General features: G+C 40.9%; 1 protein-coding gene across 1 annotated transcript; it reads right to left on the reverse strand.

Annotated features, from left to right (window-relative positions):
* Positions 1 to 7966: 7966 nt before the first annotated feature.
* HS3ST3A1 (heparan sulfate-glucosamine 3-sulfotransferase 3A1) lies at positions 7967 to 97691 on the reverse strand. The gene is made up of 2 exons (XM_070561136.1): positions 97093 to 97691; positions 7967 to 8895 (listed from the first exon to the last, which is right to left on the reverse strand). Exons 1-2 carry the CDS (start codon positions 97689 to 97691, stop codon positions 8274 to 8276), a joined length of 1221 nt encoding a protein of 406 aa, XP_070417237.1. The 3' UTR covers positions 7967 to 8273.
* Positions 97692 to 144179: the final 46488 nt, after the last annotated feature.

Here is a 144179-nt window from a genome sequence, read left to right on the forward strand (position 1 = left end):
TGCCTCTTCTGATGACTTGATGATAATTGTTGGGTAAACGCTAGACTCAGAAGGCATTTGTATGGTCGATCAAGAGGCACTGCCCCATTTCTAAATGGTTATAAATGGTGCATTATCTCAGTAGCAAAGGATTCAAAGAGTAAGGGACCCACTTCCTTCTTTTGAAAAAGCAGGGAATGGTGCACGAGGTGGAAAAAACCAGAGTATAAACATTCACAGAAAATAGCATATGTCAAAGGAAAACCATGGTCCGTCTGGACCAGATCAAAGTGATGATGGAAGCAATGGTTAACACAAGAATGAATGAGTTTCTTTATAGCTATATTTCACTGTTCAAGGTAGGGGGTAGTCTGTAAATTAAAGGGCCAAAAAGGGATGGATTAAGATAGCCTCAATTTAGAAACTGTTATTAAGGACATTTTTTTTTAACAGAATATTTTCAGAATCCAGAAAAGATACGGCCTCAGAGTCAAGGAGAAGTGATGATGCCAGGACTGCAAGGAAAGTAGGAAGAAACACGCAATTCAGGGGCACTCAGCATTCCTCCAACATGGACAAATGTGACCAAGTTATACAGGAAGGAAAGGTTTGGTGGCCAGATAACATTAATAAAAGCAAATTTTAGCCACAGTTTTCAGGGGACTGTGGGAAATAGGTGAAGTGATTGATTTAATGATAATCATTTTGAGAGACAGAAGAAAAATAACGATTAGTGACAGCCCCAACCATAAAAAGTTTCTGGACGTTTCAGTTGGAATGAACTTGACAGCACTGCAGTTGTTTTTTTTTTTAACAAATGAGAAAACTGACGATCAGTGGTACTGAATGATTCATGCAGGACTTCACCATTCATCATCAAGACCATTCACAAAATTATCCACAAGACATGGGATTTCATCACTAAGGCACAGAAAGAGCTGAGGAATTGATAAGAAAAGGAAAATAGGATCAATAAAATGGATGGACTGGAAGACCACGGTTTCCTTTTAAGATATATATAAGTAAGCTCTGAGTAAGTCTAATGAATATTTAATCATATTACTTACCAGTATGGCTGTATCCCTGGCCTCAAACGGTGAGTGGAGAAAAATTCAAAATAACATAGGAAATGAAGGAGGGGTGCTCATGAAGATGATAGAGCATCAGGGAAAAGCAGACTCAGCACAGTTTTAGAGATCTAAAAAACATCCGAGTGGCAATAGCAGAAACAAGGGAGAAGATAGTAAAAATGATGAAGATCAGGCTGGAGAAATTGGAGGTAGAGTGAATCAAATAATGAAAATGTTGTAGGAATAAATGGGCATGGAAAAGCAGAGAACAGACTGGGGAGAAACCTAGAGACACACACTGAAGGATTGATGAGAGAAATGGACCCTGGGCATCGTTACCATGTGGGAGATTTGCAACTTCAGTGGGAAGACAGGATGAGGCTGGTAAAAACAGATCTGCTTCCAATTTTTCTGCGTATTCATTATATATGGCTCGGGCTAGTAGAGTTTATCATTCCGTTGATACAGAACTTTTTATTAATGGTCTCATCAAAAAGCAGGGGCCAAAGAGTCTGAAAAGGAGCTCATTATTTACGGCTGGATGGAAGGAGAGCTGGACATGTTCAATATGGAATCGCTTTATAGTCAGGAGCCAACGCTGTTTGGTACTTTTGCATTTTAGTGGGTAAAAAGGGATAAGAAAGCTACATCTCTAAGAAAGTTTAAATGCCATATGTTGAAAGGCTAGTGGAAAGGAGATTTTTCTCCAAAGAGAACTTTTCCTAAAAGGGAAAGGCACAATCTGAGAAAAGGTGAAGATCAAAGAAGGAAGAATAAAGGACAAGCTTTAAAATGAAAAATAAGGTATAATTCTGGAGGTAGACGGTTACACAAAGGGAAAAGTAACAGCTAAGAGTCTAATTGTAAAGAAAAGAAGAATACAAAAAAATAAAAATGCAAGGTGACTTTTGGCTTAAGGATTTTGATACAGGAAAATATTGAAGGGTGAAAGTTCACTCAGAAGAGAAATGATATGTAAGTAAGAAGGGTGAAAAGAAAGAGGCTGAAAAGATATCTGTAAGTAATTCAGGGGAGGGGAAATGCAGAGTTTGTTGCAAATGGGAAAGAGTTATAATATACTATACAAACATATTTTTAAATCTAGAAAGAAAGGAAAAAAAAAATAGTTCAAGCCTAAGCAGCATGTAAAAATGCTTTGAATCATTCCATCTAAAGGTAAGTTACTATTATTATAGAATATTTAGTTGGATTTTTCATAACAAAGAACAAACTGATCTTTGTTAGGAGTAAGATCAAGTAGTCTGAAATAAGAATTAGGTTTGACCCTAAAGGTATTAGTTGATGGTAGCTAATCAAGAACTCTTGTTTCCTCTGAAAAATGGCAGAGAAATGACTGTAAAGTTTTCTTGCTTCCTACTGTTCTCTGTTGACCAGCTGTTGCAGGCTTGAAATAAAGAAATCTGAGCTTAGACAAGGCTTTATGGGAAAACAGGTGGGAGAAAAATGCCACTGCCCAGACCATAGGCAGACACCATTTCAGAAGTGGAATGCCAAGTTGCTGACCCTGGTTCTTCAGGTCACTGGTGAGGGGTGGGGCACGGCAAAGCTGGTCAGTGTCCTTCCAACAACACCTCCACCTCCTGTCAAAATGTGCCCCCACACTGTCATACTCTGTCTCATTCATCTTCCTTTGGGCCCTGTTTTCCTAATGTAAATACTCTTGGGGAAAGTTAAACCCATCTGACCTTCATCTGCTCTGGTATCTACATCAGATAATCAGACTACTTTCCCTAGAGCTGAAGCTGAAAGCAGTTACCCTAAGTGGACTGCAAAATCTCCCCCAGGAATCTGAAGCAGGACATGTATGCCGTTGAGTACCGTACAATTGAAGGGAGGGCAGAACTTAGGCCAGTAGGGCTGGGATGCTAGGGGGATCATTGCATACAGGCAGGACATAGGAAGAGAAGGCACTAGAAAGTGAAAGAAGCATGGAGATGGGAGGTGGAAAGGAAAAAGACACATCACTCCTCTTTGCAATGAAAACAAGACACCAGAGACGGTATACACTCTAGGATTACTCTAAAGTGACTTTGGAAGAGACTGAAAGCACATGGACCACAGTTTGCTATGTGCAGAGACAATAACCTTAAAGCTCTCTTAAGAATATCAGTTAGCATCAAGCGAAAAATCTAGCCTAATCAGGTACCAGCCAGACAGAGTTAACAAAGGATGCCGTTTCTCATCATATCTGATCCTTCGAATGCACCTAAAATACTAGACCCAGGAATTTGGGGATGAAAAGGACTCATAACAGAATGTACGTTGCCTATTTATTGTTAGCTTTTATTTTGACAGTAAAACTAGAGGAGAGTAAGCTGTTGAGCATACAGCTATTAAAACAACACAACCAACAGTTGGAAATTGAACTCGAAAATTAAGGTTATAGCTTGAAACATACTAACTAAATCTCCTAAATATCTCACAATGGATCCATATATTAGAAGCAATTTCTATTTTCAGTTTTATTTCCTCGGGGCATAATGAAAATCTATTATTTTATTACTCTGTGTAGGAAGGTTCACTGCCTTGTAATTTTCCCAAATTCACCTTTTATCAACCTTTAAAGGGAAAGTCTGTCATTCCAAAGTTCCTTGATGTGACAAACAGGTTTACACTTTCCATATCCATGTTTTTCATCCAAATAATTGAGACTCTGAATGCAAATCTGTTTTCACGTTGATGAAGATATTCGGAGGACCACAAATTCTACGGTGATGCTGATGTTTCCCCAAAAGGGCTTGACCTTTGAGGTTTTACAGTCCCCTACTTCCTCACTGATCACAGGGCACAACAGGAGAACAAGCAGAGGCTTTCATTTCTGCACGAGACTTTCACTGGACTGAATCTCAGCATACTCTCCTATGTTTGTGAGCCACAAGCTCTTCTCTTTCCTGATTCTATGATAATTACACACAAAATTCTGGGGTTTCCAGAAAATGTGGCAGTAAGAATTCGTCTTCCTTTGCTGTTGCTCAGCAATTCGAGACCATTTGTAAACATAGCACATCCATCTGAATTAAGCTGTTTAACAGAAGTGGAGCCATTTACTTGTATCTCTTGACACTTGGTTGTGTCAGGTGACAAGAAACTGTCACAGCACTGTCTTGGAGGCAAATTGAAACTGCAAGACTTGAACTTGAAAAGCCTTTGGAAAGGTTTTATTGCAAGTTATTTTCCCACTTGAAGCTGACTGATTCTATTTCATCACAATGCAACTATCTGTTTGTTACAAGCTGCTCTTGTATCTTCGTTGTAAAAACCCACCTCAGTGATGTTTCTCTTTAGTACTCCTCTTGGCAAAGCACAACATTAAACATCGATCTGCTTACTATAATGGAGTTACTTATAGAGTTAGAGAGAGAAAGAAAGGCTTTCAAAAGAAACAGCTAGAGTGGTGAAAGAATTATCAGTCAAGTGCTAATTAGAACCTGGTTTTAAGACCTGGTTCAGACCATACTAGCTGTGACTGTTTTATTTCTTCTTAATCTGGGAACCTCAGCACCACTGACATTTTGGGCGGGATAATTCCTTGTTATAGGGGCTCTCCTGTGCGTTACAAGATGTTTAGCAGCATCCCTGGCGTCTACCCACTAGACGCACCCTACACTCCACCATTCTTGCAACAACCAAAATAGCTCCAGACATTGCCCTGGGATGCAAAATCATCTTTCCTTGGGAATCACTGTCTTAAGTATTAGTTTCTTCATCTGTAGAGTGGAACAAATGAGAACGGAGAGCTGCTGTTGGTTTATGGTGAAATGATGCATTTGAAAGGATAATCTGCTAAGTGAATATAAGGTATTATTATTTTACAGACATTTTTATTATTCACACATTGAATTTTAGGTATCTTTTAGACTTGGCAGGTCTCAGCTGACAAAATGGGATAAATGTGTTTATGGGACATTTATCCTCTTTAGAACTGCAAAATCAAGAGTTAAGAATTTATAGACACTGGGGCCAGCCTCATGGTGTAATGGTTGAGTTAGGCAGCCCATATTCGCGGATTCAGAACCTGAGTGAGGACCTACACCACTCATCAGCCAGGCTGTGGTGCCTACTCACCTGTAAAGTGGAAGAAGATTGGCACAGATGTTTGCTCAGGGCTAGTCTTCCTCAAGAAAAAAAAAAGAGAGAGAGGAAGATTGGCAACGGATGTTAGTTCAGGGCTAATCTTCCTCAACAACAACAACAACAACAACAAAGAATTTATAGACACATCAATGTTTTCAACCCCGGCATAACCAGCTAAAGAAAGGATTCAAGTGCCAAATGTGGATTTGATCCAGATTACAATTGAGATTTGTTATAACTTTGGAGATCTTTAAAATAAAAAATTAGAGTGGGATTAATACTCCTAGAGTAATAAACATCCATTCTCTAGAAGCTTATTAATCTCCAGTCACTGGAATGAAACTAATTTCTCTTAAAAGTTATTAAGTTATCTGGGGAATTTATACACTGTAGACGTGACCTCAAAAGCAAAGTGCTCAGAATGAAGCTGTAGCCCTCTGGTTGGTCTCCCGGAGAGATAATTCTCCATCTCTCAGAAGACTTAAGGAGGTCAATAGCCATGGTGCAGGAGCAGACAGCTGGGAGGACGGATGGCTAAGATGTTCAAATCTTATTTGGCGTAGCTGAATGGACAAAAGAAATCTGAGGCCAAGACCATGCATAGTAGGACTAAGTACCACGTGGAGGCAGAAACGGGAAATTCCTGTTTGGGAGGATATTTAAAGTATGCTGACTAGATCTTTCACTGAGATCTATAACTTGCAACACTCTGAAGCAATCTTAGAAGTTAGAAGGTTTTCCTGAAGTGCTGTGTGGTCATTCATTTTTAAAATAATATGAACAACAAAAACATATCTACATACAAGAAGAGGTCCTTTGCACTCAATTCCGGTTTTTATTATTTCTTAACACGAAAAGATGAAGGTTGCTGAATACAGATTGTTAGATGCAATTGTTTCCTTGTGCAAGCCACTTTTGCATAATTCCAAGCAAACACTTACAAAATAATCAGAAGCACAAATAAAATGAGTTAAGAGAAAAGATGAGAAGAGCTAAAATGAGTGTCTCGTCGCTGGTAGCAATGATTCAAGTAGAAGAAAAACAGGCTGTCACATTGGAGACTTGAGGGCACTGAAGGGAAGGAAATCAACTGGAAAAGGGGACCTGGATTCCGGGTTTACTTAACTCCCGAAAATGGGATATTAATACATAAACCCAAAGATTTGGAGCAATCATGGACTATCTAGACATTTAAATGATTTTTTTCCTTCATTTTCATCCTGTGTTAGGCTGCTCAAGAAATAATTCCTTCACCTGATAGAGCACCTATGGCCAATGCACAATTGTACTGCATACTTTAAAACAATTTTACTTTCTTTTGTTGACAACATTGGAGAAGAAAAAGAACATTATTTTAGAATACTAGAATGTCTGGTCCTTTAAATTTTGGCAGATGTAGAAAACTTCCATGAGATAGGAGACATTTTCCTCTTGGGTTTAATAAAATGTTGCTGACAGACTAATTACAAATGTTTTATATATTTCATGCGTATGTGCTTCTCTCTAAACCAATTTAATTCCCATTAATGCTAATCTTGTTAATGCCCACTCAGAGAGTAAAGGAATACTGTTAATAAACCACTGATTTATTTGAGCTATATAAATGGGTGCTGGGCAGAAACAAATGGGAGAAAAGGAAAAACCACCATTTTACCCACATCTGCGTTTCTTAGAATATTTTCCAAATTTTAATGAATATTGGGTTATAATTGGTATGAATAGGAAATGGAGAAAATATAAAGCGGAAAGTGACAGTCCTCCACCTGTGAAAAATTAGGCCATTGTAAATATGTTTATTGATTTTTTTCTTAGTACTAGCTCCAAGGTTAGAAACGAGATGCAACAAAGAGAAGCAGATTTTGTTTGTTAAAAAAGAGAAAAAGGGGCCGATCTAGTGGTGTAGTGGTTAAGTTCACATGCTCCACTTTGGCGGCCTGGGGTTTCCAAGTTTGGGTCCTGGGTGCAGACCTACACACTGCTCATCAAGCCATGCTGTGGCGGGATCTCACATACCAAATAGAGGAAGACTGGCACAGATGTAAGCTCAGAGACAATCCTTCTCAAGCAAAAAGAGGACAATTGGCAACAGATGCTAGCTCTTCCTCACCAAAAAAAATAGACAGTCAAAACAACAAATAGGAGGGAAAGTATGCTCCTACCACCCCTGGCCCTGTTCCTAGTGTGAGTGTCCATCGTGTTCTCCACACAAGAATCCAATAATTTCTCTCAACTTCAGTCAAGCTGATTTCCTGTCTCAGGGTACTTTAAAGGCTAAGACTGGCTCTTAGAAGATGTGTGCAGGTCTGAGTGGTTTTCTTGAGCACAACCGTGTAATGTGACTGAGTCCAGAAGGCTGGCCTGGAACTTAGAAAGCAGTAGGAAACCTTCTCTGTCCCATCTCAGATCATCCCCAAACTAGCCAGCCACTCCTAAAAGTACAGATGTCTCATTCACCATTCTCCCTGGAGAAAGTGTCATGAAACAAGGAACAAGTAGAAGCTGGGGGTCTGTCCAGGGTCCATCATCTGGCCTTAAAGTAAGTCATCGGACCTCCCTGACGCACTTTCCTTATCTGTGAAACGGGGATAATAATCTCTATATACCAGTTCTCACACCACATAGTCGTATAAGGATTAAAAAAAGATGTTTTATTTGAAAGCACACTGATAACTGCGAGGTGGGTGCAAACGTGTAGCATTATTAATTGGGTAATGATTTAAAAAAAATGGCACGGGAAAAAAGTTAAAAGGAGGAAAACATAAGGACAGATAGCAATTTTATCTGGGCCTTGTTAAAAAAAAAAAGAAAAAGATTTACCCTCAGGAGTTTTAAAAAAGTTTTAATGGCCACTGATGCTCACACTTTATGATTGCATATATAAAACGTAAAATAAAAACTGAAAATTGGAAGTATTTAGATGAGTGAAGTTTTCATTTTTTGTTTATCGAAATGTTTGGTGTGGGTTATACATGAAGATGGGGGCAGAGGTGAGGACAATCTCTTAACATACTTTGAAAAAAATACTGAAACCGATATTTTCAGCACAAATATTAAACTGTCTTTTCTCTACCGACTGGTAAAAAAATATATTATATTTTCATATTTTTTTTTTCTTTTTAAATTATATTGTTATCCGTCCCAGCCAAAGTCGTGCCCGGTCATCTGGTAGAACTTGAGGTTGAAGGGCCGGTAGAAGGTGCGCAGCCTCTGCACCACCTCGCGGTCGATCTCGGGGTGGGTCCTGCCCTTGGTCTTGCCCAGGCAGTGGGGTTTGCTGCTGCCCTCGGCCTTCTTCAGGCAGGGGAAGCCCTTGGTCTTGTTGAAGTAGAAGTGCTTGTCCGTGATGATCCTCTTGAGGCCCAGGAAGTCCTGCACGCGGCCCAGCTCGCCGGCCGGGTCGCTGATGAGCCGCTCGCCGCTCACGAAGAGCATCTGGCCGATGGGGAAGTGGCGCAGCCAGTGCTCCAGGTGCTTGGCGTAGATGCCGATCTGGATGGCGCTCCACGACGTGTCGATGACGCCCGTAGTTCTGTTTTTGAACGTCAAGCTCTCGAAGGTGGGGATGTCGGGCCGCTTGGAGAGAGTCTGCGTGTAGTCCGAGATGGCTCTGGTCACCGGGTCCCGCACCACCACGATGAGCTTGGTGTCCTTAGACATGGCCGAGATGCGCGCGGGTGCTTCCCGGGTGACAAAGTAACTGGGTGTCTTCTCCATGGTGATCTGCCCGTCCAGGGTTCTCGGCATCAGGTCCCTGAGCAAAGCAAAAAGGCATGTTAGAGCCTGAAAAATGAACGACTCCCCCTGCCTTACCTAGAGAGCTCACTGCAAGGAGAGGGAGTGTGCTGTATATTCTGGAGCCAGGCTGCCTCAGTCGCAACCCCAACTCTCCCACTTACTAGATGTGTGACCCCGGAGAAGTCGCAGTAACATTCTGCACCTCTGGTTCCTGTTGTGTTTAATGGGAAATAATGTCGATCTCATACGGTTGTTGTGATGATTAAAGGAGTTAATATACCTCAGTAGCTTAGAAAAGTGCCTGGCACAGAATAAGCGCCATATAATTTTTATTTTTTATTATCAGCCCACAATGCTGTAAGAAAATAACCTTGATCCGATTCTTTAGGCAAATTAGAATATTGTAATAAATGCAATTATACTGCTATGAGATGGGATTAAAATACTCTGAGCCCTTTCTGTGGTTTTCTTATAAACAAAGCAATTATATTTAACTTAATATCACACCATAGTACGCAAAATACTTCTTTTTATAATTCCTGAATTTTCCTGTAACAAGACTTATTAAATAACCCATCTTTTATCTAATAATTTGAAAAGCCATCATTATAGAAGTCTAATATCTTGATTCCTCTCTACATTGGCCTAATTCTCATGATAAGTGATCATCATTACAGTATATTTTCATGTACACCAAAGTAAATTCTGACTCTTTATTGGTCAAAACATTATTGATGATTCCTGTCTTTTTGCTCTTCCTGATGAATGTTAGACTCACTGTATCATGCTAAAAAAATATCCCATTGGAGTCTTGATGGAGCAGACATTGCTACCCAGTTTAGGCATGGGCTCCTACTGAGAACTGACAGGTCTCAGGCCAGTCAAAAAGGATGATCAGGAGAGAGAAAACCTTTTCATTCTTCCAACTGAAGTGTACTGTCATTAAACGCACTATTTACATGAAATTTATATATATATATTTTTCTAATATTAAGGCACTGTTTTTCTAATTCCAAGTTTTATAAGAAATAGATCTTGCTCAAATCAATGTTAGAATAAATGTATTTTGGGGATTTATTGGAATAACTAAATGTATTTTGTCTTTTGTTCCATTGATAAGAAAAATCAAACATAAATTTATGGGATTCACTTCTATTCCGGGAACAAACTTCATTTGATCATTGTATGTCATTCTTTTAATGCATTCCTGGATTGGATTCATCATTATTTTGTTTTGGATTTTTCATTCATATGAGATGTTGCTGCAGTTTCTCTTTTGATCAATAGCTTAATCAATTGTTAGAATATGAATTATTCCACAAATAAAATGAGTTGAGAAATGTTTCGTATTTTTCTATATCCTAGAGGAGTTTAAGTACCAAAAAATTTTCTATTCCTTCAAAAATTTGATGGAAGTCATCTACAGAGTCATACTGGCGCTTCAGGGGTGAGGGTAGAAAAGGAAGCAGGATTTTCAACTATCTTGTCAGTTTCTTCTCTGGTTATTGTTTAGTTGAAATACTCTGCCTCATCTTGGGTCAATTTTGTGCAATTTTTTTCTCAGAATCACCCAGTTGAGTAGTTGGAATTATACCCCCAATCTCAACCATAATTTTGTTTTTTTCTGCCTTTCTTTCTGCTTTCCAGGTTCGATTACATTTTTTTCATTCACTGATTTGCATTTTAGCTTTTTAATGCCCGCCATTTATTCATCTTCTAGTTATGCTTTATCGTTCTTCCAGTTTATTTAACTAAGTGCTTAGTTCATTTACTTTCAATCTCTCTTTTCAAGTAATAAAGCATTGTGAGGCAAGATTTTCCCTTTAAGTACAGGCTTGGTCAAATTTCACAAGTTTTGACATGTACTGCTGTCTTTGTCATAACTTCATAAATATTTAGTAATTGCATTTTGTACGTTTTATTTCCTTTTTGGTCAAGGTGTTATCTAGGATTGCTTCTATTTTTATTTTGAATTCTAATGGCTGATTTGCTGTTTTTGTTATAATTTTATTATTAATTTCTATTTTTCCTTTGTAATAAAAGAATGTACTTTGTGTGATGAGTTTGCCTTTGTTGACTTCCTATAATTGTGTCCCCCCTACACTATTTGCTAACTATATATTACGAAAAATTCCAAACATACACAAAAGTAGAGAGAATTGTAACATAAATCTCATATACCTTACACCCAGCTTCAGAAATTAGTAATTGGTGGCCAATTTTATTTCATACCTTTCTATTCATAACTCTTCCATTTCTATTCCCCGACCACCCCAAATGGATTATGGTCACATGTCACTTAACAATGGGGATATGTTCTGAGAAATGCATCGATAGCTGATTTCGTTGTTGTGCGAACATCGTAGAGTGGACTTACATAAACCTAGATGGTCTAGCCTACTACACACTGGGCTGTATGGTACTAATTTATGGGACCATTGTCGTATATGCGGTTTGTTGTTGACTGAAACGTCATTATGCGGCCATGACTGTACTTTGGCATCTGTCTCAGGCATCATATCAATTGGTTCATAAACATTCCTCTTCTTAGCTACGTTATATCTGGCACAAATTCCCCAACATTTGTAGTAGTAAACCACTGACCCTGGCTTAGTTTAATGATGCAGTTTTTCTCACATTTTTGCACTCTGATATCTCAGTCAAGTTATCTTTACTTTTTTCTGGAAAGGGGAAATGATAATTAGGTATCTGATTTCTGTTCCTTTTTTAAAAAAGAGATCTACAATCCCTTTTTCAAAAGAACTTCTAATGTGTCCCATTCTCCACTCCTTAAATATACTCCTGAATTAAGCAAAGACCAGAGAGTTTGGCGTTGACACAAGGGAGACAGAAATTGTCATTACCGCCCACGCAAGGCTGGTGCCACTGTGTGACAGGAATTCACAGACTTCCTCACCGTGTAACTCCCTTCATGGAGCTCAGAAATTGGCTAGGCCAACCTACTTGGGAAGCTTAGGTTACACTTTTATAAGACGAGCCAGGGGATCTATCCAGAAATGGTTGGAATATCTCAGTGAAGGAAATTTGATTAAACATGTGGAAAAAGTCTTGGACTCTAAAAGCAAACATCAAATACCACTGATGTGATAAGAAGGAGTATTTGTTGATTAAAAAAGAAATCAGCCTTCCTGCCTCCTTTCCTGTAAGCTCGACTACCGGCTACTCGACCTCATACTTTGGCCAGTGGAATAGAGATAGCGTACGTCACTCGAGAGCTGCTGGTTGGAATCACAGCCTCCCTTCTCCCCCGTCTCTGGGGATGCACAGATCCCCAGCAGCCTTTCAGCAGAGATTAGAGCTGCAGACTGTGCTGGGCCAGAGGAAATACTATTAACGTCGCTGAAAAAAGAAACCACATTTTAAATTATCTCAATAAAGTAGGGGAAAGAGCTCTCCAAAATAGGAGGAGTTTGAAGAGGAAACAGCTAAAATAGGATTTCAGAAGAAAAACACATTAATTACTGTCATCTACAGGATGAGGAAAACTGATTGGTTTACATGGGGTGGGGATGGGGAGTTAAGTATAAGCTGCCTGCAAGGTACTTTTTTCAAAACAGCAGAAGTGATAGTCTAAATAAATCCTAACGAAGCTTGCATTGTAAAGTACATGGCTTTGTACAAGGACTCACACAGGATTCTTTAAATAGTAATCTCCTTTTTCATATCTTTATTCATTTTCTTGTTGCAGTTTGAATTCTGGTGTTCAAAAAAGAGCTCATCTGTCACATAAAACAAAATGCACATATAATTTGGAAGACCATATTTTGATGTGTTTAGGAGAATTTGGGAGTCGTCCTTCCTTACCTGAGGGCTTGGGCCTTGGACGGGCAGTGAAAAAGCCATCCCAGTATTAGGAAAGCTTTGTAGAAATACCAGACAGCCTATGGGAGTAGAAGGGTGTGTGCAATGAGGAGACACATGAGGTTTGCCTGATGATGGAACAACTTGGGCTGGGGATTGAGAAATCTAATTGGATCATGGGAGGACTAAGTTCTGGGAGGCCTTAATTTCCAGGCTAATAGGCCATTCCAACCTTGCCTCTAAACCGTGAAAAGAATTTGGAGATATTTACAGTAGGTATAGGGATGGGGAAATGGGTAGAAACTAGAATTATAAAAAAAATTAGAGAAGCTTCTTTTTTTTTCTCCTGAAAAGGACAAGGACAGAAAGGGATTCCACAAGCAAATTAAGGATTATTATAAGGCAATTTGCACTTTCTCCCTAAAGATTGCCGTGAGAATTCACAGTAGCCAAAATGTAGAAGCAACCCAAGTGTCTATTGATGGATGAATGGATAAGCAAAATATGGTCTATGCACACAGTGGAATATTATTCAGCCTTAAAAAGGAAAGGAATTCTGACACACACTAATGCTTGGATGCACCTGCAGGACATGATGCTAAGTGAAATAAGCCAGTCACAGAAGGACAAATACTCTTCGATTCCACTTATATGAGGTACCCAGAGGAGTCAAATTCATAGAGACAGAAAGTGGAAGGGTGGTTGCCAGAGGCTGAGAGGAGGGGAACGGGGAGTTGTTTAATGGCAAAGAGTTTTAGTTTTGAGAGATGAAAAGGGTTCTGGAGAGTGAATGCTCAACAATGTAAACGCACCGAAAACTACTGAACTGCCCACCTATAAATAGTTAGGCTGGTAAATTTTACGTTATGTCTATTTTACCATAATTTATTTAAAAAAGAACTCACCAAGAGGACAAGGGCCTCAAGTGCACCAATAGAATTTAATTAGACAAAGGAGTCTTTTTATCTTTGCAGATAATTAAACATTAGCATAAGGTACTGAAGGAGGCTGTGGTTTTGCTTTCCTCTTGCTAGATCAAAGGGGAGTATAATAATTTATGAGATTTTGCGGAGCCGTCTTAAATTAGAAAACGAAGTTTGTGGTCGGTCTCTGCCCACTGCCAGCTGGGTGGCCATGAGGTAGTCATTTAACTTCTCTAATCTCAGTTTACTCACCTCCCCAGACAAATCAAGCCAAGGGTTTGGGCAATCTGGGCAGTGAATGGAGTGTTGACATGACCATGACTATAGGGGACATACCAAGAACTGCTCTTAAGAAACTGATGCCTGGTGTTCAGGATTCCTGACTGCCAGGAGAACTCCATTCCGTCTAGAGTCCAGAGGAGATCAGAGACCTTCTGGTACGTTCCTGGGACATCTACACACCTGTCCATTGGAGGCCCCATATGTATGACATTCAGACAGTGAGGATGCCTGGTTTGAAAGCTATGAACTGGCAAAGCCAAGTTCTTTGGAAGGACTGGTTTATTACAGTGTGAAAGAGATGAGGTCACTTTTTAAGGAGCATCAATTTCCTCCCATGCCATGTGGTATAGTTTTGCCAAGAAGTAAACTGTTTGGTAACACTTCCGTCTGATTCATAAAGGTGTGCCACCTTGACGTCCTGGGTATTTCATTTGGATCTGATAAGTCACACTGGGAATAGTCTCCACAGGCCTAGAGTTATTTGAGTAGCTGTCTATGCTGTCTAGGGTGTAGGAACCATGATAGACTGGCTAAAGAGTTTGTTTTTTTCTACTCAAGCCCTAAATCAAGTAAGTAGTTTATGGTAGGAGTACCAAGATGACCCAGAAAGCTTTCCTACTGTCACACTGCTGATAGGACAGACCAGCTTCCATGACAGCACCCCACTGACAGGCCTAGAGGCAAGGCCTCCCTTGGGATAAAACGGCCACTGCTCTAGCACTGTCTGCACCACCGCTTCCATGGTCAGGGGCACCACCCAGAGGTAGCCCTCAATGGCACTCGACAACACATACTCATTGTGCATATAAGACATTTAAGAAAGTGTAAAAAAGGAACCCACATCATATGCTTCACACTTTGTATCCACTGGGGCCAGTTTTCCTCAATTCCCCTGCCTTCATATTGTCTTCCTGCTCCCCCACCCTCTCACTGGAATTGCTACTGGCCCTCTCTGGAAGTACTTCTTCCTAAAAAAATTGTATTTTTAGTAAATGGTGTTTGGTCAATTCATTCCACATTTCATAAGGAATGAGAAATTTTAATCTCTTACCATGTATAAGAATCAATTTCAGATGGCAAAATAATAAAACTTTTGGAAGGAAACCTAGGAGCACATCTTAATGATTTTGAGGGGGAGCAAAGATCTCTTAAATTTCTTAAAGGAATAAGCATAAAGAAAAGAATAATGAATTGGGCTACATCAAAATAAGAACTTCGGTTCATCAAATGATACCATTAAGAGAGTAGAAAGGCAAGCCTCAGAATGGGAGAAAATATTTAAAATACATATATCTGATAAAAGAATCCTATCCATAATATAAAAAGAGTTCCTATAAATCAATAAGCTAAAAAAAACCAGATAGCATAAAAGGAAAATGGGTGAAAGACTTGAGTAGACAGTGCATACAAAAACTGAATCCAAATGGTCAATAAACACATGAAAAGGTGCTGAACTTCATTAGTCATCAGGGAAATCCAAATTAAAACACACTGTCATACAATGACACACCCACGTGAATGGCTAGAATGAAAACCACAGAGAATCCCAAGTGTGGGCGAGGATGTGGAAAAATTGCCTCTCTGTTGGTCTGAGTGTAAATTGACATAGCGACTTTAGAAAATGTTTTGGCACTATCTACCAAACTGATTATGTGCATACATTATGGCCCAGCAATTTCATTCCCAGGACTATACTCAATAGAAATTGTATATATGTTCACCAAAGGACATGTTCCTGAATGTTCATATTGAACCATAATAGACAAAATGCAAGCTACCCGGAAATCCAACAAAAAAAGGAGGATATATACACATATATATCCTTCTATTTTTGATGATATAAACATATATACGCATACATATGTATGAAATTCAGATCATAACAGAAAAGGAGTTGAGCGCCCATACCCAGGAATCAGTAGTCCTCTCAGTGACTCCTTCCCCTTTGCCCTAGGTAAGATATCAGAACAGGAGCTGCCTAGCCTCTGTCCCACACGGGGCCAGTGAATCACACGGTGCTATAAGCCCAGTGGTGTTCAGGGGATGTGTCTCTAGAGTGGGGACCCGAGTAGAGAGATATCTGAAGAGTGCATTATGTTTGCAAAACATTGCAGCAATTGCTTTCTCATTGAATCTTTACGCAGCCATTGGAGAGATGAGGCAGGTATTATGCTCCTCCATTTTTCTGATGAGGATCTGAGATTGAGAGAGTCTGAGTGGCATGTGTGAGTTCCCACAGTTAGCATATGAAAGGTGATGAATGGTCCTCCCAAGGTCTAGTGCAAGGCTATTTCTGTCACTTTGGATTAAAGAAAGTCAGCAGAGAAAGGGGATGGAAAAAGAATATACAGAAGATGGCCTGGATGGAGCAAATTCGACAGATGGAGAACACGAGAACATGAGACAGTTACCCAGCCGGTAGCTGTGAAGGTCCTGAAAGACCCAAACTCTGATTTGAATACAGAGGAAAGGGTGTGTCTGCTTGAATTAGGAGAGTTGTATGAAATTAGACTGAACAGATGACGGCACGATCACTGCCAGTGATAAATGAAATCTGAGGCAGTGCACGAGTTAGAACGGAGCAAGGAAAGGGTGCAGCTAGTGAAACGCTGTAGGAGGCTCTTCCAGTGTAATCCAAGCTTGAGGAGCTGACGACCTGGACTAGGGGCTGAGAGTGGTAAAGACAGGGGTGGGAGAGCAAGAGAGATACTGAAGGGAGGACTGCTGAGGCTGGACAGCTGATTTATGAAGGGAACAAAGTCACAGTTTTCAAAGAAGATCCCAAAGTTTTAAAAGTGGAAAATGATAGAAATTTAACTTAAAAAATCATCAGTTATTTTGAAGAAAGAAGTAGGCCCCCCCCCTTCCTCTAAGAAAGGAAAAAATGTAAATTTCTCTTTCAATAGAGGTGGAGATAATTTTTAAAAGTTAGGATTTCTGCCTAGGATTTCAAAAGGAGACAAAACATTATTGGTTTATTCTAAAATACAGCACAGATGGACCACGTGTCTCCATGAAGACAACACAGTCTTAGAGAAAACTCAAAACTAGGAATAGAAATGTGGATTCAGCCTCGGTTCTTCTGTTAATAAGCTGTGTGATCTGGAGCAAATCACTTTAGCTCTCTAGGGCCTTGGTGTCTTCATAAGCAAAATAAGACTATTGTCCCCTGTGTCTCTAAGACATTCCCACCTCTAAGATTCCCTGGATGGTGCAGGACTTCAATTCATCATTAATCTGTCAATTGAAAGCTCTGCACAGCCTCACCTGCTCTGTTCTGAAGTGTGCATCTACCAATCAAATCAAAAGATTTGTGTCACTCATTAGGCAAGGCAGCTCTGCATCAACAGAACTGACTTCAACACCAATGAGGTCTGAAAGACGCAGCTCAAATAACTGATGCTAAGGGAGAGTGCCGAGACCGTTCCCAGTGACGCCTCCCTTGGGGGTTTCCCTAGTGCTTGGAGGCAGCAGAAAGACCAGGGAGCCCAGGAGTTGAGTGGTCTTACCACATTCAATAAGCCAGTGACTAAGGAGACCCTTCTTTGTCCCACGCTTCCTCTGTGCCTGAAACATCAAAAAGAGATGTCACTGCTAGGACGTGAAGTTCACGGATAGGACTCTGTCAAAAATAACAGATGCAGGGCAGCCAAAAATTCAAGTTCAGGTGTCTTAGGAAGAACATGATGAAGACAGAAGCAAGTGAACACTTAGGAAGCATTTAGCATAGGCCAAGATCTGATGTATTATTTCTTGCATCTCATAACAACAGTGGAAAGTAGAATTATTAGCCTAATTTCGCAGATGAGGAAATAGGTTCAGAGAGGTAATATGACTTGTCCAAAGAGACACAGTAATGAGTGTCTTGAGGGGAGGGAGAGAATGAAAATCCAGGTCCACTCAGGTCTAAAGTACATATTCTTTCAACCTCCCCGAACACCCAGGCAACAGCATTGTTGTTGGTGGCTATCTTTGACATCCTGCCAAAACATGTGCGTATTACAGTACAAGTCATTCTGTCTGGAATTTGGCAAACAGGTAAAACACACAGCATGTTTTCAAAGGCTTTCTTCTGCAATGAAGAACACGCTGCCAGGGAAAGTCTCTGAATTGTACTGCAGAGGTAGTTTACCTTGAGGAACAAATAAATCTGGCGCACATACACGTAGAATTTTTTAGTCTATACAACCAAACAGAACCATGTGTCTGTTTTTGGAAGCCTCTGGCAGCAGAAAATTCTAGGAAAAACATGCTCTTTTCATGGCCACGGTCTGAAGGTAATTCCCGTGGGTCCCAGATGGCGTGAGTCTGGAGCAGAGGAAGCTGCCGTGGGCCCCCAGTGCTGTCAGCCTGCCATCCCCGGGCCAAGCCCCAATCGCATCAATATTGCTTTTCCTGCTGTTGTCATGTGGGACCCCACTCAAAACGTGACTTGTAAAGCTGGAAAGAAAACTCTTTTTAGTTGTTGTTTGAGTTGGCTTCTGTAGAAGAGGAAGCCTTATGTTTTTGAACTGGCTCCCACGCTGACCGAATCTAGATGTGCAATTCGAATATCCAAACTGTCGTCAAGATACGTCAACAACAAGCTTAAAGCCTGGTGCATTTCCCAGGGATGGCGGCAGTGGACTCCTTCTAGAACTGAACAGTCAGGCAAAGAAAGAGAACTAGATGGTGCTTATTCCCACCAGGCTTTATGACAAAGGCAAAAAAGCTTATTTCAAGAAAGCGACACGACTGACATTTCTTGGGAGTCCAGGGGAGGCGAGAAAAGTCAAGGATTCTTGGCTGGTAATTTTGGGGATCCTCATGAAAGGGTAGAAAATCTGTCTGTATCCAGGTCAGAGAGCAGAGCAGTCCTGAAGGTGGAGGGGCAAGAGTTATCTAGGATCATCAATTCACGCAATAATCCTTTATGTTTGTGTAGGACCTTAGAATTTCCCAAGTAATCCCACAAATTATTTCACCCATTGACTTCTAGGAAATACAAAAATACACTAATATCTTACAAGGCTCATTGCATCACCCTCTGAATTTCTCCTTCTGAGATTACTTCACTGGGGAATTCAAGTATTTATAAGATTTAAAATATCATTTCTAACTCTGAGTACATTATCTTAAACTCTGCTTTAAATGGTGTCTGGCTCTCAGGAACTGGTATGCTTCTCACAATGTCCTATCAAAATATCAAAGACTATCCAGAAAAAAAAGTCAACGTAACAATCTTAAAAACTAAGTTCACAGACAACCTAATAACGTCAGAATCTATAAGACAATCAGAGCCTAAGAAATCACCTGGAAAAAGACAAGAACATGTCTTACTTCTCCACCGTGAGTCTGTCTCTGGACTTAAGACATTCTTCATGCAAAAACTAAAGAGTGACAATTATTCTTCTGTCCCTGTGTGCAGAACTCAGCACTTTCACCGCCCTGACAGGGAGCTTCACCTTAAATTTTGCATCTTACATGCTACCGGTGCGCCACTCTACTTCCAGCCCTGGTAAATGAAGATCCACACTTTGAAAAATATTAGCAAACTTTTAGAGTTTGAGAATAAAGAATTTCATAGGCATTCAAAATGAAAAGTAAACACAATAACTAGGTTACCAACAAACCGTGGGGAGTGGGGGCTCGGCCTGAGACTTCAGTAATAAGTGCTCAAGGTAAAAGATTAAAGGGAAAAAGACCTTTACACTCAGCTAAGTTGTATGTCATTTGAAGTCGTATCAAAATGACTTTTGCAGATATGCAATGATTCAAAAAGCTTAGTGTCTAGGTAACCATGAGAAAAAAATCAAACTTGAAGTTTCATTTCAGTTGAACGACAGATAGGGCCAAATTAAAAGCTCAAGAATAAAGCAGCCAGTGTAGAAAAAACTGAGAGAACATCTGAAGTCAGTTAGAATAGAAATAATTCCTACAGAATGATCCTAAATCTAGTTATAAAAATGATTATATATAGTGGAGATAAACTACAATTAAATTAGTCAGGATCTAAAGCCTGATAAATATTTACAAACCCTTTGAAGTGTGTGTGTGTGAATGAGAGAGACAGAGAGAGACAGAGGGAGAGAGAGACTGATTACAGAGAGACAGAGAGGAAGCGATCAAGAAGGTGGGGAAAAAAAAGAGAAGAATGTGCTGGAGAAGGGAAAGGAGAGGACTGTGTCTCCTAAGCGGAGCACCACTGCATGCTGGACCTGAGAGGGACCTTCGACAACTCTGCTCCAGCCCCTACGTCTCACAGATGTGGAAAGGTCTGAGAAGTGATGCAGCCCCATGGACACAAAGCTTGGCTTAGATGCTGGTCTCCTGACCCTTAGTTCACCATTCTTTCTATGACATAGCATCCTTCCCCCATTCTAGAAATATAATATGCACAGGGTTTGAGCATGCTGAAGTTTCAAATCCCTGAAAAGTAAAGTCCACCCGTGGAGGGCAGATTCCTTTGCAGAGCTTCTCCAGCAGGAAAGCTAAATTACACAGGAGCCCTGATTAAAGGGAGAATTGTTATTTCTTCATCCTACCTGGCACTTTTAACCATGTTATAAGACCAACCATCAAGAAGGGGAATATGGAATTCCTGATCAAAGTGGGCAGAGCAAGGGCCAAGGGTAGGCCTCTCCCAGCTCTGTGTTGGCAGCCACAGCAACCCCCTGCCTCGGCTCCTGACAGGAGCTTTATAAATGATGAGTTTGAGAGCTGTGCTATCAGCTTTGTGCTACTGCGGACAGCTGCTTCAGAGCACGGCTCTCTCATCAGCCTGGAATTATCAGGTCTTTGCATGTGTGCTGCTGGAGATAAGGGAGGAAATGTGCTTTCCTTGCCTGGAAATCGACAATTTCAGGAGAGTGGGGAAGCTGAGAGAGAGAGAGAGACGTGCGGAGGGCACGATGAAGAAAAACCTGAAATTTTGGAAAGGTTCTTTGTTACATTTTGACAGTGGTGGGCTTTTTGTTTGTTTTAATTTCTTTGATTTTTTTTTTTCTGTTTGTTAGGTTCTGGACACAGAGTAGGTGCTAAATCAATATGTCTTTTAAGTTTAAAACAGGAAAACTGATGTGAAACCATGATTTTGCTTGGTCCGGGGCCTTGCACTGCCTGGATATTCTTTCCAAAACTTGCCATCAGTACCCTGTCATCAGCCTCCCTGGTTTTGAACAGTAGAAAACGATACACATTCTGTCTTACTAACAGAACTTCCAAAATAATCTCACTCTTATGACATAAAACAAACCTCCAAAAGAATGACATCATCATGAAACGAGGCATGCAGACTAAAGCAATCAACGAGCGTCCACTGCACACAGCCCAGCAGTGGAGCTATAATACAAGCCACCAGGAAGGAGAAAACCATCGCTCCAGGTGGGACACAGGTGAAAAGCATCAGCAGTGCCCTTAGACAAGAAGCGACCCAGCTCAAAGACCCAGGATGAATAAAGTCCCACATATCACATACACAGATTTATTAAGGACACTGTTACTCAAGTGCTGGCACACGGCAACCCACAGCCCTAAAAATCCACTCTCATGCCTAACACTGCTCAGGTCCCAGGGGAATGTTTCTCCACACCTCTCACCCTGTGTCTTCAAAACAACAGGTCTCAATGTGGAGAACATACATAGGTTTGTGTTGCTGCTGACAGTGGAGATGGACATTGCGTCTGGTTTGGGGAAGGTCTGAGCGAGGGAAGTAGTTAGCTCAGAGAAAAGGCGAGTGACTTATCAAGCGCTTCATATCAGACGGCATGAAATAGCTTCTTGATATAAAAGCATCATTTGCTAGTATTACTGAGTGCTCATTTCTTTGCTTCTCCTCCTATTCCAGTTCACGGTTCTGGAGGTCCTCACACATCAGCATGGTACTCACAACAGTGGCACATGGAGGAGGAGAGTCATTCTGCATTATTAAGTAAATGATGCTACTCGAAAACTTGCCAATATGTAGGTCTACATGAAACAGGTGACGCATGATACTGAGTTCTTTCCCTGGGCAACTAGATGGACATTGAAAACTAGAATGGAAAACAGTTCTAATTTTATGAAAATGTTTAATGAGATTGAATTACAATGTTAAAAAATTAATATAAAGTCAACTTTAATTTTGATTTTAAATTTTGATATTTAAAAATTATAATTTACATTTTGTTTTTGGATTTTGATAGACAACTTGGAATACTTTAGAAGAAAATTAACTTAAAACAGGAAAATCATTTCCAATTTTACTCTTAAATTTATATTTTGGATCGACATATATCCAAATTTGAACATTTGCCCTTTAAAAATCCTTTAGATCAAGGATCTCCAACCTCTCGCCTACAGGTCAAATCTAACTATTTTTGTAAGTAAAGTTTCATAGACACATTGCCATGTCCACCTGTGACCGCATTTGAACCTCAACAGCAGAGTTGCGCAGTTGTGACAAAGATCACATGGCCTACAAAGTCCGAAAGATTTATTACCTTGACTTTTTCAGAAAATGTTTGCCCACCTCCGCTTTAGATCATAATTGTCAATAGGAGAAAATTAATATAAAAATTCTGATTGTAACATAATTGGTATTTTGCTGAAATTAAGCATGAAAAATGAACCGTATTGCATAAGGATATAATGCTTCATGATTTGTGTATGTCTTCATTTTATTACTCATGCAAACATTGCTGGCCCGTCAACAGAATCCCAGCTGAGCAATAACAATCAAATCGAGTCATCTTTGGAATTTTGCCAAAACTTCCAGACCTATAAAAACAATAGATTTAAATATATTTTTCTGTTTTCTTGTTATGAAGGAATATTTGTCAAAATAGGAGAATAGAATATATTTCCTCTAACAGTTTATTAGCTTGATTTATCAGTTTTTAAACGTTTAGGCATATGGGATATGGGTCTCCATTTGTACTCATGTTCAGGGACCTGACAGTGCTAAGGGTGGGCCTGAAGAGTCGTCTTCCTTCAGCCAAGGAAAATAAATGCCCATAGGCTCAAGGGTGAGACCACGCAGAAAGGAGCTGCTTTCCAAACAGATTTTGTTAAATTAGATTTTCAAGAAATTTAAAAACTGCACAAGTAAAAGAGGTTCGTTTTAGAAAAACTAGAAAATTCAGAGAAGCACAAAATTCTAAAAAGTAAAATCACCCACCCATCATGCAGATGTAGCATTTTAGAATATATCCTTCCAGACTACTCTACGCAATCTTTATAACTTATTTAAAAAACGAGACCATTTTGTACATACGCCATTTTAAACTGCTTTTGCACTTAGGAATAAATAGGAAAAATCATTCCTAATGTAAAATAAGCATCGACTTCATTTTAAATGACTGTGCAGTATCCCATTATATGAACTGCCATAAAGCGTTTAGTGAATCCCTAATTGTTGGATGCTTAGGTTGTTTCCAAAGGTACACATTTTTTTTTTATTAATGTTATGATAGATTACAACCTTGTAAGATTTCAGTTGTACATTATTGTTACAAAGGTACACATTTTCATTCACATGTTTAATTATTTCCTTGAAGTGGAAAGGCAGGCATGTATATTTTAAAGGTTTTTCAATTGTATTGCAAACCTGCCTTCTATTAAATTGTGTCTTTGAATTTTAATATGTTAAATATCTTAGTTGTATTTCAGTATATTAAAGTGTATGTTTTCTCATGGACTTATTAATATTGCAGATTATAATATTGCACAATTACTGCCAGAACATAGGAAAATGATTTTTCAATATTTTAATACTTACGTTTTAAACTAGTGAGCATTTTCCCAGATATTTACTAGGAATATGATTTTTAAAGACACTTCCTGGTTATGTTTTTTTTTTCTGGCTTATCTTCTACTGGGATGCCTTTTTTCTTAGATTTTACGCATTTTCCTTATGTTAATTATATGTATACCTTTTCTTTCGTGTAGCAAATATTCTGGTTTATCATTTCTCATTTCCTTTTTGTTTATGATGTTTTTTATTTTTTTAATGTTTTGAAGTCTTTCCATCTTTTTCTTTATGGCTTTTCTTTTTCTTTTTTCTTTCTTTAATATTAAATAAATAGCCATCTTTGATTTTAATTATATTCATTTTGAAACTCATTTTAAATTATTGCTGAGGTTGAATTCTAAATATTTTTCTCTTAAAAAAATGACAGATAACTGTCTTTTTATCCAGTACTGATATATCTACTTCACATACTAAATTCCTGTGTAGCTGTCATTTTGTGTATTAAGTTTTTATACTGTCCGATGTTTATTTTGGCACCAGTAGAGCACTCTTTTACTTATGGTACTTTTATGATATGTTTCAAATCTAACATGAAACTGTCTGTCTACTCTATTCTTCAATATTTTTTTTTTTTAAAGATTTTATTTTTTACTTTTTCTCCCCAAAGCCTCCCAGTGCATAGTTGTATATTTTTCGTTGTGGGTCCTTCTAGTTGTGGCATGTGGGACGCTGCCTCAGCGTGGTTTAATGAGCAGTGCCATGTCCGCACCCAGGATTCGAACCAACGAAACACTGGGCCGCCTGCAGCGGAGCGTGCGAACTTAACCACTCGGCCACGGGGCCAGCCCCAATTCTTCAATATTTTTTTATTGGATATATTTTCTTCCAAATGGACTAAAAAATTATAAAATATTCTCACCACATCCTCTACTCCTTCTCCCTTCCTTTGGAACTGGGGTTTCATAAAACATAAGGACTAATTTAGGAAGAATGTCGTCTGTCAATCTAGGAAGATGATAGGGCTTTCATTTATACAGATTTTCTTTTGCATTCCTCAGTAAACCTTTTATTTTATTTTCTATTTAAATTAACACATAGTAGAATTGACTTTTTTGGAGTACAATTTTATGAAATTCAATATATATCTAGATTTGTGTAACCACGACTATAATCAGAATGTAAAACAGCTCCATCACTCCAATATAGTGCTATCACTTTATAGTCTTACCCTCCTTTCACCCCTAACTCCTGGCAAACATTGATCTGTTCTCTGTCACGATAGTTTTGTCTTTTTGAGAATATCCTATAAATAGAATCATATAATATATAATCTTTTGAGACAGTTTATTTCACTCAGCATAATGCCTTTGAGATCCATTCAAGCTGTTGCATGCAATACTTTGTTCCTTTTCCTTGCTGAGTAGTATTCCATTGTATGGATATACCACAGTTTGTTTATCCATTCACATGCTGGAGGACAGCTGAGATGGTTCTAGTTTTCTACAAGTGTGAATTGAACTGCTGTAAACATTTGGTACAGATTCTTGTGCAAATGTAAATTTTTCTCTCAGGTAAAAAGCAAGGAGTGGAATTGCTGGGCCGTTTAAAAGTATATATTTAACTTCATAAGAAATGGCCAAACGACTCTAAGGAGTGGCTATACCAAAGCAATGTATGAGGGTCCCATTTGCTCCAATCCTTGTCAGCAGTTGGCATTGTCAGGTTTGTTTTTTTTACAAATTTAGCCTTTCTAATAGCTATGTGGTAGTATCTCACAGGGGTTTTAATTTACATTTTCCTAATGGCTAATGATATTGAATGTCTTTTCATTTGCTTAATTGACTCTTTGTTGAAATGTTTGTTAAAGCCTTTTGCCCATTTTTTGAGTTATTTTCTTACTGTGGAGTTTGACAGTTCTTTATATATTCTAACTGGAAGGTCTTTGTTGGATACAGGATTCGGAAATATTTTCCCAGTCTATAGTTTGTCTTTTTATCCCCCCCCCTTTTTTTTTTGCTGAGTAAGATTAGCCCTGAGCTAATCTTTTTTGCTTGAGAAAGTTTTGCCCTGAGCTAACACCTGTGTCAATTTTCCTACACTTTATATGTGAGATGCTACCACAGCATGGCTGACAAGTGGTGTAGATTTGTGCCCAGGATCTGAACCCGTGAACCCCGGCCACCAAAGTGGAGTACACTGAACCTAATCACTATGCCATGGGGCCCCATTATTTTTTTTTAATGATTGCTAGACTGAACTGTAATAATTAATTTTTGAGGGGTTTTTTGCAGTACTTTTCATTTTTTTGGTGAGAACATTTAAGTTCTACGCTCTTAGCAAATTTCAGTTGTACAATATAGTGTTATCAAATATAGTCACCATGTCATACATTAGATCCTCAGAACTTACTCATCTTATAATTAAGAGTTTGTACCCTTTTACTAACCTCACCCTATTTTCTTGACTCCCTAGCTCCTGGTAACCACTTTTCTACTTTCTGTTTTATGAATTTGACTTCTTTTTTTTTTAGATTCCATATGTAAGTGAAATCATGCAGTGTTTATCTTTAATAGTATCTTTAGCTGAGCAAAAGTCTTTAATTTAATTTTGATGAAGTTCAATTTATCCATTTATTTCATGGATTATGATTTTAGCACCATTTCTAAGAACTCTGCGTAGCCACTAGTCACAAATCCACAGTAAAGTTTTTTACAGGCAGGCAGTGCGTACACCTTGTTGATATTATTCCTAGATAGTTTCTATTTTTGCTACTACACCGAATGGGATATGATGTTTCATTTAATCTAAATATACCTTAAAATGTTTTCTAAGATGTAGAAATCGTATTTTCTATCCAGCGATTTTTTTGAAACTCTCTGTCTTCCAATAAATCAAATAGATCTATGTATTTACGAGGAATTATGGTTAAGTAAAGTCAAATGAGTCATGAGACATATTTGCGGTAGATTTGCTATTTGTATATATTTAATTATCAGTAGCCTAAAATAATATGTGAGTCTCAAAAATATTTTAGAGGCAGGGAAGACTACTAAAATATAGGTAAAGATATAGATTTGACAGAATCCATGCTCTGGTCACTTGCACACTTGTAATGATTCAGGAATGAAGGACTATGATGGGTGGGTCACGACGGATGGTCTAACTTTAAGTCTCTAAAATCTGTCCTTCTTGTAGCTAAGTCTGACATAGAGCCATGTTCTTATCAACTGGAGGCAGAGGTTTTTAACCTATGCTCCAAGAACGAGTATCAGGAAGCAGTGAACTTACTGTAAATGTATGTAAAAATGTGAATGTGAGCATATATGCATTTTTCTGAGTAACAAGTCTGGAATTTCATCAGACTCTCTAAAAACACCATCTCATTTCAAGAAGGCACATTCACTTTCTCCCTATCCTCTCATTTCAAACATATCCAATTCACTGTACATATTCAATAAATATTTATAGAATGAATGAACAAATAAATATTTATTAAACTGTTATTATATGGCTACTTTTAGGTTTGACCTCTAGTGTAAGATTTTTATTAGCAAACATTTATTGAGTGCCTACTTTGGCCAAGCACTCTATTAGAAAATGCAACTACAAAGATAAAAAGACAATGTTCCTGGTCTCATAAAGTTTACCATCTTGACAGAAAGACATAACAGCAATGTATTTCAATGGGGGAATTACTATAATGGAAGTATTATTACATTCAGAGGAATACCTGATCCGCCTAAAACATTTAGAGAAGCCTTCACACATACAGGCGTGCTTGAGTGCAGACTAAAATGATGATAAGAGTAGAGCTACAAGTGGCCTCCAAAACAGTTCAGTTGCATATACTGTGACCTTGAGATAGTACAGAGTGAGTCTGATACAAGTCTGAGAGCTAATCACCAGTTATATGTAGATTCACTTTATCATGGGTTTCACCATAGTTTATCAGAATCAAGCGGGAGGGGGAGGAGGATTCTAGAAGAAACAGTATTTGAAAACATGGAGGTGCAGGAGATTGTGGCACACTCAGGGAACCACAAGTGGTTGAGTCTTGCTGGAGGGTGAAGTATGAGGGATCCCACAGTTCTACTTCTACAAGTTCAATTTATAGAAACACCAATGTGAACACACAAACATTTATGCAAATGGGCATCCGCTGTAGCACCATTAAAAAAGTCTCCAAAACAGAAAACAACTTAAATGTCCATCATTAGGGAACTGGATGAAAACTTCTGGTATACCCATAGAATGGAGCATTTTGCAATGTTAAAAAAAATCTAATTACATCTGTTTCAAATTAAGAAAGATCTTTAAAATAATACAAGCCATAAAAATGATAGGATATTAGCTCATATTGGTAAAAAGGCAAAAAAAAAAAAAGTCCTTGAGTGTTAAAATATGTTTCAGCGATTACGAGGTTTAGTGTGTTGATGGCCCCAATTCTTCATCCCTCTTTCTAGCCTTGCCCTTTGCCATGAATTTTGCATCCTTTGCACCATGAGTGGAATCTGTTTTCCCATTCCTTGATACTGAGTTCAGCCATGTGACTTGCTTTGGCCAATGGACATGAGCAAGTATATAGTTATTTCAAGAAGAGGCTTGAAAAACTTCTTGGATATTCCACTCATGCTCTTGCGTTTGGCCATCACTGGGAGGACATGTCGGGACTAGCCTTCCAGAGGATGAAAGACAAATGGAACAAAGCTGAGTCACCAAAGTTATCCCAGCAAAGACCATCCTAGATCAACCTTCAGCCAGCTGATTCCCCAGACATGTGAGCAGATCTGAAAAGATCAGAAGAGCCATCTGGTTGACTCACAGCTTACCGCAGACACATGAGCAAGGCCAGCTGAGATCTCAAATCAACCCAGATCAGTGGAACGCTGCAGCCTTGTCAAACAAATAACTGTATGTCTCTGGGGTTTTGTAGAAATATTATGAAACATTATTTTAGCCATATATAACTAATATGCTGTATTTATATATAATATGGGCTTACCAATAATCTGGACAGATGCACACCAAACCAACAGTGGTTATCTCTAAGGAATGGAATTGTTGGTCCATTTGTAGTTCCAAACACTGAAAGTGCTGCTGGGCCCTCTAAGAAATAGAACCACTACTTCTGATTTGATTTACTTTCCTTCTTTAACTTGTTCTTAAAACACCAAAAGTAGAGTAGATCAGAAAATAGGTCCTAATCCTGGCAGCTGCCTAGGGTCTTAAGATTAAGTCTAAATGGTTACAGCACTGACTTTCTTTGCAGAAGTTTCATAATGGTCGATTTCTATTCTTGTCTGCAACACTGATAATCTGAACAGCAGTGAACGAGCCACTTAACCTCTGTTTTAGTCCACCGTTATTTTGTAAGGAGGTACGTGGCTCCTGCTGGAGGTGGGGTCACCGAGGTGATAATTATTTCTACTATGAATAGGAAAAGCCATGATAAGAAACTGTTAAAGCTACCCAAAATGCAGTACAAATGAGCTGAAAGTGCTTAGCATGGCGATGATGATGATGATGATGGTTATGATGATAATGATGATGATAACGATGGCATGTTTATTTTTGCCACAGTAACAGCCAACTGCCACATGATCTCTTAAACTCCTGGAAATGGATCTAGTTTGGACTTTCAGATGATTAAAATAAGGGAGATATTTTATAAATAAGTGGAAACTAATGTGTATAGTCATTTCATTCATCCATGTCAACTGTCTGAGAGAAGATATGGCTATTGTTTAATCTTTACCAAGTCTAGAAAAAAATAAAGCAATTACAAACATTGTTGATTTGGTTGGATTGTTCTCCCCATATTAAGCTTCAACAAATACTGTTACTTGCCTGCAAGGCATTTAGAATAACTTTAGAAATCCAAAGTATCAGAGGATCACCCCCTGGTGTGAAGGACAGAACTTAGAGATGGTAGGATGGGAAACGGAATGAAAATGGGTCAGGTTTGGGGACTAGAAGGATCTGGTTCCATTTCTTAATAACATGTGACCCATAAGTATCTTAATTTCTCAGTGTCTCAGTCTCCTCATCCACATAGTGGAAATAATCAAAGTACCCTTGTTATAAAAATCAGATTTAACAGATTTAACCATTTGCCACCATCTCCCTACTTCTGCCTTCAAAGTAGCACGAAGCCTAGCAAAAGATCAGTGAAGAACTGACATGCTATTGCTGTGGGCACTGTCTCTCTCTCTCATAACCGAAAAGTTGTGACTCGTTATTAACTTCCCTTCCTCCAGGAGGCTTTGAATTTCTAATGTCTGCTTGAGTGGAGATATAAAGCATCTGCTCTACTTAGGACAGCTCCATTATTATCCAATCTGCCTAAATCCATAGTATATTCAAGGGGAAACAAAACTGTACGGATCATACCAGTCCAGCTACACAGTGAAATATTACAAGATCCTGGCTGGGAGATGTGAAATAATTTGCCCAACATTATACTAATCAAATAAGAACAAAAATCTAAGACCCTACCCTCCGGGCCAGGGCAACCTCTAAAATATTTCCCCACCAGTGTATGTCTGTAGAACAAGTCCATAGTGATGATAGCTAACAATGCTGAAAAAAACGCAAAACATTTCCACTTAGATAAATAAAACACATGCTTATTCATAGAAAAATTAGAACATCCCTATATGTTGGGTTTGACAAGGGCTTGCTGAGACAACCTCAAACCTTCCAACCAAAAGCAACGGCATATCCTTCCTTCCAAATTCGCTAGTGTTTCCATGCATTCTGTTGAGCTTTGCTAGTCCCCCTGTCGTCCTTTCTTCTTACCCAGCAGCAGCTGTCTGTGGTGGCACATCTCCCAAACCAAGCTTCTGCGTTTGAGTCACAACCTGCTTCTTGGCTGCGCTGGTCTACAGACAACATTAGAAGTCCTTCCACTTTGCGTTCTGCTTTCAGATTCTTTGCTAATCTCCTGTTTCTTTGGAGGGGCACAAAAACTGCCTTAGCTTCCCTGCCTCAGTAGGCAGGATGTTCTCTGCTTTCAGATTCCTCAGCCCTTCCAAAATATAGTCTTGATCTTGGGAAAAGAAGTAATTAGCCTAATGTGGTATAAACTGCCATTTCAGCAGTTTTCTCGCTACTGGGTTTTGAAGTAATAGAGGCCCCAGCAGGTCAGAAAGAAGTTGAGTGCTGTTGGGTCTCAATGCCCCATGAAGCTCCAATACCAACTCCTGGCACCCGAAGCTCATTAGTTCTAACCCAACACCGCTAATGGCCCTGCGTGCTGAATCAGCTTTCACGGACACGTAGGGAGGCATTCATTACCGTTTAACCTCAAAGTGCCCTGTACGGCCTCGAAGTCCTCAGTCTCACAAGTTGACATGAACTTGAAGAAAGAGTACGCCAAGCACTATAAGAAGGAAAAATGGGTCTACTTTGTGGGGTGCCCATAATGACAGAAGTTGTCCTCATTATCCTCTTGGAAGAAGCTTGGTATATTATTAGAGGCAATGTCCCCTGTTCTTGGTAAGCCTAGCATAGAAGGATTTTTAGATCTGTGGACACAACCCTGTAGATCCTAGCTTCTCAACCTCAACATTATTGACATTTCAGGACAGATAATTCTTTGTTGTGGGGCTGTCCTGTGTATTGTAGGATTTGAGCAGCACCTCTGGCCTCTACCCACTAGATGCCAGGAGTATCCTCCCCTGCCCCCAGGGCATGACAACAACCAAGTGTCTCCAGAAATTTCCAAATGTCCCCCAAGGGGCAAAATCACCCCTGTTGAGAGCTTGCTTTAGAAGATTGCCACCTGCATTCAAAAGAGTAGATAAAATAAAATAAGATAGTTTAGAAATTATTAGACAGCATCATATAAGATAAAGTATTCTTTCATGAACATGTATTTCATACTTATTTGTTTATATGTATATGCATATAAATAATGTGGATCACAGTCAAAAAAAGTTTGAAAAATACTGATAATGTATCTTGACTATTAAAAAACCAATTATTTATCTGTCTTACTGCTAAGTGATGGGTATTAGTCTCCCACTTAGAAATCTCTAATTTTTTTTCAATAATTTATTGCATGCTTTTGCTTGGTTGTTTTCAATTTAATATGGTTTTCCTTCAACCTCATTAAGATAATTGTGGTGATTTATCTCTACCTTAGATGTACAAAATTATCAAAATAGAACGTCATAGGTCATCCAACAGATTAGTGAGTCTTTACTATGTGTTAAAGGAAAATGTGTGAGGCCAAACCCCGCCATCTCAGGGTTTATTATCTATTTCAGGAGCCAATCTATTAAATAATGTGTATTTAAGTCTCACTACATAGACAGATCACAAAGAGTTAATTCGTGAATATCAAGTCATATAGGAAATGTTATCTGCTCAGTTAGGGACGTACAACATAAACACATAGGAAGTGAAACAAGAATATAATGGTAAAATAACGTTTAACAATACCAAAGCTGTTTCAAGTCAAGCTTCAAAGACCATACACACACACACACAAAGCGTGTACAGAAGAAGATGATGCTCTTAGTTTTGACCATCTTACCATAGAACACAAAAGTGAAGCTTTATAGACAGTGGTATAGAAAGTTCTCAAGCTGAAACAGACACCTAGAATAAGCTGGAAATGCTGAGTGTTTGGAAACGGAACAGAAATGGGTCAAGATAGGAAAGAGAGGCAGGAGGTATGGTCAAAAGTGAGAGTTACACAAGCCAGGAGGTTCATAAAGGAGAGAGGAGGAACTGGGTCTCAAGGGTCCAGCATCTAAGACTCTAGAATCAAGCAAAACATCGAGTGAAGTTTTGTCCATTTTCCTCTTACATGGTTCCTTTCTAGAAAAAAGTGATTTCAACTAGACATGTAGTTGTGCAGAAAGTGGGTGAAACTGTAAGAAAAAGACAAAGAATGTGGCCAGATCCATTATTTTCTTCAGAAGGAAACAGGATCAATTAATTGAGACAAAGGACATAACAACTGGTAGAACAAAGCCTGGAACTTTGGGGGCCCACGTGGAGTAAAATCAGGAAGAAAATGTAACAAAGGACAAGGATGGTGTCAATGGAAAACAAAACCAAGCGACGGAGGAAAAACCTTTCAAAAAGTGGCCCTGATGAACAGTGTCAAATATCAAATGCTGCAAAGACACGAGCAAAGACGGCGAGGTACGGTAGATTTGGCCACACAGTGGATTGTTGTTGCTGTTAGAAAGAACAGTTTCCTGAGAATTTGCGCCCCCCAACAGCGAGGAGCTTTTTTTTTCTTAATGCTTTAAATAAGAGATGAGAGTTGATTTTACATGGAGAAATCGCTAACGGTTTTTGTCTGCTTTTGTTTGTTTTTTTTTAATTTAATCTGGATCGTCTTTCAATAACTGATGCCCTCTTTGTTTCCTACAGACAGTATTCGTGATTTGTGCCTTTCGACAGTTTATTTCACCACTGAAATAAAATCACCGTTGTAGAGTTATATAGTGTTTGCTTTCTAACATCTTCACTATTTTTGGCCATGTCTATTCTCATTGTTTTATTATTTTTTGCTCCTTTTCTGGTTTTTGGATTTGAATGTCGATTCATTTTCATTCTTTTCTAGCTTGATATTAAAATATATAAGGACATGAATTCATTCTCCTTACATCCCTGACTATACAAGGTGACAGGTGTTTATCATTTGGCTCTTATCTAAATGATCTCTAACTGCAGATTTGGTTTCCTCTTTAATTCAAGGATTTTAAAGAAGATTGTTTTTAACCTTGTAGTTGTTTTATTAATTTTATTTTTCCTTTTTTATTACTTTTCACTTGTAGTCAAAGTGTGAGTTTAATATTATTTAAACTTTCAGGAAAATTATTATGCTTTTTGTGGCCAAATATATAAAAATTTCTATAAGTGTTCCACAGACTTTTGAAAAGATTGCCTATTTTCTGTTTGTAGGATAGGAAGCCTTCTGATATCTATTTAATAAATCAAAATTAAGTATATTTTTGAGAGTTCCATACGTTTATTCATATTTTTCCAATGGCTCTGGCAAAGATTTAAATGGATGTATTACAATATTCTACCATATTGTGGTATTATAAATAATCTCTTCTTGTTTTGTGTTACACCAATGTCGATTTCCTGGTTTTGATATTGAACTATAGTTACAGAAGTTGTTAATATTGAAGGGTACACAGGGACTTTCTGTACATTTATCTGCAATCTTGTAAATCCATAACTATTTCAAAATAAAAAGTAAAAGAAACAAGAAAACTTTTTTAAATCTCTATTTGCATTTCTTTTTTTTTCTATTTGCATTTCTAATAGCTTTCACTTCATATATTTTGATCCTAAATAGTTATGTCATTTAGCATATAAAGGTTCATGAATATTAAGCTGTAGGTTGTGGTCTTGATTATTAAAAACACACCTTTTTGGGGCCCGCCAGGTCATGTAGTGGTTATGTTTCTGTGCTCTGCTTCGGTGGCCTGGGGCCCATGGGTTCAGTTCCCAGGAATGGACCTACACACTGCTCATGAAGCCATGCTGTGGTGGCATCCCACAGACAAAATAGAGGAAGATTGGCAGAGATGTTAGCTCAGGGCCAACCTTCCTCAAATAAAAAGAAAAAATAGGTCTTTTTTTTATTTAAAGTCTCTTACCTTGAATTTTATATTGTCGGATACATTTTTTGTCACTTCAGCTTGTTTACTTTTATTTCCTTTCTTTTCTCTTTGAATGTGTATGTGTTTAGGTGTATATGCATGCCCCTGAGAACTCAAGCTTTGACCATCCTTATATTTGTGAACATTATTTCATATTGTTTTAGTGTGCTTCTTGTAAACAATGAATTACCATTATTAATTCCCTTTTATACTGTATAAATTCAGTTCACTCATTCTTACCGTGATGACTTCACTTTCTTTGCCCTAACCATTTGAGATCATTTGGGTGGTTACAAATTCTTAAGTCACAAACTTTCTCCCTCAAAACCCTGTAATATTAGGCTAATGCTTTCAGAAGTATAATATCTTGAGGAAGATATCTAATGCTAACCTCATTTTTCTTCTTTTGAGGGAAATGCTTTTGTCATCAAGATGATTGCAGGATTTGTTTTGTTTTGTTTTCCCTCTTCATCCTTTGATTAAACTTTTCCCTTTGGAATCAGGATACATTCAGGCCATTTTCATTACTTGCGTATGATATTCAGTTAAGCTTTCAACTAAAGACCGAAATCTTGTTGAGAAAACAAATGAGAGATTTTTCTCAACTTTTCTCTTATTTCCTACTGAAACTATCTATCATGGAGGGACAGGCAGGGAGGGCATTCCCTCTGATTCCTCCAGTTGGTTGTGTTCTTTGAAACGACTGAGATTCCTGTTTGATCATGTTTCTGCCTGCTGACCTTACAGGGCACCAGAGGTGAAGCTATTTTTGCCCTTATTTAGGGCTGAAATGGCTTCTGTTTTTCTGAGTTCCTGTTGAAATCTGTCAGGGCCAGAGGAAGGAAGAAGATAAATGTTACTCATTTTCTGGGATTTACTTTTTCAAATTAAAAGGCAAATAAATAGTCCACCAGCAGGAGGTGGGAGTGAACACAGGGGCTACCACGCCAAGGCTGAGACCTGAAACTGGATGTGCTGAGCCCCCACCTGTCGCTGGAGGGGAAGGATCAGTGCTCCAGGCCCTGACCTTGCCATCTGCAGGTGTGAATGCTGCTTGGTCAATCCTGGCACTTAAGTGTCTCCCCAGGCTAGACTCGGGAGCTGCCCTCCATCACTGCATTGCAGCACACCATCCCTCGGGTCCTAGTATCTGGGCTTAGGGGTTTCCAGGCGGTCCCTTCTGTTTTCTTCCCAGGCTACACTTTCCTTCACTGGCTCCTGGCCTGACTGCCCTTTCCTCAATCTAGATTTCCCTGCATTATACCCTAGAGAAGTTTCTGAATTTTTTGGTACGTGGGTGGTGACTTGCTCTTGTTCCACTACTGATATCGCTACTATTTCTTTGGCCATTTCACTGGACATTTGGGAGAAGGGGAGACTTACATTCATATTACCATATTGAACTAGGATGTATCTTTAATTTTCATACTTTTCATAACTGTCTGGTGGGCCTGTGATTGATTTTCATTTTCTCAAGGGAAAAAAAATTGATTCTCTTCATCTGAGGACACTAGATGGATCAGAGCAAAGCGAAGTGAAAGGTCACCGGCAGAGGTAATTTCCTATGGGTCCCCCTTTGGGGCCGCTGCGCATTGTGCTTCTGGCCATACGCTTCACTATTCTGGGGGTGGGGGACCCATTCCCAGAGACTTCCTGCACAACTGCATGTGCCAGCCCAAAACAACCTGCCCGTTTCCACTCCTCAAGCCAAGAGCTGAGGCTGCCTATAAGGAGAAAACAGCAAGCCCCAAGAACTGAAACCAGGCAGCCTGGGTCTGCATGCACCTTCTACTTCTCGCGTTCATCCCCTTCAACTGGTTTTGTTTCCTTTCCTGCCTGGGCTTTAAAAACAGGGAATGGAGGCCTCCTAAGTCCAGAAAATGACACTTTAGGAGAGGGGAGAGAGGGAATGGAGCATGAGGAAGAAAAAGAGATAGAATGCTCAAGGGACACAGAGTTGATTCTGTCTAATTATACTTTTTAAATTCCCCTAATTGCTCTGCTTAATTATTGATGTGGAAAGTGTTTCCTTTTAGGGAGCTGAGTAATCAAGCGCCCTCAGGACCAGGAAGACAGACATCACCTGCTTTGGGTTTGGTAATTAAGGCATTATCAGTCACCGCTGGAGTGGGGCAGACTTGTGGGAGGGCGGCGCCCCATCACCAGCCACACAGAGACCCCTCACAAAGCGCCAGGAGCCAGTGAAAGCAGAGTCGTGGGAAGTGCATCTAAGACAACCTTGGAGCCGAGCAGCTTCTATGAAGTGCGATTGATAAACAGGAAGGAAAACACTCTGCTGTGATTTACTGCCCCTCTGCTCATTGATTTTCTTCCTTCTACAAACAAAAGTTTGTTCACAGACTCCCAACTATTGCTGCAGCTAAGCTTTCTCCGTGGGTTTCAGCTCCCCTTCATCGTCTGTAATTGTTTGGGGACTTCAAGTCACAAAAGCCTAATATTTAAAGTGTCAATACTGTTTGGGTTTTTCTTTTTAAATGTGTAATTGAACTGCTATGACCTAGTGCAGATATCACTAATAATTTCCTCGTTTTCTTACCCGGCATCCATCAACATTCACTCCTCTTGGCCTCCAGGAAAAGGTGGTGCCTCCTGGGGTGGCCAGATGAAGGGTTACTTGGATGTCACTGGAATGAGGGAGTAGAAATGGGAATGGCTGAATTGATCTGGTAGATTCTGTTTTGGGATCCAACATGGATCACACAACGAAGGAATTCATAATCCAGTGTGGGTGACAAATGTCTCCATTTCCTTGTCTATAAAATGTAGAGGTTCCATTACATGATCTCTCAAGTCTCTCTAGTTCTGACATTCCAGGTATGTGGGTCAAAGAATAAAAACTCTGATGGGCAGCAAAAAATGGAAGACACAGAGATGAGCTACTCTGATCCCCTTCACAAAAGGACTTGCAGCTAGGCTGTGTGTGGTCAGCTGACAGGTTCCAGCTGTTGGAGTCCTTAGGGTCCATCTCAGCTATTGAACACAGACTTGGCTCCGGGTGGCTCTCAGTCAATGACTGAACAAGGTGGTGGCACAAGAGCTTAGCGCTGTCTGCTGTCTGCCCAAGTTGAGACTCGCCTGATGAGTAACCTTTGCTCCAGATCTCCCAGTGGAGCTGGCAGAGACTGTCAGGTCTGTGTCGGGTCTGCCCAATCTAGCTTCTTTCCCTTTTCCTTAACAGGTGGCCCTCTCCAAAACATCTTTTGTATCCTAACTCCTTCTCAGGATCTGCTTCCTGGAGAACCCAAACAGTGACAGAGTATGAGCTGTAAACAAAGTGGCATGCAACTCAGAAAAGAGTGTGATGAATTCAACCACTGGAGGAACCACTGGAGAAAACAGTCATGAAGGAAGTGACATTGGAGTTAATCTCTGAAGAATGGATGGGGGTTTGGAAGAAAACAGGCATTTCAAGCAGAGGGATAGACTCACGCACAAAGACACAATGATACAAAGATGCAGAATGCGGGGCTGTGGTAGTATATGGGAAAGGAGTATGGGTGTATGCAGTGGTGAGGGCAGGAGGGCGGACTTGGGAGATAAAGCTGGAAAGCATGGGATCCAAGATATACAACTGTCACAAATGCCCTACATGTGTAGTCCTATGGGTTTATAAACACTGATATAGGGAAATGGTAACCCTGGGAGAATGATGAGCTACCCCAAACAGTAAAACATGGAAAATTACACAGCATAGTACTTTTGACAGCCCTAAAAAAAAAGAAAAGATATTTCACTTCTGTGTAGTTGTTTCCTTGAATGAGTAGCACCTGCTATTTGTTAGGGAGAAAATGAATTGCTAGTCCCATGGTACAGCAAAATCAATCATATCATAACACCAATCTATCACACAAAATTCAGTCTCTAAGACCATGTTTTCAAGAAAGAAATTGGCAGTTAATATTCCTATTGCCATCTACTTATTCAGGAGCAGAAAGGACTTGTGCATCGGGTCGTAAAATAACTTCCTAAGACCATTATCAAATTCTAACAAGGAAGTTTATCCACCCTAAAAATGTTTTCACTTTATAAATCACAGTGTGCTTTAGTTAAAAGAGAAAAAACAGCATTTCACAAACTGTGTTCCAAAAAACGTATAGTCCCAAGGGTTTTCATGACAAATGCTTTCCACGGTCACTGCCATTTTGGAAACACTACATATGACAAAACCTATTTGACTTGTCACAGTGAACCTTAGAAACATAACTCTTAAAAGTCTTCTGTAGGAAAATCCATTTAAGTTGTTGAATTCATTCCCCATTCATCTTTGACCACAAAATCCTCCTACCTTCACAACATCCCTGAGCAGTGTGGAAGTAACATTACACGGAATATATTTTATTTTGAGGAATGACTGACTTTGAGGAATTCATGAACATTTCATATAAAAATTTGATAGCAGTAAGCAAAAGAATTGCCACCTAGTCTCACAAAGGTTCGCCTCTTGTTCTTGAACTTGCTACCTCTGAACTCAAAATAAAGTTAAAGAAGAGGACTTGTTCCCATCCAGGTATGTTCCCATCCAGGTCCTACCATGACCAGTTAGAAGACCATTCCTTCTAACCAAGAGAGAGAACAGTGGGACTGGGGAACATTCAACTTACTGTTCCCGTGGGATAAAGAGAAAAGCTCACAGCTGGAAACGCACTTTGAAGGCATAAATGCAAAGTTCAAGACCTATGGTTTGCTGGGTTGCTGAACAGTCATCTACGGAAAGACTTTCCTATTCTGCAAAATTAAGGAATATTTGTATAAGACTGTCTTAGTGTTTGTGACCACACTGCAATATTCTTGTGTTCACTTAAAGTTTTGGTTATGTGATAAAAGTTGCACATTACTAAAACAACAATGCAAACCTGTCCAGCACAGCTAGAGAAACTGCAAGCCAACGAGCTATGCATTCAAACTGGGCTGAATGCAACCATACAGACTCCTTGGAGACGTTTTAGGGTCTCCCTGTAAAGTGAGAGGGTGTGCTAAGCAGGTGAGTTCTAGACACCCTCCCTCCCTCATTCAATCAGCACAGATTCTGTTATATAGCAAGAGTGCCATAGATTTTTTTCTTTTTTAAGAATGAGTCCTAGTGGTACAAACATTTGAAACCACAGTTGTAATCTATCTATCTACACACACACACACACACACACACACACATATTAGAAGGTAAGCCTGTCATTAGGAAGAGGAGGATGACCAGGGGCTTGATCCCAGGAACAAAAATGCCCTCCTTTTCCTTGCTCTGAATAGTTGCAACACAGAGTTTCCAAAGGATTCTCCTGGTTAGACACACACAATCCCACCTAAAATACAGTCCTTATTTTTAGCTTTGAACGTTAAGAGAAAATTCCAGGGTCCAATGTCTCCAATCACTTTAAGTGTAAACAGTGTCCACAAATGATGGATCCAAAAACGATGGCTCCATGAGGTCATGGGTCAAATAATAGAAAACACAACAGTAACAAGATCGTTCACAGACACCATGTTCCTCCAGACAAAACCCAAACAAGGCAGGCATTATGATCTCTGCCTTTCCAGATGACACAGCTAAAGTGTAGAGGGGATGAGCAACTTGTCCAAAGTCCCCCAGAGGGTAAGGAGGGGTGTTGGGACTTGAACCCAAGAAAGGCAGATTTCAACGGCATTGCTGTTACAAAGGCAGTAGGTCACATTGACTAACTTTTAAAAGCCCTATATAACATACTCTGTTCAGATATGGGATACAATAGATTGTTCTCAAAGCTTCTCAAGGTTAGCTTGCTTTGTGGAACTGGGGGAACCTGCTATCACCCAAAATGTAAGTGTTGCTTCAGAAAGAGTATATCCTGAATCATGGCCTTTCTCTGCTTAGTCCTCCCAGCAGCCCCGGTCAGTACAATGCACAGCCACTGCAAGTGGAAGCACCTTAACCTCTCAGTTTTGTAAATATGACTTTTCATTTTGTTGGTGTGGTAAGCGAGTACGAGGTAGGCATTTTCTTTCTTCAACCAAGTGGTTTTACGGCATTGACTCAAGTCTCTCCTCTTTTCCTGAGACCTCTCTGAGGAGGGCCACTGAAGGTGCTGTTCACTGCAGTCTGCTCAGGAATGAACCCGTTGGCTTTCACAGTCTGATAAACAGAATCAAGATGCTACTGAGTGTTTCCATTTGATTCGGTCAAGCAACTATTCCTGAGGTCACTTTAGTGTCATCTGGAATTCAAGAGAATCCATCTACTACATGAGCCTGAATTTCTTGGTTAATTCAATCAAACACCTAGAGAATAAAGTATAAAAAGAAGCCTGTGTAATTTTATGATGACTTCTCTCCTGAGTGGATTCACAGCAAAGCATGGATTGAATTTGTTCAAAGAATGGCCAACTCCTTAGACATGTTCATTAGTAAATAGCTCACTCTTCAAAATCCAGAACCCAGGGTTATATTTGCATCCATTTTTCTTAGAGGTGCAGTTCCTAAGTGACTAGTCATCCTCACATATGACATTCTCTCTCATCAGAACAAGAGTTTGCAAATGGCAGCTGTATGTGCGGGGGTGGAGTAGGGGCTAATCCTAACTAAATCCCAATATCCGAGAGAGAAAACTAAATAGGTTCTGTCCCCTTTAAAAGTGTTTCAGACAGGAAAGACCTCCTTGAATGTTATAAACTTGAATAGGAAAAATGTTCATTCTCTTTCCCCACCCCCACTCTGTTCCCAGTGTCTTTGTTCGAACCGAGTCTCAAAAAACATGTAAATCTTGGCCCAGACTAAGCAAATCACCTTAAAAAGGAAGGTTAGAGAACTGTTTATTATTTGAAATGTCTCTCCCTAGACCTTATTTTTGATAAATTGGCTTCAGCTTCATGACTTCATGATATATCTCCCTTGACATTTAATTATACTTACTCCAAACACATTAAGCGAATCAGTCTGAACAGCTTCTTATTAATATGCAAATTTCTCCTTTGAAAACCCATGAATCTGTGAAAAATCTCTTTAGGCTTCCATTAAACCCACTCAGGAAGTTGTATACCTCACACAGACACTTGCTTCATTCACTGACTCAATGATTCAGCATTTACTAATTGTCTGAGTTAACTATTCTGGCCACATCAAGGGGAGGTGGTAGGAAAGAGACGGGGACAGGGAACCAAATGGGATTCAGAAGCTGAACACTTAAAAGATGAATGATCAGAAGGCCAGGCCTGAATTAGCGGCTGTAATTAGAGTTGAAAATCAAGTCTCTTTGCAAGCATAATCAGCCAGATGAGTTGAAACAGCCCACTCTGAGGCAGAGAAGCCGCCGGCACGGTTCACCAGTGAGTGACTTCTCTGGCAATTGCTGTTAAGGCTGGAGTGGGTGCTGCTGAACTGGGACTTATGGTGGTCTCCTGCGTGTGGAAAGATCTCCCGTGCACTCACAAGTGCTCACTGCACACATATTCATTTACAATCGTATTTGCAAAAGGCCTGGTTGTCATGTGACATGGGGGACCACAGACAGACTCTCCTAGTTAACAGAGGAACATGGGGATGTCCAGGAGGGGACCACTGGGAAGTTCAGACTTCAAACTGGCAAATGAATGAGCTGTCAAGTTCCAGAAGAAGCAGCCAATGTTCCAGAAATCAGGAAATGAACCCCAGCGCTTCAGCAGCAAGCTGAAGACCTGGCAAGGATACAGAGGCATATGGTGAGGGAATGAGTTTTCCGGGAGAATCCAAAGCCTGAGGAGTCAGAATTAAAGTGGAACAAAGTAGAGATCAACACAGAAAAGGAATCTGGGTAGTCGGAGTTTCAGAGAGAATTAGGGACTTCTTCAGTATCTGTTGACAAGATGCCCAGGATGGGGAAAAGACAATCATTCTCCATGGTTCTCAGACAAAAGCGTGAAATCAGAGAAGACTGGGCAGCAGAAGATAAGAGCATCAAAGTCAGAGCATCTGGAGTCAGATTCTGGCGGTTTTATAATCTTAGTTGTTTTGAATATTTCCAAGAAATATTGACAACTAGTAAGCAATATGGTGACATCTATGCTTTGGCTCACGATGAAAATGGAGGAAGTATAACAGGTTATTTTCAGTGACATCTGTGATCTTAACCTGTATAATCTCATCCTCAGCAGACCCCCGTCTCATCATCTTACCAAAAAAAGGCAATGGCACTTGCTCTGTCCTTTTCTCAGGGTTGCTGTAAGGATTAAATTGAATAAAATACCTCCAGGATGGGGAAGGCGGGCTCTGTAAACTGTAGGCAATGCTATACGTGTAACGTGTCTATACATAGTAACATCTGCGCAAGTTAGGTTTTTCTCATGTACACACTAGCCTTATAAATGGCCTCAACTGCTAACCAGAAATTAAACTAATAAGAGAAGTAGAAAAGGACCTAATATTTAACAAGTCCTGCTATAATCTAGGTATGCTTAAGGAGATTTTTATAAGTTATTTCACTTTATCTTTATAGCAACCTTGAAGGAATAGGAAAAAAAGGTCACTGTCCTAAGTCTTTGAAAGGGAAAGATCTGGAACATAGACTCTACTTTAAAAGAGTTTCAAGACCTTAAAGGGAAGGCAAGAAAAAAAATAATAAAGGAACTCTCATAACCTGAAAAATTATTAAATTTATTTTTTAAAGGCAGGAGGAAACCACTCTGTATGTATCTGTTACTTGAGATTGATTACACCTAATGAAAAGGGTTAAGTCAAAATAATATGTACTGGAGGAATCTGATTGTATCAGGATAAAAAGATGTTATTTTCATGAAAACAACTTCCTAAAGGTTTTGATTTTACTTTATAGATATGAGACAACATACTTTCTTTTTAACATAACAGAACAACAACCAGAAAAAAACTGCGTGATATTTATTGTAGTAGAGGATCATAGTAGAGAGTATAAAGTTCTTTTCTTCCTTGTTTAAAATTCCTGCCTTATATTTAATGCAACGAATCAGAAGAAAAAGGACTTAGCATATGAAAGACTGGAAATTCCAGAAGAGCTTCTCTGAAAACATTTTTACAGATATCTCAAAGCAAGCTGGAGGGAGAAATTAGGATGGACTTGATGTTTTTGAGAAAACAAACCAGAAATATCTACTTGGGTACCTCCTTTTTCTCAATCTATAGTGGCAGTATGTGAGTTTTCTTGACTTTTTTCTTTCCTTGACTAGATAGAAGAGCATGGGAAGACGAATGCACGATTTGGGGAGTCAATGAATCGGGTCAAATCCTGGCTTTACCACCTAGCAGCTGTGCCAATTTGAGTCTTTGTTCCTATGAATGGTTTAATGCCCAACTTACAGTATTGCTGAGAGAATGAAAGAACATACTGTACTTAAGGTGCTTGGAATAAGTAGTTGTCAAAAATGGTCACTACTGTCATTAAACACACTCCTTGAAGGGGGGATACATTCCATTGCACTTTGCATCCTTCAAGGCACTTGAACAGAGCAGGCTCTCAACACACACGATCGATTCTCCTTATTTGAGGTAGTTATATTCTATAAAGTCCTCGTGAACAGTGAGTTAGGGAATACTGAACTGTTGTTCCTCAGGGAAATACAGGTTAGGTTCCCATGAGCTCTGGTCACAACGTTGTCGTCAACTGATCAATCCTTAACCTTGTTTTATGTGTGTTTCTGTTTGCAGACACATTATTTAATATATATCATTGAACTCATGGCCAACAGCACTATAGCTCATGCTTGAACAAAGCTTGTCTAACACACATATTTCCTCCACAGGGCACATCACAGCCTTCCTGCACTCAGAGACACTTGACAGCACATCAGCACTGTGTTTGGGGGTCCCTTAAACAGTGAAATATCACTAAGCAAAAGCACAAAAATGTGAAAAGCTTGGCACTCAACAGACCTCAAAAAGAACACTGGTTTGCAGTGGGAGAACTGAAACAAGGAGGCAGTGTCACCTTGTCTGACCTCAGCTGGGAACACAAGTGCCAGGTGACTCAAATTTTCAGTTGCTCTGTGCATGTCCATAAATGACAGTGAAAGTGCTCAAAGTCTTAATTTGGGGGTTACGAATAAATTTTAAGAAGTAAGCAAATTAGCAAATACAAATCTGTGAATAACAAAGGCCAACTGTACTTATTAAATGGATGAATAAAAAAGTGAAATTAAAAACCTGTAAAAGTAGGCCAAATGTATTGCAGGACTTGTGGTCTTCCAAAATAGGTTTTGCCTTCTTACAAAAAAAGGCAAAGTATCAATAAATCAGAGACACACTCACTCATACAAAATGGCAAGTAGATGTCAAATTGCTTTCCTTATGCTAATGAGTGACTTTATGTCCCACTGTCTCTTCCCTGGGTCATGAAAAGGGAAAAAAGAGTAGATCTGCAGAATTATATTAGATTCTTTCATCAAGACCAGAAGTTGAAATATCAGTTTTTCTGGCAACTCTAGAACCCTCCCTAAGTGACCTGGGGAACCACACAGTTACTCCATTTGCGGCTTCTGGGCACAGAGTAATGTTTCCCAGCACTCACAAACCAAAGCTGGATGCCTAGGTTTAGTGATCCTTTTTTGGTTAAAGCAAGAAAAGTTACACTTCATCCCGTTCTCATTTGTCATCTCCCAGAAGTTCAACTTCAGAGCCCAAGCTTTAGAGAAGCTTGGGTTTCAAGGTCTCTTTTCAAATAGATAAAGCTGCCAACGTTGCCTGCAAAGTCACTTCCAAGATAAATGAGCTTATGCTATTTTTCAGAATTTCTGTTTGGGGACAAAAGGAGGTTTAAGTTGTTTTGGAGGAAAGGCAGGGACTAATTTTTAATGCAAGAGAATGGACTTGATTTTATTTTATAGATATGACAACATATCCTCTTTCTTCTTTATCGTAAGTTCTCTTTTTCCCTATGAGACAATGGCCACAAACTTTCTGTTCCCCATCTCCTGGGCACCCAAGAGGGTCCATAGATCAGTCTGCACAGATACATGGTTTAAAGAATAGGACAGAGAGATCCTTTAGAATTAAGACTTGAATTCCATATTAGAGAGAAGATCCAACTTAATAATGTTGCTAACTGACCCCACCGATGTTCCCACGTCTACGATGAAAGCTGCTGATGTGGTCCAATCAGTCTATTTCACACACGCAAGCGGACAGCTCCAAATGAGAAGCTTCTTGTCACTAAGTCAAGGAGCCAGGATGGGCTTCACGGACAGAAAACCTGTGCAGACTCACAGCGTCCACACTCAGAAGGGCTCCATCCTCTGTTCAGTACTCTGCTGTTGCAGCCTCAAAATTCTCAATAATTTTTTAACAAGGAACCCTACATTTTCATTTTGCACTGGGCCCCACAAATTATGAACCTGGTCCTGCCTGGAGCTAATTAGTGACAGAGGGAGGACTCCACAGGTTTCCGGTCCTGTGCTTCTCCTATCCACACTCAGTGATCTGACATTAGGTCTTCAAGATAGCTCACAGACACAGACTTCTGTGTGGCGTCAACTTTGTGCCTCAAGGACCCATCCATCTGCCGAGCGGGGACTGTGAGACAATCTCTCTTGCACTATCAGACTCAAACACACTGGAATCATAGCCTCAGCCCTGCTATGCAGACCCAGTTTATCTTTATTAAAGGAATGAGCTAACAGACAGGCAGGTTAGGAATATAGTCATTTCCTGGATAAGCAGTATGGCCTTCGCTCACTCCGGCTGCATCATGTGGCATATTTTATGCATAAGTATTTTGACAAAGCAGCTAGAGAAATAAAGCAATCTTCTATTATCTAAGAACAACAATCTGACTTTCTCTTTGGCAGGCTGCCCTGCAATCCTTTCTTCCACGCCTCCTCCATCTCTCCTTCAGACTTCTGGAACGGTCTCCCTCCTGTCCCCATTACTTTGCACAAAGATGAGTAAATCAACGTGAAACTCTTATTATCTTATTTTCTCTCTGGTCCCTCCTATTCTGTCCTCCCAATCTTGCATGGTTTGAGAAAAATGAATGCCCGTGTCTCCGGCAAATGTATCACACCTATAATTCAGTTTCAAAACAGACATCCCAGCAGTGGCCAAACCTTGGGTAGAAGGTCCATTTTTCACATGAGTAATTGAATCCTTCTCTTCAATTTTCTTTCAAGTATTAATGACAACTGATGCCTCTCTGAAAAATCTTATAAAATTTCCACCAGACGCTTGTCAACTGAGGGTGGAGCTACCTCTCGTACAGGATGGGGATGGGAGGAGGAGGAAGGGGGCAGTGGGGAAGCACTTTCCCATAGTTCACAGGCAGCTGATTCTGAGGTACCAAAAATAATAAGAATCCTTTATTTCATCTGCCTCCTCTCCATGCCATCAATATTTCAGTGAGGTTAAAATCTGAGCTTTGAGGTTTTCTTAGGTGACAATATCACTGAATTTAACTGAGTTTTCAACAAATAAACATTCTTTAGCAGATTTCTTTGCCCTGCCAAGGTTTTAAAGCGTGTTTTCTATCAAGAAATATCTATTTGGTCTGTAAGTGCGACATGTGTGTATTTTAAGCAACATATCAATTTTATAGTGTTTTTCCATCCAACAGAAGTGACACGTCTTACTACTTAATGGTCAGACATCCAGCGACTCCTTCGTGGAACGAGGCTCACTACGGTACTGAATAGAGAAGTCAGCCTTTGTGTTGACAGAGGGTAATTCCACCTTTTTTTTTTAGGAAAAATTTGTTTTTCAGTTGACTATAATGGCTCAATGACTGACTGACTCTCAGCCATCCAGATTGGTCACTGAGTAGCCCAAGAGAAGTGGACTCACCATTTTGCAAGTCCTTGAGATTGGTTCTTGATATTTTCATGGTAGCACTTTTTTTTTCCTAGAAATTTATTGACCCCTCTTATCCTAGAATTGTCTAATTTCCCATTTCTGATCTTTATCACGGCTCCCTTCTCCCTGAGGTTTTGAATCCTTTAGAAAGTAACTGTGTACTACCTGTCACTGTCTTCCATTGCAATAGGAATCGAAAACCAAGCACAGTAAAATAATAAGGAATGTGAAATTTATGAAACCATGATGTACACTGGTGACCCCTCCTACAAAGCTGAGACCCACATCAAGACACTGGAGCCCAACCGCCACCCCCATCATCTGTGTGGGTAGAAGGGAAGATCAGGGCCTATCATGAGGAAATTCCTGATGTTTCGGTTTCGTTTTGCTTTTCTTCACCAAGAGTCTGAGCAGCATCAAAGGATACAAAAGCAGAAGAGTCTGCGGAAGGAAGGAAAAGTATCAGAGAAGAACCTGTGAAATAAAATCTACCAGAAATCTCCTGGCCAACTGTCTCAGTTATCCACTGCCGCTTAACAAAGCACTCAAAATTTAACGTGTAAAACAATACAAAGCATTTATTTGCTCATGATTCCATATTTCAGGAAAGGCTTGGCCAAGAGGTTCTTCTGCTCCCTGTGATGTCCGTTGGACTCTTTCAGCTTTATTCATGCCGGAGCTCAGTGGGGATAGAATGACCACAACTTCATTCATTCACATGTCTGGGTCCTCAGCCACGGAGATGAAGAGCTGGGGGCTGGCTGACCTCTGTCTCGAGCAAGGTGGTTGGCCTCCTTACGTGGCGGCTCAGGGCTCCAAGGGAGCAAAGATAGAAGCTGTTCAAGACTCGAAATAGCTAAGCCTGGAACTGGCACAGCATTGCTTCTGCCTCATTCTATAGGCCAGTGCAAGTCACAAGGCCAGCTCAGATCCAAGGGGAGAGGAAATAATTAGATCCCACCCCTTTTTTATTTTTCGGTGATGAAGATTGGCCCTGAGCTAACATCTGTGTCAATTTTCCCCTATTCTTTGTATGCGGGATGCCACCATAGCATAGCTTGATGAGCGGTGTGTAGGTCTGCACCCAGGATTCGAACCTGTGAACTCTGAGTCACAGAAGCAGAGTGCACAAACTTAACCACTATGCCACCAGCTTGGCCCCTAGATTCCACCTCTTGATGCAAGAAGTGGAATGCAAAAATGTGGATGGGAGGAATTGGTGGTGGCCACGATTGGAGACAATCCCGCATCACCTCCCAACGTTCTTCTGAACCCAGATTCTAGCTCAGAGGAAGGTACCAAAGGTCAGTTGGAGAAGTTCATAGTTATTCTCCATAATTTCACTTCATAGGTTAGAAAGATTGCCAAAGAACAGCTTTTTCCTTACACATCACTCCATATTTGTTATTATATCGTCATTTCAAATTTATTTGAGTTACAAACCAGTGCTATCACCATAAATCAATTTATGTGTAAAGTTAGAAACTTGCATAGTAGAATCAGATCATGTGCAATTCCTCAGCATATTCAACCAATTGAGCTCAAAGAGAACAAAACATGGAACATACTCATGCTGCCTTGCTCAGTTCAAAAGAGATTTCGGCTTCCAACATCACAGGAAAAGGAACAGCTCAGCCAAGTTTCCATAGACAAAAGTAATACATGATGTGTCTGAGTTTCTAAGAGTCTGAAGGATTGTCAGAGGTAATTTTGGTTTTGTAGAATCTTTACCTCCAACACTGATGTTAGACGCTCAGCACCAACCATGTAAGACGAGAGCCCATTCCATATGTCCCAAACCATCACTACAGAGCTACAGAGAGAGGGTGCCACTCTGCACCCCAGTTTGGGCTTTGGTAAATAAACCTAAATTCCCTCCATGACATGTTTTAGAGTCGTAGGTCCACTCTGATAGACTTATCTTTTGTATTCCAACAAAAAGTAGTTCCTTGGAATCCATTTCAAGTATAGATAAAATACATTTTTGTACAAAAGGAAATAAGTGGCTTCTTTTAAATTTCTGATTGGCCTCTGATTGCTAGGCTTTTTATGACTGACCAAATTTCCTCAAGCAACAACCTATAATGTTCCAGTGTTATCTATGTCACTGACTAGCCACTTGACACTAGGTAAGATTTTCTTTTCCCTTTTCTGAGCTCCAGTTAAAGGGTTCAGAGGTTCAGTGTCAAAGGAGTATGACAGCTCCAGTTAAAGGAATGAGGGAAACATCATCATCATCAACGCTTATTCTTGAAAAATGTTTTACAGGTTACAAAGCACTTTTACGTAATTATTTCATTTGATTTCAGTTTCTCATGTCCCATGTATCTTTAACAGTGTATGATTTGATGGATTAAAAATGCAAGCTCAACTGATAAAATCTATGGTTTTTTCCCAGCAGTTTGCTTTAAACAGAGTTTTAAATGCTCCTGTTGTTGGGAAAATCAGCTTCTTAAATCTCTACATTTCTGTTGGAAGACCACGTATCATTTTCAAAACGTAAGGAGAGGTGTGACTTACTACTCAGTGATGAATTTTCACTCACACACGTTCTGTGGTTCAATGGGAGATACTGTAGAGTAAGAGTCTCCTAGAGAAAAAGCATTTGATCTATCTTCTTGGAAGATCTTGCATTCGTTTCCTTCAGGGGCTACCAGAAAGAGTGAAAAGGAAAGGCAGGGGTCTCTGAGATCCCACATCCTTATTTAAGCAGAGCAACTTCCATTTTATCAGTTTTGTTCAACTTTACTTTAGTGTAAAATTTCACTTGAACCAAGAGTTCTAAGGTCATCAAATATTTGAAAACTATTGCTTAAGGGAACACATGTAGATTTGTAAATCTTGCTAAATCTACTTATACATTGTGATATAATTTTCCCTACTGATGCTGTGGAAAACTTTTTTCTTTTCTTTTTTCTACTGAAAGCTATGATATAAATTATTCAGACTGACCCTGCATATCCCCAAAGGCCTCCTTTCTAGCTCTACCCTGTGGTCTGAATGAGTTTTGAATGGATGCCAAACATTTCCTATCTCCCTGGCTAAAGAGGCGAAGACTACAAAAGAAGCCAAACCAGGAGAAAAAAAAAAAAATCCCAGCCATGAAGTTTTAAAAAATCCTCAGATGTTAATTCTGACCCAAGTGCCAGAGTGATTCACCGGTGGGTGACGCTGAGTAATCTTACTTTGGACTTCTTAATCCATGTTCTCCTAATGGATTTTAGCCACAGCTCAAAAGGTTAGAAATTAAAGACCCTATTTCCACCTCTTTTTATTAAATTATTCTAACCTCATCCTGAGCAATTCATCACTGTCTCACTCACTCTTGGTGTACGTGTTGGCGATGGAAGGGCCAGTTTATATAATTACCCTTTCCACCTTCCCAAACATACTATAAGAAAACAAGGCCTGAGTCTAGTTTCTTTGAGATTTGAGAGGGTGATTCTTCCAATTTTACATCCTGTGCTGCAGAATAACCAGTTCCAAGAGACTTGTGCTCCTTGAGAAGTCTCTTTCCTCAGTGGAACAATACCCCTTGCCTCAGGGTTGATCATTTTCAATGCTGATTTAGGTTGAGTCTTTGAGCATCACGGCCAGATGGCCATCTGTGGACTCTTTGCGTAGCACTCATTCAGTGGGCACCAATTCTGATGGCTGTCTGAAGAAAGGAGATTCAGGTCAGATCCTTGACACACCTCCAGATACCTCTTCCACCTGTGCCAGGTGCTGACTTTCTCTGTTTCCTGTACATGTAATAAAGTATGCTGAAGACCTGGAGGCCTTGACTTAATTGTACCTGTTATGGACTGAATTGTGTCCCCACCCCGCCAAATTCATGTGTTGAAGGCTTAAACCCCCAATGTGACTGTATCTGGAGACAAGGCATTTAAGGAGGTAATTAAGGTTAAATGAGGTCATGAGAGTGGGCCATAATCTAATAGGACTGGTGTCCTTATATGAAGAGAGAGAGATACTGGGGATGCACATGCACAGAGGAAAGGCCGTGTGAGGACACAGTGAGAAGGCTAAGGAGGGAGGAGAAACCAAGCTTGCCGATACCTTGATCTTGGACTTCCAGCCTCCAGAACTGTAAGAAAATAAATTTCTGTTGTTTAAGCGACCTGGTCTGTGGTATTTTGTTACAGCAGCCCGAGAAGATGAACACAGTACCAATAGCCTCAACACTTGGAATTAGCCCAAAGAAGAGAAGGTTCCAGGAGATATTATGGCTGTCTTTAAATATCCGAGGATGTTTACATGGAGAATCGGATTTGTTCTATGTACACCTAGGAGAAAATCTAGAATCGGATGGAAATTACAAAGATAAAGAGTTTGGCTCAACTGTAACAAAAAAAGAATTTTTGACTGTTAAAGGCACTCAAAAGAAGAATGAACTAGGTACCAAAAGGGAGTGAGATCCTCTCACACAAACAACCATTTGTCAGGAGTTTGAAGCATCACATGTAATGTTGGACTACTATGAGTCCAGGATGATCGTATGGTTGTACAAGGAGGATTAAGGAGCCCTATCATCAGGGGTTACTACCAACCAGCTCATGATCTTGGGCAAGTTGCACAATGTCTCTTAACCTCGTTTCCAAAATCTTTTTTATTTAAAAGCAAGTCCAATTTTTGTGAACATCAAAAAAGACTATTAGTGAAGCATTATACGAAGGTAAAGCATAATCATCATCATCATCACCATGTTGTATGTGCCACCAAATGAAACCATTTCAAGGACAAATAGATATATTTCTTGCTTTGGGCTTGCTTAAAAATATAAATGTGTGTTTGCTGAAAAGGCAGTCATTTAGACTCATTGAAAAACCAAACTCTGAAACTTTGTATTACATCAGAAGAGAACAAAAAAAGCTAAGCGAAATTGGGCAGAGGATGCTCTTTTCCAAATAGGTGAGATGAGATCTGAACAAGCTGTGGATGTGGAGAAACAAGCGTGAGTTCCTTGGTTATGAGGGTCTGGGACGACCTTTCTAACTAGGGCAAAACTGCCTTTTCTGTGAGTCACCCTTTGAAGGAAAGGTCTCTGCTTGGGAGCAGGTCTGCTGTTTCCCATTGCTTTCATTCATCACTTTTCAGGCCCTGCAACGTCTGGCACAGCCCCAGCCTCTTAATTTGCTCAGTTTGGCTCATGTTGCTGTGGAGAAGTGATGTCAGGAGGCTCAGACTCAGGTGAGCAATACGGAGCAGATGGTGCCTCCACCACCCCGGAGTCTCTCCTCGACCCCCGCTCCTTGGAACACGAGTAATTATTATAAATGGGCAGTGATAGGATGAGCAAAGATGCAGGTTTTCCAAGCGGATCTGCAAAGCAGCATCCTCTAAAAAGAAATGCAGCCGCCACCACAGGCAACACAAAGGCACCCTGATTGGTTATTGTTTACGAACACAGGGCTCACCCCATGGGTTATTGTCCTAATCTGATTAATGAAATGACGCTAACAGGGTGTTCAGCTTGCTGCATCTAGTGGCTGACCCAAGTTGGGCAATTCCCTCAGAGCATCAATTCCCAGCGCCCTTGTCTGACAATTGTTTATGAAAAGATGAATGTGTGTGGCGGTCTCGGGTGAAGGAGGCTGATGTATGTGTTGTTAATGATAGAAATAATCAGTTTGGTAATAACTGGCACGTGTGTTTGTCAAGTGCAAGCTGAGGAGCATTAGCATTCTTCCAGCACCTCGTCTTTATCTCCAGGCTGGAGTCTGACAACTCCCCAAGATCACCCATGAATAAATACTGAGCCTTACCCAGACATAATTAAACTGCCAATGCAGATATACCTAAATAACACTGATATCTTAATGACACCAGATAGTGTTCAAATAATGAAAGCCGTGTGAGAGGGACGTGCACAATGAATGGAGACATCAATGCTCTGCTCACTCCACAGGGAGCACTTCCATGAATAACTCATCCCAGCATTTGCTTATCACCATGGCAGAGCTTTCATTTCTCGATTTTTCTCTTCCATTCATTTGCCTTCACCATCTGAGAAACCCTTTCTCCCTTCTCCCTATCTATACTTGGGAGCTAAGCACCTCTCTGCATGGAAGAGGTTTTATGTTTTCTGTCATACTCCACCAGGCCCTAGAGGTTGTGGTCATGTGATCTCTGAAATAAGCCAGCTGTGCTCGGGACACGAACGATTGTTAGTCCTGGATCTGAGGCTGCATTACGACTGTGAGGTCATGGAAAAGACCTCTTTTCCATGGAAGGGACAGTTTCTTTCTTGTGTCTGCACCACCCAGAGCATCTAGCACAATACCTCAAAAAGTATCAGATGAATCTTTGCCTCCGGCCTCTTGCCAGTTTTACAGGTTGCTTGAGTATGGGATTATGTATGTGTATGTCTCTGCTTAATTTCCACCAGCCCTTGTACTCTAATATCATAAAACTGACTGTCTACCAGGTAGACCCTCTCCTCACCACTAAGAAGTGTGCACTTCCATCTTGTCTTATTCCTTTATCTTCATACGCAACCCCTGGAAAAAGAAGTATCTGCCTCCCTAACTTCACTCCTACTATCTCCATATCACTCTTCTCACTTTCCATTATCCTGCAGTCCATTTTCCCCACAGCCTTCCCTATGGAAATTCTCTCTCTCTTTACCTCCTCCCTTTACTGATTATTGATAGGCTTCATTTCCTCATCAGAAAAATGCAGAGATTGGAGAAGATCATCATTTCTCAAACTGCATTCTCTGGAACACCAACATTTCATAGCACAGTGCCAAGTAGTAGATGTTCAATAAATATGGGTTGAATGAATGAAAATATATGTGCCACGAAAAAATGGATTTCATAGACAAATAAGTTTGGGGAGAGTCGAGATAAATGTGCTTTTAATCTTTACTCTAGGACTTTTCAGACCCTCTAATGTGCTAATAAGCAATATGAAACTCCAAGATCCATATGGTATGTAACATCTAGCAAACATTGAACTGTGGAATTCCTGTTTTGCAGGTTGCCTAGGAACTCCTCACAGACACACATTAGATTTAATGATCACCAAATTTCCTATTCTACTAGATATTCGATGACCTATTAAATTCTATAACCATGTCTCTTACACAGAGACCCACTCTCCACTCCCATCCGTCTCAGGGGAAAAAAAGGAGTCTTCAGCTTGATCCCTCCCCTCAGCATCTAACACGGTGTCTTCCCTTTTAAAGTCCCAGTATTTAATTATACTAACAAGTCCAAGTCTCACTTTCACACTCTAACGCTTTTCAGTAGCCATTTCCATTGTCTTTAATGACTCTGTAGCTGGGTTGCATATTGTCTTAATCAGTTCAGGCTGCTCTAACAAAATACTATAGATTAACAAACATTTTTTCTCACAATTCTGGAGGCTAGGAGGTTCAAAATCAAGGTTCTGGTAGACACAGTGTCTGGGGGGAGCTCTCTTCCTGGTCTGCAGATGTCCACCTTCTTACAGATCTTCACGTGGCAGAGGGAGAGAGGGCTCTGGTCTCTTCCTCTTCTTATAAGGGCTCTAGTCCCACCATGAGGGCTCCACCCTCATGACCCCATCTAAACCCAATCACCTCACAAAGGCCCCACTTTCAAATATCATCGCATATGAATTTTGGGGGTACAGGCATCCAGTCCCAAGCATATATTCACCATGTCTCTTAACATCCTAGATAATATTCAGGTTAATGAACCATCTATAATCTTGACCTTTGGTTTAACATCTTCCAAGACTTCACAACAGTCTCCACTCCACATCTATCGCCCACCAACAAAGGCACAAACTTAGTTACTTCACAGCACCACTCAGTGTCTGAGCTCTCAAACAGTTCCTGCCTTTCACACGGATAATTTCTCTTGCTGCTTTCCTCTTGCTCACCACTAGTCGACAATCCTCTGACCTCAGGGAAACTCCTCCTATGCTTATCCCTCCCAAAGGACCAAATCCTTCTTCAAGGAACCAAATGTCTTCTTCTGGCAGTAGTTGCTCCTCACTCTGTTGGGCTCCATAGTTTGACTCATCAACACTACCTTACACATACCCCCTCAACTACCACACAGATTTAACAATTGCTCTACCAATTGTCACACTTGGAACTCCCTAGCCAGGTGCTTTTTCCATTCTAGCCTCCAGGAAAGTTATTGGGAAAAGTCGCCTAACTAGCTTATCATAGTTTACTGTAAATTCTTGCCAACTCACTTAACTGAACTGTTAATGGTTAATGGTACTCAAAGGACCTTTCATTCACTTCTTATTGATTACCTCAAAACTTCCCTTTCCTCCAGACACACCATTTCCCAAAATGCCATAGGATGTCAATAGATATGCTATGAAAAGAAGATGGAAGGCAAGGTTAAATTAAAATACTCTTGTTTCATTTACTCTCAGAGCCTTAAAGTGGTAACATGTATTACGAATCTGCCAAAGGGTACAAAAGCATGAAACATTTACAAGATTATTTGATAACTGAATCTATTTATTTTTAGTAGTAGTATATTTTTTAAAAAACGTTAGAGCACAGGGACCAATCTTTGAACAGCATTAATTTAAATTTTCTTTTTTTCACTATTGAAATTTAATATTCTTTTTTTCCAGTTATATTTTCTTTACAAAACTTGTGACGGAGGAGTCTGCTAGATGTTCATCCAGTTTACTTCCTTTTCTTCCTGAGAACACAGCTACACCCTATTTGCCAACCACCCTCCATGGTGAGGCATGTGACTGAGCTCCAGCCAACAGCATGAGAGCAGTATGAGGCATCATTTGCAAGCCTCCCCAATCCTCCATGTTCTTCTCCACTTCTGGCTGCTGGAACGGAGACGAGCCTCAGAGCCAGCTTCAAGGCATGTGTTGGGTTAGAAACCTGGGTCCCTGAATCACCACTCGGAGCAGATTCACCTGACCAAAAACACCAGCATTGTCGGTCACCTGAGTTTAACTTTTATTAAACTTTTGTTTATGTAGACACTTAAATGGGAGGATTTATTTAGGGCTAGGGCTAGGGGGAGACAAGTGAGATATTTTCCTCAGGTGCAAAATTTAGGGGGCACCAAAAAACTCAGTAATCAAGATAAATAAGGTTTTAATGCAATATTTTAAAAAAATCAAAATTGATGTAAAAAAAATCCATCATGAACAAACTAGCAACCCTTTAAATAGAGACAGGATCACCATTTACGTGCTCCAGCAGCCATGTTTCCTATGTGGTGGAGGTTTCCCCCACGTACACAGCAACACAGGAACTGTCCTAGAGTGGCATTTTGATGCTGTCCCCACCCTGTTCAAAGTGATAGGAGATAACTATAAACTGCTCAGCCAGAGCCCTTCCCTCGCAGGCTCCAAACTATTTTCCCTGCTTAAATGCGTCTCGTTCCTTGAAAAAAACAATAACTTTTTAAAACTTTCTTTTCAATAAATTCTATTCGCTTTTATCCTTACGCAGTGCTTAAACTGCTTCTCATTCTTAAATTTTACTTCTTTATCTTCTTCCTTCTACCAAACCCTTCTCAGTTGAGGTCCAACTATCTCCTTCACGCAACTCTATCATAATGATCTACTTGCCTTGTGGCATTTCCTTTTCCTCTTTTATGTTTTTCATATATTATTTAACTCAAGAATTACTCTAGCTGGCCCCGTGGCCGAGTGGTTAAGTTCGCGCGCTCCGCTGCAGGCGGCCCAGTGTTTCGTTGGTTCGAATCCTGGGTGCGGACATGGCACTGCTCATCAGACCACGCTGAGGCAGCGTCCCACATGCCACAACTAGAAGGACCCACAACGAAATATACAACTATGTACCGGGGGGCTTTGGGGAAAAAGGAGAAAAATAAAATCTTAAAAAAAAAAAAAAACACTTAACATTTGGGGTCCGAATCTACTCCTTCCAACTAAGCTGCCTGCTTTGTGAAAGTGCGACCTCTGTCTCTATCCTCTTTTTATCCCCACACACGGAGATGCCAATTGACAGGCACTTATTGATTTGATAGACCCGAGGTTATGGCTGGCTGACTGGCAATTGCTGGGTTCTTGAGCACTTTCATTTTCCCCCGGCTGACCATGGTACTTATAATCTAAGTGCCAGGTGTGTCAGGGCCAAAGGCGCTTGCAGCGTTGATCAGCACAGCTTCCCCATGAAATCACTCTCCAGGGCAACGTCCGACGTGGGGATGGGGAGAGCGACATGAGGACAGGGGCTCCTTCTGCCTCTTCTTAGGTGGCTGACTGACTCTGTCACCTCATTTGTAAATTTATTTATAAAAAGGAGTTCCCATCTGTACTGAAATGTGTTTTTCTCCAGAACTCTGCCTCCCGGCCGGAGGGACAGCGCCCAAATCTCCCTTCAGGATCACTGAGTGCTGCCTTTGATGTTAACATTTCAGGCGAGCTGTGGCACTTTTTCACATGCAAATTAAGAAAAACAAAGGTACCACTAAAACTCTTCCTCCCTCGGCCTCCGCGGCAGCCTCTGTACTTGAGAAGGAAGATCAGGCAAAGGGCTTCCCACGCCTTACCTTCTCCACAGCAAGCCAAGAACTTGAGCCTTGAGTAAACCCAGTCAACTAGTTCTTTCTCTTTGGTTACTGACTAATACTGCTTCCATTTTAGCAGGGAGGAGAACTGCAATTGATTGCCTAGAAAAGTGGCCTTTTGGTGTCCTTCGAACTTCTAGTTCCCGGGGTTTAAGCCTTCCTGATCTTTCCAAGTTAACTTAAATTCCCTTTTGTTTTTCACGGGACGGAGTCTACACATTAAGCAAGAATCGCTGTGGCGCAAAGGTGCGTACAAACTCCAGAGCCCAATTAATACGCCACGACACTGTGCCTTCAAGGCTGAGTATGGAGCTGGGCCAGTTCCTCCCTTCAGCTTCTTGTTGGACCTGAGAGCGCAGAGGGGAGGAGAGGTGAGTGAGTAGGGAGTACTGTAAGTTCACAGGACAGGAAACATGCTGCTGCCCAAAAGGTCCACACGGGGATGACCAAGCAGGCACCTTCACAGGCCTTGTGTGGGAGAAGCTGCCTGCAGAGAGGAGTGGCTCCCCACTGCCATGCCCGCTAATGTCGACGCCATCACAGGGAGCATTGCCCCGGCGGTTTTATAAGAGCACCAGTAAGGGTTTCTTTGAAGGTGACGGTATGCTTTCTCTCAGTTGAAAAGACTAAGATCTTCTCTACCTGTGGTCCCTTCAGGGTCCTCAACACTTGTCCAGATCAGATTACATTCTAAAGAAACTGTCCATGTACCAAAATTCTAAACATCAGTTCAAACCTCCCTAAATACCTCTGACACAATGCCTCATCCATCAGGTTCCCATCCACAGCAATCTGTGCCTTAGAAGACTTTTCTTCGGAGGGGCTCCTGGCCAGCTAATATACTCCTTTCTAAACACTCTAGAGTTTTCCTAGGCACATGACCTAGTACTGATTTCTCAAAATACATATTTTTAAGTTCCTCACCCCTAACTCCCGTCCCTTACCCTTTCAGTTACTTTCTTTTAAAACTGTAAGCAGGCTCGTGGCCTAACTATCCACATCTTTATCAAACTTCCCTTAACATGATGTCCAGAAAGAATTTTACCCCTTTGCTATCCCTTACAGATAGAGACTTTAGAGCAATGGATGGTCTAATAATTTGCCTATCAAAACTCTAGGCAGGAATTTGCAAGGAAAATTAGATAGTAACATAGGGACACAGTGTCACGGATACGACCGCCCGCAAGTATGGAGGCTGGAGGCCCCAAGAATACTCAGAGATTCAAAAAGGAAAAGAATGTTCTTGGTGAATTAACCACAGTTGGGGGCTTCCTGCCTCATAAATAAGACATCTTATGTATTTGATAGAGCCTAGATTTACTCTTTGGGGTTTATCGCTTGGGTGGTTTTGTTTTCTTTTGTTTCTGAGAGTTTCTATCGAGTGGCTAGCCTGTGCTCCGGTGGGACTGAGGCTCAGAGCTTCTACTGGCCCAGCTGCAAAGCCCGCGGCCCAAGTCCGGTGGTTTGAGCGGCTCTGAGCCTTGCCCTGATTGCAGAAAAGTAGCAGGGAATCCTCGGCGCTCAAAGATGTCATTGCCGGTTATAGCTCTACTGGTTCCAATGTTAGTAGCAATGAGCAATGCATAGTGTATCAAGCTTATTAAAAACTAAAAATGAGAAATAAAGGTGCTCACAAGAGGAATGGCAAATTCACGAAGCTTTCCCAGACACAGTCCTTAGCAGAGCTGCCGTCTGAGAGCATGAGGCCCTGCGGGTGCCGATGTCCCCAGGAGGCAGTGGCCCAGTGGAAGCTCAGCGGTCAGTGCGAAGCCTGGTTACTGTCTTCCTCGCTGAGCACTGGGCACTTAGGAACAGTCAAGTCTTACATGTACGAGGGCAACCAGTTAGAAGCATGCCCAGCCTTCCTTCAAACGAGAGGCGAGGCAAAGGTTTTGTTTTTCAATGAGGAGGAGGAAAAGATCATCCAGAGTTTCAAACCCTGCCGCGATGGGATAAGATGCCATCCCTGAGATTGTAACAGATGCCACCTCCTTCCCCCATCCATCCATCCCCAACTGCACTCTGCCTTCTTATCACGAAACTAAACTATGGCAAACCCTCACAAGTTGTCTCCCCGTATTCTAGTCCATCCACATCCAGGTGCTGCCAAATTACTCTTCCTTAAGCCCTGTGAGGATAATGTTACTTAAAACCATTCCGTGGCACCTGGGCGATTAGCAAATAATGAAGGAAAATTGAGTCTGGAATTCACAGCTATCCCCAGTGGAGTCCCAGGTACCTACCTCTCCAGCGTTATCACTCACTCCTCCCCAGCTTGCAACCCACATTTCTGCTGATCCAAAACACCCCTGGCTCCCTGAGCACAGGCTGAACCTGCAGGCCTCTTTGCTGAGCCCTCTCTCTTCCTGAAGCTCACCTTCCCGCCGTTCCTCTCTGCGAAGCCTTCCCCAATCCTTCAATCTCATAAACCTGCCCCGGGGTTCCTGTAGGCTGGGAACAAGAACCGGCAGATGAAGCGTAACCCACCCTTGTTTAAAGGGCGTCATTAAACTCCCATTTCACTTACACAGATTCAGGCTGGCAACAGAGGGAACACAGCTGAAAGAGTGTAGGGGATTCAACCTGACATTCAGCTGGGAGCAACGCCCTAGAAAGTAAGGAACGGAGGCTGGGACTGTCCCTCGGCACCCCTCAGAGTGGAAGCACCTCACCTCCTCACAGCGCTCCAGACTTGATTAAAGAGATTCCCAAATAAATGTCTGACTCTGTAAGAACTTGTCTTCCGTGTGGAGTTCAAGACCTAATATCCAAACAAGGCATGGTTCCCCTATGACATAAATGTGGCACTGTCTAATGAAATAGTCACGGAAATTAGAAAGATATTTATATTCAGCAGAAGGTGCTAGAACAATCATTTAATTATTTGAGATAAGAAATAAAGTTCCATCTGCGCTTCGAGGAACACACGAAAGTAAACTCCAGTTGTGTTAAGAGTTACCTGTGCAAATGAATAGACTATGTGACACATAAGAACCTGAAACAGAGCTGAACATGCAGTCTTGCCTGGAGAAGTGTATTCTAAGCAAAGGAACAAATCATGAAGGCAAAAGATACTTCTGACTTCATCAAAATCCCTCCCTCTCACATATTTCATCCAATCTTAGGCAAAATGACCAAAGGAAGATAAAAATGTGAGAAACTCTCCTTCAGTATGAAAGATCGTGAACAGTCACGTCCACATTCAGCTTCGAGATACCCCCGCAGATATCACGCAGATGGAATCGAGTGAAGGGCGGGCACCTAGGGCCGTGGTACCCAGTACCTTTCCTAAAACAGTAGTGTGGTGTGATGAGCACTAGGTCTGGGCTACCCCCAAGAACTCTGAATCTCCCTAGATTCTGGGAGAGTTTGAAAGCAGGCAGAAATCAGAATAAACAGAGAACCACTCAGAAACTCAACAGCAACGGTGCTTGCACCTGGCGGAAAATCCTCAAGACAGCAGAAATTTCCCCAGAAAGAGCAGATGGCAACGTAGGAAGTAAACCAGACACAGTCACTTAATGAACCCAGAGCGAGGGCTTGGCCCAACAAACTAAAACAAACAAAAACACCAATTCCCAACAAACAAAAGGCCATGTAGAAAGCAGTCACCTAGCCCAGCAGATTCACAAAAATGAGCAGAGGTGGAGGACTGCCCAGATTCGTTTCCCCGGTGGGTGCTCTGAGATGTGACCTCTTTTCCCCTCCTTGCAGTTGCTGAATCACTTAATTAGAATGGGTTTTTCATTAACTGGACCTCCTGTTCATCTGAAGTGAATCACGCACCCTATTTTTTGAGCAAATTAAAGGCCTGAATAAAACCTTGAACACTCAAGTATGAGTCAACAGATAACAACTGACATCAGTTCTAGAAAGAGAAGCCACAAAATTAAAGGAAAGGAAGAAAGTCCTAAATAGAAAGAGACAACAAAGGTACATTTTGGAGAGAAAAAAGACGTCTAACAAACAACAAAACCCGAACTAAGTTTTGAGTGATGCCTGCCCAATGCACTTGCAAAACTTCAGTATGAACTTTATAAAGACAGAGATGAGATGGGAAATAGTAGGAGTAAAGACAGGCTAAGAAGGGGCTCCTTGAGAGGTAGAGAGAAATGAAAAGGGAGAGGCGCAATCATTAAAAGAAACCAAAAATACAGAAGTAGAAAAGTCAATTACCATTGTGGAGGCTAAACTTGAAGTCTCCTCTTAGGCTACAGGGAAAAGCTATTGAGAGATGAGAACAGGAAGGGAGAAGGGCAGACATATGGAGACCAGAGAACAGAGCCTCAAGATGCAGGGGACTGAATGTTCTGGAAAACGCTCTCAAAAAGTTGAATCCATGGACAGAAAAGGTTTGCCATCGACAAGGCAAAATTACTGAAGAGGGACAACCATGTGACGCATCTTGATAAATGTTTCGAATTTTATGAATAAAGACAGCATCCTACAAGTCACCTCAAAGCAAGACAGGCTGTCTGAGGCATCTAGTTCACAGCATTCAATACCATAGATGAGGAATCAGATTCTGCAGAATTTTGAGGGAAAACATTTATGACTAGGGAAAACTATATTTCAACAAGGTCTCATTTATTAAGGGAGGATATTAAAAAAAAATGAGACATGCCAAGAATCATAATTAAATGCTGAAAATATTACTGAAATTACTACAATGAATACATAAATAAAACAAAATAACTTTCACATATATAAGTTTTTAAAACAAAAAACAATAGCAGTCATTATTTATTGTATATGTAAGCAAGAAAAATAAAAAATATGGAAGTGACTGATAAAAAATCCAGATTCAGGATGGTGGTCACCTCAAGGAAGGGAGGGAGGGGAGGAAATGAAAGGGGTACAGAGAGACTTACCTGAACTACCGTGGTTTCTTTCTTTTAAAAATGTCTATATCCATCTATACCTACATCTGAAGGACACATGGCAAAATGCCAAGTCTGGGCCATCAGAGGTTAATCTGTATTATCTGCATGCTTGATATATTGTACATGTTTTTAAAAAGAATGGAATAATAGAGAGATCAGAGAATAAAAGCCTTGATCATCAAATAAACTAAACACAAAAGTCTAAAAAATTGTCATAAAAATGTTTACAAAACGCCCATGTCAAAAATAGCTCTTGAAAAAACGACAATGTTATTAAAAAGTAATAATAAAATGCCCAGTGGTATAATATTAGTAGTTTAAGGTCTCAGCTTAGGAATAATACAGATCTGCGTTCAGAGTCTGACTGATGCACCTAATGGTTGAGTGACTTTAGGCAAACTGCAATGCCTCTCTGAATCAGTTTCCCCTTTTGTGCAAGGGTTGATCATGACACCTACCTCCTAGGTAATCGTAGCAATCGTGTAAAACAATTACTACAAATCTCTCATCCCAGAGCCTGGAACATATGAATTCTCAATTAATATTAGCTATTAGTGTTATTATTGCAACAAAAAATGGGACCCGGTGGAGAAGGTTTTGCAGGAAGTAAAAGCAGGAACATTAGTTCATTTTACAGAGGGGGAGTAAATTAAGATTTTCTCTGTATCTTGATTATAAAAGAAATACATTTTCAATTTTTAAAAAAATGAAAGACAAAATTAGCAGAATTAAGAATATGATGAATACCATCCAAATTATTTTTAGAGAGTTAATAAAAATCATAGTCTGTGTAGAAAAATAAAAGGAAAAGAGTTAAAAAAAAATAACAACAACAACAAAACCCATGAAATGTGATGACCGTTTGGCCAAACATATTGCTTATGCCAACATCAATGAAGGAAAGTAGGGTGAACCCATCCATTGGTAAATGTTTTTTTTTTTAAATGCAGCAATATGTTTCTCTAAAGAGATATATCTAAAACAAAGTGGTATCAAATAGGTTTTAAAAAGTAAGATTAAAGGCAAAGAAGTTGAACAAGCAAAAATTAACAAATAAATAAAGTAGGAGAGTAACACCAAATAAGTCACAGTTTAAGGGCAAATGCACTGAATAATGGTAAGAGTCGAAACCTCTTCATTGCCCATGTGGTGCGTGGATGCACATTTGAAGAGGCACCCCATCCTTGAGCACTGCACCCCGTGCCAGGATGCTCAGCATGGCAGTGAGCATCACTGTTTCAGTCCTGGTCCCGTGGCTGGGCACCATCACCCAGCGAGCTGGGGAAGCTCAGTTCATATCAATGGATGGTACCTCCAAAAAACATCTAGAAATCCAAACTCTTCAGTTCCAGACTACGCTTACAAGTAAAAGTGAGATTAAAATACATATATATATATAGGGGGCCGGCCCCGTGGCCTAGTGGTTAAGTTCACGCACTCCGCTTCAGTGGCCCAGGGTTTCGCCGCTTTGGATCCTGAGCACCGACATGGCACCGCTCATCAGGCCACGTTGAGGCGGCGTCCCACATAGCACAACTAGAAGGATCCACAACTAGAATATACAACTATGTACTTGGCGGATTTGGGGAGAAAAAGCAAAATAAAAAAGAAGACTGGCAACAGTTGTTAGCTCAGGTGCCAATCTTTAAAAAAAAATAAAATAAAAATAAAAAATAAAGTAAAAAATATATATATAGGTATATATTTCTATATATATATAAAGGTTTTAAGCAATTTATCATCTTTACGGTATCCTTCCCCTTATAAAATTCTAGACATGAACATGCTGTTAACAGATAGCTTCAGTGAATAGCTGACAGCAACTAGCACTTTCTTTGTTGCATTTTGGGCACAGAATGTAAGCATGCACTATCCTTAAAGTAACTGAGGAGACTGATAAACGATAGGCAAATACTGATTTTTATTTATTTGTTTGCTTCAATTGTGGAATTAATAACATTCATTTTTCAAGGAGTTAGTTTACAGTTGGGTAACCAACTTTTTTTATCAATTCTTTGATTCTAAAAATTTTTATTTTGGAAAATATCAAAGTTCTAGGAAAGTTACAACAACAGTATGAGTGACTTGCCCATAACCTCTTCACCTGGAATCACCGGGTGTTGTTTGTTTCTTGCCATCCTTGCCTCTCTGTGTGTGCAAAGGTGTATACTCCTTTGCTGAACCATAATAGACTTAGTTGCAGGCATGGTGACATTTCACCCCTCAATATTTCTGCGTCCATCTCCTAAGAACAAAAACATCCTCCTAAGTAATCATCACAAAATTGTCACACTCAGCACATCTAACAGGGAGACAATTTTTTTTTTTGGTCATAACACGTCTGGATTTTTGGTTTAGAATATAGGGTTTCCATTAGTCCACCTACCTTGGCTGACTATGTCCACACTAAACTGAGCTGACCTCCTTTAGGGCAAAATAATGTAGCTCCACTACTCGACGCCATGGATAAATATGCCTAAATATTTAAATATTATCATTCCATTTTACTCAAAGTACAACCACAATCCAAGTACCTAATAAAGAACTGACTTTGAACTAAAGTACTCAGTACTTCAGGAAATCTTTTTAAATGTTTTTTTCCTTTAAAAGATAAAGACACCAAAGCTTGGGAAATTAAAGTGGCATTCCTCGAGTTTACAGGCTGAGGTAAAACTCAGCCTTCATTTCCAGCAATATTGTCCAGCCAAGCACAAAACCTTAAAAGGCTGGGTCTGTGGGAGATGTGGGTGGAGAAAAGCCACTGGGAGACCAGAGCAAACTGCTCTCATCTCCCTCATTTCTGTTCATAACACATCTAAGCAGAGGGCCCCACGCCTCGTGCACGTTAGAATCATCTGGGGACATTTTCAACGACGCGCAGACTCCTTGGAGCCCACCTCAGACCAATTAAACAGGAGTCTCTGGGGACATCGCAGAGCATCGGTATTTACAGCTCCCCAGGTGATTCGAGTGGGCAGCCAGCATTGGGACCAATGCCCTGGAGGAATGGAAGCTCAACCAGTGTCTGCAGCTGTGTATTTTTGTCTACCTCCAACAAGTGGTAAGCCTCTTTTCTTAGGAGGTAGGGTTAGACCGCATTTTTCTCTCCCTGCTGCTGATTTCCTTGCAAGCGTTCACCCTGAGATACCGCCAGGCCAGAACCATGCCCAAATGCATTGACCACAGACCTCCCACCAGGCCAGAGACACTGGGGAGTTCGAGCAGGAGATGACACGGCAGCAAACAGCAGCCCTTTCACTCACAGAAGCATCCAAAAGACAGAGCTGTGCATTTTGCCAGCGCAAAAGTCTGGATCCCAGGGGTGAGGAGCAAAATGAGGATGCAGTGCTTGTCTATGTGGTGCTAAAGGCAGCTTCCTCGCATAAGTTCCAGGCAGTGATGGGGTTCTCACTGGGCCAGGGAGCTCTGCTCCAGGAGAAATCTACAGCTGACAAAGCATGCTGCCAATGTCCCTTCCAGACAGTTGAATCCTCAGGCAAAGACCAGTGTTGGCGCTGTCTCAAAAAACCTAAAAATGGGAACAAAGGGCGGATTTGACTCCGCCCCTTCTTTCCCTTCTCTCCATCACCATTACCACCCTGCCTTTTTCTGGAATAGGCCAGTAGTACCTTCGGCCCCGTCTCTAGGCAAGGAGAGCCCTGCAGCCTGTAAGAGTTTGCTGGGCTCCTGCCACATGCCAGGAGATGAGTCAGACACAGGCGTGGCCTGGAGCAGTCCAGGGTACTCACTCCAGGGGACAGAGGTGGGGGACAAACGTGTCTGCCTTGGATGGACAGACACCCCAGGCCACTCTGTGAATGCTTCACATCCTGTCACCAGCGTGGCAGCCAGGGCACACACGGAGAAACAGCGGGCCAGGGACAGTAACCCTATCCAATTCCCGACATTGCAGCCCCCTCCCGCCCCCTCTGATCTCCCTTACATCCTGGGATTGAATGGCCCTATAAAAATGTCCAGTGTGAAAGACAGATTCGAAAACTGAAGAAACATTATCCTGATGGAAGTCCTTGAACATCCTCCACCCTCTGTCTTCAGCCCTTCCCCCAGGCCCCATCATACCTACCCCCACCCCACCCTGGCCAAGCAGAGAATTTATGGGCTGTAAGTCCTGTTTTTCTACAATGATGGAAATCGCTGGCAAACATTTCCACTGGGCCAAACTCCATCCAAAGAGTCAAATATCAAGGCACCCAGCTGAGCTCCAGGAGTCAGGGTTTATGAAGCCAGTCAACGTGCCCTGCGACCGTAAACCATCTTATATTTACCATGACAGGACAGTATTTGAGTTCATAAAAAGATGATTTTTGTCTAACTTTAGTTCCCTAGATGGCCTTGGCTTCTTTTACAAGAGGATTGTGTATCAGAAGTGGATACAGAGCCTGAAAAGCTGCGGTGGCCAGCTGTTGTCTGCTCACTTTGTTGGGGGCTGAAAGAGTTGAATTGGAGCTAAAGGGTCCCTAAACAAGACCCAAGAGATCTCAGGGGTGCACTGAAAGTGGGGAAAATGTGAACCTGTTATGCCAGATGCTGCAGATGGCAGGCAACAGGAAGGGAGCCCATTTTACCCAACCTCCTGGCCCCACTTCCTCCAGGGATGTGCGCATCCCATTTGGAAAGGAGGAAAGTAAGTGATGAAGCTCTTCAACACGCCCTCGGAACCCTGGGGCAGATCAGAATCACAGGTCTTCTTTTTAGGGGGGCAGTGGTCTCGAAAGAAACTAAAGCTGGAGTACAAGATGAGTGGAGAGATTAGAAGGGGGTGGTGAGTCCTCTGCTCCTTCAGTTACTTGGAGGGTCTGTGTGTTGGTGGGTACCAAGGTATGTTTCACTCAGATCATCACGCACGAGGACCTTACGTCAGCTGGAGTCGGGGCAACTGGAGTAGGATTTTTGTAGATAATCTAGGAGTAGGAATCTAAGCAAAGAAAGAAAATGTCAGAGATGTCCAGCTATTTTGCTGATCCGGGTAGAGTGTGGGAGGACATTTAGTTTTCTTCATCTCCATAGCAGCTTGACGGGTTGGAAATTCAGGAGGTCTTTTCCAGCTCTGACGATCTCTGCCTCTAGAAATCACTGAGTGGATGGAGTCCAGAGGGTTTCAGCCCAACAGAGCACAGGAAAACAGCTTTCCCACAGGACGTGGGTCCCCGATGCTGGACTGAAGGCCGCTGTTGTCTCCCTTTCCGGCTATGGAGATTTGTCCCTATAGAGCACACCTGGAGTTGCTTCCTTCCCTGAATATATGTTTCCGAATTTTTAAAATGTCTTTAATTAACTGTGAGAGGGCAACCTAAAAGCCGCAAAATTGCAACGATTAGCACTGGTGCCAGGCACATAGGTTTTCTTAATGAATTATCATCGAATGAATGGCTCGGTCTACTATTACACAACGAAACATTTGGACTCGTCCCATTGACCAAAAAGCTACATTACCATTGCTCTGTAGGAAGCCAAAGAGTTTAGGGTTGGTTTAAGAAGTTTTTAATGTTAATCCAAGAAAAGCAACTCTTCCATCAGCAGCACCTCCGGACATGTGTTAACGATATTTTTTCTAAACACTGACCTTTGCTCTGCCTGTGCACAGCAACATGTATTTTTAGCCCTTGGTGTAGAAGATATTAGAAGTGAAGTTTGAAGGCAGTAGGGATTTTCTCCAAAGATCCAGATTCTTTCTAAAGGAGACTTGTTTTGCTGAGGAAATTATCCAATCTGAGAATCTTTCAATGTTTGAGTTTAATCCATTTACATTTATGTTGATTACTTATCAATTTGAACTTGTTTTCTCTTATTTGATGCTTCCTATTTACTATATTTGTTTCTCTGTTCCTTTCTTAACTTCTACTGGATTGATCAAGTTGATTTGTATTTTGTTTTATGGCCTCTCCAGTCTGAAGTTATTTTATTCCTTCAGTGGTTACGTCTAATGTTTTGCATGATGATGAACTTAAGAAAATCTAAAGTTAACATTGCTATCCTTCTCGCCATCAACATGAAAACTTTAAAATGCTTTCACACTACCACCCACTTCACTTTTCCCTCATTCTGATTAGCAATCCAACCTATTTACTACTTTTATTAGTTTTATAGTCATTGCCCATTTAGATGTACTAGCAAATTTACCCATTTCTTGGTTCAATGTTGCTTTTCTTACATCACACTTTCCTTCTGGATTCAGTCTTTCTTGCTAAAGTATCTCATTCAGTATTTGTTTCAGTGAAAATCTGTGTGTAGTTAACTCTGTCTTTGTTTATCTGAAAGTTCTCCATGTTCTGCCCTCTGGAAGCCTAATTAAACGGATCCTGGGCCTCCTTAGTCTATTCTCTGCATCTCTGAACCACTCTTTTCTAGTCCCTAACTCTTTATCTCTTTGGTAATTTCATCAATTTTTTTAGTTATGAACATTTTTCAGCTGTTTTTCTCTGCTGTTGGGTAAATTTATTAGATTGACCTTTTATCAGATCTTTTTCTGCTATTTTAACCTCTAGTTTATCCTATCCCTTGAGTTTTTAACTTCAGCACTATTTTTCATTTCACATTCCATCTGGTTCTTTTTCAGATCTTTTTTATGCTGTCACACTTTTTCATTCTGATTTTTGTATTTCTTTAATAATTTGAAACAAGCATGTAAGTATCTCTCAGAGTATTATATTTTTGAGGTCTGTCCTGGGGTTTGCGTGGGCCGGCTGCCTCCTCCTCACAGCTGATTTCTTCCCTCGGGTGACTGAAATGCCTAATGGTGCTCTCATCCTCAGTCATGGTTGTTCATTCTGGGGAAACCTCCTGAGAACGAAGTGATGAAAAATCATCCAAGAAGTTTCAGTTTTTCTCCTGCCACAGCTAACAGGGGTTTCAATGGTCCTGAGACCAGTTCTTATGTTGATTTCTCAGCTTGGAATTCTCACATTTTCCAGAAAGTATAAACTCAGACCACATGCGGACACACAGCTCAGACAGCTACAGTTTTAATTCCTTGCGGGTGATTTTTTTCTTTTGTCCAAAATCCCACACAGAGGACAAGCTTCCTCACCACTCTTTTCTGGGCCTAGGAAGTGAGCCATGAGGTCAAGGAGCACAGGGTGTGTGCAGGCATTCGGCTTCGTGCAGGGGGCACAGTGTGTCCCTCCTGGCAAACGCTGGCCGAACCCCAGGGCCCCAGCCTTCGGCCGGGAGATCCTCTCTCCTGTTCATCCCCCGTGGGTCACTGCAGCCTTAGCCTCCACCTACTGTTCTGGCAGAATTTCCTTTCTTTGAACTCCGGCTGGGTGTACTGTTTTGTTGCGGTGGTTGTTCTATTTTATACAATATTCCTGCATGTTTATTGTTAGTGGGTGGAGAGGGGTGGGAAGTAAATCACATTTTCCTCAGCTCAGTCCATCTCATCACTGGAAGTGTTTGTGAGATAATTCAAGGTTTTAACTATGAGGCTATATTGGTACCACGTCTCCTGAGCGGAGAGGCTAGCATCCGACGTCGACGAGCACGGCTGTGGCACACAGCAGACGCACACAAGTCTACGAGCCCTCCAATGGGGACCGCTCCGGGATGCAGTCAGCTAGACAGAGCCTGACGTTCCGAGATGAGACAAGAAGGGATCAGATGATTCACTGCTCCTGTTCCCAGGCGGTGCCCGCCAGCTCCTTCCATTTCTATCTCTCTGCACCACCAGCAATGATTTTTAAGATGTTCATCTTTCACAACTATCAACTTCTGAAACTTTAATGCAGGAAACCAGACTGGAAGTAAAATTCTGATGTAAATTCAATCCCTTGGGGAAGGGAGTTGGAAAAAAAGGCAAAATAAAACTTCTGAATCGTACACCCAAAGAATGTCAAAGACACCTCCCCTTGTAACTCCCTGGTTTTCATATTCTCTGTTCTAAAAGTCTAAAATAGGTCTTTAGCCATTCCACACTCCTCCCACCTTCCTGCTCACAGAAGCTGTGACCTGGAAAGTCTATTCTGGGAGTCCCACTAATCCAGCCTGGGAAGTGGCACAGCGCAGAAGACAGGAGTTAGCAGGTCCACTGACAGCTAACCTAACCTCTCAAAGTCTTCTCATAGCTCCAAAGGGATAAAATCGCCTACATCTGAATATTCTCAACACATTTGTGAGATTCCACTGTTACTCAAGGATGCAAAGTAAATGAATGTTCTTAGGCTATGGAAGGTAGAAACCAGAAGCCAGTGCTACTATTAGGCAAAGAAGGTTCATTTCTATAATATTTCAATTTCTCTCCCAAATGACTGCTCGTTTCCTTCTTCAACTATCTACTACAAAAATCCTTTCTTGCTTTTTGTCCTAAAATATAAGAACAACAGATGCTTAGTCCTAATACACTTTGTCATGAAAAAGGTAATATCACCTTATAAACAATTTTGGAAACAAGAAGAGGAAATAATCTCTCGTCCATAATTCTAGCTCGCTAGCATTTTAATGTATCTCCTTTCAGTCTTTTTTTTTTGGCCTTACTACTTATAGTTCAATATAATTAAAATCATAATACCCCATGTATTTTTCATGTATTTATAGGAGTTTTAGGTTTCTAAGTGTCTCATTTTTTTTCATCGCAACAGCCCTGTAACTAGGGCAAGGAAAAAATTCTCGGCCATATTTTAGAGAAGGACACCGAGATGCAGGCATTTGGTGGCGAGTTGCTCAGCATCAGAGAGAGAGACAGGAGAAGCTTACTGTTATCAAAGTCTCTTCTTAGCCATTTGCAAACCCAGGGAACTCGCGATTGCTGTTTCAGCCCACACAAGCTCCAGGGTAGTGAGAGGAAAGCCACAGGTGGAATGAAAGGGAGAAAGGGGGGTCAGAGAGTGGCTCTGAGAAGCAGCAATTAGGAGTCTAATCAGTGTGAGCCTACCCAGAAGCAATAAAGCCAGTTTTCTTATGAGTTGTATAGTTCTGAGGGGAATTCCAAAAGAAAAAATCCCCAAAAAACTTTGGGTGGCAGCAAGACTGGAATAGGTTTATAGCCTTTGCTGGAGACTGCGTTGATGAACTTTGCTCATTTGGATCTACAAATTCTGTAGGTTGTTTTTTTTTTTAACTCAGTCTCCTTATTTTTGTGTTTTATATTGCACGGTTGATACATTATTTTAGCAAATGCTGTATTCTCTGAAGACTGCAGGGAGAAAATCTCCCTCAGAGGGCATCCAAGATGGCGCTGGTTACCAATTTGCCAACTCCAATTTGTCTCAGTGGCTAACTGGTCACTCTCCCTAACTTTCCTACAGGCCTGTGGTGTCTGAGGAGAGTCATAATACCCTGAGGGACCGTGGAAACAGAAGAGAATCCACACTGCACAGAGACTAAATAGATGGAAAGATATGAGATAAAACAAGGCCAGTAAAATGCTAAGAATAGAATCTAGGTGGTGAGCAGATGGGTGTTCACGATAAAATTCTTAGAGCTTTGCCATATATAGAAATTTTTCATAGTAAATGATGTTAAAAAAAAAAAAGGAGAATTCATAGGAAAATGCTTTCGTAAGTGATAAAATGCTTCTGGAGAGATTTTTTTCATCTCTCTTCACCTCACTCCCTTATCACGTCTTTTTTACGTCTATGAATCGCTTGAGAACCTTTGTCTAAAGATGACCAAATATGTGCAGAAAGCATTGAGTCAAACGCAGTTTTGAGAAAACAAAACTGAGTCCTAAAAAGAGGAACTGACTTGTCCCAAATCAAGTCACCCTATGGCAGAACGTAGGTCTCCTGTCTCCTGGGTCACACTGTGTCCCCGTACACTTTCCTTCCAGGTGATGAACAGTTGCACCTCTGTCTTGTGAACTTCGCTTAGAGGACCAGGGAACCAACTCATCTGGAAATTTTAAATGGAGGTTTAAAGGAAGCGGGGGTGCTAAGCACAACCCAGGAGCTGGCAGAGGGGAGGCAGGAGGTGCCAGGGACTAGATCCCCCAGTTGATACAGGGCTCACGACTGAAGTGGCTGTTGCTGAACTTCTGGCTTCTGTTTTTAGAGGCTGGGCTTCCTGGGGGAGATGTCCTGGCCGTGTTTTAATCACCTGCCTGATCTTCAGACCCATTCTCCTATTTTACGAGATTAAGGAGATAGGGGATTCAACAGCTATTTTCTGAGTTTCTACTGCGTGTGAGGCACTGGGCCAGAAACCACAGGAAAACAAAAAATCGAGCAAAACACAGACTCAAGAGCTAACCATCCTGTTAGGGATATGGGAGACATGAAAAGAATAAGTTAAAAGTTTATATATTGAATTACAGAAAAGGGATGCCCCTTTTCCACCGTAAGACTCTGCTTATTTAACAGCCTGATCCCAGGGGGCAGAAAGGGATTTTTACGTGTAGCCCTGGAGTTCAAGAGGTCCTGGAGAAACAGTACAACCCAATCCATTAAAGTTTTTCCCCTTATATCTGGATTTCAGTCAAAGTATTGAATGCCCATGAAATTGCTAACCCTGACCTCCTCACTGCCAAATCCATTCAACCTTTAGTGCTCTTGGTTCTCCCTAGCATCCTTCTTCTCCACGTGTAAGATGACCACTGTCCTGGCCTCCGTGGCATTCTGGTGGCCCTGTGTCTCACCCAACCTCTCGGATCCCATTTTAAAATATCCTTCCATAGCCCAATGTCCCCACTAAGGCTTCTTCCAAAGCTCCCTGATTTCCATCTCTTAAAAATTCAATCCATCCACAGTTTCTCCTCTCACATCTAAGCAGACTACTCCAAGCCTGCATGTGTAGTGTTATGCCTCTGCCTTATGCAAGGTTCCACCTGGAACTCACCCCCTGACCTCTCTGTGTATCTAGAACCACAACTCCTCATCCATACTCACTCAGTTTCACCCATTGCCATTCTACCATGATGATAATTTGGGAAGAGTCATTTTTAACTCCTTTTATTCTCTGATTCTTACTCTCATCTCATCCAGATCACGTCTTCATTACCTCTACAGAAGTTGTTCCCTTGGTGGAGTTTTCAACTGCAGCATACTCTACCCCACACCCAACATCTACTTAATTAATTCAGTCTATATCTGCTGCCATATCAATCTCCCTAAAACATTTAAGGGTATATATCATTAGCCTGCTCACAAAATTTCCCTATTTCCATACAAAAAATTCCAAAACTTTTAAACTGCCTTTCAGTATGCCCCAGAATGAGGTTCTAATTTCTCTTTCTCATCTTCTCTTGCAATACTCTTTATAGACAAAATGCCCACATAGCCACATTAATCCTGTTACTACCACCCCACAACAGCACCCAGATATATCTCTCTTCCACTTTGCAGTTGCCCCTACCTAGAATTTCCTCCCATGTTTCTCTGTTTATCTAGTTCCTATTCATTTTTTATGATGCCATCGCCTTCAGGAGACTTTCCCCCAATGCCTCAATACACAAAGGTCTCTCCTGCTCTCTCAGCTCTGAAATTCTCTGATTTCAGAGAATTTGAAACCTGGCATTGCACATGCTACCTTATACTGCATTTCTTTCCTGATGCCCCCACCAATGTGTAAGCTCCTGTACTAAGGGAAAAGAAGAGTGTTTTAGAAGCTCAAAAAAGTTAGATAATGATGCCTGAGGTCAGAAAGGAATAAAATTCCAGCCTCCATTTGATTTCATAATTTATCAACTTCATAAGACATTGTAAATGAAACTGCATTGGTCAGATAAAGGCAGGAGTGTGCTTTGAAGAAGCAGCCACAGCAACGACAGCTTATCTGGGTGGTTCTGGCTCAGGGTACCATTTTAGATTGCAATCAAGCTGTCAGCTGGGGCTGTGGTCACATGAGTCTGCATCCTGTCGATTCCTAGCTCCATTGGGGAGTTTTTGCTCTCTCTCTTCTAAATATGGTGACTTGTGTCAGAGATGCCAGTGGGAAAACCATTCTTAACCTTCAACTCCCACCATTTCAGCTTACAGCTTATTCAGAGATTTTAGTTCCTTCTACATTTGTCTAAGAGATTCCAAGACAGCACAAGACCATGCCAAGGGTTAGCAAGGAGTCTGCCAATAGAAGCTAAGAAGAGAAGGAAATTGTATTGGGAAAGAATGAGCTGAAAAACAGACTAATTGCTGGGATGGCTACCAACAGACTGGCAGGTTTGGAAACCTCAAGAGCCTTCATTGTAAGAATTAAGCTTCATTCCCTTCACTGCTGGATAAAAATAGAGGCTCCAGGTGTATTGGGAAGGCTAGAGAAATCTCCCAGGATAGCACCATGGAAAAGCTCTACTCTGCTGTGGATGCAGCAGAGTTGACAGCAAGGTTTTCCATGCAGCAGACAAAGTCTTTCACACCTAAAAGATGGTCCCCAAACCGGCAGAGCACCAGAATCACTTGAGAACTTCTGAGAAATGCAAATTCTCAAGCCCCACATTAAACCTACTGATTCAGATGCTCAGGAGCTGGAGCTCAGGAATCTGTGTTTTAATGAGCTCTCTGGGTGATTCTGATGCCCACTTAGGTGTGAGAAGCACTGCCTTAGCAAACGATGCCAGTGGCTGTATTAGCAACTGCCGCATAACAAATGACTCCAGAACTTAGTAACTTAAAATACCAGACACTGATTATCTCACACAGTTTCTGAAGGTCAGGAATCCTGGAGCAGCGTATCTGGGTGCTTCTGGTTCAGGGTACCTCTGGAGATTGCAATCGAGTTGTCAGCTGGGGCTTCTCTAGGCTGGCAGATCCATTTTAAACACACTGATGTGGCTGTTGGCAGAAGACTTCAGTTTCTCACCACGTGGGCCTCCCTATGGGGCTGCTCACAAAGCATGGTAGCTAACTTCCCTATGTCAAATCATCTGAGACAAAGAACACACCCAAGTTGGGTGCACAGTCTTTTTAAAATCAAACCCTGGAAGTAGCGTCCAATCATTTCTGCCCTGTTCTCTTTGATGTGAGTGAGTCACCAGGCTCAGTTCACACTCAAGATAAGGACGATTAAGCTCCACCTCTTGAAGGAAGGAGTATCAGAGAATTTGCGGACCTATCTTCCAAACCACCACTGCAGTGTTGGCGGTGTCCACAAACTTTTCACAGCATTTAGCATTTGAAGCATCTCATCTTAATTAAGATCTCCCCAGCATATGAGATCAAGAGACATCCTAAGAATTAGTTATTCCTACATCAAGCAACTACGCAAATGTTGGTGGGTTTTTTGGCCAGTAAACTGACTAGTACAATTCATCACAATTTTCAAGTCTAGAACTGGATGATGGAACAGGCATTTGCTTGGTAGGATTGCCTAACTAGCATGCTATTAATTCATAAAACTAAAGTTTTCTTCACCCTGATTCTGCCTGGCCTACACTGGACGAGATCTTGCCACTAAGCTATTATGGACTCTCAGTTTCCAAGGGGTCCATGGGGTTGCTTCCCAGCTGCCTCACTGCAGAAGGCCTGCCTTCCCCACCACCTTCCACCCCAAAGAGCCTTTAGGTCTGGCTGTGGAGGGAACCTGCAAAGCTAACCATCCCGTCCTAGAGAGCTTGAGAACATTTGTCATGATAGTAAAGCCCACAAGCTTTCCTTAGTCTATGTTCATATAGCATATATGAACGGTACCATTTTAGTCTCAGAGGGAAAGAACAGAAAGCACTTAATTTGACATTCTCATTTTGCAGATGAAAAAACTCAGTCACAGGGAAGTCAAGTGCCTGGTATAAGTTCACTAACTAATTAATGACAAAGCCAGGACTAGATCCCAGGCTTCTCAACTAGAAAGCACTTTTCTACCACAGTCAATATGACCACCATTTGCATCAAGTTCAGGCACGCCCTAACTCAACTTTTATGTCAGATTTTAAGGATCACAAGAAACGTTGATAATACCTTTTGTTATATAGATATGGACAAAGACTTCTCAGAATGGCTGTTAATCTAGAACTCAATGAAAGGTGCCCTCTCATACCACTAATGGGAATATTTGGTGCAACTTTTCCAAAGGGCAATTTTACAATATCTATCAAAAACCTTGAAAAGAAATCTATAAGCTATTTTACTCAACATTTTTCTTCTGGGAAATTATCCTAAGAAAATAATCATGGGTGAGCATTCAAGATTTCATTACAAGGAGTCCACCACAGTTTTGTTTGTCATAGGGAAATGCTGGAACCAAGTAGACACTGAACAGTAAGGAGTGCTTAGGTGGCTGATGGCACAGCCAGACAACAGAAGCCACACCATCAGTAAAACATCTGTAAAAGCTTTTTAAAAGCCAGGGCCTTCCACAGTGATATTTGGAGAGCTGTGCCTTCCTCACCCAAGGCCTTAATTCAATCCAGCCTGGAGCCTGGGCCCCACGGTCTCTCCTCCCACGCAGATAGGGACTGGCTAATATTTAATGAATGACAACTGCATTCTTAGTATGTTGCCAGAAGCACCTTAATAACGAAGTCTTAGTCAGGTAAGAGGAATTACAGTATGAATAGTTATTTGCAAGTATGGCAATTACTTGAATTTAAATTATTTCACTTATTAAAAATAGAAATTGATTTTCTACTATTATTCTTCTCAAATTTGCCATTTACATTAAATATACAAAATGTATGAGCAACACGTAGCTGTCTGATGTCTAAATATCTGGAAAAACTTTAATATTAGATAAGCTGGGGATCCTTTGACCATACCACACAACTACCTATTTTTAAAAATCCAGATGCCTAGTTCTGTGTGTCTTTTTTTAAAAGAAATTAAAACATTTGTATAATTCAACAAATTTCTGCATTCAAGTGAAATTTTCTCTCTATTTGAGAATCATGGAAGCATAGAAACTTTATCACAGTTCTACCTGCACAATACTGTTGGTAGTAGAAATTCATACAACTGTTTTGGAAATCAATTTAGTAATATGTATCAAATGTTCATAGCCTCTGACCTTATGATTCTGAGACTATATTCTAAGCAACTTGTATATATAACAATATACAAGTTATATTGATATACAATATCAATATAACAAATAGCATTATAAACAAAGACATCCATCAAAGTACTATTTATTATAGCTCCAAATTAAAAAGTACTGAAAGGTTAAATGATAAGCAAATTACGATATATTCTTAAAAGGGGATTTAGAAGTCATTACAATATTTACAAAAGGCCCAACAATATACTCAGAAAATGTTTATACTGTACTCCTGAGTGACAAAATCATTTACGCCCTGAGCCGAAGTAGGTTAACAATTTTTAAAAATATGTGATACACAGTAAAACGCCTGGGAGGAATTATATCTAATTGGTTACAAGTGTAGTCTTTAGCGCATTTGCTGCAGTTTTCTGTAATGGGTGCGCATGTATAGTCACTGGTGCTGTAACTCCAACAGAGGCATTCCTAAGATCATCGCACTACATAAAATTACACAATAAAAGCCACAAGGCTTATGGGGAGAAAGGAGTTAGGGTACAACACTCCAACACTTTACCAGTGGCACAGTAAAAAAAGGGTAGGAAGCTAATAACAACGGTAGCACAGTTTTACCAATGGTTAAAAAATTCATAAATACTACAATAAATATGACACTTGACCTTGAAAAAGCCTGGAAGTTTTCTTGTGGAAGTGGGCATTGGAAGGGTTGCAGCTGGTGAGCTATTGTGAAGTGGCAGAAGGAGGGTTATCTAAAATGGGACGTAAAGCCATACACCAGACGTGGACGGGTGTGGCTCACAACTTGTGTAAACTGAGGTAGCTGGTAGATATTCGAGGCGTGTGTGTGTGTGTGTGTGTTCTTGCGTGGCTGAATTCAGCTTAGTGAAGTTTTGCGCATTCACCTAGTGTTTCTTGTGGATGAAAATGCACATAAGCAAACTCAAAATTGGCATTATACTCAAATGGCTTCCTAATATATTAATTCCACTGGAACAAATTCATGTTTTCAAAACAAGCATTATAGCAGAACTGACTGTATTATCTTCCTAATAAATAAATAAACTTTAATATGAGCTAATAAAACCATACTTCTAAAGTTGTCTACACACTCCAAACGGTCTTAAAACAAGTAGCCACATGAATAAAGAATAAACAGATGTGAATCTGCTTGGCAACCAGTAGGCAAAAGAAACAATGGACTGACTAAATAGTTTACTCTTCAAATAAGTTATGTTACATCAGAGTTTTGGAGATGTATCTCAAAAGCATTATTTGATGACTAGAATAGCCATAGAGCTGTTTTAATAAACTTTGGTCTATCAGATAAGTATTGGACTAGACAACCCAGAGGTCATTTACAATCCTAATAATGAGATCTTACGATAGCATACTTTTTTCTTAAAAATAAGGTACTTTATTTTTGGATAAGAATAAACAAGCTCAGTTCCCAGAGGGTTGAGATTTTGTAGCAAGTCCATAAATTTCAAACAAGAATTGAATACAATAAAAGTAAACCCAGTCACACCATTCTGAGCCTAAATACTTCAAGTTTTCAAAAAAAAAAATGTTTAAAATACATTTTATATTTTGTCATGGTTGTGTCTAAAAAAACTGCAAGTTTAAGAAATACATCTTATTTCTGTCATTTTTATATGAACACATGCTGTTAAATGTCTGCATTACTTTCTTTCGATTATGGAAGACATCGTTTCCTTTAACTACTGTCCCAGCATTTCTGTGCCAAAAGAACATAACCCACAGACTCAAATCTTTTCATGTCTTAAATGTCACCTGAGAACAATATGAAGTTTTCATCTTATTTTAAAACTACCTCGACTTAAGCAAACAAATACAAAAAAAGGCTTTCCTTGGGAAATAGTTTGTCCAACTGAACACTTCCTTTTTTCTGATGGATGTTATAAAAGGGGAAACGAGTCATTTGGCAAAGTATAGTACATCATTACTCAAATCTGAGTTCAATAGTTCAGATTTTTAGAGGCCTTGGGGAGAAGGAAAAAGAACTTTCTGTTTTCACGGAAAATGATTTTGCTTAAGCTTTCAAAACTGCCAGCATATTCTACAAAATTCTGATAATACGCATACATAAGTCAGATGTCCAAATCAATATACTGAAATTGCTTACATATCTAATTATTATTTGATTTTTAAGAACTTTCTGTTTTGCAGGGCAATGATTTTACTCAGATCTTTAAAACTGTGCTGGCATATTACGATAACAGGTATATGTAAGTCATATGTTTAAGCCAATATATTAATAAAGCAGTTTAAATAAACTATTATTTTTTTGCTTTTTTATAAGTGAACAGGAAACAGGCTTGCAAGAATACAGCCGAAATATAATGTGCTCATTGACATAGTTTGCTAAACAATTAGGAGGTTGCACCTGGAGCGAGACATTTAACGTCCACTGGATTTCTAACCATTTCAGAATAATCACCTTTTACATTTACATGGCACTGCTCATATATTAGGTCTTTGATTAATGATTTTCATGCTTCTTCTCCCTGAGAAATCAATAATCTATTACAAGGAACCATATTTGAAACACTGTCATGTCTTGCCGAATGCCTTATTCTTTTAACTAGCATTGTCGTAGAACCCCCCATGCACTTTGATAATGTGTAAGTAGACATCACACTTCATGACAACAGTCATTTGTTAATTTTGTAGAGGCAGATGATTTGAACTGCTGTGAAGACAGTATTCAGTCTCCAGAAATGGGGGAAAATTATTCTTTTTGAAACAAAATCATGGTAGAAACTGAAAACGCAACATATTTAGGGTGTGAGGAAATTTACTGGAAACCCATAGAGAAGCATGTGACAAGGGAGACAGATGCGGATGAGCAACTACCAACATTTCCACATCTGAGAATTTCAGGACTCACAAGAGCCTTCAGAGTTATCTGCCCAAAACGTCAGGGTTGACCACCAACAAGATCTGAAATTGCTTTCACACCCCATTCCCCTTCACATTGGTCTCGTTGCCCGTTTATTGGTAGCCCTCTGAAGCACTTGTTCATGCTCCTTTCTCTTTCTAGTTTTTTCTTTCCCCTTCAAGTTTTCTACTTTCTCCTCTGCCCCAATTATGTAGAGTTTCTGGTCATGCAATGAAATTTTAAGTTTCTTCACACATACGCAGAGGGCAACATGGTGGCCGGCTTCATTTTCATCAGGATATTAGATGAGTGAAGATTTAATGCGGTTGTGTGTTTACACTTAAGCCACTAGCTTTTTAATCCTTCAGTTCTCTGGACTCCCCATACCCTCCCCTCTTCCTTCCTCATCCTCTCCAGATAAATCCCCCCTAATCTGTTGCCACACTGCTAAAGGGCCACCCTTAGATTTCTGAGTGTAGTGGAAAGGACACTGATGTAAATAGATGAATTATTTGCAATATACTAATACTAAATGTAGAGAGAGGCCATGAAGAATTTCTCAACTTCAGATACAGCAAGTCTCCTTATTTTAAGCAATCTTTGGCTTGAAATGTCCTCCAACTCCTTTCTCTATAAGCCTCTATAAATTGGACAGAAACAGTCACTATCCACTAAGTAAGAAATAAAACATTACGAAACTTTTTCTTTTTTTTTGCCACGACCAATAAATTTGTGAGTCAGACAGTACAGGAATAAACTGGTTGGTTTTTCTCAGGCTTTTCTTTCTTCTTTTCTTTTTTTAATGCTTTCTCGTCATCACCAAAATTTCCAGAAAGGAGAAAGGAAAATATCAGGAGCATTAACAAAGAATGATATTTGGCATTCACAAAGGAGAAATAAGAATACGTCACTGATGAAAGAATATCCGATGGTTGAAACTTTTTTGAAAAATTTGAATGTTGGTGAGAGAAAACACAGAGCATTTAAATTTCTTCATTACCTCATGGAAATTTTAAGTGAATGTTCAAAGAGATGGAGATTCTTAAAGCAAGTTTATTTTTCTTTCCACACTTGCAATGCACTTTAGAATAGGCTGGTGCAGCACTGCCCTGAAAAATAGCTTGGCCACTTCGCTTTTACCAAAATTTTTGAGAAAATTAAACGGGCGTATCAGACGCTGCTTTTGTTCAATAATTAATTCCGGAAATCTTAAGCATCCATCCAAAGAGCACAATTTGCAGTTAAAAAAAAATCTGGCTACAAATTTTCTGAGAAGGAAACTGTTGATAAAGTCACCATGTAGACATGACCACATGAGTGCAGAAAACAGGACAGACAAATGCAGCAAGCAGGACAACACACTCGATACATTTGAAACCCTACTTTCAGATAGGGAAGTTGTACTTACATGGATGACTAGTCATAATGGTCATAAAGCAAGTATGAGGACCCCATTGGTCGACTCAAGTCCAGGAAGGCAGAGGGGGACAGCACAGATCAGGCGGACACACGGGTGAAGTTCACCACATTCTCTGTCTTTCTGACACATTTTCATTTACTCATCAACATATTGCCAGCTGGCTTCTGTCACAACACAATAGCCCACCTGGTCTCAGGGTCACCAACAACTTCCTAACTGAGGAGACATACATTCTTTTGTCTTATACCTGTAATGACCCTTTCTGTAGCATTTGATACCACTGACCTTGAAACTCTCTCCTCCCCACTACCGCCAACATTTTATTATGAAAATGTTAAACACAGCCAAGAATTGGACAGCAAACACCATTTACCCATGAACTAAATTCTAAATATATACTTTTCTGTACTTTTATTATCACATATCTGTCCATCCCTCTATCCATCCATCAATTCATCTCACCATTTTTAATGAGTTTCAAAGTAAATTATAGACATCAGTACAGTTCCCTCTAAACACTTCTGCATGCGTGGCACAAACTACAGAAACTGTCCCTCTTTGGGGCAAGAATATAAACATGTTGTCCTGGTCCTGTTCTCTTTCCACCCTTTCCTTGTGCTCTGCTACATACTTTCACGTCTTGGCCGTGGTGGCGGCTGGCACGACCTCAACAACCATGCCTTACGGTGGCTCCCGAGTCTGACCTCGTTTGTGAGCTCCAGCTTACCCCAACGCACTTTCCACTTCATGTGTCTGAAACAGCTGTTTGTTCTCCTTCATACCTGTTATTTCCTTCTGTGTTCCCCAGCACAGTCACAGTTACAAAAAAACACAACTGAGCTGGAAATCTTCAAATATTCTCCAATTTCTCCCCTTTGCTCATCGCTAACATTCCACATCAAGCTTTGTAATTCCTACCACCAAACACCCAACGAATCCCTCCCCTACTTTCCATGCCCACTGTGCTGCTCTTGGTCAAGTCTCCATCTCTGTCCTTGAGATTCCTCAACAGCCAGCCATCTCAGTAAGCACCCTCTACCCTTCATATGCCGCCTAGGATTATGCTTCCACAGTGGAACCAGAGGAGGTGTGCAGAGTCAGTCCTCTACTGAAAACCTTCAATGCCTCCTCCCCTGCCCCTCTAGCGCTGTCCTGTCCAAAGTGGTAGACACTGGCCTCATGGGGCTATTGAACACTCGAAAGGTGGCTAGTCGGAATTGAGATGTGCTGCAAGCATAAAATGCATACTAGACTTGGAAGATTCATATGAAAATGTAAAATGTCTCATTGATAATGTTTTATTTTTGATTACATGTTGAAATTACAACATTTCAGACATATTGGCTTAAAGCAAAATATTATTAAAATAAATTTCACCTCTTCATTTTTACTTTTTTAAGGTGGCTGCTAGAAAATTTAAAATGACCTATGTGGTTCCTATTTCATTTCTGTTGCACAATGCTGATCCAGAATAAAGTTCAAACTCCCCAAACACACCATTTAATAATCCTCAAAAATCTTTCCCCGTGCTTTGATCTCAACTTGATGTCTCACTCCCCACAGACAAAGACAGAATGTTGAATTACACTGCATGAAGGATGTAGAGAAAAGGCAACCCTCATACACTGCTGGTGGGAATGCAAACTGGTGCAGCCACCATGGAAAACAGTATGAAGACTCTTCAAAAAGTTAGGAATAGAACTACCGTATGACCCAGCTATTCCACTTCTGGGTTTTTGGTTTTTTTTTTTTAAAGATTAGTACCTGAGCTAACATCTGTTGCCAATCTTCTTTATTTTTTCTTTTCCTTTTTCTCCTTTTTTCTTCTTCTCCCCCAAGTTCTCCAGTACATAGTTGTATATTCTAGCTGTGAGTGCCTCTGGCTGTGCCTACGTGGGACACTGCTTCAGCATGGCTTGATGAGCGGTGCCATGTCCACGCCTAGGATTCGAACCCGCAAAACCCTGGGCCACCAAAGCAGAGCATGCAAACTAAACCACTCGGCCAGGGGGCCAGCACCTCACCTCTGGATATTTAACTAAAGAACACGAAAATACTAATTCAAAAAGATATGTCCACCCCCATGTTCACTAAAGCATTATTCACAATAGCCAAGCCTTGGAAACAACCTAAGTGCCCATCAATAGATGAATGGATAAAAAAGATGTGGTATATATACACAATGGAATACTACTCAGCCATAAAAAAATGAAATATTGCCACTTGCGGCAACATAGATGGACCTTGAGAGTATTATGCTAAGTGAAGTAAGTCAGATGGAGAAAGTCAAATACCGTATGATCTCACCCATATGTGGAAGACAAAAAACAAACAAATACATAGATATAGAGAACAGATTGGTGGTTACTGGAGGGGAAAGGGGCAGGAGAGAGGGCAAAGGGGTAATAGGACACGTGTATGGTGATGGATGGCAACTGGTCTTTGGCGGGTGAATACGATGTAGTCTACACAAAAGTGGAAATGTAATGATGTACACCTGAAACTTATATAACGTTGTAAACCAATGTTATTTCAATAAAAATTAAAAAAAAAAAAAAGATGTAAGGAAGGATTGCTTCTCAGAACAGAGGTCAGATGATGAAGTATCACCTCATTGCGTCTGCTGTTACCCCCAAGTGCTTCATAGGATGCCCAGGAATCCAAAAGACAAAAGGAAAACTGGAGACGTGGGGGAAGACCTATAAATAAAACATGCACTCAAGCACAAAGTCAAAGAAATGTCAAAATGGATTATTAAGCTTTTTTTAAAAATGACCAAAGCCTGCTTTGATTTGTGTTTCTATGACACCTTTTCCAAAACAGAATGTTTGTAGTTGAGCATATAATCCCCTTTACACAAAAAGCCATCTTCTAACAACCCCCTATATTTCAGAGACTGCCGTGCAGTTCCAGGACGGGCTATTCCATTCTCATACAGCCTCAAGAGCTCTCCAGTTCCTGAGCCGTATCTCGAGGGGGCGTTAATCACCTACACCATGCATTCACAACACCTCCCCAGGATGTTAGTGGCGGACACTCGCCTGGGAGTAACAAGATACGCAAGGGAAGGCAAGGGAAGCATCCGAAGCCTTTAGCCTACCGTAGAAGTCTGCAAACGAAGGCCAGCGGGCCAGAGACCTGTTTTGGTAAATAAAGTTTTATTGGAACATAGCCATGCCCATTCATTTACATATTGTCTAAGGCTGCTTTCCTGCTATAACAGCAGAGTCGAAAAGTTGTGATGGAGACCATATGGCCCATGAAGGCTGAAATATTTACTATCTAGCCCTTTCCAGAAAAAAATTGCTGACCTCTGGTCTAAGGGGTCTCTTTTCTTTTCTTTTATTAAACAAATAGTAAATCTATTATGTGACAGATACAGTTGCAGGCCCTGGAGATACAAGGTTGAAAAGACTGAGGTTTAGAATCTCTAGCACAGAATGCTCACACTGAGCTTCCTGAGGGATCCTGAAGCACATTCATTTTAGCCTTTTCAAACAGCACTTCTGTTCGCCCTAGCCAGCATTCTTCAAACTTTTTTCTATTAGGATCCATTATAACAAATACATTTTATATCCAACGCTTTCTGCTCACACTTCTGTCTCTCTATATATGTAAATAACTGAATCAAGTCTGTCACAATAATATTTGTCTTGCTTACTATACTGGATTCACTCTCCTATCTTAACTTATTCCCTTCCACTTAAAAAAATAATTGATTTTATTATACATTAATGTCTTGTAATCCAGTTTGAAAAACTCTTGATGTACACCAGTTTTGCATTGTCTAACTCTGGTCTTCACCATCAGCCATACATTATAAATGAGCAACCATTTACTCTCAGGTGACATTGATTTGCTCCATCCATGCAGAATTTTGTTTGTTTTTAGTTTTGGTCTTGGTTTTTAATACACGAATTATTTTCAACATGTTTTAAAAAAGCAGTATTCCAAGATTCTTTTGAAAAGTCAGATGGCCTGGCAAGACTGAGTCCGCTGTCTTACTTGGTGACCATCAGCAGGAGCTGAGGAGTAGTTTCTCCAGCGTTTGCTTCCAATGTGCCACCCTTGGCCACAGGGCAAATGCACCTGAAAATCCCAAGAATTTTTATCACGAGCATTAGCTCCCCATGACCTCCTCCCCATATAAACATAAAACAGATCCAATTTGTTTTCTTTCCATCATTAAACCCTAGCAGAGCATTCCGGTAGACCCTCTGGCTTTGGGAAAAGCCTTTTTAACAGATACTGTTGTAATCCCAAGTCCTCCTACACTAAGAAGAAAGAGGCAGGCCTCATTAGAAAGAAAAACAAGTGGGCTTTATTTCCTTAAAAAAAAAAGAACACCCACAACATTTGATGAAAGAAACTACAAGAATAATTAGAGTCCACCAGGAAATTAAAAAAAAAAAAAAAGATGCCCGTTTTTGTTTACTCAAAAGCTTTGTGAAATGAAATCACTTCATTGCTTCAGTGTCTTCCTACTGCCAGGACTTTTCAAAACGTCGCGTTGGAGCGAACAGGGCTTCAGCTGAGAAAGCGGATGAGGAGAGCGGTTAGCTCTGGGGATGTAACTTCAGTTACAGCTTCATCCAGTTCCCTTTGTAAATACCTGAACTTAATGAGAATCTGCAAAGATTTAGGACGATAACAAACACATTGTTTGTGACTTTGTCATTCAAAGTAGCCTGGCAACTTTGATATTTTCTATTGAAAGGAGAGTCTAATCCAAGTAAGAACTCTGAAAAAGGGAAAAGGAATTTTATTCCTATAATTTGATTGATTACTTCCTATTCTGAATAGTCAAGAGAGAAAAGGCAAACATTTTCCTGTCTGTACTTGGCTTTCTCCAACTAATCTTGTACAAGCAGTCAATGAACATAACATACAAATTACATACAGGGGTCCAGAAGCTAATCATGACAGCTGGATTTCAAAATATAGACACATCAAAACATTGGGGAAAACATCTGACACGAAAATCAGAAATTTAAAGATGAATTGACCAATGATTCAATTCAATTCAAGGCTTTCACTCATCCTTTCTAGGAGGAGAAAAAATAATGCTATATCTTGTTCCACTCTGTGCAATAGTTTTGTTACTGTTGCAAACCTCCCAAAACTAAATGTATATAATTCGCAGCATGCAATTGTTTCCTAACTGTATTCTCCAGAATCACCCTGGGAATTAGGAGCCCTGAGTTCTTGCCTTTTAGCTTAACTTGGGCAAGGCACCTCAATTTCCTCATAAGTAAAAGACAATCTTTATCTCTAAGATATCTTCTAACTCCAACATCCTTTACAGTTTATGATTCTATCTGGCTGGAATCAAAGAAAATTCAAATCAATAGCCATGTCTTATATGGCAATGACACGACCACTATAGTAAAGAGCTTGGCACTAATAACGACCTGCTGGCAATAAATTAGATGAAAATTACTACTACGACTAATAATAATAATGAAAATAGACAAGATAGTGCTTGGGGGTAACAACTGGGCTGTGCCCTGCTGAGAGTATTAAAACATCTAGAGAATGAAAAAAGGAGTGTCAATCAAAAGGTACAGATACAGTAAAGAATGAGAAACATGGACGTTGGCAGTGACTCAGCCATATTCAGGGGGAGCGCCCGGTTGGGGCCTTGCCAAAAGGAAGTCAAGAGGAAGCCTGGCGCTAATAATGGGCCAACTCACCTTGCTCTAACTCCAGGAGCAGTGAGCAGCCTTCTCATAACATTTCTGACAATATTTTGGCTTTCCCATGCAGCAGCTTAGAAGAAGGAACCTTGGTCATTTGGACCACGAAAAGTTGAGGGTTCTTTATGGTTACTGTTATTTTTTAATGGATTGGAGAGAAAATTCAACTGAATGGCCCAGGGTTTCACATATGCTCTATAAGTTGAATTCTGTGATCAGATTACTTCTAAAAAAAAAAGACAAGCTGATAAAAAACAGAAGTGGCTTTACTTATTTCACATAGGCCCACAGACTCACAAGGATATTTAAATACTTTTAGAAATTCGTTTTCTCAACCATATGTCGATTTATTGCCCAGTTTTCTAACTAAAGGTCCAAGACCAGAATCAAACATGCGCAGTCACCAGGGGCAGCCTCTCAATCCCCACAATCTCTGAGTCACTGATGGCTTGCTGTTTAGGCAGGAACCACACCTGGGCAATTCCATGTGAGAGCAGGACAGAATATCCTAGTGGGGAAGTGTTGGCATGCTGGACGTGTGTGGACCTGGATCCAGCACCAGTTCTATCATTTACTTGGTTATATGACCTTGGACGACTTACTTCACCTTTCTGAGTCTCTGTTTCTAGATCTATAGAGGGCACAAAGTGATAGAACCTACCTAATAATATTAATCACATTAATAAAATTATCTAGACTACATGCAGCAGTCATTCAGCATCATCCAGCACATAGTGAGGGCTCGCCAAAAGTAACTCTTATTACCTTATGTCTAAAATGATAGATCACCCAGACAGAACACAATAAGGAAACACTGGACGTGAACTATACTTTAGACCAGAGGGACCTAACAGACATACACAGAACATTCTATCCAAGAGCAGGAGAATGCACGTTCTTCTCAAGTGCACACAGAACATTCTGCAGGACAGATCACAGGCTGAGCCACAAAACAAGTACTAACAAATTTAAGAAAATTGAAATCATATCAAGTATCTTTTCCAAACACTATGGTATGAAACTGGAAATCAGAAAAAGAGAACAAACTGGAAAATTCACAAACCAATGGGTCAAAAAGGAAATCAGAAGGGAAATTTAAAGATATCTTGAAACAAAACAAAAACGGAAACACAGCATACCAAAATTTATAAGATGCATGAAAAGCAGTTCTAAGAGGGAAGTTTACAGTGACAAATGCCTACATTAAAAAAGAAAGACCTCAAATGAACAACCTAATTTCACATCTCAAGGAACTAGAAAAAGAACAAGAGAAGCCTAAAGTTAGTAGAAAGAAACAAAGATTAGTGGCAGAAATAAACGAAACAGAGACTAAAATGATAGATTTCATCAAATGTACATTCAGGGTTTTGCTATTTCAAAAAAGTTTCAAAATACATGGGGAAAAGTATATTCTAACTAAAATGGAAAAATGCCAAACAACAAATAAGGAATGGCATTAAATCACAGAAATTATTTTATCTATACAAGCATTAGTAGCCTGTCTTTGGCATGAAACAGGTTTATAAAACAGAACCAATAAAGATAAGCGAATCAACAATTAGGAGGAAATGCTGTTAACTTCTTTGAGTCTCAAGATGTAGCCGGTGTTGTGTTGTTTTGTTTTGCTTAAGTGAAAGTGTAATACGGATAAAACTATTTTTACAGGTGTTAAAAATATCAAAGGAAATGTTTTGAGGCAGATTTTCATTACTCTATTAAATCAGAATCTCAGATGCACAACCGTGTGTTTAAAAACAGAAGCAGAAAATGCCAGCATGCCACCTGGACAGGAACTTTGAGTCTGATAACGCTGGCATCCCAAGCTTAACAGTCTCAGCAGGAAGACCCACCAGGACGCCAGGTCCTGGTCCTCCAGTGCTCTGAAGATGGATTTTCTCTCTTCCTCCCTCATCCTTTAACCCTAAGATTGTTCCAGGTCTGTTTTGCACCCACGGCTGGTCTCATAAGCCACAGTGTTTAAACCAAAAGTCAGAGTCCCAGGGCAAGCAAGCAGACAGAATACTTAAGCTGGCCCGGAAAATCTGGACTGTGTTGTCATCTCAGCCATACGAAGCGTCCACAGCCATGGCCCTATCTGTTTACCCAGGAGCCAGCTTCCCAACCCCTGACAACTGTTCGTCCGATGTTGGTAGCACAAAAGCCAGATGCCCAAGTCTGATTTTCCTCTGACCCCTATTTCAGTTCTTGGTGTTTTCAAAAACCTGTCATTTACATCAAAGCTTTTGTTCTCCAGCACAAGAAGGTTTCGGTTAAGGGCAAGCAATGTTTTCTACCTTCTTCACTTTACATTTGCCGGCCGTGAAAAAGAGAAAGAAATAAAAATGAAACTGTCTCTGTGCCTGTTTCAGGGACAAGAGAGTAGGAGGGGAGCCAAGAGCCAATTTTATTATGAAATAAGCTGAGGGAAAGATCAGCATGTCTGGAAGCAACAGGTGCTGGCAGTGGAGGGGAAGCTGGCAGGCCTGGGCCGGGGGCCTTCGGAAGGAAAGGAAAGAAGAAACATGGACTAAAAGGGAGCTGGTGCAGTGGAGTATTTCAGTCTGAGCCCTCATCCCTTGATACTGCAAGGCATCTCCTGCCTTCTCTCTTGAGGTTGCTGCTTTCCCTTTTGTTGTAGAATAATTTTATTTTATTTATTTAATTTTTTGAGGAAGATTAGCCCTGAGCTAACATCTGCTGCCAATCCTCCTCTTTTTGCTGAGGAAGACTGGCCCTGAGCTAATATCTGTGCCAATCTTCCTCTACTTTATATGTGGGACGCCTGCCACAGCATGGCTTGACAAGCAGTGTGTAGGTCCGCATCCAGGATCCAAACCAGCAAACCCCAGGCCACTGAAGCAGAACGTGCGAAATTAACTGCTACACCACTGGGCCGGCCCATCCTTTTATTGTAGAATAATTTTAGATATTAAAATGTAAAAAAAAATAAAAGTACAGAGAATTCTCATATACCCCTTCACCCAGATTCCCCTAAGGTTATCATCTTACTCAACCCTAGTACAATGATCCAAACCAAGAAATTCACCTTGGTATAATACTATTAACTAAAGTACTCACACAATTCTCACCTCCCCAGCTTTTCCACGAACGCCCTTGTTGCGTCCCAGGATCCAATCAGGAGCACCACGTTGCCTTTATCATTGGTGACTAGTCTTTTTACTTCCATCTGTGACAGTTCATCAGTCTTACTTTGTTTTTCATGATCTTGACATTTTCGAGGAATAGTGGGCAGGTATTGTGCAGCTGCCCCTCCGTGCGGGTTGGTCTAACCTCTTCTCATGATTAGCCTGGGGTATGCATTTAGGGGAAGAACACCCCCGAGGTGAGGTGCCCTCCTCTTTGCACTACACCAGGGGCACGCGACCTCCACCTTACCACCTGGATACAGTGGGGTCGGCCATGTTCCTCCACTGTAATGGTTCTATTCTTCCCTTTCCTCCTGTCTTACTTTTAACCTGATCACCATCCCACTGCACCAACCTGCCCTCTCCCCGTGCTGGACCGCGGTCCCAGCAAGGTCTCTCCGGAAGCACCTTCCTATGACACTGGCCCACGTGGGCAGGATGTTCAGTAGTGTATCTCTGGCGTGTTAAGGGTTAACAGGCTTCTGTGTGCTGCCTGTTAAGAATCCTGGGACCCTCCTCCAGAGCCTGTCCTACACAGGGAAGGAAAGAGGCTGCATTACTGATGTTGAAATAAAATCATCTGGAAGTATTTTCATTTGAAGCTGGCTTTCAGAAACAGAGGCAAAACACACTAACAAAACTAATCTGGGGCATATGGCATTCCTTTCAGTCATGTGCATTTCTAATATAAATCTCCTAATCATTTATATCTTGTTTCTCAGGTTTATGGTGAAGGCAAGTCTCTTTTATTTCTCTCCAAAGAACAGACGCCCTGCCTAAAAGAAGTGAGCTCAGGCAGAGAGGCAAAATGAAGATCATACTTGCTGTAAGTGCTACCTAAGACGATTTTTCCTCCCTTTTTAAAATTGACACTGCAAATATACTCTGATAATGATGAGCTTTTCAAGCTGTTCGGGTTCCCCGCTGACTCTCCCTCCCACTAGGTGGCGCTATGCGTCACATTCAAAGTGGGCTGCTCTCAAGAGCCCGGGCACAGGACTTTTTTTAACCTTTGCAAGAATATCACATGCCTAATGGCAAGTACTAAACTTCATTCTTAATAAACATTTCCTCTTTTCTTTTTTACATTTACTGTAATTCGACAGCTTCTGAAACAGGCAAATTGTGAACTTCTGGAATACACTCCTCAAGTGACCATAGGACACATGTAAATGTTCGAGGCATAATAGTCATGACCACATGAGTAATGCAAAAATTCAAGAGTTGCGTCACCGGAGGCAAGCAACCGGGAAGATGCTACAATGCACCAAACTCCGAATTTCGTCCGTTTCTAAGTTCTGGTTTCACATAAGGTTATTTATTAACTATATCAATATCCCTCACAGAGATTTTTAAACTGTTTCAAATTAGCAAAGGTTTTAAATGCCGACAAGCATTTTTAACACATTCCTATAAATGCAAAGACTATGGAGCTAAAATATCATTTAGGTACAATTTCCTCTGATAACATACTAACGGCATATATTTAACAAGAAACCTCATTTTCACACTTGTAACTGACCACTTAAGCAGAAACAAATTTCCAAAAAGCTTGCAGTCCAGTATCATTGGGAAACATACTAAGAAAAGACACTCTTTATCAGCCAAGTTACTATTACTTGGTGAGGGAAGACATCCCCCTACAGAGAAGCGCTGAGTATATAAAGATCCCGACCAGGCCCAGCAGTCCGACTGACGTTAATCGCAATCTGCAGTCGTCCAAATGTGTCCCTGAGAGATACGAGGCCTTTCGTTGTTTATGTCAAGTCAGTTTGTTTGCTCTGCAACACACTTCTCCTGATGTGAGCATCTGGTCTATGCAAGGTCAGCTCCTGCTGTCATTAATTGCACAGGCTTATTTCATTCCCATGACCCCTCCAAAATACAAATTTGGCACATATTCTTCCTGGCCAATTAACAGACTTATTTATATGAGACAAATATTTTGGCCAGAGTGTTTTCTTTTTTACAGGGCAGGCAGGAGATTACAATATTGTGGAAATTTTTCACTCATAGATGGCTATGCATTTCACATAAAATACATCAGCATGTTATAAATCTCATCGTTATAAAGGAATATTCACTCACACAAGGTATTCCAATTCCAGGCTATGCCATACGTGGTTTGTTGTTGTAGTTGTTGTTTTTAATGCCTGGACTCAACAGTCCTAAAGCCTGATCCCTACCCTGGGTGTCTGAGTATCGCTCAGAAGTTCCCCCAACCACTTAACAACTTTTCTGCTATAAATTCCATCACTTTCCCCACCTACTGGGTGTCCGCTCTCACACGCACGTGCACGCGGGTGTGCACATACACACACAGGAACTAGACTATCTCACTTGTACGGCTGGAGCACTAGTATGCAGAGATGAGACCAGACATTCAGAGAACAAAATGACAGCACCGTGGCTTTCCAAAGGGGCTACTTGCAACCTCTCAGTGGATGGAGAGCGTCCAGTCACTGAGAGCTCCCGTGAAGTATATTTAGGAGAGAAATTATGCCCTCTCCCCCTGGACAGACTTGCACCCTAGACTCTGAGTCCAAAGCAAATTCTCCCCACTCTCCTCCTACCCCTCGTCCCTTCCCAGTCCTTAACTCTGCTGGAAGCACAGAGGAGCCTCTCTGGACCCAAGTCCTTATGACCTTGCACGGGTGGCCAGACTCTGCAGCTCCCTTGGCTCAAATTTCATTTCCAACCCTTCACGCAGAAGGGCCTTGTGGCTCAGGAGGGTGGGAAACAGCCCACGGAGGTCCTCTGCAGCTGCTCCCAGCTGCTCCGAGATGCCGGTCTCTCCTGAGAGGAAGCGAAAGCTCCTCTGTTCAGTTTGCCTCCCTGGTGGACTTGAAACAGGCAATGGTCATAAGAGGCCAGAAAACTCCAAATGCCGATGAAGCCAGGGGAGAACTAACTCCTAAACTGCAAGTTGAGTAATCTTTGATCTTCCTGGATGCTGTAGAGTAAAATAATTTAAATGATACTGATCTCTGCTGAAATTGTCCAGTCTTACTTAAGAAAATGAATCAAAACATAGGAAATAGATGGACTAGTAGAAGAGAGTGGATAATGAATACTTACTATCTTGTCCTGAAACACAGTATGAAAGTATCACAGAAACCAAACGGCTATATAACATTTATATAACCAAACATATAAACGTGTGTCGTGTGTGTATACACATGTTTTTAATACATACTTAAGTGCACACACATCTTTACTTCATAAATAGGTATCTTTCGTCTTAGGAGAAAAACCCCACACTTTCTAGTGGCTACAGATCTACACAGGCAGAGAGAGCGCCTTCTTATTAAATTCTAAGCTCACCTGCTCTGGAACTACAGTAGAGGCATTCGACCTTGACTTCCAGAAAAGATCTCAAAGTTTTGAAGCTAATGAAACAATTCCCCACTTTCCTTTATGAACTCACCACACACACAATGGAAATGGAGACTGTTCATCGCAAAGGATTGTTTGCCTATGACATGCAAGCCACAGACACGTGTTGCACTGATATCACATCTGCGAAATTCAGTCGTGTGGAATGTTTTTTAAACTCCATCAGAGCGTAGTTCCATACCCAGGAGACTCCACCGAAGCATCCTAAATTATCACTAACAAATTTCCTGGCATATCAAAATTTGCCTTTGTTTTATCTATTTTAGAGTAATAGTAGGAAGCTTTAAATCAATCAGAATAATTTCCTTTATAGAGATTTTGAATAAGTTCATTTTCTTTGCATTTACTCCTACAAATTTGTTCGAATGCAGACACTGTTGATTACACTATTCTTAGGATGCAGTTTATAAGTACTTTATTTTTTTTTTCCAAGCGAGAGAAATTTACTGACACATCCCAGCAACAGGAGTTTCTAACTCAAACTCATTCTCCAAGGGATTTTCTTCAAACTTCCTAATAGCAACAGAATTCTCCCTTTGTCGGGACAGTAGGGGGCGCTGTCACAACAAACTATTATGGCAAACCGAGCGATTTCACCAGGCAAAACAACAAGGCTAGACATTTATGATTCTCCCATGTGAGTGAGCATCTTAAAAATATTATACAGGTTTTTCTCTTTCATGATTCACTTGAAGCTGCAAATACTGGGATTTTCTTTCTGTTCCTCTATATGTGTGAGAGTGTGTGTGTCTGTGTGTGTGTGGTCAATAAGAGTGTGGCAGAAATTTTATATTACAAATTTGGGGCTGACTCAAGAAGGTCTAACCAAATCTCTTACTCTAAAATATTGGCCAAATACAAGCGGCTAAAATTCACTGAATAGTTAACTGGCATTTTGTGTGGGGAATTTCTTTTTCATAGTTAAGTTTTCAGTCTTTCTCACAAACATCAAACTCCAAGTTCAGAGCCAAGATGAAAGACAACTGTGGCAAAATTTCATTAAATAATCGCATAATCCAGGCTCCATAAGTTGGATTTTTTTAATGAGTTTTCTATGTAATTGAGTTAAACTTAAATTTATGCATCCAATAAAAAACCACTGCAAATGGTAAAACAAAGACATTGCCCCGACACTTAGAAAATTAAATTCACCAAACCATGAAGTCTACCGTGCAATGATTTTTGTAACCACCATAAATTGCTTTATGGAACTCCTCTGCTGGAGTAAACAATCCAGGGAGAGATTTACTTCACGGCATGCATCCAGTTTCCAAACGAGAGAGAGGCCTAAATGTTTATGATTCTCTCTCTTTTTTCTTTTCTTTCTTTTTTTTTTAATACTTGTGTTTCCAGTTACCTTGAAACCTTCCTTCTCTTACACGAGCTCAGAATGGTCTACGGAAAATAAGATCCAGGTCTGTAGATATACTGTGCCCTCAAATACTCAATTTCTGGAATAAGAAGAAACAATCCTACTTTGTGGAAATAAAATCTAAATGGCAAAATGAAAATAAAGGGTTTTAGTACTAAATATTTCACCATATTTTACAGCACCTCAGAGCCCAACATTGTCTCAGATGTTTCAGGCAGTCGGCTTGAAACGTGTTCCCTTACAGCACAGGACCAGGCCGAATGCAACGCAAACTGCTCTAGATAAGAGTTTTAGGGGTCTTTAATCACTTCTTTCTTGTGTCCTTGATGGAAAAAACAGAGCTGCCTTTGTGCTAAAAAGAAGGACCTGTTGTTTCCAGATTCAACAGGTCATTTTTATAAGAACTTCCCAGAGGATACAACACAAATGACAGAAACACAAGGGAATTTTTTAAGTGGCTGATGATTTTAAATGATATATATTCTATATTAAGGGAAGGTTGTTTGTTTTTCTTTCCAACAAACGGAAAGTTACTGTTTGAAAAGAGTTTAATGCTTGGAATTTGACTTTTAGGACCAAATGTTTTCTCACAAGTTAAGTTACTGTCAATTTGGCTCCTGAAATTAATCTGAGGGTGTGCTTGACCCCTCGAGTAAATAAACTTGTCAGATCATGTCCATTTCTGTTTCTGGGGTGAATAGTTAATTTAGCGGGCTTTTGAAATATATCTAAATGGTGTTGTAACTTTTGTAATATTGTTTCAGTTAAAATAACAAGGAGAACGCATACTTAATGAACAAGATAAAACTTTATAAAATGGAAAATTCTGGCAACACGATTTTTCCTTGTTCTCGCAGAAAAGAAAAGAGGCCAAGACTATATAGGAAATAAAATCCAGGTGACGCTAGGATTTATTAGACTTTGGCTGATTCTATTATTAAAGGTGGTCTGAATTTGAGAAGACTGGCAAATTCAAGATTAAGATCTAAATCAGACTTGTTTCCTAAACAGTATTAGGAGGGTTTTCTACAATGTAACCAGTGTCCCTATTTTCTTCCCTTTTTCTTCCTAAAAAAAAAAAAGGTTGGCTACCTCATTTGCAAAGATAATTGTTTGAAGGTCTTTAGAAGTTTCTGCCAGTCCAGAGACAAAAGGTGCCCTTCCCAATAAATACACAAAGCACTTTAGAAAACTCACTCCTCGCCCCAAACAAAAGTTATTGCCAAGGAAGCCTTCTTTCAAACACGGAGACTGGCTGCTGGCACTTGCTCAGACGTATATTTCCCAACTACTGAGGCTCTGGTTCCTGACACTTTTACTAAGTCTCTATATTACTTACCACCTAGGACAATTATCTGGCAGAGGGTCAAGGGAAATAAATACCTGCTGGCAAAGACTGCATTAACCACAGGGAATTGCCCAGAAGATAAAGAAGACTGTGAAAACAGGCTTCCTTGGGAGAGGGACCGACTAGGTTACAAACCTAATAATTCATGAGCAGGTTTCTAACTTCGAAGGAACTTTTCTTTAGCTAACAACATGGATACTTTCTCAGAGCAGGAAAAAAAAAGACAAGATTGGCTATTCGGGGGGAAAGGGAATGCCATGGACTAAAGAAAAAATTAAGGCCAAAATTTCCAGCCCACTCCTTCCCTCAACATCCACCTCCCTGGAAAGAGAAGGCACGGTGGGGAAGGAGACCCCTCAACCTAAGGACAACTGCTGATGACCTTTTGCCTTCCGCATGAAACGAAGGGAGGTGAACTGGGGGTCATCACCGGCGCCCTCAAGCCCACCTCCCACCTGAGCCGGCCCACCGCCGCCCGCTCTGGCTGCCTCCGCCTGCGCCCCGCGCCAGCTCACCGGTACCAGGCGAGGCCCTTGTCGTAGCTGCGGTCGAAGAAGTGGGGCTCGGCGCCCACGGCGCGCACGTCGGGGTGCACGCGCAGGAACTCCAGCAGTGCCCGCGTGCCGCCCTTCTTCACTCCGATGATGATGGCCTGTGGCAGCTGCTTGCTGCCTTCGTCCAGCAGCAGGGCCAGGGTCCCCGGCGGGGCCTCGGCCACGCTGCTCCCGGCCCCGGAGCCGCCAGGAGCCCCGGCCAGGCCGGGGGTCTCCTCTTCCCAGGCAGCCTCCTCGCCGTCGCCGCGCGGCGCGGGCGGCCGGCGACTCCGCCACTGCTGCAGCTGCAGGAGGCGCTTTCTTTGCGCCGCCGCGGGCCACACCGCCAGCTCCCTCGGGCCTCCGGCCAGGACGCCGGGACTCGGGGTCCCCGCCTCCTCGCCGCCGCCCGACAGCCCCACGACGGGGCCCGACAGGGTCTGGCAGCGCTCGGCCAGGCAGTAGAAAACGTAAAGGGACGTGAGCAGGGAGCAGAGCATCAGCAAGAACTTCCGGAAGATGCTGCGGGACAGCGGCTCGGCCGAGGTGGGGTGGGCGCCGGCCGGGCCCGGAGGGGCCATCCTAGCCGGAGGCGACGTCGGGCAGCGCGCGGGCCATGCTAGGCCGGGACCCTGCCAGGTGCCCTGACATCCTCCAGGAGGGCCTGCGCGCTGGACGGAGGCCGCATCGCCCGTGCGTCCCTGCGGCGTGCGAGCTGCCCGGGGAGGCGGCAGCCGGGGCTCCTAGGGCAGAGGAGCGCCGGGAGCCCCGCGCGGGATCCCTGCCTCCGGTCGAGGGGGTGGGAAGGGGGACGTGGTGCCGTGCTTAAGAAACCATCGTCTTAAGAGTCGCCCAAGTTCTGAGTCTTGGGGCAGTGCTCGGCGCCCCAGTTCCCTGAGAGTCGCCGGAATGGGGGTCTTGGCGACGACGGCGAAGGCGAGCGTCTCAGCCCCGGCCCCAGCGGCCTCTCGGCGCGGATCTCCGCTCAGCGATCGTGCATCCCTCGCTCGTCCCGGGGCGGGCACGCGCGGCTCCGGGGCCGCTGAGCTCCGTGCGCTCCAGACAGCGGCGAGAGGCGGTGCCTCTCTGTTTCCTCGGCCCCCCTGCCCGCCGGGGCGCGCCCTCCGGCCCTGGTATGAGGTCCCCCGGAGTCCCTCTGCCCGAGCGGGAGCCAGCAGGCCCGCGCCGAGCCGTCCACCCTCTTCGTGCGCGCCCGGCTGCTCCAAACTGCTCTCGGGCCCCACCTGTGAGCGGCGTGGCGGAGCCGGGGTGCGCGGGACCTGTCAGCGGCCGCGGCCACTGTGCTCGCAGGCGCTCCCCTGCCGCCTCCCTGGCCGCCGCCGCCGCCGCCACACGTGGGGCGCCAGGGGCTGCAAACTTGGCGGTGACGTCAACGGCCCGGGCTGGACCAGCCCCCGGACAAGCGCAGCTGGGCAGGCGGGGTGGGATGGAGAAAAGGTGGCGCGGACCCCGCAGCGGCAGTCCAATGACATCAAGGAGAGGGCGGGGGCGACAGGGGCGACGCCCCTTCCCCACTCCGCCCTCTCCCGCCCCACAGCCCCGCGGGCAGCCTCGCCCCCTTCGAGCCGAGCGGGGAGCTCCGGCGGCTCCCGGGTCGCCTGACTGACAGCGAGGGCCGGCCGGATCCCCGGGGGCCTGACTTCCACCCAGCGAGCTGCTCACTGGATCGGGAGCTCCCAAACCTCTCCACCTCCGCTCAGCTCTTCGCAGCCCTGGTCCCCTCCAAGTCCCCTGCGCTCTGCTTCCCTCCCGCCTCCCTCGCTACATCCTTCCCCGCCCCCCGCCACCTCCTGGAACCTTCGGAAGTTTTGTTGGCCGCAGTTCCCAGCAGCGCGATGCGCGCCACGCCCCCATCTGTCGGGGGCGAACGGAATTCCTTCGCAACAGCTTTGACTCCCACCTAGTCCACTGTCCACGCCGGGCCCTCGAGCGAAGCCTTCTCTCCCCGCCAGCAGTATTTTCCCCCTTTGATTGTTTTCCTTTATATTAGCTTAAGATGATCGAGAGTTCTCTAGGACCTAGAAAGGAACAGCCTCTTAGGAAATAAGTCAATAAATAAAGCAAGGGGAGAAATTAAGATGAAAAAATATATATCAGCTTCGACTCCAAATCCACATGCCCAGTTTTTGAAGAAGGAAATTTTTTCTTAAATGTTTGTGTTTGTGTGTGTGTGTGTGTGTGTGTGTGTGCGCGCGCGCGCGCGTCCCGGGAACGGAGTTAAATAACCTTTCATAAACAGCGGTTTCCTCTTTCTCCTGCCTCCCCTGACCCTGTATCCTCTAAATGCGCTCCTCAGACAGCGGGTCAGGAAGGGCTCCATATCGCCTTGCTGTTTAATGGAGGGAGGTGGCCCGGGGAACCTGCAGGAGGTGGTTTTTCATTCCAGTCCGATTTGTTCCTATTTCTTGGCTTCCTTGTCTCGGCAGGACGCCCCGCAATGTGGGCGGTAGCCTGGCCGTCTCACACCAACTCCTGTCGGCTGTGGAGGCAGCTTTCTGGGCCCACCGTGGATGCTGACCAGGGCCCGCAGCAGGCCTGGCGCCCGGGATGCAGGACACTCACTGGGAATTCCCGCTGCCCAGTGTTGGGACTTCAAACTTTCCTCTCGCCTGCCTTCCTGGGTGCACTCGATTTGGCCACGGAGGAGGAAATCAGGGAAGTCCTTCTTAACCTTCCAAAGGGGAGCGAGTGGTGGTCGTAACTCGGTGCTTGGGCGGAAGTGGTGTATTTATGCCCTGCTGGATAAATACTCAGTGCTGGGCATGGTTTTATGTTTATAAAGTACCAATCTCAACCTAGTCTACAAAGCAGCGAAGAGCTTATTGGATTCTGATGCCGATGCCGTAAAGCAATGGGTTTTCACAAGGACGAACAGCAAGTGCTGCCAAGCTCTAAGTAAGGCCTCTTCGTGTTCTAAAATTGGATATCGACAAACCAGTAGAGGTTTAATACTTACTTGAACTTTAAAATCTTTTAAAGTTTTTCTCTGGGTATTTCAGTCTGATTTGCAGAAGGAAGACACAAAAACAAAGACCATTTTAGAGTTATTCTGACCGCACATGCAATCCCGTAAATGCTTACAAACACGCCTCGGTTTCCTCATCTGGAAAATGGCAGTCTCCAAGTTTCCTTCTAGCTCCAAAACAATAGGATATTGTGCATGATAATTTCACTGAGCATAGGGATTTCCTTTATGTGGGTATTAACATCCACGCTGTGTAGGAGACCTGGTTCTCAGGACCACTCACAATATCCAGGGCCTTTCTCGTCATTAGAAATAAAATAAGAGCCACAATATGAGCCTCATAGGTCACTTAAAATTTCCAGTAGCCATCTTAAAAAAGGTAAAAAGAAGCAGGTAAAATTAGTTTTAGTAATATATCTAATGTGCCTAAAAATGTGATTTTAATGTATAGACAATATAAAAATTATTGAGGTCATTTATATTCTTTCCTTTCACACCAGGTCTTTGAAATCTAGTGTGCATTTTACACTTCCAGTACTTCTGTATTGGGACGAGTTTCAAATGCTCAGTACCCACATGTGGCTGGTGGCTACCACACTGGACAGCATAGAGGGGGGTGCTGCTTTTGATGAGAGGGGTGTGTCTGTCAGAGTCCCAACGGAAACAGCACATTCAAATTGGGATAATTCTTGGAGGGATTATTTAAAAAAGACTTGTTTACAAAAGAGTGGAACAGCCAAAGGCTCAGGCATACTGCGATGATCCTGGGCTAGTGGTATTGGGCTGTTGCCACCTTTAAATCTAAAGGAATGAGGGAGAGGAGAGGTTCTCAAAACCTAGGAGGAAAAAGTCATCCAGAGATGACTTGAGAGAAGTCATCTTGAGAGAAGCAGCGAGCTTTGTTGGTGGGACACAGGCCACCCAAGGCGATCTCTCAGGGAAAGGTTCCGGGAAAGATTCTTGACAAAACAATAGGGGACGGATATATGGCGTTGTGTCTAATCATGGAAAAAATCAAGAAGACTGATTAAAGTCTCATGATGACATTAGTTACAGTCGCACTCCACAGCCCTTTAGAAAGTGCTTCCTTTCATCCATTCCGATGCATTTATTAGACGAAACCAGTCATAGCTAATCATTACTATGGTGCTTTGAAGGGAAAAGATAGCTACCAAATGACTAACAAGTGCTATGGCCTTTGTTGCAGTTTCTTCTTGCTTCTTCCTCTCTGTTTGTCATTCCGTGTTAAAGCATATAGCCACCCCTTAAAAGCGGTGAGGTTCTGCCGGGAAAGCTCTTGCTCTCGTAGAAGGCGGTCTCGTCCTCAGTGGTGAAACAGGTGAGATGGATGTTCACAGACCTCCAGCTTTCTTCTCGGGACCTTCTCTCCCCTCAGTGCGTGCCCACTCCTGCTCCACTGTCCTCACCCCGTGTCCTCAGGGCCTCCTGCCCCCAGACCCTTCCCACCCCTGATATTATACACCCATCCACGCTACTGCACAAAAGACTGCTTATCTTCCCTCAGACCCCACCCACAGAGGGCTGACAGTTTAAAGTAAGGAGTATTTTAAAAAATGACTCTCTCCTACCTGTCCTGGAATCAATAACTCATGCTTATTTAAAACACTTGACATACAACAAAGTATAAAAAATAAAATAACACAAATACACTCAAAATGTCAAATTTCATTGCCCAGAGATGATCATGATTAATATACTGATTAGTTTCCTTTAAAGTTATATATATATATATATTCACACACACAGTATATATCACAATATATAATATCATAAATATACATTATAATATATAATGTCAAATATATTTTATATAATTTATAATTTATATAAAACTATAATTTATGTATACTATATCATTAATAATATATAAAATAATTTTTTATGTATTAAAGTTATATATAATTGTTGTTTGTTTACTGAGTTCATAATAGTTTACATCAATGTGAGATTTCAGTTGTACATTATTTCTTGTCCGTCATCACATAAGTGCTCCGCTTCATCCCCTGTGCCCACCCCCTGTCCCCCTTCCTCTGGTAACCACTGACATGTTCTCTTTGTCTATGTGTTTGTTTATCTTCCACATATGAGTAGAATCATGTGGTGCTTGTCTTTCTCAGTCTGGCTTATTTCACTTAACATAATACCCTCAAGGTCCATCCATGCTGTTGCAAATGGGATGATTTTGTCTTTTTTATGGCTGAGTAGTATTCCATTGTGTGTGTGTGTGTGTGTGTGTATATATATATATATATATATATCACATCTTCTTTATCCAATCATCGATTGATGGGCACTTGTATTGTTTCCATGTCTTGGCTGTTGTGAACAGTGCTGCAATGAACATAGGGGTGCATATGTTACTTTGGATTGTTGATTTCAAGTTGTTTGGGTAGATACTCAGTAGTGGGATAGCTGGGTCATATGCTATTTCTATTTTTAGTTTTTTGAGGAATCTCCATACTGTTTTCCATGTGACTGAACCAGTTTGCACTCCCACCAGCAGTGTATGAGAGTTCCCTTTTCTCCACACCCTCTCCAACATTTATTATTTTTAGTCTTAGTGATCATAGCCATTTTAACAGGTAGTTTTATGGTTTGAAAACTTATCTTCAAGTCTTTGATCCATTTTAAGCTTATTTTTGTGTATGGCATGAAATAATGGTCTACTTTCATTCTTTCGCAAGTAGTTGTCCAGATTTCCCAACACCATTTATTGAAGACGCTATCTTTTCTGCATTATGTGTTCTTGGCACCTTTGTCGAAGATTAGCTGTCCATAGACGTGCGGTTTTATTTCTGGGCTTTCAGTTCTGGTCCGTTGATCTGTGTTCCTGTCTATGTACCAGTACCACGCTGTTTTGATTACTATGGTTTTGTAGTACATTTTGAAGTCAAGGATTGTGATGCCTCCAGCTTTGTTCTTTTTTCTCAGGATTGTTTTAGCAATTCGGGATCCTTGGTTGCCCCATATGAATTTTAGGATTCTTTGTTCTATTTCTGTGAAGAATGTCATTGGGATTCTGGTTGGGATTGCATGGAATCTGTAGATTGTTTTGGGTAGTATGGACATTTTAACTATGTTTATTCTTCTAATCCATATGCATGGAATCTCTTTCCATTTCTTTTTGTCATCATCTATTTCTTTCAACAATGTCTTACAGTTTTCATTGTATAAGTCCTTCACCTCCTTGGTTAAATTTATTCCTAGGTACTTTATTCTTTTTGTCACTGTTGTTAATGGAATTATATTCTTGAGTTTGCTTCTATAAGTTTGTTATTAGAGTATAGAAATGCAACTGATTTTTGTAAGTTTAGTTTTTAACCCTGCAACTTTACTTTCATTGTTGATTATTTCTAATAGTTTTCCAATGGAATCTTTAGAGTTTTCTATATATAAGATCATGTTATCTGCAAACAGTGAGAGTTTCACTTCTTCACTCCCTATTTGGATTCCTTTTCTTCCTTTCTCTTGCCTAATTGCTCTGGCCAAAACCTCCAGTACTATATTGAATAACAGTGGTGAGAGTGGGCATCCTTGTCTTGTTCCTGTTCTCGGGGATGGTGTTCAGTTTCTCCTCATTGAGTATGATGTCGGCTGTTGGGTAATTTATATATGCATTTATTATAATATCTATAATTTATATATAAAGTTATATATATGAAATTATATATATATCCATCTATAGAGAGATAAATAGATATAGAGATAAATATTTTTTAAAAAGACTTAAGACTTTCTAGAAGTGTGGAGAACCTGGAGAGCATTCTTTGGGCACCTGTATTAATGAGCATAATTGATGTGTGTGGCCTCATAAATGGTTCTGTTCAAAGAATGTAGGGTGCTTTACTGGACCTTTTTTACTTCCACTTACCCCAGAAGACAAACGAATCTAAGAAATAACACTATGGCCCTCCACTGCCCTGTTCTTTTCTTGTCTGTTCCTCACTTTCATCCTTGCCTCCATCTCCTGCCAGGGCACCACTGGTCAAACCAGTGTGGAAGCCAGAGAGCTGGGGAACCCATTCATGTAATACAGCCAGGTTCGCCTCCTGGAGCTGGAGCAGGGGCAGGGGGTAAAATGGCTTTGGGAGAGCAAACAGACTATGTCCTGAATATGGTGAAATACAGGTCTTCAGAGCTTATCATCTTAATGAGACAAAACAAGTACACATTCCTTAGAATGCAAAATTGCATTGTGTTCAACTGAAATGCCAAATGTTGTACCAAATATTCATCAGATTCACATTCAGTTCCCAGATGTGCCCTGTCTTTTCCTGTCCCAGGGCACATGGTATTTCTTCCTAGAATGTGCACCCCCTACATCCTACAGATAGCGCAAAACACATCTTCAAGGATGCCTTCCCTGTCCACCCCCTGCCCCTGGTTTGATCAAGTCCCCTGGTCCAGATTCTCAAAGTTCCAAGAAGTTTTCCTTACAGACTTTATGAAGGTTTGTAATGTTATAGGTGTGTGGTTCTGTCTATGCTTCCCTCTTAGACTGTAAGCACTCCAAGGGGCCCAAGACCATTGCTCAGTAGTGTAGGGAAGGAAGACATTTCCTCTACCCTCTCTGGGTTCGTCTGGCTGGAGAACGAATTAAATTCACATGAGACAGAATAGCAGGAGAAAATTAAACAAAGCTTTATAACATGTATACATGGGAGGCTCAGGCAAGCTGAGCAACTCGCCAAAATGGCTGAAGCCCCCACCTTAAATATCATATCCAGCTAACGACAAAGGAGGATGGTAGGGATGGGGGGAGTCAGTTACAGGAGGTTACCAGAAACAGGAATAAGATTATTATGCAGATTTAAGTCCTTCCCTTTGGCATTGATTAAGAGTTTCTAGAGATAAAGTCATCCCCTTTCTTCTTCCTGGTGCAGAGAGGGAGGTCTCTTTACAGATGGAGATCTCCTTTACAATGTAAATGTTTCTTAACAAAGGGCAAGCAAGTTCCACTCCTCAGAGCCTCCCTCCCCATCCCAGTTTATCAAAGCAACCAGCCCCAAATAATCATGCCAAAGAGACATATCTTGGGGTGGCAATTCCAGGCCCCCACAGTAGTACATCTGGAACATCTAGCATATTACCTGGTGCAAGGAGATGCCCAGTAAAGACTTGTTGATTAACTAATGACCCTAGAGAAGATTTGGGGGCTGGGCGGGGGGTGGGACTAAAAGTTCCAATCCTCTGATCACATGGCTGGTTCTTCTGGCAACCAGCCCCCAACCTTAGGTGGAGTCCAAAAGTCACCTTCATTAACATAAGAAGACACCTTTGTAACTCTCAACACCGTAGGAATGTCCAAGGGTTTGGGGAGCTGTGAGCCAGGAACTGTGGACCAAGACCAAAATTATATGAGAAATATATTTTGGTCATCTGAGTGATCAAATATATATTTCTTGTAAATCACAATATCACACTGGTGAGTATCTATAATTTTTCTCTGGCCTTCTAATAAGGGCACCTGGATTTTCCTCTGGGCAAACACTTTTCCTTATACTAATGCCATAAATCTCAATACAGCTCAACTCACCCCTAGCTTTAGATATTAGAGTAGGCTGTCTTCTAGTCCATAGGGTCTGGTTTAGAAAATGCAGGTAAATCAAGGCAGGTCCAGAGGTTCAATGGCAGGACTTTGCTAGAATTACCGGAAAAGCTGTGCTCTCTGCCCAAGGTTTGCCAGGCTGGCGGGATGGGAGCCTCAGCTGCTGGTGGCTATACTTTCCTCTGTGAAGCAAAACCTGCCTTAGGAAGAAATCAACACAGGCATGCAGAGGTGAGAGAGGGAGAGAGAGATTCCCGGGAACTTGATCTGAGATCTGGATTCCTCTCTACCTGGGGTAAATTCTGTTGTTATTTTCAAGGTTCATTGGGATTTTAGAGCAGTGTGTCTCGATTTCATCAGATCTGGTTTTCTACTCCACCATACAGGCTTTCTTGTCTGGTCAGACAATCCCACTGGTGATCTTATTAATGACCCCAGCCTGCACTGCTCATGCTCACCCTCTAAGACCTACCTGGAACCACCTGCTCTCATTTTTGGGATTGTACCTGCCTTCCTGCCCCCAGCACATCAGCCAGGCCTGAACTGTGACCACCTAACCTGACTCCAGAGAGCACAGCTCAAATTAAATTAAATTAAAATTCTGACATTTTATTTACCCTAGGAGATGTCTAACACATTACTGAATTTTTTACTACAAATCAGAATGTTTGCTTTTGAAATCTAATTGGTCACTCTCATACCCCAGATACCCCTGTTGCTTTGGATTACATGTGCACATCATTCCAATACAGTTTTTAAAGGCTTTATTATTCATGAATGGAAACCTTTTGCCTCTCTGAACTTATTTCAGTCACAGAAACATTAGGAGAATAGAAGGTTGATTCATTCATTCTTGGGATATAAAGCTACCTGGTCCCATAAACTCAGATTTGTTTATAGTCAAAACAAAGAAAAACAAAGAGACAAAAAAAGTTAGGGTCTAGGACCTTCAGACTTCAAATTCAAGTTCCTGATTTCATTAAGACAGGAATAATTAAGGCAGCATTTTAGAAAATTATTTTGAGAGCTGAAAGCTGGAAGGGTTAGAAAAGCTTGAAGTGGACAACTCAGTGGAGAAACCAGCCATGAAATCATAGAATCCCAAACTGCACTGTTGGCGGAGGTTACAAATAGAAAGAGAAAATCTAAAATATCTTACAAAGAAAGAAACATAAAACTTTGTGGCACAGTAGATAGAACACATGAGGGAAAAATAAATGTCAAAAGCTACTCCAAGTATTCCCGTTGAATTGGTCCTTTCACAGTTGGCTGGGTGTTTGTCTGCTGGTGGGTTTTTTCATCTCTCTTTGCAGTCAGGCATGCTGGTCCTTGCTCTGCATTAACTTGGGGACATGCCAGTAGCACTGGAGAGATGGAGTCCAGTGGGTAGCAGTCAAGTGGCCAAGTGGGAATGGAAGGTGGGTCAAGTCACTGTCGGAACTGAAGAGACAGCCTTAGTCACAAGTCAGCTCTCACCAAGGGATGCAGTAGGCTTGAAATGAGTTCACAGTGACTATTTTGCTCACTGTCTAAATTTTATATGATTCTTACTCATCTCATGTTGGAGCCAAACTTGTTTTCTCAATCTCAAGCGATATGACGATTAAAAATTTATTAATTTCCAAGCTGTGAGTTATTAAGAATTCAAAGAAAATAGAAAGATCACCAAGAATTCCCAAAGTAAGTGGAATTTAAGAAGGACTTTGTTGAAGAGGGAGTAAGATTTTTGCAGATAGAGATGAGCAAGGTGGTTGTTCCAGACTGAGAAACAAAACAAGAAAAAGTTATTACAAGACAATATTAAAAAGTGTTGTTACCAATATTAGTGTGCAAAACTCATAGTTGGGACAAGAAAGGATGATGAGGCAGAGAGGCTCACAAGGAGCTAATAGTCGCAAAAGCCAGGCATGTGCTGGGCATGGGGGTTGTTCCTAGCAGGTCTTACTCTGAGTAGATGCTCAGGTCTGTTCTTATCGTTTCCAGTGTATGAGGAAGAGGCCAGAGTTTCCCCAAATATAACCGTAGTCCTGGGAAATGTTTCATAACGAAGTAATCTGCGATCGAATAACCTTGGGAAACTATATCCTCTCTTGAGAATTCCTGACAAACTTTAGCATATTACAGGCTCTGAAACGACTTTTGAGGAAAGAAAACAGTTAAATTTTGCTTATTCTAATGTTTTCCAAGCTTTTTGGACCATGGACTCCCTTTACCCTTGCCCTATCCAGTAACATTCATTGTTCTGAGGAACACACGTCAAGAAATATAATCCTAAGCTTTATAGGGCTTGCTATTGTCTGAAGCTCGGAGGACCAATGTTTCCTGAGCATGCTGGAGCCTCAGCTGCATAGAGCGAGGGCTTGGTTTACTTTGAGACCAGGTGGGGGACAGTTCCCCAAGTGTCTGGCATTTTCTTTGTTCTATTATTTCTCCAGGGGCCCACCTCCCCCAGGGGATAGGGTTTTAACCAAGGTCTTGACAAATGGTAATTTTCATGAATTATTGATTTGGCCAAAAATAATTGGAAAGATTGATAATTGCACAGAGATTTCCTCATGCTTCTTGATTCTGTTCTGAGTCAATTCTTTTAGATTCTGTGACATATGAAAGAAATGGGAGCAGGTTTTGAAACATACCTTATCAAGAAATGAATTAGCATGCAAAAGGGTCAAGAGACATTTTTCAGTAGACTGACCATCCAGATTTTAAAAATCTCTTGGCTACAATAAAAATTAAGCATCAGAAGAAACAATAACTGTTAGTTTAAAAATGGGACCTATTTAAATAAGTAACGTAAAGTTAAAAGTTGATTCACTGAGGGCTTTGTGGTTATTTTATTTGTCCTCTTTTCAATTTCTTTTCTGCAAGTAGAGGATGCTGAGTCCATAATTTTTCCTTTGTTTTATTATAATATTGATACTTTCTTTTATTTTAAACATATCACATACATTGCATAGATAAAAATTAAGTTAATCTCTTAGGTGAACTTTAGAAGGAGGTGGGGCATGAGTAATAGATCTGAAAAATAAGGGGAGTCTGAGTGAGTTTCCTTGGTTCTCCACGTCTAAAGAAGATTTAAAAACATTCCTTGTGTTGTAGAAGAGAGAAGTGAATCAGGGGGAAAGTAAGAGAGTGACATGCTGGTGCTTCCTGAGCAGGAGCCAATCTCCTGTCACTCCCGCTCCCAAATCATAGTCTGGCAGGAGCTGGAGGAGAGACACAGATCGTGTAGATAAGCCTGAGGGAATCTGAGAGCAAAGGAGACTTGTGTCTCAGTCCCCAGGGAGGGCCTAGGGAAGGGGCAAGACTCTAAGAGATCCCCCATCTCAGAGCATCATAAGAGTAGAAAAGGAGAAGGGCTGTGGTTTTCTTAGCAGAAAGTACTGGCATCGACTCCCTACGGGCCCCTCAAAGCTCCAGAGGCATGGGAGAAGGGCCCAGAAACAACAGAGAGGGAGCAGGGTCTGGAGAAGGATGCAGAGTCTGCAGAAGCCTGGGGGTCAGGAACAAGGCATGACACAGCTGTGATAGGCGTGGACTGGTGACTGAGGACAGGTAGGACGAAGCGCCACTCATCAGATGCCCCATGGATGGGTAACAACGGCCAAAACCCAGATTCCCTTTGATATTCTGGTACTTTCTAAGACCAAACAAGAGCTATGCAGTGGGAGCAGAAGGATTGATAGGGGTGCCGGGCCGGGTAAGGCAGGGGGAGACCCTGAGATTACCCAGAATGGACTGAGATTACATTTCTGCCAGTTAGAAAAATGGGTGCTCAAAATGGAAATTCAGTTCAGTTTTCAAAAGCATAAGAAAGTCATTTTTTGCACACCTGGTTTTCCAGCCTGAGATTTTTGTGCCTGCACCGCTCACTGAAGTAGGTATAGAGGCTTATGCTTAGTTGACTCAGAAGAACATCTAAGGCATGCCTTAGAACACCCGCGGATACCACCTCTTCCAACAAATGGTTTTCATTTTTCTTTTTTGTTCTGATTATTATTTCTACACAATCATGTAGCTTTTTCAGTCAGATTATTAAGCAACTAGGAGTGCAAGACTAATTACCACTGATTTTTTTATGCGTATTGACTTGGTCAAAGTTAAATACAGTTTTCAAGTTTGGATGGTTTGATCTCCTGCTGTCTAAACAGCTCTTATTTGATCAAGTCATTAAATGTTCACATTGACCAAGCTCTTAAGATTCGATACTTTCAATTCAAGATGAGAGATCTTTTCTACTGTCTTTGCCCAAATAACGTCCTCTTCATTGTTCTCTGGAATACCTGGATAAGGCATGTGCACATCATACATAAGCATACAGACACATAAACACAAATATTTACAGCCAGAGATTATCCTCTTAGGACCCATCTCCTTTCCCCTGCTAGTGAATGGCTTTTCACAAAATCAGAAAAAAAAAAAAGACTAATATGGCTAAGCAGGAATATTAATTGGAATTAGAACAATCATTGCATATGCTCCTCAGGTTATGCAATATTCCACTTAAGCAAATTTTGCTTTCTGCAAGTTAGTTCACAAAGCACATAAAACAAATGAAGATGATGGAAAATAAATAAAATTTCACAGATGATGGAAAATATCACATTATCCACAAATTCACGAAAGAGTGCTATACACAGTTGGGTAACCGACAAGGAAGTAGACAGTGACTATCAAGAGGAGAGGTTTTGTTTTCTGTCCCCCTTGGGGTTTCTGTTCTAGGTCAGATACAGGCTCAGGCTCTTCCAGTGTTATTTGCAAACACTCCCTCCTTTACTGCTTTCTCCTTCATTGAGTTACCTTTCCAGATGAAGACCCAAATGATGCCAACCCAAAGAATTAGTCCCATCTGCTCTCTTTCTCCATCTACTGTGTCTTTTCTAGTTGTACTGGAACTTCTAGAACAGAAGGATTGCATCAGTTTGTTTTTTTAATGAAAACACATGTAGTACAACAGTAAAATAAATGCACATTTTTAGTTCTGGTTATTATTTTCTACGCAATGATATAGTTTTTTCAGTCATATTATTAAGCAACTAAAAGGGCAAGATTAATTACTGCACATTGTATTATTTTTCTAGGGCTGCCATAACAAATTACCACAAACTAGGTGGTTTTAGACAACAGAAAGTTATTTTCTCATAGTTCTGGAGGCTGAAAGTTTGTAATAAGGTGTCAGCAGAGCCACCCTCTCTCCAAAGGCTCTAGGGAAGAATTCTTCCTTGCCTCTTTCTACCTTCTGCTGGTTGCTGGCAATCTTTGGTGTTCCTTGGCTTGTATATGCATTGCTCTGATTTCTGCCTCCATCTCATATGGTCATCTTCCCTCTGTGTGTGTCTCTGTGTTTGTGTCTCTTCTTATAAGGACACCAGTGATTGCACTGAGGGCCCACCTTAATCCACTATGACGTTGATTTAACTTAAATATTAACTACATCTGTAAAGACTCTATTTCCAAATAAGATCATATTCCCAGGTACTAAGGACTTCAACACACCTTTTGGGAGGACACAACTCAAACCCAACAAATTAGTGCAATTAGCTTAATAATAATAACTAGTATTGGGCCAGCCCTGGTGGCCTAGTGGTTAAGTACGGTGAGCTCTGCTTCTGTGACCTGGGTTCGGTTCCCAGGCATGGACCTACACCACTCGTCTGTCAGTGGTCGTGCTGTGGTGGCAGCTCACATACAAAATAAAGGAAGATTGGCAACAGATGTTAGCTCAAGGCAAATCTTCCTCAGCAAAAATAAATAAATAATAATAATAGCTAGTATTTACAAGCTCTTCCTGTGTGTTAAGTGCTTTGTGACCATGATCTCACTTAGTTCTCACGTGGTCCCCCTAGAGTAGGTTTTACCATCCCCTTTGACAGATGGAGAAATTGATGCTCAAAGAAGACGAGAAACTTCTGTCTGACTCCAAAGCCAATGCTCCTAACCAGTAAGGCTGGGCATCTCTCTAAGGAAATAGCATGCTCAAAGATTTTCCATCACGACTCAACAGAATTCTTATTTTATCTCTGACTTCAGTAAAACACATGTTTCCAGTTCAGTCTGCAGTTCCTTGCTGTATCTTGTTCACACCTGTAGGACTACTGGAAACATCCGCCTAGTAGACTCTAGTAGCTCAAAGACTCCTGGAAACATGTTAGATCTCCTACAAGCTTTCTTCTTTTGGGGCTTCTGTTCATTTTTACCTTTGTCATTTCCTAGGAAAGACATGAAATTGATTTTCTTGCAACCTTGATTACCTTCACAATTCTTGCAGTCCTTCCTTGACAAGAAACAAGAGAGAGAGAAAAAGAGGCTGATTTTGCTGGTGTTACGTCTGTGAGGGTGAAGGTGCATTTGATCCATCTGATTGCCTCTTCTCTTTAGCATTCTGTCCTTTAACTGCTGAAATAATATTAGCTGGGGCCACAAAGATAATGCTTATCTTTACTAATTAAACACTAAAAGCCCAAGCTCACTTCTAAGCTTTTTACAGCTTGACCTCTGACACAGTTCTCACTCTCTCAGAGGACCTAGAATAATTCAAATCCCAGACTATATAAGAATGTGATTTTTATAGACCCATTTACATAGGACAAAATGATGTTTTAGACGTGGCTATATAGCGATTAAAAAAATAGTTGTTTCTTTGTCTGTATATGATTAGGTCTCTTTTTGTTGTGTATAGACAGGGAAATTCAAGCTAGTGTGCTAAATATCATAAGAGAGCATGAGGAAGACTAGGGAGAGTTACCAAGAAAGAGACACTCTCAGTAAGTTTCTTACCTAATCACTTTCTCTATCTGTTGTAAGGTAACCATCTGACTTTTTTTTCCCCCAAATGATGAACTGGTTTTCCCAACACCTGTTCTTTTCTTGCTGACTTGAAATGACACATTTATCTTGTATTTAACTTGATATGTACCTGAATCTCTTCTAGGACATCTTATTTTGTTCTGTTGTCACGTTCATCAGGACCACACATTATTATCATAGTATTTATTACATACTATCATTTTCAGCCTCAAAACCCTAAACTGCCATTTCAAAATATCTAGACTATTCTCATATATCTATTTTCCCAGAAATTTGAAATTTATTAGGTCAATCACCCCAGTAATAGGCTGTTTACATTTTTATTGGACTTTAATTACATTTATTGATTGTTTGAGGAGGAATTCACATGTTTATAATATAATCTCTTCCAAGAACATGGTATGCCTGATTTTATTACATTATAATTATTCTATTCTATTGAATTCTATTGTTACATGACACAGGAAAAATTTTTGTCTTCAGAAAATTCCTGCATCTTTTGCTAGGGTTATTCCTAAGTGATTTAGATGTATGATTGCTTTGTGAATGAATCTTTCCCCCACGATATTTTTCATGATTTTTTTCCTGATATATAAGCAAGCTATTAACTTTTCCATGTATATTCAATAACTGGCACCCTTACTGGCACTTCTATTACTTTCAATGTTTTTCATAGACAATCATCTAATCTCTAGTTGATAAAAATTTTAAATCCTCTTTTCCAAAAGTCTAACTTGTTTATTTTTCTTTCCATGTTGCATTGGTTAGAAATGTAAAAATAATACAAAATAATAGTAAAAGATCAGATTTCTTTCTTCTGTTTATGTTCTTAATGGAATGCTTCTATAGTTTGATCTTTAAGTATGACATTAGGTCTCTTTTTCACGTGGATTCTTCATCTTATTAAAGAATTAGCTAACCTCATTTCTTTTTCTTTTTTTTGCAGGGAAAGATTCACCCCGAGCTAATATCTGTTGACAATCTTCTTCTTTTTCTCCCCAAAGCCCCCCAGTGCATGGTTGTATATCCTAGTTGTAAGTCCTTGTAGTTCTTGCATGTGAGCTGTGACCACAGCGTGGCAACTGACAGATGGGTGGTGTGGTTCCATGACCAAGAAATGAGTCCCAGCTGCCGAAGTGGCGAGAGCGCTGAACTTTAACCACTAGGCCATCAGTGCTGGCTCTAACTTCATTTCTAATGTTAAAAATACATATTAATTGGGGCCGGCCCGGTGGCGTAGTGGTTAAGTGCGCACGTTCCGCTTCTTGGCAGCCCGGAGTTCACCAGCTCGGATCCTGGGTACGGACATGGCACCGCTTGGCACACCATGCTGTGGTAGGCGTCCCACATATAAAGTAGAGGAAGATTGGCACAGATGTTAGCTCAGGGCCAGGCTTCCTCAGCAAAAAAGAGGAGGACTGGCAGTAGTTAGCTCAGGGCTAATCGTCCTCAAAAAACAAAAAAAACATATTAATTATAAATGGTTGTTGGATTTTGTTTAATGCCGTTTACAGATATTGAGATGCCTCTTCTGTTTGGTTTGTTTTCTTTGATCTAATAACATTTTATGGTACATCAATTTGTGTTTCTGTTGAAATCTACTCACGTTCACTTTCTTGGTAATGTGGTACTGTTATTATTATTTTATTTGGCTGGTGTAAGTGTTTTGCTAAGATTTTATTTGGGATGCTTGCATCTATATTCATTCAAAAGGCCAGTCAAAATAAAAATTGCATTCAATTTTTGTCAGGTTTTTTATTATCATATAGCTGGCTTTCTAAAATGCCATGAAAACTTTCTATATTTTTTTCCATGCTCTGCAAGAGTATAAATAATTTATGGGGTATATATTTCTTGAGACTAATATAAAAGTTATCCATAAAACAATTCATATTTTGTGCCCTAATGGGGATGGGTATTCATTGACAATTAAAAACGTTTTTTCTTGGTTGCTATATTCAGATTTTCTACCATTTCTTGAATCAGTAATTATTCCCTAAAATCATTCAGGAGAAGTTAGATCAAGATGGTAAACTGAGAATACTCATTACCTTGTGGGAAAAAAAAGAAAAAGGTGTAACAAGTAGATCAGAAATGTTGATGAATACATTAAGGCAAGACAGAAGAATAGATTAGATATATGGAGCCAAGAGCTGCCCAAAATACTATAGGAGAAACTGTTGTAGAGGAAAGGGTGGTCCCGTGCAGCCCCCATGTGATAGTCAACAGGTGGGTTCACAAAGTGGAGGGTCAGTTCATCAGGGTGATGAAGTGGGAAGTGATGTTCAGTCCCCTTCCTACACCCCACCCACCCACAATGCTTGCTGTGTGGCCCAAGAGTGGGAAACCCTCAGAGGTTCTGGTTCACGAGGCGCCAGCCCACCCCATCTGGCAACTGCTCCTAACCCCCATCATAGGGAAAATTACATAGAAAAGCATAAGCAGAAAAACAGAAATTCTTACAAGACTTGCCAAATAAGGGATTGCTGTTATTGTAGGTTACAAAAGAGTCAAACATCAGTAATGACGTTTGGTTCAACCCAATTGGAACCATCTGGAAAGATCAATACTTAATTGCATTAAAAGAGAAAACAATATCTATCGGTAAAATAGCTAACAGAAGAAACAATAGAAGCAAAAACATTTCTCAATAAGTAAAATTAATATCATCAGTGAGGATCAGGAGAATATTGGATTGGTAGAAAAGAATCAACTAGATTTCTGCCTTAAGATTGAATTTTTTCACAGAAAATCTCTTTCCCAATACCTGAAGAAACGAGTAAAATGAAGAAACAATGTACCCCTCTCCCTTTCCAAAATTCATCAATTAAAAAAAAGAAAGAGAGAGAGAGAAACCTAATTCAATTAGAGCAGAGCCAGAGGATAAGGCTTCATTCTGCTCCTATGTCTGCCTTCAATCCCCAGAGACCATTCTGATGTGTGGACGTAATCCTGAGAATTTTTACTAGTATTCCCAAGTCTGGAGAGATGAAAACTAAGGGGGCAGCTTTATCTTTTGACTCATCTAATCAATAAGTAGTAGAAATTGCTGCTGGGGAGAAGTGAAAATATGAAATGAATTATTGGGTGGCTTCATCCAATTGACAGAGTAAAACACTGATGATAGAAAATGTTTTCAACAATGAGCAGAAAATAGAAAATCTAAAAGAGTTATGTGAAAAGTATATTGGTGTTGACTTGTAGGAAGACAAGTTGCCACCTTCTATCAAAATAGAAATGATAAATCTTTTCAGGAATTTATGCTAAAGAAATAACTTGCACTTGTGTCCAAAGATGCACATACAGAGATGCTCAATTTCCGTGTTGTTTGTAAGAGCAAAATTGCTAACATCCTAAATGTCCATCAATAGAGAAGTGGTTAAATAATTTAAAAGGTTACCTTCCTGAGGAATACTCCAAGGCTATAAAATTGGATGAGGTAGATCCATATGTCAACACCAGATTTATCATCGACTCATTTGCTTAAGCGAAAAAGTAAGTTACCAGAGGAGAATGGAAAATATTATCTCACGTGTAGATTTTCCCAGATGACACTGAAGACATAAATAAATACATATGTAAATGCATCAGTGGGGGAAAAGAATGAAGATCCAGCTCTTGACAGTGGTTATTTTTAAGAAGAAGAGTGAAGAGAAGGGATATAGGAAAGGGGGTATTCTTGATTTTGCTATATTTGTTTGATCTCTTTCCATGACAATATATTCATATTTAATTGGTGCAATATTTACTTCATAAACATTAAACACATGCTAAAATCATTCTATTCTTCAAGGTATTCAAATTGTGTATGGTATTCAATTATAATTTTAAAAATATTCTATCTGTTTGTATCATAATTTTAATTCTTATCTAGTACACTTGTGTTTCAGCCTCTCTTTTTTTTTATTAAGCTTGCCAGAGGTATGTGCATTTATTTATTTTTTCAAAAAAGCAACTGAGAAGTGCAACTACCATTTTCTGTTTTCTGACTCATTGACTTTTGCTTGTAACTTTATTATTTCCTTTCTTCTCCTTTCCTTGGATGCATTTTGTTGCACTGTTCTAGAATCTTGAGCAAGAATGGAAATCATATTTTATTTGTTTTCATTCGTTCTTGTTCCATGACGGAAGTTTTTAGTTACAACTTTTTATCTGCGTAGAAATTTGTATACATCCCAAAGCTTTTCTATGTGCTAACTAGTGATTACTTGCTATGTGCGGGCATAGTGTTATGAGCCTCATATACAAGGTAGGAACTCTTGTCTCATTTTACATGTGAGGGACCTAGAACATCCCTCTGGGGAGCTGGCATTCTCATTCTTAGTCCCCGTGGTTTGGGAAGCATAGAGCCAGCCTGACTTAGAGAGGTGGGCACATGAGCCAGGACCTGGCCACAGTGATTGGATCATAACCAGGCAAATGACCCAAACCCAGTATTTAGAGTCTTCCATTAGACTTTTGTTAAAACTCTCAGAAAAAAAAAATACTCTTTCCCATGGAATCTTTAGCTATATAACAAAATGAAAACAGATATCTTTGCCCCATTATGGATAGTGTTTGCCTGAGGTTGAAGACAAACACAAGGGTACTTGTGCTGATTTATGGAGGAAATGAGACAAATTCCTAATAATATCATTGAGCGCCTAGAGCCAAATATACCTGAAGCCAGAATCACCCCATTAAATTTCCCTGTTAATTAAGCCAATGAATTTTATTTCAGCTACTTGAGATGATTTTCTATCACTTAGAATCAAAACAGCCCTTAGAGAGTTAAGTCCCCCAGATCTCATAACTATTAGTCAGTGCAGCCAAAATATGACCACGAGTAATCTAATACCAGAACTCAGGCTCATAACCATAAACTCTGTGGCTTTTATTTATTCATTCATTTATTCATTAAAAACATATGCCACTGAAGAGATATGGGCTAGATCATTTAGAGTCTTTTAAGACAGGGAAAGGAATACGGAGATCTGTCTAGTTGTAATAGGAAAACCATTGAGGGATTTTGAGTGAGAATAATGTGATATGATTTACATATTTAAAAGATTACTCCAGTGATGCATGGCGAATAAACTCTAGGGGGACCAGAGAAGTAGCAGGAACACCAGTGAGGAAACCATTTCAGTCTTCCAGGAGATAAATCATACGCTCTTGAAGTAGGGTGTTATTCGTGAAGGTAATAGTAAGAGGGGATATTTGAAATGTATTTTGGAGGTGAAGTCAATGGGATCTGCTGATGGATTCAGGGAGGGGTATAGGGGAAAGGGAGGAATCAAGGATGGCTCCTAGGTCTTTGGTCTAAGCAACTCAGAGAATGATTGTGCCATTTACATAAATGGGGAATATTTAGAGAAACACAGATTAGGTAACAGTTCAGCAGCAAGAATCAAGAGTACAGTTTTGGTCATGCTAAGTTTGAGATGCTCATTAGAGACGTCAAATAGACAGATAAAAATCTGGAGTTCAATGGAGAAATTGGGACTAAAGATATAAATGTGGGAGCCACCAGCTTATTGAATGCATTTAAAACTGTGGAAATATATTTAATCACGGCCTGAGGAAAGAGCATAAATAGAAAAATGAAGAAGACCAAGCTCTGAGACCTGAGGTATCCTATATGTAAGGACTGAGAAAAAGAAAAGGAGTCAGTCAGAAAAGAAAGGTGAGAAGAAGCAGCCAGTGGGGTTGGAGGGAAATGAGCTTAGCGTGATAAGGGAGAGGAAGAACTTGTTTCAAGAAGGATCAATTGTGTCAAGAGGATCAAATGATGCTGTTGATCAAGTAAAATTAGAGTGAGAACTGGCCAAAGTTTAGCAAGATATAATTTGTTCTTGAGCTTGACAAGAATGGTTTTATTAGATCGGTGGGGTCTAGGAAGGGCTCCCTCTTTTTCAGATGGGAGATATTGTACACGTGTAGCATGTTTGTTTCCTGATGGAAGTGAACTAGCAGAGAGGAAGATAGTTATAGGTAACCTTTGAGAGAGGTTTGGCAAACAAAGGGAAATAGAGAAATTGTCTGGGAATTGGAGAAGATGGGGGAAATTTTTTGAAAGCTGAGATATTTTATATTTTATTGTTGATGGGAATGACTTGGTCCATAGGAAAGAGAGATGATTACAGGAACCAAGTCTCTGGGTAGGTGAGAAGTAAGGGGATCTGGTACCCAAGTGGAGGAAATGACCTTGGGCAGAAGCAGAAGTTAAGGCAGATTATATGGGTACAGGTAGAGATGACCCAAACATTTGGTGGTGAGAGGATGAAGCATGATGTTCTTTAAGTTTCTCGCGCTCTGACTGCCCACCACTTTCTATAGTTCAAACTCACTCAAGTAACCCCATTTCAATCTTTCTTTTATCTCATCAGGACCTCCAATGCATTATTCTTATGATTTTTTCACTGATCATTTCTATTTCTTCAAGGTAGAGTGAGGGAGTTGATGGAGGAGGCTTGAGGTGGGGAAAGAAGGGAAGGTGTGAAATTTTGTTCCATAAGAGCAAAAGAGTAAATTTACCAGGAAATATCATGCCGACAGCCCACTTGGCATTTGTGGTCATGAACTTAAAGTGCAACATATAAGCACAGTTGCATTTTCTTGAACTGGATTCGCCTGCCTAACTACAAGCTGAAATGGACCAAGATCTGGAACCAACCAAGGTGGAATTTGTTAAATACTATGAAGTCAAAGTAGAAAAGAGAGTTAAGTGGGGATGCGAGGAGAAACTGTATGAAAGACCATGGAATCTAAGCTGAATGGGAGAAAAGAGAAAACATGAGTGAGTATCAAACAGTGAGAAATGGTAAAACCAATGAATATCAGATGAGTGACTAGAAAAATAAGATGGGACGATCAAAGGGCTTTTGGAGACAGTCCAGTTACTGGTAATGGTAAGATCTAAGGCAGTACTTTTAAGACTTTTTTTTTTTACCTTGACCTAGAGTAAACAAAATTTGTGTCTATATTGCAACCCAATACACATATACATCCGTGTATCTCTGTATATTTGATAAAGTTTCACAAAACAATGCTGATCATTACTAATGAGATGCATGAAGGTGATACCAGAAATACTCTGGTACTTTCAAGTCTATTCTATTTTCTTAAAAATTGCAGGTTACAACCTACAAAATTAAATGCAAGACATATTTATGGGTTATGGCTTGTGGTTTTTAAAGCACTGGTATAAGTTATGACTGCAGATGTGGGTGGCAGAGATGGGGTGGAAGAAAGAGTTGTTGGAAACGAGGAGGCCAAACGACAGAGAAACCAGGGTTTGAGATGGTCATTTACATGGATGTTGAAGCACACAACTGATGGCGTGTTATCACTTTTTCTATCTAGATCTGTAGCCACTATCCACATGTAGCTTTTTAAATTGAGATTTTTAAAGGCTTTATGGAGGTACAATTGACATACAATAAACTACACATATTTAAAATGTACAATTTGATAGCTTCAGACACATACACACAGAAATATACGTATACATATATATATATATATATATATATATATATATATAACACACACACACAGTCACCCATCACATAACGATGCGGATATGTTCTGTGAAATGCCTCCTTAAGCAATTTCGTCATTGTGCGAACATCATAGAGTGTACTAAAGGGGAACAAAATTCACCACCCCAAACTGTGTCTCTTTAACATGAGGATTATTTTAGGCTGATTATTTTTAAGAAACAAAGGACTCAGTTTTTCTTGTTACCTCCTCTTAACCTCCTAAAAGAGTTCAGTTTAAAAAACCTGTCTCAGGAAGCAAGCTATCACCTTAGCACCATGTGAACTAGGTGGTAGACGGAGAGGAACCTAGAAAAGCCTGTTTGTTGGGCTCCCCTCTGTGTCTTCTGTTTCTGTGGCCAAACGCTTGTTTTCCAAACATTTGCTCCTTTTCACCTGCCTGTGAATTGTCTGCCTTTCCTTTGAAGTCCCTGACTCTATCCACCCTCAGCATCTTCTTTTGTCTTTAGCTGAGGGTGGTATTTAAGGTGAAGGCTTTGACCATTTTGACGAGTTAGTCTGTTTTCCTAGGTTTCAATAGCAAGTAAATGTTACTAAACTTTTGTTTGTTTTTCTCCTGTTAATCTGTCGCGTGTCAACTTAATTCTTTGACCAGCCGGAAGAACCTACAAGAGTAGAGGAAAATTTCTTCCTCCCCTGCAGAACTTACACAAAACCAGACAGCATAGCCTACTACACACCTAGGCTGTATGGTACTAATCTTATGGGACCACTGTCCTAAGTGTGTCAACTGAAATGTTGTTATGTGGCACATGACTGTATATTTATATACATTCATGAATCCATCATCACAATCAAGATAATGAATATGTCCATCACCCCCTCCCCCTCCTCCCAACCTGATCTGTTTTCTGTCACTATACATTAGTTTGTATGACCTAGAATTTTCTATAAATGAAATTATACATTATGTGACCATTATAGTCTGACTTCTTTCAACATAATTAGTTTGAGATTCATCTGTTTTGTCATATGCATCAATAGTTTTTTTTTATTTTTATTGCTAAGTAATATTCTATTGTGCAGATAAAACTGTTTGTTTATCCGTTCACCTACTAAGAACACTTGAGTTGTCTCCAGTTTGGGGCTATTACAAATAAGTTGCTTCAAGCATTCCTATACAAGATTCACGTGGACATATGCTTTCAGTTCTCTTGGTAAATACCTGAGAGAGAGAGAGAGGGTTTTTTTTTTTTAAGGAATTGGTTCACATGATTGTGGAGACTGGCAAGTCCAAAATATGCAGGCTAGGTCAGCAAACTGGAGATCCAGGGAGAGCTGATGTTGTGATTCACGTCTGTCAACTGTCTGCTGGCAGAATTCCCTCTTTCTCAGGTGTGGTTAGTCTTTTGTTCTAGTCAAGCCTTCAGCTGATTGGATGAGGCCCACCCACATTTTGGAGGACACTTTGCTTTACTCAAAGTTCACAGATTAAAATGTTAATCTCATCTAAAAACACTCTCACAGAAATATCCAGAATAATGTTTGACCAGCCAAATAGACACATGAAATTAGCCATCTTTCTAATATATTTTCGATTTCAAACAGAAGTCAACATGCTCCACCCTCCACAAAAATATATACAAATATACAAATAAGCTGGTCTTCTGCCTAGACTACATAAGCCAATTTTGAAATCTATGCAATTGCATCTTTGCCTGTTGACATACGTAAATGAAGGTTTAATTACCTGCTTTCTAATAATACAGTTAAATATTTGCCTGAGATCTACAATTTAAACCCATATAATTCCTTCTCCAATATCTTTCTAAGAATTCTATTGAGAAAGCCCAATTGCCTCTAACTAATGGAAATATTACTTTTCTTTCTATGAATGTGTTTGTAATGGATGCTCGAATGCTTTATTTTTATCACAACAGAGATATTAACCCAGAAATGTACACATCCTGGGCTAAGTTTGAGCCTAAGGTGGACACTGGTTTGAGAAGTTAGTAAACAAATTCAAGCTATTGGTGGGCAATTAGCAAGGATAGATTTTGATCATATCCATTCAAAGGAGAAGAAAATAAAACAGTGGTTCTCAAACATTGGTCTGCTTTGAATGACACAGAGAGGGCTTGTTAAAATGCAGATTGGTGGGCCCCATGCCTCAAGTTTCTAATTCAGTTGGATTAAAGTGAGGCCGGGAATTTTCACTCCTAGCAGGTCTTAGCTAGGGTTGTCGAAAGATCACAGTCTGAGAAGGGCTGCGGCAGCGCATACACCTGTGCGCTCACGTGTGTTCGAATCCCAGCGCGGTCATCCAGCCCCTGAGACCCTGGTCATGTTACTCTAAGCCTCCTCATCTGTAAAACGGACACGATATTGTCTTGGAGGATTTTCGACAGGTTAAAGTAACTACATACAGCACTTTAAGCAGACTCTGCTAGCTATTATCATTATAAATTTAACAAACTTGGTAACACATATCATCAAACTCAAAGTTGGGATATTACAGAAATTGGGGGCATGATAAGACTGAAAAAGAGACAAATTGTCCCTGAGTTGTTTTTTTTTTTTTTCAGGGAACAAATTTAAAATTAGAATGCTTTCCATTTCTTTCCTGTCTGCACTTTTCTCCTTCCCAGGGCGCTCTCTGCCTCCAGGTGCGTATGCTGAGGTCAGGAGAAGTCAGGATTCATCTAATAATCTCTTGAGAGCAATGCTAGATCTTTCTATTTGATCCAAAATCTACCTGTCACCATAATTAACCCGCCGCATGAATCTCGGTCATCAGTGCGCAGTTGTTAATGCAAAGCATTATTATCAAAGCACAGATGTACAAGAAGGTGAGACCTATTTTACGTTAATAAGACCTATTTACAGCATGACTTGTGAATTATGAATTGTTGAACTTTAAGCAAAAGGGCATGTAAACATTTAGCTAGAGTGTAAGATACTTGGGACAACAATCCTTGCGGAAACGTTAAAGAATCAGTTTAATTCAAAAAATGGTTAAAATATAGGAAAAGCTGAGGGACTCATTTAGTCCTGTGCATGCAGATCAATAACAGTAACAACTATTAGTATTATATTATTCATTTAGCAAACGTCTTAAGTGCCTTACGTGAGTGCAGTACTGAGGATAGAGTGATAACCAAGAGGGGCAGTTGTCTCTCGCCAAAGAGGTGGGATGAAGCAAGATATAAAACAAGAAGTAAATAAGTTCAAATATTGAATGATTGCCATGAATAAAAATATATGGACATATAATACGCAGGGGTTGGGGCGGAAGGGGCAATATAAGATAGAATAGTCAGGGACGGCCATGTCCTTTTACTGAGCATTTCCTATGTCACACACTCAGCTAATCACACTACGCATACTATTGCTAATGTTTTAAGCCACAACTCCTCTTGATATTATTCTCAATTTGCAGATGAGAAAATTGAGGGTTGTATATTTAAAGTAACTTGACCAAAGTCACCCACTTAGAAAATGGCAGCACTGGATCCACATCTAAGGCTATATAACTCAAAATCTCAAGTCTACATGATTCGTGCCTTGGGTCGCTACTAATCATTATTCATTATTATACATTACCTTTAACACACACTATTGCCACTGATTGAGCTCTCAGTAGGTATTCACTGTATGCCAGACACTTTGTCTATATCAGCTCTAAACCATACAGCTCTCCTATAGGGTCTTAGAAATGCTGGACTGGGTTCAGAAAGTTGAACAGGTATAAAGAGGGATGCACTGCAGATCTGTCCGGCCGGACTTTCTCCACTCTACTGCATTTCAGTGATCTGAAGGCCAAAGGTGCACCCCGGAAGACCTGTGAGCAAGTGTTGCTCATCGGTTTGGCTAGTACATGCGACTTCACAGGGCAGCAAGCATTTGCCACCAGCCCACTGCTCCTGTGAAGAACCAACCTTGTCGGGTGTACCTCTAGCATACTTGGATCAAGTAACAATTATAAGTTAAGTATCATGTCATTACTCGAACAATTTTGAGCTGTTGAAGTTTAACTTCATTAAATTTACATTGCCAAACTGACATAAAGAAGGATTGCCAGGAGAAGAATAGGTATAAAGTATACCTCCTTGTCCATTTGAATCATGATTGAGTCATATCTAATACTCAGTCACTAAGCGTAGACATTCTTAATTCAGTAAAGTTATTATTTTAAAATATTCTTGGAACTTAGGTTCGGATGAATTTCTGATTATATGCCCATCGTAGAAATAAACTTGGACACACCAGATCTAATCCCACACCCACATTTTATAGATGAGGAACTGAAGGATTATATAAAAGAGTAACTAACATTTATATCAGGCTGTTCTAGATCCTCTACACATATCAACTTTTTTTGATCTTCATTAACAAACCTGTGAAATAAGAATCATTCCCATTTGGGGATGGGGAAACTGAGGTACAATGAGTTTAAGCACTGAGGGAGGTGGTCAGGATTTAAACCCCGCAGTCTGGCTCCAGCGCATGCCCCCAAACACTGCCCGGTACTACACTGCCATCTCTAAGCCTACAAAGCGGAAATAACCATTAACGTCGGAGTGACGCAGCTTGCTGAGCTTTTCACTCCATCTTCCCTCTTTATCTCCTTCCCGCCATTGACCATAGACTTCCCTGTGTGTGCACCTCCTCAAACAAGGAAGGGAAAAAATGGGAAGAAACTATAATATTGTTGGACTGGAGAGGCTCTTTGCTTTTGAAATTTAGACATCCTTCTGTCCTTTAAGATAATATTTGCTGTATTTATTTGAAGGGAAAAGATAATTCTTATAAATCAATACACTGGACTTTCTTAAAAAAAAAAAGACTTGAGTAGATTCTTATGGTGAGGAAAATAGTGAAGAAGTTTTATCTGGGGAGCCTGTCAAAGCAATGAAGTTCTAAAGTATCCTTGAGATATTAGAGAGAGAGAGACAAGATTATTGACGTGTCTGTGTGTTTACAATTTTTTAAAATAGAAATTGAAAATGTACTTTTGAGATGTTAGCAGCTCGAAAAGCAATAAAATATAGTCTTTTCTAAGTAAAATGATTTTGATATGGAAAAATAATCTATCCAGATGACCAGCGTTCTGATGGACAGACCATGAAAATATCTGTTGAGTGCGGCCTGTGGAGAGAAAGGCGGAGACACCCACCTGGTACCAGGTGGAATTTCCACCTAGCCCAGTTATCACCACAGACTTGCTAGCCATTGCCTAACTTTGGCTGAATCGACACAATTCCTGCATTTGTCAGTAGCTTCCAGAAGCACGTTGTTTAAAGAAATTTCAGGAATTTTTTAAAGGGAGCTATTGAGAGTTAGGCTGTCCAGCTCTTTTCAATGTGAAAAATAAAATGGTCTCCAGGGTTATGTTTGTAACTGTACAATGTTGTGGTAAGAAGTGGGGTTCTATCCATGAATGTTATTTTTGTATATCCAAAACCTTGACAGCCAGATACTTTTTCCACGTCAACTTAATATTCTGAATAATAATTAGGTTCCCTGCTCAATAATGGCAAGAGCTGTATTTGTTAACCTTTTCTCCAGGTGCCACATCAGACATCTTAGCTGCGTTAGCTCATTTAATCTTCCAATATACCATACGACCTACGTATCATTATCCTCTTTAAATAGATGAAAAACTGAGTTTAAATTTGTTTACCCTGTTTCTCTGTATGTTACAGAAACTTTTCAGACTCTCCATATTTGTCGTTTATGAAGATAATGTGTCATTTAACCTAAAACCAAACCTACAGGTAAAGTTCAAGGAAATAAAAGAAGAACCGACTCAATCTATTGGAAACTAAATACAATTCCTAGACAGAAGTAGCATCGACTCATGGATGCATAAAGAGAAAAATAAATTTAAGAACATCACACATGATGAAATGTATAATTTTCAAAATGGTATTCTCTGGCATATTTTAGAGTACATTTGCTTGGCTCTTAGAAAATTAGACAAAAACACATTAGGTCTCTGAAACAAAGGAGAAGAATGAGAAGACAAAATGATAAAGTGAGACTAAATAAAAAGCAAACTCTTTAGGACAAAACAGAAACAAAAGGGGAGCTTAATGGTACAATTTTTTAAAAAATGATTTAAAAATCTAAATTTCATTAGAAGCTGTACAAACTAACTTTACCCTCAAGAAGACAGAATTAGAATATAGAGTGTAAATTAACGAAGTTATTCCAAGGTGGCAGGAAGAAAGAAAGATAATTTAAAATATGAGAAAGATGATAGAAATGGAAAACAAACAATTAAAAGCCTGATTATGTAAATCTTTAGTGTTCTTGAGGTCCTCTCCAAAACAAATGCTATTAAAACAAGAATTGATTTAAAATACATGAGAACTTGCTTGACATGAGCAAACAAACACAAATATTCAGATTAAAATAAGTAATAGATACCAGACGAAATTAATAAAAAGAAAATACTGGAGAAATCAAGTACAAAAAAAAGGCTATATAAACTTGATGAAAAATCATTTAGCCTCCAACCACACTACAGCTTTTAATACTAACAGACAATGGAGCAACATCTATAAAGCATTAAAAGAAAATTATTTTAAGTGTTTAAAGTAGTTTAAATATTGTATACCTAATAAAGCTCTTTGCCTTTGCAGAAAAGCAATGTAAAGATTTTTTTTATATATTCGGGAATCTACAAAACATTGCATATTTATATTTATGGGAAAAAATCTATTTGAAATACAAGTGGAAAATAAATAGGAATTTTAGAAAAATGACTGATAGAGGATGGCCTGGTGGTAGAGGGATTAAGTTTGACATGCTCTGCTTCCACGGCCTGGGTTCACAGGTTCAACCCCAGGCTCAGACCTATACCACTCATAAAGCCGTGCTGTGGCAGTGACTCACATATAAAACAGAAGAAGACTGACACAGATGTTAGCTCAGGGCCAATTTTCCTCATCAAAAAAAAAGAAAATGACTGAGAGCAAGTATTGAAAAGTGAATATTAAAAAGCGTAAATTTTTTTATGTGGTTAGAGAATGAAATTAGAAAATGTCAGAAAAAGCAGACATGAAAATATAATAATTTGAAAATTCAAAATAAGATGACGTATAAATTATGCCAATAAATTCCGGAAGTAATCTTGACAGCAAATGTTGAGAAGCTTGATATATGTTTAATTTAAAATGTAAAAAGTTTGGGATGGAACTCCCATATACAGAAACATCTGAAATAAATTTTTTAAAAAATAGCAAAGACCAAAACCATGCTGAAATCAGGGAAATCAGTGGCTTTTAATCAATTTTGAGAAATACTTTCCAGATCTAATGCATAAGCACCAAACATCTCAGTAACTGTAGCAAAAAACAGAGTAGAATTCTATACCCAGCCAACTTGTCAATCTCAAGTAAAGAGAATAGAATGACTCAAAAACATTGAAAGGACCTGGGAACAATGTCATCCAGAATTTTCTGAAAAACTAACTGAAGACGCAATTTAACCAACTGAAAAATTCAAAAATAAGGAAGTCATAAATGGGATGTTAAAACTCCAGTTAGGTGCCAGCCCCATGTTTGAGTGTTAAGTTGATGTTCTCCACTTTGGCAGCCCAGGGTTACACTGGTTCAGATCCTGGACACGGACATGGTACCCCTCATCAGGCCACACTGAGGCGGCATCCCACATGCCACAACTAGAAGGACCCACAACTAAAATATACAACTATGTACTGGGGGGCTCTGGGGAGAAGAAGAAGGAAAAAAAAGAAGATTGGAAACAGATGTTAGTTCAGGTGCCAATCTTTAAAAAAAAAAACTCCATTTAAAAAGCATAATAAAATATAAACACAGTAATAAATATATTACATTTTATAATTTTTGAAAGCAAGGTGACATGTTAAAAACTAGTAATTTAATTTTAAGAAACTGGAAGAAAAATCCTGAAGTGTGACAGAAAATCAGAGGAAATATAACTGAGCTAGTATTTCATTGAGGGGAATTAACAATTATAGTTTCATATCTACAGTTTCAAAGTGAACACATATACGTTTAAGAATACTTCTTAGTTATAAAAAACATCACTAGTAGATCTACAAGCAGACAGTATGTCTCCCAATTTAACACACACGTGCAAAATTCTCAGGTCATATTTGTAAAATATAGAAATAGGGGCTGTCCGGTGGTGCAGCGGTTAAGTGCTCACTTTCAGCTTCTGCAGCCCAGGGTTCGCTAGTTCGGATCCTGGGTGTGGACATGGCACCGATTGGTATGCCATACTGTGGTAGGCGTCCCACATATAAAGTAGAGGAAGCTGGGCATGGATGTTAGCTCAGGGCCAGCCTTCCTCAGCAAAAAGAGGAGGATTGGCAGCAGTTAGCTCAGGCCTAATCTTCCTCAAAAGAAAAAATTAAATTAAAATATAGAAAATATAGTAGAATAGAGAAAAGAAAGAAAATTGAAGGGAAGAAACAGAAAACATAAGTTAAAATGATTGTAATTAAACCAAATATACCTGTCACATCTTAGGATAAAAGACCTAGTCATCTATTAAAACTAAAGGATTTTTAAATTGAGCCAAAAGCTAAGCTGAAGGATATGATAATATACATATATATTATATATATATTATAAAAGTGTATCTATTCATAGGGTGCAAGTCTTTGTACCCTATGAGTAAATATACATTTATAAAAATTGAGCAAATTAAGCTACAAAACATCTCAATATTTTTAAAGCATAAGTTAATAAATCATATTTCTGACCATAATGCAACAAGAAAATGATAACTAAAAAATAATGACAAATCATAGCACTAGGCAACTAAGAGAATGCTTTCCTCATGAGTACTTGGACAAAGATGAAGCCCACGCTGCACCCTAGTTGTCGATTGTGAGCGTTTGCTGAACGCTTACCATGGCCAAATGCTCCCCCAGTGCTCCACGTGCTCCACGGTCAACTTGAGAATCAGAATTGAAGCCAAGGTCATTGCCGGCAAGAGCCTGAGTTCTGGAGCCGATCTCCCTGGGTTCAAACTGGACTCCACCACCTGTCAGCCTCCTGCTCTTGGCCCAGTCACTCAGTCTCTCCCAGCTTGTGCTTCCTCATCTGTGCCGTGGAGATAATGGTAGTATTATTATCACAACAGGCTGTCAGGATTGAGTTGTTCTGAGGAATAAATGAGTTAATGCACACAGAGGGCTTTAATAGAGTGCCTGACTCACAGAAAGTGCTCAATAAACGGTAAATATTGTTAGCTGCTGCTATCTCACTTTACTTACCTTTAGGCATGACCATGGCAACACCCTGTGGCCCAACTTATAGGATGTGCGTTTTATATCTTGTTTTAAGGGTGTCTTAGCAACAAGAATAAAACCCTTTAAAAGGTGCCATTCTCTTGGAGGAAATAATGGTTTCTAATTGGAAGAAGCTGGAAGACCATGAGCTCCATGATGGGAAATCAGTCTGCCTTGCTAACCACGCTCCCCCAGCACCTGCTGTGTGTTCAGCACGTCTTTGTCAACTGATGCAGTGATGTACTAATTTACAATCTAGTTAGGGACAGAAGACACACACTTGAAAAGCTCATGAACAAGAAAATGAAGAAAATAAATGCCCGTGAAAGAAATAGAATTTGGCCAAAGGAGGGCCAAAATGGAATTCATAGTGTTCACGGATCTAAGAAAATTTATACCCTAAATATTTAGTGCTATGTGATGAAATGCAAATTGTATGATAAAGATTATGCAGGATTAGAAATTCAGAAAAGAAGGAGCTTGCTGACGGCTGGAAGAATCAGAAGGCTGAATAGAGGATTCTTTAATTCATGCTGAAGGTTTGGACAGGTGGAAGGAAAGGAGAGGCCTGCCGAGCCAGGGCATGGACTGAGTAAGGGCACCGAGGGAGGAACGAACATGGGCAGAGATGACGGAATGGGTCTAGGAAGAGGTGACAACTCTTTTGAAAGATTTGGCACAAGGTATCTTGGCTGAGTTGCCTACACCACCCAGAGAAGTTCGCTGACATCATTTTTTGAGATATTCCTTGAGTTCGGGATAGAGAAGGCCTCCTTATCAGTATATGGATGCTTGGGGTCACCGAACAGGTGCCTCATTACATCCTCTGATTTGGATGAGCTCAGTAGCCCTATAAGAAGTAATGTGAACCTCGCCCATGGGTAGGACCAGACATTTACACATATGCCAGGGAATTTTGGAAGAGATGTGTGTATACGTGTGTAAGTTTGTATGTGTGTATATGTATCTAGTTTACCAGTATGGACAAAAGGGATGCCAGTGAGAGAAAATCATCAAGAGGGAGGAAGGACTCTGGTGTGTTGGCCCAACTTAGGGACAGAGAGTCATGAGGTGGTGGCTCCAATAGCAGTGTCATGTTGTGACCAAACTGCCCCTTCTCAGGGTCTTTCTGGGTGGGGAAACTGAAAACAGCTGTTTTACCAGGATTCTAAGTTGCTCTCCTGGGGGTGTTTCTTCCCAGAAGATTGGGAGGCAAAGTCTGAAGAAACGTCATCATCAAATGTCTCTGCCTCTCCTCCTAAACATGGAGGCACCCTCAGGAGAGAGCTCAGTGCCAGATATCAGGAGAAAGGTAGCCAAGAATTCCAGCTAAGGGCAGTAAAGTGAAAACAGGCATCCAAAGGGAGTGGTCCCCAAAACGCCTGTCCTGCAAAGGTGGACAGACAGCATCGTGAGCGAAGAGGCAGAGGGCAGGCAGCTCGGGTTACGTGCTACACTCCCGCTAACCCCAGAGACTGCTCACAAACACTCTTTTGGGCAATGTGACCCAGACTTTTCTGTTGCTCAGACCCACCTGGGACACTTGTTAGGCATGCTGGAACTCCTGCCTGCCCATGTCTAGTGAATAAGAATCTCTAGGATAGGGTCTTGGAAGTAATTTAACAAGCACTCCAGATTATTCTTATCACTAGGGAGATTTGGGCAACACTGATTGAAGAGGCTTCTAGAAAGGTGCAAGGGTGGAAGGTGGAGCTCTGGCCACTTAGCATGCAGAGGCTATTGACACAGCAGAACTGTTAAAGTGAGTGATGCTAGCTGGTGGCACGTAGAGGACATTTGGGTGAGAGTTGTAAACAATTTCGAGTTGGCACACTTTGCAGATGTCAGCCTGTATCTGTGGCATGCATTAAATAGGCCACAAATCCTGTCCAAGAGGGACAGTCTGCCATCAGCAAATGTATCATAAGTCTTTCTCTTTAAGAGTTTTTCTGATGACAGTGTAGGAAACAAATCTAGATATTCCACTGAATCAATGTTGTCATTAACAGATTTACAATTTAATCAATAATATAGGCACTTTAGCCAAATAAACCACTCGGAAAAACAGTATTAAATGCCTGACAGCTTTAGAAGTAATTTATCTATTCCTCTCTCTATAAATCTATATATATTTTTCTATCAATAGAAAAAACGGAAATACATATAGAAATATAGATATATTCCTTTGAACAACCACCAGCTTCCGCTTAAACTTATCTCAATTCTCAAATGACATTCTAAATATAAAATAATTGAGGAATGCCATAAGTTTGTCAGGCAAATCTCTGGGGGCTAGAGTAAGGTTTCCATACCCCCAGAAGATAAAGCTTTTGCACAAGGCAGAGAGAAAAAGACTCATGGAAGCTCACTGGGGAGAACATTCTATGTCTCCCTGCACTTGCATTCTATAAATATCGTGCGCTTTGCAAGCTGGAGGTATCCACCACTTTAGCATTAATTTGCATTTCCTGTCTTATATTGATTTGGCTGGAGTTCACAGAAACTGCAGTGTTTTGCCCACCGAGACAGAAAGTTGTTCGAGTAAACTTTTCTTTCTTTCTGGAATTCACCCCATTCCCCTCCTTTTCTCTCTCCCCTTTCACCTTCACCCCTCTCTCAGCCCAACTCTGCCCTTCCCTTTAAAAAAAGTTGCATTAGTTCTTTACAAGTGAGTAAGAACAGAACCAAATGTTTCACATCTGCTCTCCGAGTTCACGGATTAGCATGAGAATGACTGGCCAGTGTTTCAATGATGCACAGTCCAGTGGATGAGAATGGGGGCTCAAGGCCAGTATCAGAGAGCTCCCCGGCTCCCGCCAGATGTCCTAGGCCCAGGACACAAAGGCAGTGAACCCAGGCTTTAACAAATCACCTTTCTCCGGGGCTAATCACTCAAGAAAAGGTTTTGTTGTGGGTTTGGAGAGGGTCAGGTTGGTATTTCTCCAGTGATCTGTGGCCTTGCCCAACCCCTCAGGCTTCACCCTCAAGGCTTTCTAAAGAGACCTCTTATTTCTTTCCCCCAAATGCAGGGCTCTGGGGGCAAAAGCTGCATGCCAGAGCCTCCTGAAGGCACAGGGGCACCAGGGGCTCATTAATCAACGGTGGCCACGTTGCTGGTCTAGCACGCACTCTCTCCCTCAGAACAATAAAGACTTTAGCAAGAATAAAATGGCTCAGTGGGCATGTACAAGGTCAGGCTTAGTGGCAAGATGGTTCTGGTGTAATCGCAGGTGGAGGAATCCTGCACTTTCTGCAGGGAGAGTCCATACACTGGAGAGTGGTGGTTCTCAAAGTATGGTCCCCGGACAAGCAGCATCGGCAGCATTTGGGAACTTGTCAGCAAAGCAGATTCTCCACTCTACACTGACCTCCTGTATCGGAAAATCTGTGGTGGGCTCGGCAATCTCTGTTTTTCGCACAACTTCCAGGAGATTTCGATCTATAGAAGGTCTCCTTATTCCAAAGACAACTCTAGGCAGATGCCTTTTAGCTTTTACAATAATTTTACATCCATATCCTTTTTTATTCTCATCTCGATAGAGTGAGCAATCATCCTGATTTGTCTGAAACTGTGGGGTTTCTCAGAATGTAGGACTTTCCATTCTAAAACTAAGAAAGTCCCTGGGCAAACGGGACAAGTTGGTGACCCTGACAGAGGAGAAGGGCCAGTTTGGGTATTCGTGGACGGACCTGCATTCCTTCCTTGATGTTGTTGCACTTGCTGTTCCATCACCTATCATGTTGGGGAGACAAAGAAAAAGAGGTTAAAGTGATGACGTCAGCCAAAGGAGGAAGTTTTAATAACGCAAATTCAACAGTGGGCTCAAAAGAACCAAACAGATAAAAGAAAAACAACGATAAAGAGCCCCAGGGATTTTGGATAAAAAATCTCCTCTGACAAACAAGTGTTTTCTGCCTTTAGAAAAAAGGCTCAGAAGCTTCTTCCTGGACTCAGGTTGAGGGAGGACATTCTCTGTTGCCTTTCTGTAATCTCAGCAGAAAATCACGAGACCATTTCATTCCTTATACTGTCACTCTACATTCTATACATTTCACTTAGGACACTGTGCTATTTGCTCCAGATTCATCCACTCGGCTGCTCTGTAGTAAGTTATACATATGAGTCCTGAGGTCAACGGAGAGATTTGAACCAGAGATACAGTTTGGGGGACTTCCTTGCCTTTGCGATAGTACGGGTATACCTCAGAGATACTGCAGATTCGGTTCCAGACCACTGCCGTAAAGCAAATATCACAATAAAGTGAGTCACACAAATTTTTTGGTTTCCCAGTGCATATAAAAGCGATGTTAACACTGTACTATAGTCTATTAAGTGTGCAACAGCATTATGTCTAAAACGACAATGTACGTACCTTAACTAAAAAATATCTTATTGATAAAAAATGCTGACAATCATCTGAGCCTTCAGCACATTGTAATGTTTTTGCTGGTGGAGGGCCCTGTGAAAAACACAGTATCTGCGAAGCACAATTGAGTGAAGTAGAATAAAATGAGGTGTGCCTGTGTGTGGAAAGGGAAGAGTCACTTTGAAAGTCGGGACCTGTTAGCTCGTGGAATCGAGGACACAGGTGGAAGAAAGGGTTGGTCTTGCTCTGTATTAGAGGGTGTGCTTACGGGAAAGGGATGCAAAGGTTGCAGCAAGGCCAAGCCACTTGACCGAGAAGTCGTATATCACAGGAAGTGACATGATCTGGTGGCTTTGCAGGGTTGGAGAGGTGGATTTGGTCCCTAAGATAAGAAGAAAAGGTCTAGCAGTGACTATGAGGGATACGCTAATTTTTTTTAATACTTGGCAATGCATTATTCGACTCTTGATCAAATTTCAGAATGTTTTCTCAAAACATTATAGAAAAAAGAGAGAGGGAAAATTTGGGTGTAGTAAAAAGAACATAGGTTTTGGAGATAGACAAAGTCAGGCAAATCTTGCCATTTTACTTATGTGACATTGGGCAAGTTACTAAAGCCTTCTTTTACCGGAAATTGGGAGTAATAACATCTATTTCAAAAGGATTCTTTGAGGATTAAATAAGGTAGTATATTCAGCATGCATTGCAGAGTACCTGGTACATAGTAGGTGCCCCATAAATACTGAGAAGCAATGTGATATGGTAACAAGCATTTGGATTTTTGCTTCAGTACAGACTCGGGTTCCAATTCTAACTCTCACCCTTTTCAGTGTACGACTTTAGTCAATTTAAGCTCCATCTGTGAAATTAATTTAACTGCATTTGTCTCTTTGAGAAGCTTGAAGGATTAAATGAGATTACGTACACAAAGTGCTCAACCCTTTACTGGACGCCATCCTCTGCTTCCCCAGTCCGTGTTAACCACACCCTTTTCCGAATTCCCACATCACTGCACTTGAACTTACCCACCCCCTGCCATGCACGATCCTTGTGTACTTGCCAGCCTCCCCATTTCTCTCTAAGTTCCCTTTGTGCATCTGTGTATCTCTAGCATGGCATCTGACCATGAACTCTGAGATGAACGGAGCCTCAGAGAACGCACATCTGGTAATTACATGGGCCAGTTTAACCTCTGCCCGGGACCTGGGGAAAGCGGGTCACTGAATGCCTGGAGGTTGATTTCTCGGACTGCAAAGCCCAGGGATGGGGCCAGGGGTGGGGGTTGGACTCAGCACTCCCCCTCCCTCAAGCGCTCTCCCTACAGGTGAGCGCTCTTCTCACTACTCAGCACTCTGGGCTGCTGTGACCCATCCCACGGCTCTGAGGGTTTGGGAAGCACATAGGGTGGGTGTAGTCAAAGTTGGACTTCACCAGACTTCCGGTTTTATTTTTGTTTCTGTGCCTCTGCTGTTTTCAGGGAGTGAACAGCGGTTGAGAGAATCCTGGAGTTGGAGACAGCCTTTAGGTCAGACCTCCAGGCTCTACCACTGCAGTTGCATGAAACAGGGAAGAACAGCCGCACCATGGTTCAGGGAGCGCTCACTGCGCCGGAGCTCATCATCACAGGTGGTCTTCCTCTCAGCCTTGGGAGGCAGGCACAAGGCAGGACACTGGGATATGGGATCACACCCAGATGCGACTTAGAAAGGCTAAGTGAGCTGCTTGGTGTCGCTTAGCTGGCATATGGCACAGTTAGGGTCCTCAGCAAAGTCCCTCTGATTCCAGGCTGACCTACTGCACTGCCTCCTCCAAAACACATCTCCCTCAGTTCCTTTCTCTGCCAAATGAAGGAGGTGGGTGCTAGGAGCTCTAGAAGATCGAACTGAGAGCAGACCATCCACATCCTAGGACTGCGCATTTCCTAGTTCTGAGTGGCGGATAGTGCTGCAGTAACGAGCATGCACTTGGAGCCAGTCAGTCAGCATTAGAATCCCGACTCTTAGCTGTGTGACTTTGGGGAGGTTACTTCAGTTTATATGCCTTGATTTCCGCATTAGTGAAATGGAGATGATGAAAATAGTAACCACCTTCTAGGGTTGTCGTGACTTTTGCAAGGAATCAATACACGTGAGCTGCGGGCAGTCCTGCTTAGCACTGGGCAATCAGATGTGAGCCAGCGTCCCTGTGCTGGGAGTGGATCTGTCTCATACTGGAAACAAGGGTCTCTGGCTTTCCACTCCATCTCAGGGCTTTGTCACCTGTATTGGCTTGAATCCCCACCTCCAGCTTGGCTCACTAACTGTGTTGTGAGCTGAAAGGCCACAAAGGTAACAACATTTAACATTTACTGAGCTTTACTAGGTACCAGGTACTGTTTAAAATCATTGCACCGTAATACAACAACCCCAGCGTGAAGATGAGAAAACAGGCACAGAGAGGCTGTGTCAGTGGCCTCTGGTGCCCAGTAAGCGGCCAAGGCTGATGTGAGACCATGAAGGCGAAGCAAGCAGGGGTTTGCTGAGCAACACGTTTTGGAAGGCGCTGACAGAAGGTGAGGCCAGTTGACCTAGAGCCGGGTTCTTAGCAAACTCCACTGCTCCCTGAGGGCTAGATGCAGCCGCCCTTATCCTGTAAGAGGAAAAAAGGAAGAGCTGGGCTTAAGGCTGATCTCTTAGCAGTAGTTACTTAACAACCATTTCCCCTTGTGTTTGTAAATCATGAGTGGAAGATGATGTTTTTGTAATCCCAGCAGTGATATCTGCGGACCAGCCGCTGGCTGTGCCTCCCGTTTAGGATGATTCTAGTGAGCCTGCAGCATCTTTGGCTCACTGATTCCGTTTCCAGTCCAGAGTACACCAGGCAGCATCACTGAGATCACTGAGAGAGACAGAAACAGGCTCCTGCCTTACGTATTTTTATTGCAGCCTTGCAAGCAGATAGCAGCGTGAGTCCTGCTGTGGCTGGGAGAAACTGAGCAAGTACCAAGCAGTAGTTTACCAGAGGCTCCCTTCAAGCCGCAAATCAGGGCATAGAGCAGCCTGAGGCCCCAGGAAACTGGGCGAGGGGCAGCCCCATCACCGATCTAATCGCCCACGAGCACAGGGCCAAGAGGAAGTGGAACAAAAGGCAGGCCCCTTGCAGAATGGAGCCGCAAAGAGGAGCAGACCAGGCCCCTTTCCATAGGCCGCTGGAATCTACATCTTGAATTGGGATTCAAGTGCTCCTTAGCATTGGTGAATTGGGACTTGAAGCAGAATTAATTGCCTTCAAATTGTATCTTTCCTCCCAGCCATCCATTAGTTTGCTCTGGCAGAAGGATAATGACACTTCATGAAATATAGCCACAAAATCGAGCCTTGTTCATTGCATCCTTGGAATGAGCTCAAAAAAGTAAAAACTTTCAAATAATATATTTTCCCCCAGGGTGAGAATGAATATGAAACCACTAGGTCGCTCTGTTTTCTCTTAAAAGAAACATGTATGTGTTTGTTTTCAAATAATGAAATTTCAGAACCATTCAAATAAAATACGGTGAAGGAATGTGTTTTGTTTTAAAACGTAGTAAGAGTCTGATCTATGCTTTTGTTGTAGTTGTTTTACCCAAGGTTGTCACCTTCTTGGTGAGGTCACTGCCCAGACGGAGGGAACTGGGGACAACTGAGGTCACAATGGTGCTGTTACACAGTTCCCCTTTAAGAGTCTTTTCGATCACTTTGGGAAATCAGTGGTGAAGGTCAAGGCTAAAACTTGGATTCAAATACATACTGAGAGTTACACTCATTAAGCCACTGGCTCCATTAGAGAAATGGTCATGCCAGTGTAATTTTAAATCCCTTTGGAGGCATTTAGTTTTCCAAATGAATAGCAGGAAGACGTCAAGGAGGTTTTTAACGCCTGTATTCCAACTAGCAACCGAATAAAGCTGAAATGCTCCCAGGTCAGTGATGCCCAACGGCAGTCCAAGAGAAGCTGAATGTAGTGTGTGTGTGTGTGTGTGTGTGTGTGTGTGTGACATGCATGTTCATTTTATATGTGCATACAGATAATTTAAAAGTTTTTTAAAAAATTTCAGGGCATGTTATCTTTGTAAGCAGAAAATAATATTACCTAATTCATGTCACTGTTGAAATAAGGACCCCCAAATCAATTGCCCACAGAGGAGACATAAGTGATGTGAATGAGTGAAACTGGGGATGAGAGAAGCTGACACAACTCGGGCATGTTGTTGCCAAGTCAGGTGCAAACCCAGTACTGTCCACATGGTGATTCTTCAGAGGACCTAGAAGTTCCGTTTTTTTAACATGAAACTTTAAAAAAAATGTGGCCTAATTGCTAAATCCGTACATATGACTCCATCTATGGGCCTTCTCCAACCCACCGGTTTCCAGTTGGAAACCTCTGGTCCAAATAAATGCTTTTGCCTGAAAAAAAGATAAAGCAAGGGCTCCAGTAATCCATGGTGTTTATGGAATTTCAGTTACCTGTGCCTGAAGTGAGTGGAACCGGAGGCAACAAGTGTGAGCTGACGTGGCTAGCCAGGAAGGAATCAAAGGTCCTTTACAAAACTGGTCCTAAACATGCAAGCCCTTCAGTGAAGACAATGTTACCCAAGGTCAGTATATTTGCTATTCCTCTCTGTTCTCCCCTGCCCCACCCAAGTTTATGATGTTTTAATTTCTTGCTGAAGAATAATAACCACAGAACTCTCTTGTTTACAAATTGAATCAACAGTGAAGGAATCTAACAGCTGAAACTCATGTGGGTTCTTTAAAAACAGCCCTTGGGTTTTTCCAGGAGGCTTTGAGATGTGGGAAAGGTCTGTGAACAGGAAGACAGGAGTCCTGGGGTCAAATCATGGTCCTGCCACTAACTAGGTGTGTGACCAAGCTGAGTCTCATCTACTTCTTCCACAGCAACATGAAGATGGCTGGTTGGGTGCTGATGTCTAAGGCTTCTCCCAGTTCTGAATATCTGTGGTATTTCTTGTCTTTTCTTACTTGCATGGAGAGCAAAGGCTAAACTTCAGTAGTAAATGAATTCAACTTTTTAACATATGTCTGGTATACATGAGGCCCTGAGCTTGGCATTAGACTGGGTGCAAAGATGAGGAAGACAGAGATGAGGAAGAGCCAATAATCTGATAAACAAAAATATAGTAAGATACTATTTTGAGGTGTTATTCTATGTTCCAAGGCTTTGTCCTTTATTTTCTCTTTTCCTTTCCTCTTAGTGGAGCAAGCAGCTGGTTCTGCCTTTATTGCTTTATTGAATCCTTTAGAAAATGATTCAATAGAACCTTCTAGAAAAAGACCTATAAAAATATTTACATGTTCTTGGGGAAGGTAGAGATTTCTTAAACAGGCTATGAAAAAACACTAGCCATAAAAGGAGATATTGATAAATTGGAGTTCATTAAATTTAAGTACTTCTGTTCATAAAAGTATACTATCAAGAGAGTAAAGGACAAGCCACAGACCGGGAGAAAATATTTGCAATACGCATAACCAACTAAAGACTGGTATCCAGAACTCTTGAGCAATTCCCACAAATAAATAGTTGTCAAAAGAAGGAAAATCCAGTTAAAAAGGGAAGAGGAGAGGCCAGCTCAGTGGCACAGAGGTTAAATTCGAATGTTCCACTTCGGCGGCCCGGGGTTTGCCGGTTCGGATCCTGGGTATGGACATGGCACCACTTGGCACGCCATGCTGTGGTAGGCATCCCACATATAATGTAGAGGAAGATGGGCATGGATGTTAGCTCAGGGCCAGTCTTCCTCAAAAAAAATAATAAAATTTTTTTAAAAAGTGAACAAGAGACTTGAATGTGCACTTCACAAAAGAGACTATCCAGATGGCCATAAATGAGTAAAAATGGTCTCTACATCATAGTCATTAGGGAAATGCAAATTAAAACCACGTTGGGCTATCACTATATGCCCATCAGAATGGATAAAACTGAGGAGACTGAAAACACCAAGTGTTGATGAGGATGCACGGCGTTCAGAACTCTCACACATTGTGAGCGAGTGTAAATTGGCACAAGCATGCTGGAAAGATGTTTAGCAAGATCTTCTCAAGCTGAACACACATCTAAACTGTGATCCAGAAATCTACTCCTGCAATTGCATTCCTAAAGCACTTCTCCTCCATGACCGGTGAGGGCCTATGTCCACCAAAAGACATACACAGAACTGACCATAGCAACTTTATTTGTTAGCCAAAAAGCAGAAGCAGCTTGATGGATAAATAAAGGGTAATTTATTCAAATAATGGACTAGTACATGGCACTAAAAAAGAACTACTGGCAAGAGCAGTAACATGGATGAATCTCGCAAAGCACTAAGTGTAAAAAAAATGATACAGAAGAGTTCATACTATATCATTCCGTTTAAATGATGTTCAAGAACAAGCAAACTGACCTATAGTGATAGAAGTCAGAATAGTGGCTACCTTTGGGAGGGGTTATTGACTGACGGGGGAACAAGGGAGCCGTCTTGCCAGCTCTAAATGCACTATATTATGATCTGGATGGTGAATACATGGGTGGAGACGTAGGTTAAAATTTATTGAGCTGTACAATTAAGATTTGTGTACTTTACCTGGCCAGGCTCTCTGGCTTTTGTATTTGAAAAACAAGCAGTGGTTTTTAACCCACACGCTAGAGTCATTGAGGGACACTTTTAAAAATTACTGTTGGCTAGATCCACTCCAAGTTGATTAAATCAGAATATATGGGAATAGGATGTGGGTAGAGCATTAATTTCTGATGGTGTAAAATTGCTGTTTGAATATATATACACACACACATATCTATGTGCACACATACACATGTATCCTTACGTACATACACTCCTCAGGTAATTCTAAATAACGGCCAGCACTAAAACCAATGCCTTAGGGGGATTTAGAGTACTGGTGAGTAAGTATCTGAGCACAACAGACAATCATATCGGTTAGAAACAGTAGGAAATGTGGGCCTTCCCTATATGCCCTGCAGTAGCCTAAAAAGAGACTGCCCTGGGCAGGAGGCGGAGAGAGATAATAGGGCAGCCCAGGTGACAGCCCAGATAGGAAGTGGCCTGAGGTTGCACCCTGAGGGAAAGCCAGGCTCCAAGGTGGTCCCTAATGACCCATGCTTCCTGGCATTCATACTGTTGTGTGAGTCAGAGATGCTCCGGGTGACCAACACCATAGGAGGCAGTGACAGTGTGTGACTTCCAAGACTAGTCGTGATAGGCATCACAACTTCTGCCTTGGCTCTCTTGAAATGCTCTCTGTGGGAAACCAGTCGCCATGCTTTGAAGATGCTCAAACAGTCTTCAGAAGGGCTCACGCAGATACGAGCAGAGGCTCATTATCCATAGCACCCCATCCACGTTCTCTTCTGTCTTACGGTTCTCTCTGCTTTCTGTGGGTCTCAGTGTGCCCTTTAACACATCTTGAGGTGTCTGCAGAAAGCACTGATGAGTGAACCAGGGGTCTGTAACTTACAGCTATCTCAGTGCAGGTATCATAGTGAAGTGTCAGAAAGAAGGATGGAGCAGATCAGCCTATTACCTTCTATCATTTTTTACTACCCATTTGGCATGATTTATGTTCTGGAGTGCTCTTAAGATGACACTCGAGATTTGGTCCAGAGAAGTGATGCAGAAACCATAAAATGAAAGGATTTTCCCAAAAAGAACCATGATTCCAAGATCAACCTATGGAACCTAACCATTTAGTTATACAAGTGGTTCCTTATTTGTAAAAAAGTTTTAATATTTTCTGTATGTGGAAAGACTATTTTCTTATGCTCTGTTCAGAAAAAAGAGTAAATAGAGATACATATACATTAACATTATTATATGTTAACAACATATGTGTTGACAATACTGCATGATATACTTGGACTTACAGCCCTTATGAAGCAGGCATAGTTTTCTAAATCATTGTATCAGTTACTGACCAGCCTTATACTGGAAATTCTTATTTATTGAAATGCAGTCTGTCTTGGTCAGCTAGGACTGCCTTAACAAAATGCCATAGACTGAGTAGCTTAAGCAACAGGAATTTATTTCTCACAGTTCTGGAGCCTGGAAGTCCCAGAACAAGGTGCTAGCATGATTCACTGTCTGGTGAGGGCCCTCTTCCTGGCTTGAACACGTCTGCCTTGGTACTGTGTCCTCTTCTGGCCTTCCTTCAGTGTGTCGAGAGGAAGAGCTGTGGTCTCCCTTCCTCTTCTCATAAAGACACTAACAGTATCGGATCAGGGCCCAACTCTTATGACCTTATTTAACCTTAATTACTTCCAAAAAGGCCCTATCTCCAAACACAGTCCCATTGGGGCTTAGGGCTTCACCATATGAACTTGGTTGGGAGGACACAGTTCAATCCATCGCCACTTCTAAAAATGAATGAGCTGGGTATGAGAAGCTTTTAAAGTACCAATCCGCAGGCATTCTATGGAAACTTCTTCTCCATGATGGATGTTTGCATGATTCTGCTGTCAAAAACATGAACAATGAGGTTTTTTTCTTAAACCTACATTGCATGAATGAAGTGATTCCCACACTACTTCCATCAAATTAGAAATGTCATTATTAAGCCAAATTGAACATGATATAAAAAAATACACTGAGATATATAGAAAGGAGTGTATTTAAACACATTTAATATGTGTTTTCACGTGTAGACTATCACATATCAAGGAACTGGCTATTCAGGGTACTGTTCCAAATAAATGGTAAATAAACTTTTAAGAATTTGTAAGTTATACTTTATTCAAAACACAGCACAAGAGAGAAATTTGTGTAGCCTATGTTTCTCCTGGTCCCTAGTGAAATATACTAAAACTCTGATTTTTTTTTTAAAACAAAGGAAATTTTTAAAAGGCATCCTTAGGAAAGAGAAGACAATGTTTCCTTCAGTAAAACGGAAGAGAAGGCAGTGAAGATAAGTGAGAACAGATGATGGCGTGGACCGCGTCACAGGGGTTATTCTCAAGGGCATTTCAGGCTCCTCTGGTGCAGTGATAACCCCCTGCCTCTTTAGTTCACTCAGATGTTACCTCATGACCACAAGAAGGCAAAGGGATACAACGTCCAGGAACCAGGTGCTGAATTTGATCAATTAAAAATAATTATTATAAAATGTATATGACATAAAATTTAGCATTTCAACCATTTTTAAGTGTACAATTCAGTGGCAGTGGCATGAAGTACATTCACACTGTTGTTCAGCTATCACCATCATCCATCTCCAGAACTTTCTCATCATCCCAAATAGAAACAGCCCCAATAGTAGCCATTAAACACTGACTCCTCATTCTCCCTGTCCCCAGCCCCTGGTAATCTCTCTTTCTCTATGCTTTTGACTATTTTAGTGTCTCATATAAGTGAAATCATACAGTATATATCTCTTTGTGGCTGGCTTATTTCACCTAGCATGATTTTTTTCAAGATTTATCCATGTCATAGCATATATCAGAATTCCCTTCTTTTTTAAGGCTGAATAATATTCCATTGCATATATTTATCACATTTTGGTTTTCCATTCATCCATCAATGAACATTTGGGCTGTTTCCATCTTTTGACCATTTTGAATAATGCTGTTATGAACATTAGTGTACAGATATTTCATCACCATTTAACTTCCTGTTATCTCCTGTATTAAATGGGATACCATATAGTCACATTTGTGATCAGGCTTTCCTAGTGATATTAGGACACATAGATTTATAAGTCATTTCAGTGTTAGAAAATATTACTGAGATTCAGAATATTTAAGAATTCCAAGATGTTAGAGACTTTTAGATAGACACAAAATCAAAAGAAATGCTGCCCAAGTTTGAATATCTATGACACAATAAGGTGATATGCCTTTAAGAATGAAACAATTAAATTACAAGCTTGCCCATCTACAGCCAAAATGGAGTAACAGGTATTCTGAGGAACATGTGCAAAATGTGTCACAGGAGCTTGTGGAAGGATGTCAGCCCAGATTTGGACTGGGGGACGGGGGCATGGGAAGAAGGAGATTATCAGGAAAGGATGTCAGAAAGAAGACCACACCTGAGCTGGGTAAGAGCCACACAAAAATAGGAAGGGAGACAAGTTACTTCAGGCGGGAGAAAACATGAATAAGGAGGGAGAGGTGATAAACGGCGGCATCCCGTGCTGGACAGCGCTAAGATAGTCTGCAACTACCTCCAGAAGCCTGTCATATTTCAGTGTCGTAGGAAACCAAAGAGAAAAGAAAGAGATGTTAGTTTTGCTCCCCTTCTCCAAAGCCAAAACCAAGACCAGCTTTTCCTAAATGGTTTTCAATGACAAAGAGTCCTTGGTTCAAAGAAACTTGAAGGCTACATGCACAAGTCAATGTGTACTAAAGGTTCTAAAACAATTCCACCTCACAGTATACAGATATGTGTGTGTGTGTATTATATATGCATATGTATATATAATACATATTATGCCTATATTATGGTACATATATATTATACATGTATGCATGAAAGTATATAAAAAAGCTTGGGAATCTTACCCTGTGCAAAGAAGCTTATAGGTTTAACAATTTAATAAAGTAGATATAT

The sequence above is a fragment of the Equus przewalskii genome, chromosome 10 (genome assembly GCF_037783145.1).
Source record: "Equus przewalskii isolate Varuska chromosome 10, EquPr2, whole genome shotgun sequence".
Taxonomy (NCBI): Eukaryota; Metazoa; Chordata; class Mammalia; order Perissodactyla; family Equidae; genus Equus; species Equus przewalskii.

What these genes read in the sequence shown, in the direction of transcription:
- HS3ST3A1 (XM_070561136.1), bottom strand. Translation starts at nt 97,691, where the DNA reads ATGGCCCCTCCGGGCCCGGCCGGCGCCCACCCCACCTCGGCCGAGCCG. An exon ending in AAGGGCCTCGCCTGGTACCG is followed by an intron (nt 8,896 to 97,092) that starts GTGAGCTGGCGC and finishes TGCTTTGCTCAG; the next exon opens with GGACCTGATGCCGAGAACCC.